This window comes from Chrysemys picta, chromosome 21 (genome assembly GCF_011386835.1).
Source record: "Chrysemys picta bellii isolate R12L10 chromosome 21, ASM1138683v2, whole genome shotgun sequence".
Classification (NCBI taxonomy): Eukaryota; Metazoa; Chordata; order Testudines; family Emydidae; genus Chrysemys; species Chrysemys picta.
The window spans coordinates 19,977,755-20,090,720 of record NC_088811.1 but is presented as its reverse complement, the minus strand read 5'-3'; the positions used below and the strand labels follow the sequence as shown (position 1 = coordinate 20,090,720).

General features: G+C 48.1%; 3 protein-coding genes across 10 annotated transcripts; 2 read left to right on the top strand and 1 right to left on the bottom strand.

Moving 5' to 3' along the window:
- Positions 1–17,379: 17,379 nt before the first annotated feature.
- P3H1 (prolyl 3-hydroxylase 1) lies at positions 17,380–43,792 on the bottom strand. 2 transcript variants are annotated; one of them, XM_005281823.4, is made up of 15 exons: positions 43,330–43,792; positions 37,767–37,919; positions 35,815–36,004; positions 35,366–35,497; positions 27,332–27,471; positions 26,202–26,291; positions 25,874–25,926; positions 25,266–25,387; positions 24,863–24,990; positions 23,992–24,087; positions 23,370–23,520; positions 21,807–21,924; positions 21,214–21,289; positions 18,903–19,043; positions 17,380–18,056 (listed from the first exon to the last, which is right to left on the bottom strand). In XM_005281823.4, the coding sequence occupies exons 1-15, from the start codon at positions 43,741–43,743 to the stop codon at positions 17,913–17,915; spliced, it is 2,148 nt and encodes a 715-aa protein (XP_005281880.2). In that variant the 5' UTR covers positions 43,744–43,792; the 3' UTR covers positions 17,380–17,912. The 2 variants fall into 2 exon arrangements, with proteins under 2 accessions (XP_005281880.2, XP_065431062.1); XM_065574990.1 differs by lacking the exon at positions 43,330–43,792 and adding an exon at positions 42,395–42,458.
- Positions 43,793–43,973: 181 nt separating this feature from the next.
- Positions 43,974–53,117, top strand: C21H1orf50 (chromosome 21 C1orf50 homolog). The gene is made up of 4 exons (XM_005281743.4): positions 43,974–44,208; positions 49,169–49,255; positions 50,868–50,999; positions 52,669–53,117. The coding sequence occupies exons 1-4, from the start codon at positions 44,062–44,064 to the stop codon at positions 52,852–52,854; spliced, it is 552 nt and encodes a 183-aa protein (XP_005281800.1). The 5' UTR covers positions 43,974–44,061; the 3' UTR covers positions 52,855–53,117.
- CDC42 (cell division cycle 42) lies at positions 52,877–100,463 on the top strand. 7 transcript variants are annotated; one of them, XM_065574996.1, is made up of 7 exons: positions 59,654–59,796; positions 73,731–73,872; positions 85,702–85,774; positions 89,746–89,855; positions 89,970–90,167; positions 98,448–98,521; positions 100,319–100,463. In XM_065574996.1, the coding sequence occupies exons 2-7, from the start codon at positions 73,768–73,770 to the stop codon at positions 100,377–100,379; spliced, it is 621 nt and encodes a 206-aa protein (XP_065431068.1). In that variant the 5' UTR covers positions 59,654–59,796; positions 73,731–73,767; the 3' UTR covers positions 100,380–100,463. The 7 variants fall into 7 exon arrangements, with proteins under 7 accessions (XP_065431064.1, XP_065431068.1, XP_005281801.1 ...); XM_065574992.1 differs by lacking the exons at positions 59,654–59,796; positions 100,319–100,463 and adding an exon at positions 52,877–53,240 and having other exon boundaries at positions 98,448–99,886; XM_005281744.3 differs by lacking the exon at positions 100,319–100,463 and having other exon boundaries at positions 98,448–99,886.
- The last annotated feature ends 12,503 nt before the right edge of the window (positions 100,464–112,966 follow it).

Sequence of the window (112,966 nt, the reverse complement as noted above, 5' to 3'; positions counted from 1 at the left end):
GGGTGCAGGTTATCCTGTGATAAAGCTGTGCAAGTCCCTGGTGTTCTGTTTCAAAGAAGAGACCAGAAGGGCGGGAGAAGGGGGATAAGTGCAGGAGAGGCTGGGTCCTAATTCTGAGCTCACACTCTTGTAAACCAGGAAGAACTCCACTGAATCAAGGGAGTCACATCAGTGTAAGAGAAATCAGAATCAAGGCCCACATTTCAGAAGCTCTGAGCACTCGCAACTCCCCTGGAAGCCCCAAGGGAAATGTGGCAGCTCAAGTGACCTCTTTGAAAATCAGGCCCTTGGCGCTTCTGTTTCAGAACTGACCTGGTGTCATTGAGGCCGCACGGGAATTTGAAAGGGTTGAACCCTCATTGCTCCAGCTCCAGGAATTCATCTTTCATGGCAGAGCAGAAGGAGCCAATGGCAAAAGAGCCTGAGATGAATGTTAATGAGTGTAACCTTTGCCTCTCATTTGCTTGCGTCCAAGGACGGCTTTGTGCTGAGACTGGCGCTGTGGGCGAAGTGTGGCATTTGGGATGGAATCTGGGTGCACCACATTTGTAAACAGGACTTTCATTGACACAAGAGGTTTTTGATCATTTAGTTCTCTGGACAAATAAACTTCAACATAGCCCAAGGAAGCACACTGGAAAGTGAGAGCTCACCCTCCCTTTAATGCTGACAGGTAACAGCATGGCTTCATTGGGGTAACCTGGCCCACCCTCAAGCAGACATGCTGGAAAAGTGCCAGGACCACAGCAGAGAGGAATTTAAAAGGGGGTTGGTCTTAGCAACTACCCATAAACTTGTAGGTGGAAGTAAATGTGAGTCGGGTCAGGCCTGTATTGTGGCTGATCACAACCAGTATGAGAAAATCTCTTGCAGAGTTTCTTCCCTTTTAATGGTTGCAGTTAAAATTCATTCCAGCACAGGGCAATGCTGGGACAAGCAGGTGGGGCATTTCCTCCCACCGTTCAATAACTACAACTCGGTGGGAAATTATTTTTTCTTCCTACAAAAATTTCTTTAAAAATGGAAACGTTTTCATTTTCATCTGAATTAACATCTTTCTTCAATAGTTTTTGGGTTTGCATCAACACCTTTTGGTTGCTGAGAACTGAAGAGTATTCATTTTCTGGGCTTTGGACAAAAGCCTACAAAATTTAGTCCGAAACGGACATGGCCTGGGTTTATTTCCCTTTGACCAAAACGCCATGTTAAAAAAAAGTTTAACCCCGTCCCCCAAATGCTGACCAGGTCTGTTAATAACAGGAATAAAAAGAAACTACACAAAGTTCCACATACATAACAAATACCCCCCTTGGTGGGATTCAGCGCAATTCTGGGGTTCAGGCTTATAGGGTTGTTTAGCTGATGGATTTTCTGCCCCTTTCTGTGCTGGTTGTGGCCTTTTGCAGCTGCTCCAGAAGGCCCTGCTTTGGTGTGAGGATTATTGTAGAAAGCCAAAGACAGCAAGAAATCTCAGAGCCAGGGAGTTCTCCACACTCAGCCTAAACCCGTCTTAATCCCATCCCCTCACTCCTAGTTATACCTTTGGGGTAGGGGCTGTCATGGATTTGCATGGTGCACAATGGAGCCCTGACATAGTCATGGTGCTACAATAATGCAAATCATTAATGAATAGCCCCTCTCCATCTCTGGTGTTAAAACCCTTCAAATATCTGCAGACTGTCCTGACACCCCTTCGTCGTGGCTTAGGCAATTCATACTTTTTAGGCCTTTCAATCTTCCTGACAGGTTTTTGTTGGTACTTTCTGCATCTTGCCGGCACTGTGCTTTGCAGAGCTGAACATGGCATTCCAGGTGCAGTCACGCCAGAGAGAGAGAGAGAGAGGCTGCTGCCTCCCTGTGTTGGATTTGAGGCCAAAAATTGCATTGGCCTTATCATCTGCTGCATCTCACTGCAAACTCAGGTCGAAGTCGCTGTGCATTCTCCTTGTCAGTCTCCCATGTCCATTCCTGCTTCCACGGGCTCTCCCTACCAGTGAGTAGTTGTGCTTCAGGCTTCAGGTTATTTTGGAGAAGGTGGATTTCAAACAACTATGTGAAAGGGTCACAGGCTCCAAACCCAGAGACTGAGGCTAAGACAGAGTGGGGCACTGAGCAAGCTCAGGGCAGAGCGACTTCTTCCCATGCAGGGAACCAGGGAAAGCAGAACACGGCCAGGCATTTGGAGGTTAATCACCGTAGGGGCTGAATGCTGGGCAGAGGACAGCAGATCCAGCTGGCCAATGCACCCTCCTTTAGGACCAACATTTGATAATTTACTCCACTCCATGGCCCTGTAAACGGTGCCAGGCACACACAAGGGATCTTACACTGCTATGATCTTACACCAACAACTGACATTTCCACAGTGCTTGAATTTTTTGGACCCTCCCCCACCGCGTTCCCCAGAAATGGTCATTTCTAGACACTCCCTAGCCTCGCTGGCTGGCGTGGTTGTGGTTTGGGGCAGACGGTTTCGGTTTAACCCTGTTTCACACAGGGGCTCTCTCCTCTCTGCATGACAGGTGTGAGCATTACCCGAAGTAATAAAGACCCCTGTGCCGTCAGAGACCAGAACCTGTGTCTGACGCGTTCCAGTGGCAATGCACCCTTTGCCTTTTCTAGGCCTCTGCCTGTAGGGCTGCTGCTGGCAGCCGTGTGGGAGCAGCACCTCCTGCCAGTCACAGGCTTTTCCCTCCTCCCAATCAAGTCTAGATTAATTCCACTCCAGAACGCTGCGGCTAATCCCCACCTTGGTCTGTGCTCTCCCGCGCTGCCAGCAGGCCACTTGTGCAGTGTGCCCCAGTTTACAGGGCTCCTGCTGGGCGCTGGCAGAGCTGAATTCCAGGCTATTAGGGGAGATTAGAGACTTCGGAGCATGCGGTAATAGCGAGGCAGGAGGTGACTGGGCAGGTTACTGTCACTCTGTTTGTCAAGCAGAACAAGCTGCTCACTACAGATTTCCCGCTGACTTCCTGCTTCTATACATCAGGGCTGCAGACTGCAGTGCGGGGAAAGGACTGGCCCACGAGAGGGGTTGTGAGTACCAACCTGGCCCCAGTGGGAGACGGAGGCTCCAGCCCCTGGACACAGCATGGATATGGAAGGAGGGATGCACTGTTGTATGTAATTCATGTAACAGCAAGGTGGGCTCTGGCTGGTGCCTTGTGTCTCTCCCAAGCTCTGCAAGCATTCGCTCCTCGTTGGCTGTGAGTGGGTCCTGTTCAGGGGATGTCTCCTGGACCCCCAGCCTGGCCACATTCGTATCCCAGACTTGGACAAACCCCACGCAGCTCCCCAGTGGTTTTGCTGCATGGCTTTCCTTTGCCGGCTGGCAGGGGCGCGGGAACAATTTTTATCATGGGGGGGCTGAGAGCCATTGAACCAAACTGTAAACCCTGGATATCATGGAAACCACCTCCAGCCAGGGGGTGCAGCAGCGTCCCCAGCACCCCTCGTTCCAGTACCTGTGCCAGCTGTTCCCGAGGGCAGGGAGTGAGCACAGCACCTCCTGCTGCTGGCAGGGCCGGCTCCAGGCACCAGCCGAGCAAGCTCGTGCTTGGGGTGGCAGATTCCAAGGGGTGGCGTTCCGGCCGCCCTTTTTTGTTCTTTCTCTTTTTGGTTTGCTGCTCTGGCCACCCTGTAGGGGGCGGCGGCACGGAGGAGGGGAGCGCCCTGCAGCAAGCCCGGCAGGGCAGCCTGCGTCCTTCCCTCCCAGCCGACCGGAGCGGCACAAAGCCCTCCTGGCAGGTGGCGCGGCGGGAGGGGCTGTGTGGCGAGTGCCCTGCTGAAGCCCTGTCCGCCCCCCTTCTCTCTTTCCCCCCGCTCCCTCTCCCTCCCCCGCTAGACCGGGCGCGCACTCTGCTGCACGTCTGCAGCACAGGGAGTCCGGCCGCCCTGCAGGTTTTTTTTTTTTTGCTTGGGGCGGCAAAAAAAAACCCAGAGCCGGCCCTGGGGGGGGGGGAGGAGGGGAGGGCGCAAGTGGGGCAATTTGCCCCAGGCCCTGCAGGGGCCCCCATGAGAATATAAGAACAGGAGTACTTGTGGCACCTTAGAGACTAACAAATTTATTAGAGCATAAGCTTTCGTGGACTACAGCCCACTTCTTCAGATAAATTTGTTAGTCTCTAAGGTGCCACAAGTACTCCTGTTCTTTTTGAGGATACAGACCAACACGGCTGCTACCCTGAAACATGAGAATATAGTATTCTATAGTATTGGAACTTTGTTATGGAAGGGGCCCCCAAAATTGCTTTGCCCCAGGCCCCCTGAATCCTCTGGGTGGCCCTGGCTAGAGTCCTCCAGGGAGCTCACTCGCGGGCAGAGAAATTGAACCCAGGTGAGCTCAGTGGCTGTGGTTGCTTTGTGGGGCCAGGAGACTGACAGGTGGGAGTGGGAAGGGGGAGGGACCTGAGCATGCTGGGCTTAGGGAAGGGTCAGGCCAGGGCTGCAACTTCCCACTGCTGGGAAACAGGGACGTCAGTGTCACATCTGCTACATCCCTTCCTGCCGATCTCTCCCTGCCCCCTGGAGAGCGCCAGGCCCTCAGCCCCACGGGAGGCAGACACCTGGGGGGGGGAGCATATGGAGAGGGCAGGCCCCACAGGCTGAGGGATCAGTGGAATAAAGACACACCAGACAGTGAGCCTGGGCCACACTGACCGCGGGAGGCAGCCACTCGGGGGCAGTACTGGAAGGCTTTGGGGGTCAAGCCCTGCAGAACCCAGCTCAGACCCAAAGGAGAAGCCCATGTCTCAGGGCTTGATTTGTCAGCCGGGCTGACAGAGGAGTCAGCGGGCAGGAATTAACATTCCCCCAGGCTCTGTATGGGCGTAGACAGCTGGAAGGTTGGGGGGAGGTAGCCCCCCCCCCACAGTGTAGGAATTGCATTGATATATAAAGGAAACAGCGTTTGGAGCAGAAGCTCGTTTTTCTCATTTTAATAAAAATGGACACATTTAATCGCGGTGCAAAACTCCTGATTGAAGTGACACCACCAGCTGTTCGTTTATTATTTAACTCTCGTCCCCCGAACACGCTGTCTACACCCCTGCTGTGGGGACTGCCCCGGTGCAGGGGGCCTCTGCACCGCCTCCACAACGGCACAGAGGACACCTCAGAACAAGGGTGTGTGTGTGTGGGAGGGGGACATGGCCCGGGTCCTTCCCCAGGACCTACACAACTGGGTTAAACTGGGAGGGAAGCAGCATGGAGACCCTGGGGATTAGAAGGTTCCTGCCAAAACAGACGCCCCTCCGTGGCCTTCCTCACAAAAACACCTAGGCACTTGGGAGCCATCTCCGCTGGGTGCTCCCTCAGCCGCTGGAACAGGTGTCCTCCCAGCAGGCCACGCCGGGAAGGGTCTTGGGCCAGGGCTGTATTTCAAGGCTATCTGGGAAACAGCCAGCGACTGCAGTGAGCTGGAGAAGTCAGCGGGGTGACGGGCCCTGATGGCCTTTCAGCCACACACAGGTCATTTGACTTGCAGTTCAGGCAGCGGTTTGTCCCTGGGAATGGCTGTGCTGTGCCGCAGGGAAGGAGCGGAAGCAATTGTGCCGCCGAGGGGCAGACCCAGCAAAGGAGGCGGCAGGGAAAGAGGAGCTTCCAGAAGAAAACCAAATAGCCTGGTGGGCTTTGGGCCGACTTGATCCCTGAGCAAGGAGCGGAGAGCCCGTCCAGGCAGCGCCTCCCCCATGGCCCGCAGGAGCCCCCGCCGCTCCTGGTGAGCTCTCCCTGCATGGCTCCTGGGGCTGGAAATGTTTAACTCTCCTGCAAACTCTCATTAGCAATCTGCTCACACCTGCATTCCTGAGCACAGCAGAGGGCATTGCGCTCACCTGCACTTCTCCCGGGAGGCCACCACCCACGGGGGTAAAACGTTCAATGGACTGAAAAGGGAATCGCGCCTCGGCTGAGCTCCAGCCCCTCACCTTGAAGTCTCCCTGCCCCAAGAGCCCAACAGCTCCCCACACAACAGCTCCCCAGCACCAGCAGTGACCCTCAGCTCCCCCGGCTCATTGTCTCAGCTTCACACCATCCCGAATGGCCAGAGTCCTCTGCAGCTCTCTCTGCTCCCCACCCACAGCCTCTCAGCTTGGAGCAGGGGGTTGGACTAGATACCCCCTGAGGTCCTTCCAACCCTGAGATTCCAACCCTGAGATTCTATGAGTCATCTGTAATTCCCCATCTTGAGGTCTGCTGTCCCCCCTCCCTTCCCCCAGGACCTCTGCAGGGATGGTTTTTGCTGGGGAAAGTGATTTGATTTCGTGCCCAGGAAGTGACCTCTGACCTGGGCCTTTGGAACAGAACAGTAAAAGAGCGAGCCAGAGGCTTGTCCCAGGACACCCAAGACCCCGGGGCCAGGGCACTTGGCTGGGATGCAGGAGGCCTGTTGTCAGATCCCCACTCTCTGATCTGGAGCAGGGACGTGAACCGCCTGGCAAGCGCTCTAAGCCCCAGGCTTAGCCGGGGGCAGGTCTCTCCCAATCTCGCCCGCCGAAGCTGCTCCACTTTGTATAAATAATTAAATATATTTGGGGAAAGGGAGGAATTGACTGTCTAGCGGGGTGGCTCGTGCACTCAGCGGAGGGGTCAGAGACTCCAGTTCCTGCTCCCATGACTGTTTCTAGCAGGAGAGATTGAGACACCCCAGAATGCCTCAGCGCCTGGTGGCCAGGGTGTGTGCCTGAGAGGGGGAGACCATGGTTCAAATCCCTTCTGTCCCTCAGGCAGGGGGGGAATTGCACGTGGGTCTCCCGCGTCCCAGGTGAGTGCAATGAGCTAAGGGAGATCGGCTCCGCCAGCCCCCAGCTATTTTGTGTGGAGTTAGGCATGTGCCGCTGCCCTGCAAGGAAGAGCTTAGATGCCTGAGTCCAGGCGAGAATTCCCGGCTGGCTGTGAATCCCAAACCGAGGTAGACAGTGACCCCCTGAGAGGGGCAGGGGCAGGGCTTAGGATCCTCCCCTCTCCTCAGCAGCCCCTGCTGGCTGGCTTAGGCGGCTCCCTGCCCAGGATGCTGGCACTTGTGCATCCCTTTCCCAGTGCCCACCTCTCCCCATGCATTGTATAGGGAGCCCAGGCTCCTGACTCAGGGTCTGTGAATTCCACCAGGTGGCCGCAGGACACCTACAAGTCAGGCGCTGCAATGCTGGATCTAGCCCCCGCCCTGGGGTCGGGAATCCTGCACCCTCTGGCCCCAGGGCCGTTTGGCCCAGTCTTGTGACCAAAGGGTGTTTCTGTGACACTCCAGCTTCTCCCCTAACAGCCCAATCCTACGGCCAGCAAAGGAAGAGAAAACCTCAGAGCCCCGCCCCTTCATCAACTCCTGACTGTTGGCCTGAAGCCCCCAGCCGCTGGAGCCAGGGAAGGGTGAAGCTTTGCCCCTGGCCCTACGCTGCCTCCTGATCCACCTTGCCCAAACTCCCATCACCCCCTGCCCACCATGGCCTTCTGCTCAAACCTGCCCTGGGCCTGGCATGGCTTAACACCCTGGGAGCGCAGCAGGGCTTTCAGCCCAAGCAAGGAGTGACCGTTCTCAGTTCAATGAGGAACGTACCGAATAGCCAGTAGGGGCCATTAGAACATCTGTCCGACCTCCTGCATGACACAGGTCAGAGACCCTCCCCCAGTGACTCCCGCAGGGAGCGAATCAGTCCCTATTACGTGAGGCCATTGAGCCCAGGAACTTGTAGTTGAATGAGAGTGGATCTCCCAGAGACAGCCAGTGTCAATGCAGATTGTGTGTGGCGAAGAATCCAGCCCTCCCCCTGCCCTGTCCCGTCAGAGCTCAGGAACACACCTCAGGCGCGGTGCTCATGGACGGGAGGCTGGAGGCTAAATCCTTCCCTTGCCTTTCTCCATCCAAGAGCTCTTGCTTTTATTTTATCCTCTGTTAAAGGGCTGGATCCACCCTCCATCTCCCAGCAGCATCTCTGGCCCTATCAGCCAGTCCAGTGCTCAGTGCCCCACCCAGAGGTGATCAGGCAGTCGCGTGGGTGTCAGAGACAGCACCAACACTCAGCCACAAAAACACTGGCACGCTGGGGCTTGCTGTCAGGAAACGGTCAAGAGAAGCTGAACTAATCACAACGTCCTGCTCTGGGGCTCTGGGTGTCTGGGTTCAAGTTCTCCCCCAGCTCTCCCAGATGGGGCTATTTGTGACAAGCAGGGTTTGTTTATTAAACTATTTCTTCCGTCTTTCTAAATATTATTTATCTGCCCAGTTGGGCATTTTTATGCAGATCTGTCTGTACTCACATTCTCCGGATGGTTATGCTAATGGCCGGAGCTGCCGGACTCCAGCAGGGAACAATCCTCGCCCCTGTTCAGGCGCATGGCTCAGAATGTTCCTCTTGTTCCTGCGGGGTGGCAGTGCCCGGCTCAGAGCTGTGGGCGCAGAGGTGGCAGAGCACAGGCCTGGGCTGCCCTCGCCCTGCTCACACACACGTGCTGAGCACTGGGGCAGGCCTCCGCCTCCTCACAACAAGCGTCTCCAGCGACTGTCCGTCCCACTCAGACTGCTGCACCAGGGCTGGCCTGAGGGATCTTTGGGTCCCTTACAGCCTCCTGCTAGAGCAGTGGGGCCCGGCTATGGGGCAAAAGGGGTCCATTTGGACTGGTTACGTTTTCAAGGCTCTGAGCGTGGAAAAGGGCTGAACGCTTCGGGTACATCTACACAAACACCCTGCCCCAGCCAGTGTCAGCACCGGGGCTCCAGACCTGGGCTCACGCGGTGGCACTAAATAGAGCCACTTAGAGGTTCCCGCTCGGGCTGTGATATCACCCTCCTCTCTGGCTTTCAGAGCCCGGGCTCCGGCCAGAGCGGAAATATCTACACAGGTATTTTTACTGCCAGAGCACGAGCCCGAGTCGGTAGCCCCGGGCTCTGAGACTCACTCCCGCGGGGTTGGGTTTGTTTTGCAATGTGAACGTATCCTTTAGCCTAGTTCCTCAAAGGTATTTAGGCACCTGACTCCCATGGAGTTCAATGGCCTTGCTCTTTTGCCAGGCATGCTTAGACTCTTGGTCCATTTCAAGCCGCCCCAAGTCAGGGGACTTCGCAGGGCCCACAGCGGCTCCGCTCGCTGGGGAGCTGCTTGCTAGGGAACCAACACTAAGCAGTGACTGACCAGAGCAGCCTGCCCTCCACGCAGCAGGCCTGGGAGGTTTTACTGATGAGCAGGACTAGTCCACGCTCCGAGCACTGCTTTCTGCTCAGCAAACCAGAAGTGTCTCTAAAGCAAATCCATACACCCCCTGGTCCAGCATTCACTGCTGCAAACACTGGCAGGAGAGATTCGGGCAGATGTTTGAGACCACCTAATCAAAAGCCAAGAGCTTAGTGCAGGTCACTGGCTTTGAAATGATACCAACCACCTCAAAGTGGGACAGAGAAACGTTAGAGTCTCTTGCTGGAGATTTATTCATTTGACAAACTTGGGAAATGCATAACAACATACGGGATACTCCCATTTATCCCAGACCCTATTATCTGAACCTCCACATTATCCAGATCCCTTCCTTGTCCCTGTCCCCAGCTCAACTGCCTGCCAGTTAGCCACCCCGCCCAGTGCTGGCATACACATCCCTGCCCCTTCCCCTGGCCTCTTCCCCATGCCGCTGGGTGGAGTTGCTGTTCATCTGGTCTGTGTCGTAGCTCTGGCCCCGGCTGATGCAGCACTGAGGCCCCCGTGCTGCTCCCTGGCTGGCCCACAGGACCTGTGCTGGGGATCATGTGCACCCCGAGCTGAGCAGCTGCGGAAGTCTGGCTGCTACGGAATCTGCTGCATGTGTGTAGTGACAGCAGCAACGTCTACACACTGGTCACCTGTTTCTGGCTGCAAGGGAGACCTCTGGGGTGAGAGGCTGTTCTCTCAATTATCCAAACAAAATCCACATCCCCCATGCTATTCGGGTAATCTGGAGTATAAACAATATACTCCACATTTATACGGGGCCTAATTCCGCTCCTCTGAGCATGTCCCTTGTTTTACTAGTAGTCCCACTGAAATCAGATTTGATGATGAGCTAAGGGTGGCAGAAGTGGACACTATTATACTGTGATCATAACCAGGGCTGGTGTTAGGGAAAATGGTGCCCTAGGAAAACTTGTACTTTGGTGTCCCTGGCCTCCGCTGCCTCCCTGGGTTCTTCCCCCTACCCCACATTGTTGCGGAAGTTTGGGGCTGTGGAAGGAACCTCCTCATCCTACCTCAGTATCCAGCCTTCCTCAGGTCCCGTCCCCCTCAGCCAGTGTCCCTTGTTCTCCTGCCACAGCCCACACCTTCCCCATTCAGGAACCCCAGGGAGGAAGGGGGCAGGAGTGGAGGGGGGAGGTGGTTGGATGATGGGAGGAGGCAGGAGAGACGAGGAAGAGAGCCCTCTGCCAGCAGCACCTGGTCTTTTATGGCTCCCCCTCATGGGAGCAGGACTCCGGCAAGAGTGTAAAGACATCATTCCCATGCACCGCTCATGCGTGCCGTGCAGATGGCTGGTGGAGGTCGTGCTGTGGAGGGGCCGGGCCTGGGGAAAGTCATGCCCCCCCGCCCCCATGGTGGTCCTGCTTGGCATCCCGGCCCAGCCTGCGTTGTGGGGCCTCTGGTGTCATCCAGCTGAAGCACAGTGAGGGGTGGGGCTGGGTCTGCATCCTGCTCCTTGCCCCCTGACCACGACGCTCTGGGCGGTCACCCAGATCGCCCTCCCTTAAGGCCAACCCTGCTGAGAACAATTTGCCCAAACCTGTCTGTAGAGCTCATCCCTCTGGAAGTCAAAGAGACCTAAGGTTTTCAGTGTGAGAAATGCCTTGGCTTTGCTCACAGGGGGTGAGGACCCTTGGACACTCATGGCCGTCTCGTGCAGGTGAGTGGCTCTTTCCCCAAGGTTATTTGCCAAGGACCCCCAACTGGCTGGCAGGGGAGTGGAGTGCACAGGGATACAACAAGCAGCTCTCCACACCTATCTTTCAGGGAAGGGCTTGAGTGAAGTACCAAGATTTTTCTGGGGGAGGGAGATGCTTCCGCATGTCACAGCAGCCTTCTCCCACAGAGACGAGCTGGATTCCTGGCCATTTTAGGGACGATTGTTATTTACACTGTAGTAGTACTTCTGGGCTCAGGGCTCCAGCATGCCAGGCTGTCTGCAAACCCCAGAAAGACTCTCTCTGCCCCAGATGGTCTAATCTGCCTTTTGCTCCAGCTGGCAGCTGGAGGGGGAAAAGGAAGCTCCTTGTTGGCCTAACCCATAGGTTAGATTAGTATATATACACCGCATTATATGAAGGCCTGGCAGTTATAAGAATTGACCTATGTTTTTCCCAGAGTTCTGTTCACTCACACTAAGCTGTATCCCACAATGCCATGCAATTAGTCCCACCTAGCATTTTGGAATAAACAAATAGGGACTTGTCAAAATCAAGACACACTCGTTATATGTTTTAGTACAAGCTAGGGAGGTACCTTCATAGACCAGTACCTGGACTGCTAGTATTCAAAACAAAGATAAAGGAAGGTACAGAACAAGTCAAGGAACTAGGGCAAACTGGTGGATTGGATTTTAGTGACGTGTAGAGGGTTTGGTAACTTGTAAGTTCAGCCTGTAAGTACTCCTCGCTGAAATGTGTCACTTGGGGAGCACACCTACTGTGGAAGGTAAATTTAACAACTTTGCCTGGAGACTGGTATCGTATTGAACCTTTCTCCCTGTATTACACTATTACTGACATTTTGCAACGTGCAGGTGAGTGTCTCTTTCCTGAAGGTTATTTGTCAAGGACCCAGAACCTGACCAACACTGCTTGTTTGGTCTCTTGAATAGATTTCACACGGAACCGAAGTGCGATCAAGCAATTGCCTGTGCAATTTATCAGCATCCTAAAACACCTCTGCCTGCCCTTCCGCCAGAGATGGCTGGATTCCTAGAAGAAGGGCACTGCTGGGCACCAGGTTACAGCAGTATGCTGGAGTTTGCTCTGCAGTGTCCACCCAAATTCTGCGTCCTTCCACCCAGGTCCTGGGCAATCCAGGGCACAGAACCATGTAGCAGAGCACAGGCCTAAACTGAGTCACATCCTGCCCACTGCTAACGCCCCCTCCCCGCCTTGCTGCTGGTTACTCCCATCCTCCCTCAGGTCCTCCTTAGTTTGGCTCTTCTTTGGGGCAGGGACTGTGTGGGGCACACGGCCCCCCGGTGTTGGCTATATACAAATAAATCAGAAGCTGGGCTGCTCACAGCCTGGGGAGCAGGGAACAGCGGACTGTATCAAGGCCCCTTCTCTTACCTCTACATCGCGGACCGCGGCATGACCTGGGATTTCAGAGCATGCACAAATAGCCTCAGGCAGTGGAGGCTTCACGGGGGCCGCCAGTGTGCTCTCTAGGAGCACCCCAGCTAGCTAACGGGTAAGTGCCAGCAGGCAGCTGGGTTCCCTTGCAGGGCGATGAAGCCAAGAGGACGGGGACGGGGCTGGTGCTGCTGGGAGCTGACACCAACTTTTAGTTTCAGCTGGAATCTGGATCCAAATCTCCTTCCACAGCAGCAGATTGTGACTGCGAGGGTCCGGCTGGACATTCCAGCAGCTCATCACGGGGGGCTGGGCCAGTCCCTCCAGCAGGTGAAACCAGAGGAACCCAGCCCCTCGCCCTGCCTGCAGAGACCTGGCTGACAGATGAACTGCCTGTAGAGACCCAACCACTGCAAGCTGCCAGTATTTTTGCATGCCCCCAGCTCCTACAAACAAACACGCCCCTTCCAGAGCCCAGCCCTTGGCCCAGTAAGAGATCTGGTGCTAATTGCAGCTGTGCATTTCATTCCCACCGAGGTCAGAGAGGTGCAGACACTCACCAGGGCTACTGCAGGCCACTTTACCTTTGAGAACAAATGGTGTCTGTGCCCCCAGCCGAACCCTCCCTGCTCCCCCCCCCGAGCAGGTGAGCTGCTGGCTCTCAGCAAAGGGTTGCATTAATGCTAATTGCGGGGGATTCCACTGATTGGTTCAAGTGAACAAAAGCCTCTTGCTGAGCTCTATGTACAGCACATTAGCATCAAAACAAGCACAGCCCCCTCCCGTCAACCCACTGCCTGTGGGGAAGGCAGGCCTCCATGGCCCAGCCTGCAGGCTGCTGAATCGGGAGGGGCCAGGTGGCAGAGTCAAGGACCCCTCCCAGTGAAGCTAAGAGCCTGCTCCGCTGTAGCATCTCCACTGATTCGTTCACCTGCTGCCCTGTCTCTTCTCAGGTAGCCAAGACTCAAAGCACTGCAGGCTGTCAGCTGTGCAGCTGCTCCCTGGGAATTCTGGGCCAGGACCCCATCAGATGCTGCCGCTCTCCTACAACCCCTGTGCTGCTGGCCCCTCACCCCCTGGCTGGCAGGATCACGTTCTGCCTGGTTAAATCCTTTACACATTCCCAGATAGCATCCAGCCAAGGGGACATCGGGACATGAATCAGTTCCACCCCCCAAAGTACAAATATAGTAGGAAACAAAGGCTTGATGAGAGCAGGTCCAAGGGGAATAAAATCAGCGATAACTCTACCCTGGCTGACCCACTGGCTGGCTTTGGACACAACAGCAGGGAACGCATGTCACCCATTGTGCGCTCTAGCCCGGGGGCAGTTTCTTTCCCTGCCCTCACCCTGCCCCTTAGTTCTTCTTTCACAGGCACCACAAGTCAATATCGCGACTGATGCAGCAGTTAGAGGCTGAACATCGAGGGCAGCGTTTTGCACTTCACCCTCCAACCACCTAAGCGCAGACGCCTCCCACCTCTTTGATCATCTGCCCCACAGTCACACTGTGATGACTGGGGTTAAGCCAAATTTCTGCACTGTGGCAGCCACTCTCGCTGTTCCAGTCAGCAGCCTGTTAAGCCCAGTCCAGGATCCGTGTCCCAGGGTGCAAAGTGGATGTGAATTCTAAAATTCCTCAGCAGGTCTGTCTCTCTATCCCACAGGAGCTGCCACTCTGCGAGAACACAGCTGTCGGCCCGGATAGCACTGTTTATCTGAGATCAGCACTAGACCGGCCGCACTGGACATGAATGCACAAATGGCCGCTGCAAAAGGATGTCCCGGCGTCAATCATCGCAAGTCAGCAGGAACTGCAGGTGGAGGGGTTTTCTTCTGGAGGTGGGCTGGTCTTCTGACAGGAGGCATGTTGCTTATTTGTATCTATTGAACCATTGTTAGCCTTGCATGCAGCAGGTTGTTTTCATCCATCATAGCCCTCCAGGCAGTTTTAAGGGTAATGGCACTGGGTCGAAGTTTAGAGGGAGCTGTATGAGCCAACACACAGATGTTAACCTGTGGCTAAGGCAACCGCTAACGATACGGGTGGCTGTAGTCAGCTCTGCATCAATGAGATGCGTACGTTGACTTCTGCCCCAAACCGCAGCACAATGTTCTACTAGGGTTACCATATTTCAACACTGAAAAAAAGAGGACACTCCACGGGGGCCCAGGTCCTGCCCCAACTCCGCCCCTTCCCCGCCCCCGCTCCAACCCCTTCCCCAAAGTCCCCACGCCAACTCCGCTCCCGCCCCTGAGCACCCCGTATTCCCCCTCCTCCCTCCCGCCCCCTGGGCTCTGGCTGCTGCTGTGCTGGGGAAGTTGCTTCGGCCCCCGCCGCGGTGGAGAGCGGCGGGAGCCGGGAAAGTTGGAGCCCGGGGAGGAGGCGGCTGCGTGCTCGTATGCCGCCCGCTGCCTCTGTGCCCCGGCAGATCGCGGGAGTTGTAAGTTTTGCTGCAGCCACTCGCACTCGGGGTCCCCGTACTATGCCTCCCTATTTTCCCGGACATGTTCGGTTTTTTGGAAATTCCTCCCGGACGGGGATTTGAGGACCAAAAAGCCGGTGTGATAAAGTTCCTCCTCTATCTTGGTGGGTCCTGCGCTTATTGGGGGATTTTCTTGCCTCAGAGATTCACCATGTGGGTTGGGGAACAGCCCAGAGACCTTCCCCTCTGGAAGAACCCACAGTCCAGGTCAATTGGGAGGTTCGGGGGGAACCCGGGCCTGCCCTCTACTCCGGGTTCCAGCCCAGGGCCCTGTGCACTGCAGCTGTCTATAGTGCCTCCTGTAACAGCTGCATGACAGCTACAACCCCCTGGGCTACTTCCCCATGGCCTCCTCCAAACACCTTCCTTATTCTCACCACAGGACCTTCCTCCTGGTGTCTGATAACGCTTGTGCTCCTCAGTCCTCCAGCAGCACACCCTCTCACTCTCAGCTCCTTGCACCTCTTGCTCCCAGCTCCTCACACTCACACCACAAACTGAAGTGAGCTCCTTTTAAAACCCAGGTGCCCTGATTAGCCTGCCTTAATTGATTCTAGCAGCAGCTTCTTAATTGGCTCCAGGTGTCCTAATTAGCCTGCCTGCCTGAACTGGTTCTAGCAGGTTCCTGATTACTCTAGTGCAGCCCCTGCTCTGGTCACTCAGGGAACAGAAAACTACTCATCCAGTGACCAGTATATTTGCCCTCTACCAGACTCCTGTACCCCACTGGTCTGGGTCTGTCACACCGGACATGTCCGGGAAAATCCGGATGTATGATAACCCTAGTTCTACTGAAGCAAATACCAGCGCCAGGACTGAAGTTCATAAAACATCTGCCCCTGCTCCTCAGAAGGATCCTGTTAGCTCTGGATCAAGGTAATACGAGAGGTGAACTATGGCAGACTATGGTCCAGTCTGACTCCTAAACAAGTGACAACTGGCTGTAAAGGGAGTGGACAACTCTCAACACCGACTGTAACGGGCTGATTGGCCAGGTGATTGTTCAGAAGGAAGGTTGCAGCCACCATCTTAAACTCACTTAATGTACGACTCCACTGATGAAGGTAACTGGCCAGAGCATTCATGTCCTGGCTGAGTGACCCTTCAATATTGCTTAGAGTGTTACCCACGTCAACGCGACAGAGGTGTCCCCGGCCCTCTCATGGCGTGAGTCGCATAAAGCAAAATGTACGTAGACAAAATGCAGGCTGCACCCATGCGTTCTAAGCAAATCCTAAGTTAGTCCCTTTCACAGAGGGAAACAGTCCCTGTGCCATGAGCCGCTCAGCTCGCTCTCCGTTGGCCTGGTTAGGAACTGCTGCCCTCAAGTGGGCAAACTACAGCCAGAAGGCTCTTCAGCCAACCAAACTGGAAGGGACCATCTATCCCACTGCAGTTTCTATCCTACTTGCTGGATGCAGAGGCATCAGTGCTTACGGAGAGGCCTTTAGCGTGGAAGGGCTTTGATTCCCAAAGGATGCTCCAGTAATCCCCACTAGCTCTGAGCATGGAAGAACGTGGCAGGGAAAAGCAGGGAGCCGGCCAGAACGGCAGCTTTTCGGCAGACACAGGCAGGTCACGTGACACTGGGATTCTGAACCCGTCTACATGGGCCATCGATCAGCTCCAAGAATTGCAGTGACAACAGCCCATGCTGAGAGCACAGGAGATCCCAAGGGAATGGATATGGAGTATGGCAGGACAGCACAGCCCAGGCAAACTACATGGGGAGCGAATATTTAATAACAGGCTGTTCAGACTAGCAGACAAAGGTCTGACATGATCCAATGGCTGGACGCTGAAGCTGGACAAGTTCAGACTGGAAATCAGGTGTACGTTTTTAGCACAGAGTAATTAACCACTGGAAGAAGTTGCCAAGGGTCACGGTGGATTCTCCATCACTGGCCATTTTCAAATCAAGATGGGAGGTTTTTCTCCCGGATCTGCTGTAGGATTGATTGTGGGGCAGGTCTCTGGCCTGTGCTACAAAGGGGGTCAGGCGAGGTGACCCCAGGAATCCAGGACTTGAATTGCAGCACTCACAGCAAGCGCTTCGGAGAATAAGCAGAGGAGCACGGATGAGGGTTACAGGCATGAAACCTGGAAGGTGCAGAGATAAGAGAAGGGCCAGAAAGGACGCAGCAAGACAAGTGGGAGAGCGGAGACAAGCAAGGGAAAGATAAAGCGAGGGACAGAGCAGGGGACAAGGGCATCGCCGCCATAAGATACCACCACAAGCATGGACAATACTCAAGGCAGCTAACAGAGTGGGATCCAGATGGTCCATTGCCAGAGGGAGACATTCATTAAAGGGCCGTTGCGGGGCAAAGGAGGACAAGGACTGCAGTGGATACCGGACACCTCCCAAATGGGGTCCTCAGTGGGAAGTACAGAGCAGAATCCACAGCTCTGTAGCAAACAGACTTGCAGCATGAACCCCGGGCATTGAGTCAACAGACACCCCCACCCCCACCCCGTCTTCACAGCATCCCATGGCGCAGGGAGCTAACGGGTGCCTGGACTGCTGCCTATCTATCCACTCAGTGGATCGACTCTACTTATCCACAGACACCAAGCTGTGACCCAGGGAGGGGCTGATCAAAGGAGACACCAACAGATTAGAAAAGAAACCTTTATTCCCTGGTTGTCATTGGAAGGCACTTAAACAGCCGTGATGCGTAGTGTGTTCGAACCGATGGGCCCTTTGGAGGGTCACTGGCTGCAGCTCCAACCCTGACCAGCATCCTCCTAACTCCAGGCACTGGAAGTCCTCCCAGAAGCCCAGAACTTTGATCCCCCCCCGAACATGTATGTCTCACAGTCTCACACTGGGTTAGCCATGTCCTCGCTGCGGGAGATGGGGAGGCAGGATGTGACTAGCGACACCAGGCACTTCTCAGGCATGTGGCCCAGAGCAAATCCAGCAAAGCTTCCTCTCCAGCCCCAGCGACGCCTTGGCCTCTGGGCAGGCCAAGGAAATCTCTGCTCCTGCCAAGGGCTTTAAGGGAATTAGTCGCCTTCAGTCCCAGGTCCAGTGTCCTGAATCCACGAGCTGCAGTCAAGGGGGTTTGAGTCCTGAAATGCGATAGCTAGTCCCGCTTCCCCCAGCGGGGCCGAGCTGGCGCCTAACGGGGCCCTGCCTGGAGGGCCATCACAACTCGTCCTTTCCCTCTACACTCTGCCCGGGAGCGTCCGTCGTGGCTGGCAGCTCTGCTTCCGGCCCCTTCACCTGAGACAAATCCACCTCCTCTGTGTTGAAGAGCATCTTCACCAGGTCGTCGGCCTGCACACGCTCCTGGTGGGGGAAGGGCAGGTTAGAGCACGCTGCAAGAGCCAGACCTCTGCTTTGCCCTCGTGGCACTGGGGTCCCCGGGGCATAATGGGATCACACCCCAAATGCAAGGGCATAGGTCTCAGAGGGACCTCCTGGGTCAGCGAGTCCAGTCCCTGCTATCGTAGCCACGCCTTCAGATAACCCCTTCAGAAGCTTGGGCGCCTGCTCCAGAATCTCATTGTTCGGATGGCTAGAAACCTTCTAATGTCCAGCCTGAGTCTGCTCCTGGCCAGCCCATTTATTCTCGTGCTGATGTTGTTCTTTAGCCTAAATGGCTCTTCACCCCACCTGGTGCAGTTATAGACACCAATCCGCTCCCTCTCAGCCTGCGTTTCAGGCTACCCAAGCCCTGCTCTTTCAGTCTGCTCCGTAAGATCGGCTCTCCATCCCCCTGAGCATCCCAGCAGCCCTTCTCTGCCTCACTCCAGCATGGATTCATCTTTCTAGCACACAGGGTGACCAGAGCACACACTGCTCCAGATGGGGTCTCACCAGTGCTTGGTGCAATGACATTAGAACTTCTCAACCTCTACTGAAAATACACACACGCCCTGACACAGTCCAGGCTTGCCTCTATGTTCACAGCCTGACACTTGCACAGCAGCTGCAGGGGGAAAGGCATGTCCCTGGGGATCTCGCCCAGCTGTTTCCCGTGCCCCAGAGCCCATTGCAGTGCTATGGAAGCCTCCTTGAGGAAGGCAGGGGAGAGGAGGAGTGGGCAGACTGAGCATGTGCACAGCTGGGGGACAGGCGTGCGTGTGAGTGGAGAGGTGCCGAGGCAGGATGCCAATGTGGGGCAGAACTTACTCGTTCGCTGTGTCGTGGGTCCAGAGTGAACCACAGGGCGATGGCGCACCGCTGGCCCTTGGTCACGGCCTTCACCCCGTGAGGGTTCTCCGAGCCAGAGGAGAAGCCGACCGCACGCCCGCACTGCGGCTGCACCTCTGCCTGCAGGGGACAGACGCACAGATTAGGAGCCCCTAACCATCCAGGCAGCAGTGAGACATGAGGGACGGGTGAGGTAAGAGCCAGCAGACAGGCCAGGCAATGGGGGAGAATGCTGTTCACGGAGATGGGTGTGCAACAGGGGAGACAGGGCCCTGGGGGCCAGCTGGAGAGGGGATATTGGGGAGATTAGAGTCTCCAGTGCAGGGCAGAAGCAGGGGCAGAGGGGTGGTGACAGGGGACTATGCTCTTAGACCCTGCTGTGCAGAGGGAACTCCAGGCCATGCCGGCGAGTGGGCGTCTGCCCAGGAAGTGGCTGGGACAGCCCAGGCCATATGCACTCGGCTCCCCAGCTCTCCTGGAGGTTCCATCTGCACCCAGCCTGAGCGATGCGGCACATGCTCTGCCACTGGTGGCTTCCCCAGGCTCCTGGAGGCCATGGAGGCTAGCCAGGCAGTCAGACGCCAGGGGTTTAGCCTCAGGCATCGTGACCAGATGCAGCTCCCCCTCCTCCATGGGGCTCACTCCTGCCTTGTACTGCAGCACAGCCCCCATTCTGCCCCTTGGGACGTGGTCTAATTAAAATATAACCATGCAAATCATTGTTGCTCCCACCGTTATATAATTGCAACGAATCTTATACAAAATATAACTCGTGGCCAGAAAGGGTTAAACAGCTTGCAGGCTAACTAGTCCAAAGGCGACCTTTAAAGACATGTTAGAAATGGTAAGTGGGGCCATTCTATGGCTAGATAGGCTAGAACTTTGTAATGCAAACCTATATTGTTAGACGTGATACTAATTGTGTGTAGCTTAGATGCTACCCATGTAACAGACAGTTCCTGTTTGTCACTATAGCTACTAATTCAGAGATCAAAACAGAATATTAACATTTAGATGAATCTTGGGTGAAATAATGTCATTGTCTATAGGTCTCTGAAGTTTGTGATAGACCACCTAATGGATAAATTGCCCTATGTTAATTTGTGTAACTAATTACTGGTGGTGTTTAGAAAACAGAAGGTTACATCCAAAGCCTATTGTTTACCCAGGACTGTACGGTCAAGTGGATGCTAGAACATTGTATACAAAGACCCTTGGGTTCTGATCCTGTTTGAGCTGTTTAAGATTTCATGTAGGGGAAGCCTAAGCCACAAGGACTGAGATCCCACTTCTGATTGAAATATAACCATTGGACTATAATCTATGAACCATTTCTGAAAGAACCCCTTGCAACTGCAAAGCTCACCATCTCAGCTATGAATCCGAACCTCAAGAAGTGAACTCATGTCTGTATGTATCTTTTAACCATACTCTCTCTCTCTCTTGTTTTTTTAATAAATTTTAGTTTAGTTAGTAAGAATTGGCTGTAGCGTGTATTTGGGTTAGATCTGGAATATTCTGTAACCTGGGAGGTGATGTGTCCAATCCTTTGGGATTGGTAGAACTTTTTCTTTTATGTGATGAAATACGATTTTCAGAAATCTTCATCATATTTGGCTTGGGTACCTGGATGGAGGCCTGAGGCTGGGTTACTTCAAGAGAACTGTGTTGTTTGGACTTCTGAGTAACCAGTAAGGTACAACAGAAGCTGTTTAGCGCTGGCTGGGTAAATCTAAGTGTTGAATTATCCACCAGCTTTGGGGTTTGTCTGTCCCATTCTTTGCAGTTCACCCTAATTGAGTGACCTTGGCTGGCTCCCCACTGGGACCCCAGTCACACCCCTCTGTAGAGACAGCCCCGTCCCACTTCAGAGCACAGCCATCTCCATTTCCCAGCCAGGGTACCAGTGGGAGCACTGCCCCAGCTCAGCAGGCCAGTCCCTGCCTCAGCCCTGGGAGCCAGGCCGCCCTCTCGGCACTGTAACAGTGGGGAGTTATTCCTGACCAGCTCCATGCACAGATGCTCTTAGTCCAGTGCATTAAGCTAATTCGGAGTAAAGCATTCTGGAATCAAAGCATCCACACAGGGAGTTAATTAGGAGTAGTTAATCCACATGAAAGTCACACCCTACCTCATTCTGGATTAATTTTCAAGTGCAGACAAGCTCTTAGGGTGAACCCCGAGTGTCAGCCACAGGCAGAGTGAGGCAGGAACTGGGGAGAGCAGAAACGAGTCGCCAGCCTCTCCAGAGCTGCCCAAACTGGGCCCTTGGGGCAGACAAGCTACTTACAGTCACAGTGGTGGCGTCCAGTTTGGTGAAGTAGAAGGCTCCTCCTTCGAAGTCCCCATTGAGATACAGGATGGCACTAGAGCCAGACACAGAGCAGAGAAGGCATTCACTACCCAACAGCCTAGGGCCTCAGCACGCCGCGCTCTGCCCCCAGGCTCCCAGCCTTGCGAGGACTAGCCAGAGAAGAGACACTTACTGATCCCTCTCCCCCTTTCCCAAGCAGGCAGCGAGCACAACAGGGCGCCTTTCTGCAGCCCTGCTGCTAGGGACTCTGAACGCCGGAGAGCTCTGGAACTTCCTTCACACACAACAATGTTCGGGAGCAGTTGTGGCCACACTTCTGAGACCCCCTATTCAGGAAGGTCCCTGTAACTAAGTGTGTTAGCCCCTTTAAGTGTAGGTGTTTGCAGCCTGTCACTGGGGCTCAGTGTGGAATTCTGGGAAATGTCGTTCCACAGTAGGGACTGAAAGGCCAAAGACCAGGTGACCAAGTAGAACCAGGCAGTTGCGGGGTGAGGATGGGGACTCAGTCTAGCTCCTGTGAGCCTAGGCAGTTTGTGCCTTGTGCCAAGCGCTGCTCGCATGGCTGTTACCTGTAGTCCCGGAAGGTGTACGCCGGCGGCTCCTTGACACACACCATGGCCTCTGCGTTGAGGATGCAGTTATCCACGTGCACGGCGTGGCTGGAGTCCGTCCGGTCTGCTTGCTTATCTGAGATGAAACGAAGCGTGGTTGGTTACAGAGCCCGTCCTGAGACGGCAGGACGTCCGTCTATGGTCACCAACCCCTGCGCCCCAGGGTGCTCACAGCAAGGACGCCCTCACCCCATGAGCCTCTCCCCTCACAATGCTCTGACCTGCAATTTCAGGGAGGCCAGAATTCAGTGGCGGCTGGCAAAGCTCTGGTCCCTTGTTCCCTAGGCCTATAGGGAGTGGCACTGCTCCATGTTTTAGGGCTGCAACACCCCCAGACCTACCCCAACATCTCAATGGGAGCTCATGAGGCCAGTTCAAACAATGACATGTTATAACTATCCCACTGCTCAGCCTCGCGGACGCATCCAGCCAATGCGCTTTCCAGTGAGGTAGGATGCGCTGGGGGATACTGGGAATGGCTGGCCAAGTTCCTGGGGTGGGGAACTAGGAGTTCAAGCAACCCCCAGATTTCCCAGTCACATCTGCCCCTGCCCATGAGACTCAGCACCTCCCGCCCAGATTTTTAAAGGTACGTACATGTCGTTGGGCTCAGCACTGCAACAGCAAATTGATTTCGGAGCCTAAGTCTCATGTTCCTTAGGAGCCTAAACCCACTGACAGGATTTTGGCTCAGTTCCTAAATCACTTTGGAAAATGAGAGTCTCCTAAGTCAGCTAGGCTCTGCAACACTGCGTGCAGCAACAGTGTAATACATTTCACAATCTGGGCCAGGAGCTTTAAGTGCCTCTGAATGCTGGAAACCTGAATCACTTCCCTTGCCTCCTCTGGTGTCAAGAGCTCCAGCGCCCCCATCCAGCTGCCAACCCCCCGGCTGCTGCTTTATGTGATGCTGTTATTTGCTGCCAGCAAAACATGGAGGCATTTGTGAATCGAAGCCGCTGTAAAATCAAGGGCTGAGCTCTGTTCAGCTTGCCACAGAACAGGCAGAGCCTTGGTGCCTGTCTAGGGGACACGGCTGAAGCTCTGAGCAGTGATTAGAACACGTCATCTCCCTCTCCCACTGCGTAGTTCACTCCCCACGTCCTCTGGCTTTAGCAACCAAGTCTGCACAACTTCTTCCTCCTGCTAGCCCTGCAAAGCCAGCCCAGCCAATAGGGAGGGAGCTGGGTTCGGTCCCCTCCTGCACATCAACAGGATGGTTCGCTAAGTGCCAGTCAGTCACTTACACCGGGGCCAACCCACCGACACCACCTGGGCTGCACAGGCAGCACCGAGGGCAGAATCCTTATTACGAGGCAGGTGTGAGACAGAGAGCCCACTGGAGAAGTGGTTTGATGGTTGGGAAGGGAGTCCCCCCGGCAGCAGCTGCCCACAGGGCCGTGGGAGGAGACGGAGGGGTCCTGCCACCAGCAGCAGCCTGAATCACGACCCCCAGGAAGGTGGAAGCGCAAGGCCAGCAGCCCACTGAACAGGGGCAGGGGGAGCGCGCCAGCTACTCACCTTCGATGGCTGTGCGGCACACCAGGTGAGAGTAGGAAAAATAGAGCGGGGTGTCCAGGCGGAAGTAGGACTCCATCATGTGCCGCACCTTCTCTGTCACATTGTAGTAGAGCCGGGCGCTGTGCATGGACACTTTGCCCTCCTGCCCCAGCTGCAGGGGGAGACAGAGAGCAGGAGCAGCGGTCAGGCAGCCTGGTTTCTTCCCCAGTGATCTCACCAGGCTTTGTCCCCAGAGCCAGCAGTTTGGGCTGGAGGGAAGGGCAGCAATGATAGAGACATCTCCTTTCTGCAACCCGTGAGGGCACAAAGCCCCGGCTGATACGGGCGCAGTTCTGTAAACTCACCAATCGTTACTCTGGGGCCTGAATGGGCAGGATACACCCTGGCGACGCCGCCATTCTCCGAACAGGGCTTCTAGGGGGCTCCCCAAATTTGTTTATGCCTCCAGGTGACAGAACAGGTTGGGTGCAAAGCATCCAGCTAACGCCTCCTTCCCCCGACCTGCCCCATCCCTTCCAGCCCATCTCCCCCATGCTCCTCCCAGCCTTTCCCCAGTGCTAGCCACACTCTTCTCCCAACCCACGTCCAGAGCCTCCCCCCTCAGTCAAACAAGCAATCCTACCTTGAGGGCCTTATAGACTGTCACGCCATAGAAGGTCTCGCTGGGAGTGTGAGGGGAGGTTTTCCCGCGATAGCCATCCCCAGCAGAGGCAGCTGCCTGCAAAACCCAGCGTCAGACGTGAGACCCCCCACGCTGCCGCCTGCTCCTGAGAGAAGGGCAGGGAGACAGGCCAAGCCCTCAGAGATCCTGAGCAGGCACGACAGGGCCAGAACCACCCCTCCCCCATCTTTTCCGGGAGGCTTTTCTCTGGAAAGGGGCAGATGTGAAGCCAAAGAGCACAGGAGCCTGCCAGGCGAAAACCCGTAACATGGTCCCAGTGAAATAGTTCAGGGTCCCAGGCAAGCAGTTCAGATCCTGCCCCCTTGACACGTTGCAGATCCTCAGTACCCCAAATCCAGCCTCCCAGCCCGAGCTCTCCCACACCCGGCCGACACAGACCCTCCCAAGACCGGCCTGAGACCCGTGGTAGCCAATGCCATGGGGGTGTGATTATGCTCTGAGCTGGGTAACAGAGATCCTGGCGTGCAGGAGCCAGTGGGGCGGAGGGATGGGACATTCCCCGAGTCAAGCGGATAGGAGGGCTGCGCTGGGGATCTAAAGTCCTGGCTTCAGAATTGCAGAACGAGACTGGATTTAATTCCTCTCCATGGTTCACTCTGGATTGTACTTTTAAATAGATGACAGCCCCACACCCCAATGCTCTCCACACTTCAGCCCCATCCTCCCCTCCCAGAGTCACTCAAAGCAACCCCTTCCCTGCCCCTGCTCAGCCCCCCATCGCTTAGAGCTGTCCTTCTCCAGCCGCCATGCCAGCCGCTCCCCTCTCGCCTCCCCAGCCTCCGGGTGCTGGAGCCTGCGACGAGCTACTCACGTTGGTGAGTTTCTGCAGCTCCACACACTCCTCCTCGGAGATGACTCCGTCCACCACCACTCGCTGAGAGCCGTTCAGCAGCCTGGAGTTCATGGTGACACTCAGCCCGTCGTACAGCAGGGGCCCACCTAGAGGGCCAAGGAGCAACAGTGGAATCGGCGAGCCCTCAGTGGGGCTGGGGGGGGGTGTCGGGTGTCAGAGGGCACTGGCTGCGTGACATGTACAGAGGGTGGCATGCACAAGAAGGGGAGAGATGCCATTTCACCTCAGCCACAGGCCACCCCTTTGGTGGCATTGAACATCCTGCTCCTTGCCCACAGCCCCCGGCTACAGAGCACACAGGAGTGATGGCCTGACTGTCCGCTGGGGTCACCGGGGCACATTTCACATCTCCCCCTCTTACCTTCCCGCACGAACTTGCTCATGTCCACAGACTCTTTGGTTTTCTCCTCCACCAGCGTCTCTATCTCTTTCATCAGGTTGCCGATCTCCTCGGAGATTCGAGCCGCCGTCTCGCGCTCTACCCTGGGCACAAAGAAGCTGCTGTGAGCTGCTCTCCGGCCTCTGGGGCGGACGGCTAAGTGATCAGCCAATTGGGAGACGGGCAGGGGGCTGGGGGCAGCAATCCTGAGGCCTCCACAGAGGGGGCAGAGACCGAGAGGCGCAGGGGAAGGAGATGAAGCTGTGGGATGGGTTCAACAGTCAGGTGGATGGGGCGGGCAGTGCCCCGGCTGGGGGCTCAGCAGCCCGACGACATGCCCGTAACACCTTCCTGATGCAATTCATTCCAGGCCTAGCTCCCATGTTACACAGCATCCCATCCCACTGGCCTACTCAGAAACCCTCGCAGCCGCTCCTGGAACCACCAGGCCCCCCCGCTGCAGCAGATGGGTTTGGAGGATTCCAGCTGCAACGCTGCACTAACAGAAACCCCCACGACAGCGATTCCACATGCCAGCAGTGGGAGCAAAGAGACGATGCTCCAGCCAGTGTTACTGAACGAGTTCTCACTTCTGCTTCTCACGCAGCCTCTTTGGGATCACCTCCTCTGGGGTCCACGTGTCCTAAAGGCCGGAAAAAAACAGAGATAAGGAACCTCATCCTTGCCCGAGACACCCCAGCCTGGCTCACACACAAGGGTGCAGCCCTGTGCAGGGACAGACAACAGTGCCATTAAAGAGCATCACAGCTTTCTCTCCTCCTACACAAATCCGCCCCCCCAGCACAGCTCCTCCCCTCGGTGCCCCAGAGACCCCACCCCTGAGCATTCAGTCTAAACCTGCCCACTTTGAGTTCCCGCAGGTGTGTCCAGTACCAGGCCAAGGGAGTTTCCACTCACCGGGTCCACAAATGGAATCCCAAAGGCATCGTAGCTGAAAAAGAGCAGCTCCTTCTCCAGCAGACTGCGCTGGCGATACACCTGGATATTCTGAAAGCGGGGGAGAGACGGATGGGTCAGAGCAGCCTACATGGGCTTTCCAATAGACAAGCTGGTCTGGCCACTGGGGGAACCAGCAGCCATGAGACGAGCATTACAGAGACCAACAGATTTCCAAAACTGGAGGTGTGGTGGGGATGAAAGTGCATGATTCTGCTATTCTATGCCACGTTTCAATCCCTCTCAATACACCTCAATCCAGCCCTGCAGCCCCCTGCTCTTCCAGTCCCGAGGCCCTACATAGCTCTGTCCATGGAGACCATTTCCAGTCTGAAAAACGTAGGGATGAGTGTTAACGCCAGGTTCCAAACGGAAAGCTGCTCTCACCCCTACCCATAAAACATCCCCCCTTTCCATTAACTCCCACTTTGTAATGGTAGCAAATAAAGTCAACATGTTGATTTGGCAAGATGGGTGGGGCTGGTTGCACCGACACTCCCCATTATAAAATCCTGTTTTCATTTGCTTATCCCTTTGCCAAACTTTAACCATCCGGGCTGAAACGTCCCACACTGAATGTCTGCTTCGGGCTGGGTATTTTTCATTTCGGCCATTTTAGCAGTTTCTGCAAACGAAACGCCTGCAACACCGGCCAGGCCCTGATGTTTCAGAGGAAGGCGCAGAACCCCACACTGGATCAGCATGCACTAACATGCCGACGGGATAGGCTTCTCCCTAGCCCTGCCAGTCAGTGATTGGCTGGTGCCCTGAGGCAGGAGGCTAGCTTACGCTTATTCCTGGCTCACATAACCAGAAATCTGCAAAATCCTCCAGCCATTTTTATTGTGTTGCTTGGGCTGCGCTTTGACCAGGGGTTCTGCATCCAGTCCCTTCAGCGCCAACTGGAACGTACACGCGATGAATGAAGACGGCCAATCCTAATGCTGACCAGACTGCAGCCCGCCTGCCCTACAAATACCAATCCCAGGTCTGCAGATGCTGCTTCAACAGGCCTGGGAATCACGAGATGAGACCAGCAAACTGGCAGAACTGAGGAGTGGTTTGCTGGGGACAGACTGAAGATCACTCACTTCTCGAGGCCTGATAGGTGCAGCCAGCCTTTCCCCAAGGACAGCCGTGTAGTAGGCCAAGTTCTGATTCATCACTTCATCGTTAGGGAAGAAAAGCAAGTAGGTCTTGGCGCATTCAATGGCTTTCTCGTAATTCCCACCTGCAAAGAGAAATCGGCTCATGAAGAGAAGCCTCCCCTCTGTGCTCTGCAGGACGCTGGCAAGGAGGGCGCAGAACAGGGACGACGCTAGGGCACATTTCCAGCATAAGGACAGTCAGACTCAGATTTAGCACAGAGTCAGATTCAGACATAAAAACAGCCGTACTGGGTCAGCCCAAAGGTCCATCTCGCCCAGTCTCCTGTCTTCCGACAGTGCCAATGCCAGATACACCTCTACCCCGATATAACGCGACCCGATACAACTTGAATTCAGATATAACGTGGTAAAGCAGCGATCCGTGGAGGGGGGGGGGGGAGCGCGAGGCTGCGCGCTCTGGCGGATCAAAACAAGTTCGATATAACGTGGTTTCACTTATAACACGGTAAGATTTTTTGGCTCCCAAGGACAGCGTTATATCGGGGTAGAGGTGTCTGTCATCCACTCCCAGCTTCTGGCAGTCAGAGGCTAGGGAAACCCCGAGCCTTGGGTTGCATCCCTGACCATTTTGGCTAATAGCCACTGATGGACCCATCCTCCATGAACTTACCTAGTTCCAATTCCCAGCAATGGGAAACTTGGTGTTCAAACCCTTTTCTCTCTGAAGCCTAGGACTGGTTCCTCACTCACGTTCAGTCTTATCATCATGATCAGTTTGATTTCTAACATTTATCTTTTGTTTCCCGGTTTCACAATCATGGGGAGCATTTTTCCTTGCACTGCAGAAGAACAGCCATGAGCAATGGCTCTGAAGCCCAGCGGTAATAGTAACTGCAACACCTGCGATAACCCAGCCAGTAGGTGAAACAAGGGGGGTTTCCCTTACACTTTTGAATGGGAATCGCTTATTCTCAGAAATACAAGGGTCACGGTGTCAGACCTGGCCAGTGCGGTAAGTGATGAGAAACTGGCTCTGCAGTAGGAACTGTCCTGGCTGCTCTGGAAACAGGGAGATCTCTCCTCTCAGCTCTTCATTCTACTCTGGCTACATCATAGAATCATAGAATATCAGGGTTGGAAGGGACCTCAGGAGGTCATCTAGTCCAACCCCCTGCTCAAAGCAGGACCAATCCCCAACTAAATCATCCCAGCCAGGGCTTTGTCAAGCCGGGCCTTAAAAACCTCCAAGGAAGGAGACTCCACCACCTCCCTAGGTAACGCATTCCAGTGCTTCACCACCCTCCTAGTGAAATAGTGTTTCCTAATATCCAACCTGGACCTCCCCCACTGCAACTTGAGACCATTGCTCCTTGTTCTGTCATCTGCCACCACTGAGAACAGTCTAGTTCCATCCTCTTTGGAACCCCCCCTTCAGGTAGTTGAAGGCTGCTATCAAATCCCCCCTCATTCTTCTCTTCTGGAGACTAAACAATCCCAGTTCCCTCAGCCTCTCCTCATAAGTCATGTGCTCCAGACCCCTAATCATTTTTGTTGCCCTCCGCTGGACTCTTTCCAATTTTTCCACATCCTTCTTGTGGGGCCCAAAACTGGACACAGTATTCTAGATGAGGCCTCACCAATGTCGAATAAAGGGGAACGATCACGTTCCTCAATCTGCTAGCAATGCCCCTACTTATACAGCCCAAAATGCCGTTAGACTTCTTGGCAACAAGAGCACACTGTTGACTCATATCCAGCTTCTCGTCCACTGTGACCCCTAGGTCCTTTTCTGCAGAACTGCTACCTAGCCATTCAGTCCCTAGTCTGTAGCAGTGCATGGGATTCTTCCGTCCTAAGTGCAGGACTCTGCACTTGTCCTTGTTGAACCTCATTAGGTTTTTTTTGGCCCAATCCTCTAATTTGTCTAGGTCCCTCTGTATCCGATCCCTACCCTCTAGTGTATCTACCATGCCTCCTAGTTTAGTGTCATCTGCAAACTTGCTGAGAGTGCAGTCCACACCATCCTCCAGATCATTAATAAAGATATTAAACAAAACCAGCCCCAGGACCGACCCTTGGGGCACTCCGCTTGAAACCGACTGCCAACTAGACATGGAGCCATTGATCACTACCTGTTGAGCCCGACAATCTAGCCAGCTTTCTATCCACCTTACAGTCCATTCATCCAGCCCATACTTCTTTAACCTGGCGGCAAGAATACTGTGGGAGACCGTATCAAAAGCTTTGCTAAAGTCAAGGAATAACACATCCACTGCTTTCCCCTCATCCACAGAGCCAGTTATCTCATCATAGAAGGCAATTAGGTTGTCAGGCACGACTTCCCCTTGGTGAATCCATGCTGACTGTTCCTGATCACTTTCCTCTCCTCTAGGTGTTTCATAATTGATTCCTTGAGGACCTGCTCCATGATTTTTCCAGGGACTGAGGTGAGGCTGACTGGCCTGTAGTTCCCCGGATCCTCCTTCTTCCCTTTTTTAAAGATGGGCACTACATTAGCCTTTTTCCAGTCATCCGGGACCTCCCCCGATCGCCATGAGTTTTCAAAAATAATGGCTAATGGCTCTGCAATCTCATCCGCCAACTCCTTTAGCACCCTCGGATGCAGTGCATCCGGCCCCATGGACTTGTGCACGTCCAGTTTTTCTAAATAGTCCCGAACCACTTCTTTCTCCACAGAGGGCTGGTCACCTTCTCCCCATATTGTGCTGCCCAGTGCAGCAGTCTGGGAGCTGACCTTGTTCCTCAAGACAGAGGCAAAAAAAGCATTGAGTACATTAGCTTTTTCCACATCCTCTGTCACTAGGTTGCCTCCCTCATTCAGTAAGGGGCCCACACTTCCCTTGACTTTCTTCTGGTTGCTAACATACCTGAAGAAACCCTTCTTGTTACTCTTAACATCTCTTGCTAGCTGCAACTCCAAGTGTGATTTGGCCTTCCTGATTTCACTCCTGCACGCCTGAGCAATATTTTTATACTCCTCCCTGGTCATTTGTCCAATCTTCCACTTCTTGTAAGCTTCTTTTTTGCGTTTAAGGTCAGCAAGGATTTCACTGTTTAGCCAAGCCTGCCATATTTACTATTCTTTCTACACATCGGGATGGTTTGTTCCTGCAACCAGCTCTCCTGGACCCCTTTGCCCTTCATGTTATTCTCCCAGGGGATCCTGCCCATCTGTTCCCTGAGGGAGTCAAAGTCTACACCAGGCAAAGTCCCTCTTCCAAGTAGACAGAGGCAGGATTTCCCTGCACAGGGCTGGTTGGCTCACAATCCTTCGCTGATGTACTTTGTAACTCCAGTAAAGCACAAACTGGGAAGATGGACCAAGAGCACAAACCAGTTTGGAAATCACAAAAGGGAGCAGAAGGGAGCTCGGAATAATAGAAGAACTCCGAGAAATGAGATCCAGTCTGTGCTGCAACCAGCTAGCATGAAATCATGCACCTCTTGTGTAGGTGAAGAGAGAAGAGTGAGTCTGGCATCTTTCCTCCTCCTCCCGGGCCTGGCCAATCTGCTTCGGACACAGCAGAGTTCACCTGATTTCAGAGGACTGAGCCCTGGAAACAGCACCTCCCTCGGTCCTGGAAGGAGCTTTCAGAGAATGGTAGAGCGAGTCCACAGCAGGATAGGAAAGGTTCAAAAGCACGTTGGCATTTGGTAAGAGCCTTTGCAACAGTGCGTAGCAGAGCCCCGCTTGGTCCTGCCTCTGCTCTGCTCCAAAAACCACTCAGAGGCCTTCCGACTCACCAATCACCGGCACAGTTTATTTACAGGGTGCAAATCACCACCTTCTTACCAGTTACAGCTTGTGGGGTTCAGCCTTAGGGACTTCTCAGTCTCTGCAGCCAGGAAGGAAGGAAGGAAGGACTACAATCTCCTTTCACTCTCTGGCTTCCCATCCTGCTTCCTTCCTCTGGGCCTGTACATAGCCCCAGGCTAATCCGGCTGGCTGCCGTTTCCCCTTCACCAATCAGGCACAGGTTTTTCTAGCCAGCTCCAATTTATCTCCCGTAATTAGAGCCGGCGTGACAGAGGGCCGGCTCAGCAGTTCCTGCTCAGGACACTGTCTGCAAGGGGAGACCATACCCTGTGCAACTCAGGTTTGTGATGGTCCCACAGCCCGTGTGTGAGGAGGGGGCGTGGGGGTGATGGGAGGGAGACCCTAGAAGCAGCCCCAGTTAAGCAGGGGAATGTAGCACTGCTCCCATAGCCAGTGTGGCCAAGAAACGGAGCCAGACACACAGACTTACTGCAGCTTCTCCACTGAGTGTGGAAGGCTTTGAGAGGAGCAGGGTGGAAGGCGTCTGGATTCAGGTGCTGCGCGTGCAGTCCTTTGGTGAGCGTCCTTACCAGATGTTCTTTCGCTCTCATCTGACAGTTTTGCTCAAAGTTCAACATGAGCAAAATACCAACAAGTGTCTGTTTTGTGATGGGAACATCCCTGGGCCTTTGCTACTCCTGTGTCTATCGTGCAGCAACAGCCACCGAGTCGCTGGAGCCTGCACCAGGGGAGGGGAGCCCCCTGCTCAGAGCTGCCAGAACCTCACCCCTCTGAAAACAGCTGCAGCTTCCCTCTTGGGATGGCAGCCAGATACCTTCCAGCCTAGCGGAAAGGAAACCACACCACCTGCTGGAGACAAAGAACTATGTGCCAGGAAGCAATGAAATCACTCCGTTCTCATCTGCTGACAGGGAGGAACTAAACGAAAGCACCTGGACCAGTGCAGAAGAATACACAGACGATAATTTCCTAGACAGCAGAGAGGCTTCAAAACAGTTTGGTTGGCGGCTGCAAGCAGGAAATAAATCAAATACTGGGAAGAGAGAAATGGGAAGACATGAAGGTGCCAATACCCTGGGATGGGAGCATACCAGGAGCATGGACAGTTATCACGGAGCCAGGTAATGGATGTTACCAAAGCAAGGAGGAGGATACTGGACTCAGAGGCTCACCCCACTTCCATAATCATCAGACAACACTGCTGCAGGCCTATCAGTTTTCACACTTGGAATCCGTGTCTAAGTACTATTTCTAAGCAGTGCACAGAGACCCCTAACACGTTCCATTACGACCCTCCATTTTCAGTCGCTTATAACTCCGACAACTAATCATTTGAGCAAAAGTTTTCCAGGTTTCATTTCTTCCTCGGGTTGACTTTGTTCTGGAAAGTTTATGCAGAAGCTGAGAGGCAGTTCAGCCGTTTTCTAGGAGGAGGATAGTGAAAAATAGGCAGTTTTGCCAAAGTTAAAAAAAAATTCTGACTGTTTTCTGAATAGTTCAAATGCCTCTGTGGTTTGGAGCTTGAATGCTGGCAGGGGGCAGCCCTGGGACCAGGTAGGTGCCTTTCACTATCCCCACAAAACCTATCCAGATTTGGCCAATGTATAAGCCTCAGAAAATCATTTGCACGTACATAGCAGAACTTGTTCGACATTTGGCCCTTAATTTTCTGAATGGCCCAGTTGTGCTGGGCCTGACACCAGGCCGCCTGAGCCTCCTGCAACCAGCAAACACAGCGAGCTAGTGCACCAGGTGCGATACGGACGAGAGAGAGGATGATTCTCCTCCAGCTGCTACTGCTACTTTCCTTCCCCAAAATACCCGTTGGCCAAGTGAGGTTCACTGGGTTAGGAGACCATGAGTCCTAGTCTGACCTTTCCTACTGACTGACGTTAATAGCTTGGCACTTCACAGCTTTTCAAACGTTGTAATTAATAGAGGCCTCCTGCCTGGCTTCCAGTGTAGGGGTAAGTATAATTCCTCCCAACTTACAGATGAGATAACTCAGTATCAGACACTGCACCAGGAACAGAACCCAAGTTTTAAATATGGCAGAGCTGGGTCTGCCAAACTTAGAAATGCTGCCTCAGGCCAAATTTCCCAAACCTGGGACTCTAGGTCAGTAACGTGGAGTGGGTTGGCTGGGACACCACCACAGAGGCGAGGCTGCTAGGGCAGTGTTTGGGAAGGGTTAGGAAACAAAACCAAACAAATACTAACCTAACTCTCAAGTGCTGTGTATGTCGCTGTATGTTGTGCTAGTCTCAGCCTGTCCATCTGTTGGGACTGGAAGGGCCCATCTCATGCCCTTGCTTTGTCCAGCACCCTGCATGAGGGATCATCGCAATCCCGATCGGGGCCTCTAGGGGCTACCGTAATCCAGATCAGGAACATTGATCTCAAGGTTAGGGCGCTGCACTGGGAGCCAGGAGAACGACGTTGTATTCCTGGTTCTGCCTGACTTGCTGTATGAAGTTGGGCAAGTCACTTAGACCAACGTTTTCTGGGTGCCCAGCTGGAGACGCTAGGGTGTCATTTTTCAGAGGGGCTGAGCGTCCACAACTTTCATTGACTTCAACTAAAGCTGAGAGATTCCGGATTTCTGAAATCAGGCTCTAGGTCTCCAGTCGCGCACCCAGAATCAGCGGATACTTGGCCTTAGTCTCTCTGAGCCTCGGTTCGCCAACTGTAACCCTCCTCTGCTATCTCCCCTGGGTATTGAAGATACACGCGTGAATGTCTGTGAGCTGTTCAGATACCACAGCTACAAGTGCAATAGACAAACCCAGGCAGGAATACAAGATTCCATAGTCAGTGCAGCATCTGGATAACGAGCAGAAAACAAGTCCTGGGGCTGCATAGCGAAGGCCGAGCAACAGAAGAAATACTGAACAGCTGCCTCGTTCCCTTGCACCGTCCCTCTGGGCACTGAATGGTGCGAGGGCACTGTGGGAAAATATGAGATAGTGTAATTTGCGGTTCTATCATAACGCATGTACATAGAATCATAGAATCATAGAATATCAGAGTTGGAAGGGACCTCAGGAGGTCATCTAGTCCAACCCCCTGCTCAAATCAGGACCAATCCCCAACTAAATCATCCCAGCCAGGGCTTTGTCAAGCCGGGCCTTAAAAACCTCCAAGGAAGGAGATTCCACCACCTCCCTAGGTAACGCATTCCAGTGTTTCACCACCCTCCTAGTGAAATAGTTTTTCCTGATATCCAACCTGGACCTCCCCCACTGCAACTTGAGACCATTGCTCCTTGTTCTGTCATCTGCCACCACTGAGAACAGCCGAGCTCCATCCTCTTTGGAACCCCCCTTCAGGTAGTTGAAGGCTGCTATCAAATCCCCCCTCATTCTTCTCTTCTGGAGACTAAACAATCCCAGTTCCCTCAGCCTCTCCTCATAAGTCATGTGCTCCAGACCCCTAATCATTTTTGTTGCCCTCCGCTGGACTCTTTCCAATTTTTCCACATCCTTCTTGTAGTGTGGGGCCCAAAACTGGACACAGTATTCCAGATGAGGCCTCACCAATGCCGAATAAAGGGGAACGATCACGTCCCTCGATCTGCTGGCAATGCCCCTACTTATACAGCCCAAAATGCCGTTAGCCTTCTTGGCAACAAGAGCACACTGTTGACTCATATCCAGCTTCTCGTCCACTGTGACCCCTAGGTCCTTTTCAGCAGAACTGCTACCTAGCCATTCGGTCCCTAGTCTGTAGTAGTGCATGGGATTCTTCCGTCCTAAGTGCAGGACTCTGCACTTGTCCTTGTTGAACCTCATCAGGTTTTTTTCGGCCCAATCCTCTAATTTGTCTAGGTCCCTCTGTATCCGATCCCTACCCTCTAGTGTATCTACCACGCCTCCTAGTTTAGTGTCATCTGCAAACTTGCTGAGAGTGCAGTCCACACCATCCTCCAGATCATTAATAAAGATATTAAACAAAACCGAGGGGCAGAAAAACATAAAGGGGCAGAGCGCGTTGTCTGGACAACAGTAACACTGGTGTTTCCTAACTTCTGAGTGCCTGTCTCTGCAACACTGATAATCTTCCTCTAAGGTAGCTCTTTTCGGGGGGGACTCTTGTACCCTCCGCTATCCGTGCAAAAGAAAGAGGGACCAGGACAGCGAAGTTGTGCGCCAGTGACCCCAACAACCCTGATGTCAGGGCTTCCCAAGCATCACAGAAATAAGAGAAATGCTTCTTACTGTTGTAATAGGCAAACTGCAGGTAGTTGAAGTGGGATGGAAGGAAATCCTCAATGGGCTTGTCCCGGCCCGGCTGGGAGGCTAGTTCTGTAACACAGCTCTGCTTACAGCTTAGCACCTGCCCGTAATGATCTGGGAGAGAAAGACAGCACATTGTATTGGGCAGGAGAGATCTGTACCAGAGCAGCATTCGTCAGCCAGGAGGCGGCTTCACTCAGGCATTACCTTCATGAGAACAAAGAAAATAGGCTTGGGAATTTAAATCCCCATTAGCTCAACCTTAGCACAAGCCAACAACCCCCCATCTCTCTGGTGGAAAGTACCCCGGCAATCTGACCTGATAGCCAAAAACATTCAAAGAGAAGCTACAGCAGTAAGTACAATATGCAGGGGCTCGAGGCAGGCAGTCCCTGTGCTACACGCCAGCTGGTTTACCCCGGTACACACACCCGTAATGGCCTGGACCAGGTCAGCATTGTATTCCAGGTAGTTGTAGCCTTCGTAATCGTAGGGCCCCTCGCAGAGAGCTCGACATTCAGTGTCAGCTACAAAATATTCCTCCAGGGCCTTCTCCAGATGCAGAATGGCTGGTTGCGGCTGCTCCTCTGTGTAGAACTTCACACCCAGGCGGAACTCGTGCTGCAAAGAGCCAGGAGGAAAAGTGAACCCAGGCCCCAGCCAGACACATTCCACCGTGGGTGCAGTTCAGCACTGTCCCGCCAATATCTCGCCCACCCTCTGATCGCTGAGGCCCAGGGGCAATAGATTGTGGCTGTCCAACTTCATAGGGTCCCTCAATAAAAGAGATCTCCAAGCAGATGGCCAGCTGAATACATACCACACAGACCATGGGGCAAGAGGACAGATGTTCTCTAAACAACAGATCAATACAGCCTTCAAAGCAAAACTGCTCTGTCAGAGAGGGGGTTAGTCTAGTGTGGCCAATGCTACCCAGGGCTCAGGGCTCTCATCTTTCATGCATCTGTTTGGGCCAAGGTCAATACATGGCCCGTTAGGCATGTAACATTTTGGCTCTTTCCCATGATGGGTCTGAGTGTTTGGGGAGGGAATAGCGGGGAGAAATCCCCCCATCCCAATATTTGCTGCTGGAAATTTCACAGTTAAAATAAATAAATAAATACAGTTCCACATTTCAGGTATTCCCAAAGATGAAGCGCTCTCTGGCTCTGTGCCGTGTGAACTGGGACAGGCTCTCAATTCAGCACAGTGTCACAGTGGCGCACTTCCACGCTGCTCCACATGGGAGAATCCTGCTCTCCCCAAAGGCCCCTTTACTGGTGCCCCCGGTACGTGGCCACTTCACTTCACACACAGCACAGCTCTTTTAGCCAGCCAGCTCTTGTCCCATATGAGCTTCCCCTGTCCAGTCGCACCCCTGAATCTCATGCGTCGGTGACAATGCAGACTGGATGGTTTAGGATCCCTGGTTCCAGGCCTTCTCCATTATTTTAAATTAATTACCATCCATTTTTAAATTCTACCAGTTAGTAAAACACCTAGAGTTTTATTATCTGTGATGATGCCCCAAAAGTGCCCAGCCCCATCCATATTCATTGGCTTAGATGCAGAATCTGACTCAGCAGGGTAGTCAGGAGGGAACTGGGGTAGGGCAGGAGAGATCTGTTGCCTCCTGCTGTTGCCTCCTGCTGTCAAGTGAGCCCCTTTGCTACAAACTCACAGCCAAGGCCAGAGTGAGACAATCACAGCCCCTCCTCTCGAACCTTAGGAGTGGCCTGCTAAGGAAGTGATTTTGACACATGGGCTTGGGTTCCTTACGATGTGGGCCCTTCCCTGAAAGGTTGCTTCCCCCATCTCCTCCCGAAACACTCACAAGTACTGATAAGGTCAGGTTTGATCTTCCTTGGCTGTCCTGGAGGGCGTCACCTGAGCTGAAGGGCAGGGGAGTCAAATCTTTAACCATGACATCCTTTCTCAACAGTGTTCACTGGGTGTTGGTAGTTAAATAGGTGTTTAAAAATAGCAAAAGACCTGAAAAGTTTTACAACACTGACAAAATCCTTTACTTCTCCATCACTCGGCTTTCACCTCCCTGTCCTGTGCGATGTCATTGGTTCACTCGGTCTCCATCACCAGACAGGACCTGAACTTCTACCACAGAAGCAGAACCCTCCCCCCAGCCTCTTTACCTGTCAAAAACCAGCAAATAGGACACCCTTTTTATTCCATCATTTGTAGCCATTGCAGGTCAGCTCCAGAGGCCACCTGCCCTGCAGGTGCTGAGGGAGACTTTGCTCATTCAAACTCTCCACACAGACTTTGAGTGCCCAAGGAAATGATGGTGCTGGGCTGGTGAATGAGGGTGGAAGCCGTGACCCTGAGGGGAGAACCCAAACACTTGGGGGAGGAGGGTTCTTCTTACCATGTGGGGCTTGGCCTCCAGGTCTGTGAAGTCCGACTCTTTGACTCCTGCCATCATCTGGTAATACTCCAGGTTCTGCCTCATCTCCACGTGGTCGGGGTTCCCCACAAAGAAGGTATGAGCAGCAGCCACAGCCTTATCAATCTTGTGGATCTAAGCAAAAAAACACAGGGCAAAGGGAGACTGAAGCCCGGACTCCCCGCTGCACAGGGATGGTGTACTCAGCACCCTGGGAACATGTTACTATATCAGCACGGCGCAGGTCTCAACCACTTCTCTCTTGTTGACAGGACAAGGAGCAATGGTCTCAAGTTGCAGTGGGGAAGGTCTAGGTTGGATATTAGGAAACACTATTTCACTAGGAGGGTGGTGAAGCACTGGAATGGGTTCCCTAGGGAGGTGGTGGAATCTCCCTCCTTAGAGGTTTTTAAGGTCAGGCTTGACAAAGCCCTGGCTGGGATGATTTAGTTGGGGTTGGTCCTGCTTTGAGCAGGGGGTTGGACTAGATGACCTCCTGAGGTCCCTTCCAACCCTGATATTCTATGATTCTATGGATTTGCCTAACTCCACCCAGCCATAGTCCCTGTCCCCCCAGCACACCCCAATTCAACCACTCTCCACAGGCCTTGTGCATGCCCACATCAGGTTAACAACCGAACTAGTAACCTCGCAGCACCTGACCCCTCCCTAATAAAAAACTGCCATTTCTCTGTGCCCACCAGAACTCCAATTCAGGTCTCTTATTCCCACCATCCTAGGGGCCCTTGGCGTGGTCTGTGTGGCAGCACTGAATTGGGGCAGGAATAATCACTGCCGGTTGATAGAGATCACGCTGGACAAACTGAGAGCTGCCTCGCCTCCCTGCTTCATGCTGCTGTCACAATTCAAGAGGCAGTGGGGATCTCTTACCATTAGTTTCCCTGAGGTTAGATAAACATTCCCCACTCGCAAACAACAACATAGTCGGGGCAGCGGGACAGCCCCACGGTCTGGGAAGCAGCACTTCAATGGAGCAGTTGCTGGTTTGTTTTGCTTTGTCACACTGAGTCTTTGGGGCAAGGGAACACGACCCTACAGAGGATTTCCTGGTTTTCAAATGTTCGAGTTGGGGCAACAGCCCGAACTGCACCATAACTAAGTTGCTTAGAAATGAATCCATCACAAAGCAGCAAAAAAGGGCAAAAGCACGTTTTTGTAAAGGTCACAGGTCGACTTGACAAGGAGACCCACAGCTTGAGAGCACAAATAAATCAGCCAGTGAATGCGGGATGATGCACAATGCTGGAGAGTGAAAATCCCACACTGCTCTGGGGGAATGCTAGGACCCGACAAGCTTAATCTACTGGGGAAAGCAACTGGCTTCTTCAACTGCTTGTGTACTAGAACCACAGGAGAACATCCCCTCAAGACAATTTGTGTGGAAAACCGTACCAGCCCAGCCAGTCCCTGCCGACTCACCAGGAACATGTCTCCCAGACTGAATGAAACATCATAAACTGCCTCTGTCACAAGTGGCTGTCATTACTCACTAACCAAAACACTAATCCCCTCCCCTCCCCAGCTCTCCATACACACCCTATACCTTGCATCAGTCTAAACATTTATTTTCTTTTGTGTTCCACGGAGCCCTACGCTGGGGCTGCTACTGCATTTGCTAATCCCAGCTGTTTGAAAGTCTGGCTGTCCTGCAAGGGCAGCACAAAATTCCAACTAAGATCTAAAGGTCCCTGGTTCATTCCCAGGTTTTGGGAGGCTTTGCCCATGCTTCCTTATTTTGGAGTGGAAGGATGGTTTTGAGGTTAAAGCACTGAACTGGGACTCAGGAGAGCTGAGTTCAGTTCCTAGCTCTGCCACAGACTCTCTGTATAACCTTGGGCAGATCTCTGGGCCTCATCTCCCCCATCTGTACAAGGGGAATAATAATCTTTCCTGTCTCTCACCCATTATGTCTCTTTAGATTGCAAGACCTTTAGGGCAGGGACTGTCTCTTATTATGTATAGTATGTACAGCACCTAGCACAATGGGGTTCTGATCTCGGATGGGGCCTCTAGGAGTGATGGTTAAGGCTGCGTGTCTGCAGTGGCTGGTGTGGCTGGCTCCGGGCTGCCCGAGCAGATCAAGCAGCCCCTGGGCCAGCTGCACTGGCCGCTGCTGGGGCAGTGTGTGTGGGGGAGGGGTGGTGCTTACCTGGGGCTCCCCAGAAGCGGCAGGCATGTCCCTGCAGCCCCTCGGCGGAGGATCCAGGAGGGGGCTCTGCACACTGTTCCTCCCCCACAAGTGCCGCCCCCACAGCTCCCATTGGCTGCGATTCCCAGTCAATGGGAGCTGCGGAGCTGGAACTCATGGCGGGGGCAGTGCACCAGAGCCCCCCGGCCTTCCCTCCCCCTAGGAGCTGCAGGGACACGCGGAGCCAGGTAAGGAGCCTGCCAGCTCCACTGCCCCTCCCCCCCCAGCGGGGGTCCTGGGCCACCGCCCCCTCAACACCAGTGGGGGTCCCAGGCCGTGCGCTGCCACCCACCTCCCCCCCAGCACCTGGAGAGGGTCCTGGGCCATCTCCCCAGCACCTCTGGCCCACCCCCGCAGAGCACCCTTGGCCCCGCAGCCCAAGTTTTAGGTAGGGGTATATAGTACGAGTCATGGACAGGTCACGGGCCGTGAATTTTTTTTACTGCCTGTGACCTGTCCATCACTTTTACTAAAAATACCCGTGACTAAAATGTAGCCTTAGTGATGGTCATTCAAATGATAATTAACAAGAGTCTCCCAAGGGAAAACATCCCCCTTTTCCCTTCCCCTGGGGGGAGAGAAAGAAATGGAGAAGACATGGTGTGTGACAGATGTCAGGCATGTTGTTTAATGCAGCTCGGGAAGGCACTCAGACACTGCACTGATGGGTTCGCTATAAAAACCTGAGCAGGAAATACAGGGCAGTAGTGGAAGCCCAGACTCTCAAGTTATTGAAAATTGGACTACAAAGCCCAGAATGCACCAGACAGACTGATCCTGCACTTGCAGGGGCTGAATGGGTCTTTTTCATTTCTGCCTTCGGAGATTCTATGAACTGCACCTTATCCCAATAGTTTAATTTTCATGAGAACTTAGAGGGCCCATCCAGGTGAAATCTAATCAATAAAAAACAGAACAAAACACAGCTGAATAGTTTCAGGTTCTGCATCTACCCAAAGCTGCTCTGCCAAACTTTTAGTTTTTTAATCTACATTTTTCCATTTAAAAAATATTTTCTCTTCCATCTTGCTCTGTGAAAGACAAGTAACGAGACACCAAGGAAGTATAGAGTGGAGAGTGAAACTGTCAAATGCACAAAGTAAACAAACTGAAAAACAAATATGTTTTCCTCTCATTGCCTTCAGTATTTGATTTTAGCTGTTACTTGTAATGCCAATAGGTAAAAACTATTCAAACAGAAGTGTGATTAAATTGACATTTAATCAACCTGACCCAGTATTTTCTTTAAAGTTTTTTCGGGGGGGGGGGGGGGGGGGGGAAGAGGCAAAGCAGAGATAAAAGTGTCTGTGGCCCAGTATTCTTGGGCTACAGGAGAGTCTCTGTGTCATAGAGAGTCAATGTGATCATCGATGCAATACAAAATTTCCCGAGGGGATTGAGACCCCAACACCACGTAAGAATATTCTTTGCAGGTATTTCCTTTAAGTGCCCAGTGGGGCAGATTGTTAGTGCTAGCGTCATCATTACCACTAAAAATACAGATCTAATGGGTGTAAACACTTCTACGTCTCAGTACGGTCACTGAATGGGACAAAGACATTTCAGCGTCAAGGAAAGGAGTGTACAAAGGGGCCACTTTTTCACTTTTCTGACTACAACTGCACTGGACATCAGCTCTGAAACACGAGACCCCCGTGGATCGCTTTACACTGGGCATGAAGGATGATACAGCCCCCAGCTCACTACGTGGCATTTCAGCTTCTGAAGAAGGGAGGAGAATAGAGGGGGCTGGACTTTCTGCTGCAGGAAAAGGAGGGGAGACATCTGGAAGCAGCTGGGACTGCACATGTGGCATAAACTCCATTGCCCTGCCCTGGGATGGGAGGAGCAGCTAGAGGGGAGGATGGAGAGCTCCTAGACTGGATTCTGTTACATGTGCTGAACTGGGGAAAAGGAAATGTGCTAAATACAAAGCAAGGCACAAAAGGAGTTAGGGGGAATGGCCATTTCTCTAGCAAGCGGCGCCCCTGTGACGCTGGGGCCAGAGACCTGGCACTGCCCCATCATCTACCCTACCCGTCACAGCACAATACTGGCCTGTAGCTAACTCCCAGAGAGCACCTTCTGCCCATCTCTAGTGTTATCTCACACTCCCACTGATCCCTCATGCACTTCCTTGGGTCACAGCCTGCACTTTCCCCAGCACCCTTCCCACAGCCTCTCTTCTTGCACCATCCTGTTCCCCCTCCAGATGCAGCTGGCTCCCTTCCTAGCACCATCCAGCCCCCCCCCACCTAATACAACTGCTCGCAAGCCGTCCCCAAGGAGAAATGTGCCTGCATTAAGAGCAGCGCATGGCTCCTCTGGATGGTACCCAGGGAAAGGACGAATGGATCCATTTTGACCCTTGTGAAGAGGGCCAAGGTGGGTGAGGTAGTACCTTTTATTGGACCAACTTCTGTTGGTGAGAGAGACAAGCTTACACAGAGCTCTTCCTCAGGTCTGGGAAATGCACACAGTCACAGCTAGATACAAGGGCAACAGATTGTTTAGCATAATTAGTGCACACATATTTCAAGGGATCGTTCTTCCCAGATTCAACCCAGCCAGTAGGGACAGTTCTGAGTGTGTGCACACCATCGGCGTGGAATGGGCATTGGCTTTCAGCTGGGCCATAGCTTAGTAAAACACTCAGCTCCACTGCCACATAGGAGTGGCTGCACTGGATGGTGTCCGATGTGGACAGAACTCCCTTCCTTATTAGGGGGCAGCAGACAGACCAGATATGGTCCTGTAGCCTTGCAGTCTCACATTGAAACGAGCTCCTGCATTTGGTAACGGGTCTGATCTGCCGACAGGGTCATTTCTCAACCCCAAAAGTCCTAGCGGCTGCAAACTGCCCCCACATTGCCTGTTGTAGCTGGTGAGTGAAATGTGAGTGTCCAGGTTTTGGAGCCCATGTGCATCACAATGCAGACAGCATGGAGACCCTGCCTCCCAGGGGATGCTGCACTTTGATTTCCCCTGGGATTTATCTAAGTAGAGCAGAGCGCTGGACACCTGAGACAGAGCTACACCCATGGTCTTCCATTCCACCTGCTGGCAACCTCACCTGGGGTCCCAGCCCCACCACTGGGCCCCCGGCCAGTCCGTCCCTTCACTCTCTGAATCTGCCTGGCAAGTGCCCTGGGGATCCACCTGGAAACAGCCCCCCTGCAGAGACACGGGGGCCCGGGGCTCCCCCTTGTTCCCAGGGGGCTCCGCCATCCCCAGCCAGGCCTGCTCTGTCTCCCCCCTCAGCCCACCTGCTCTCTCCCCTCCCTGGGTCCAGGCTCGCCCCCGGTTCATTCAGGTCCCCCCTCCCGGGCCCCTCACCTTGAAGTAGGCCACCTGCAGGTAGTTGTAGGGGCTGCGCTTGCGGAACTCGAGCTCCAGCTCCTCGCTGAGCAGGTAGCGGGACGGGGGAGCGGGGGCGCAGGCCCGCAGGCAGGCTGCGCGGCGCAGCAGCTGCTGGAAGAAGAGGAGGTCGCGCAGGGCGGGCGGCGGGCCCGGCTCCCCCGCGGGCCAGGCGGTGCTGTTGGCGCAGCGCAGGCGGCAGCGCACGAGCTGGGAGCGCAGCGCCCCCCGGGCCCGCAGCGCCCGCTCCATGTGCAGGATCACGGCGGGCCAGTCCCCGCGCGCGTACGCCTCGGAGCCGGCGGCGAACAGCACGTCGGGCGGCTCGGCCGGCTCCGGGGGCTCCGCCGCGCACGGCGCCAGCAGCAGCAGGAGCAGCGCAGCCAGCGCCATGGCCGAGCGGGGAGAGACGGACAGGACCGGCGGCAGAGCCCCGCCCCCTCCATCATAGCCACGCCCACCCGGGAGAGCCACGCCCCCTACCATCAGAGCCACGCCCATCCGGCAGAGCCATGCTCCTCGGCTCAGAGCCACGCCCACTCAACAGAGCCACGCCCCTCTGAGCCCTGCCCCTATCGTCACAGCCCCGTCCGCACTAGAGCGCAGCCTTGGCGCGCCCCGCCCACTCGGCAGGCCCCGCCCCCAGAGCGCTCGGCCCCGCCCGCGCTGCTGGGCGTGCGGACCGGACGGGCCCTTGGGAGGGAGGCGGCGATGGCGGAAGGCCCGGCGGAACCGGCCCGCTGTCTAACGGGCGCTCTCTCCGCAGGAGCCGCCGTGGCGCTGGTGGAGCGCGGCGCCGGCCGGGGCCGGGGCGCGGACCCGGGCGAGCTCGTGGCTCTGGCGCAGCAGGTGCAGAAGGTGAGGAGCCCGGCGAGCCTGGGGGCTGGAGGCCGGGGCCCCGCGGGGCTTCCTCTGCGGCGCGGCCGGGCACTGCTGTTGGGCGGCGGGGCGGGGCGAGCCGGGCTGCCCCGTTACCGGAGGCTCGGGCCGGGGAGCTGGCGCGGCGCTGCGAACCAGCCCGGACGGGCCCTGCTGGGGCAGGGGCGGGTAGCGCTCTCCCGGACGGGTAGGGCCGGGCGGGAAGGGCTCTCGCCGGCTCGCCTAGCCCAGCCCCTGCGCCAAGGCCGGGCTAGAGTTCGCTCGGCCAGGGCTTCCCAAACCCGCCTTGGTGGGACCCCTCTGAAAGAGTTCCGGCCGTGATGACCCCCCGAGAAGTGACGACCACCCGCACCAGGCCCCCTTATTGCGGTGCTGCCTGCCATAGGCGTGCGCAGCTCATTTAATGAGGGTGTGCACCCAGGGAGCCTTGCCCTAGCCCCATCCACTCCCTCCTACTTCCCGCCCCCTGACTGCCCCCCTCAGAACCCCCCCGCTCCTTGTCCCCTGACTACCTCCTCCTGGGACCCCTGCCCCTAACTGCCCCCCCGGGACCCCACCCCCTATCTAAGCCTCCCTGCTCCTTGTCCCGACTGCCCCCCTAGGACTCTGACTGCCCTGACCCTTAGCCACACCCGCGCCCCCAGCCAGACTCCAGGGATTCCCATGCCTATCCAACCACTCCCTGCCCCCTGACAGGACCCCCAGAACTCCCAACCCATACAACCCCCCCTGCTCCCTGCCTGCCCCAACCCCTCTCCACACCCCTGCCTCCTGACATGTGCCCCCCAGAACTCCTGACTCATCCAACCCCCCTAGCTCCTGTCCCCTGACCAATCCCCTCTAGAGACCCCTCACCCTAACTGCCCCCCAGGACCCTCCTTACTCCCTGACCCCTAGACACCCCTGCCCCCTGACAACCTCCGGGACTCCCATGCCTCATCCAACTCCCCCTGCTCCCTGACTGCTCCCTCCAGAGACCCCCACCCCAACCACCCCCCGGAATCCCACTCCCTATCCATCCCACCCTGCTCCCTGTCTCCTGACTGCCCCCACCCCTTATCCAATGCCCCCGGCTCCGGAAACCTTACCATGAGGCTCCTAGCAGCATGTTCTGCTCCGCGAAGAGCCAGACACGCTGCCGTGTCGGAGCGGGCAGCCCCGGCCCCCAGACCACTGTGTGCGCGGCGGCATGGCTCCAGGGGAGGGAGGAAGGCGGGGGAGGAGCCGGCGGCTTGCTGCACTCGGCCGGGTGCTCCGGCCCGGGAGCGCAGAGCCCGCATCTTGCCGCACCAGGAGAGTGGGGCCATTTTCCCACCCCTGCATTAGTGTGTGCCTGGGCACACCCCGTGCGCATGCCTATGCTGCCTGCAGAGCTGGGCACCTGGCCAGCAGCTGCTGCTCTCCTGTAGTCTTACAACCCCCATTTTTGGGTCTGCCCCCCATTTTGAGAAACACTGAGCTGACCATCCTGCCAGGTGTTTGCCTACCTGTTCTGAAAACCTCCAGTAATGGAGATCCCACAATCTCCATAGGTAATCTGCTCCAGTGCTTAACTACCTGCTAAGAAGTTTTTCCTAGTGTCTAACCTAAATCTCCTTTGTTTCAAGTTAAACCCATTACTTCCTGGCTTGTCCTCTGTTGGTAGGAAGAACAATATCACCTTCCTCTTTATAACAGCCTTTTATGTATTTGAAGATTGACACCATGTTCCCTCTGTCTTCTCTTATCCAAACCAAATAAACATAGTGGGTTTTTTTCAGTCTTTCCTCATAGGTTATGTTTTTTAGACCTTTAATCATTTTGTTGCTCTTCTCTGAACTTTCTCCAATTTGTCCACATCTTTCCTGAAGTTTTATGCCCAGAACTGGAGACAGTACTCCAGTTGAGGCCTTAACAGTCCTGAGTAGAGTGGAAGAAATACTACTTTTGTCTTCCTTACAAGGCTCCTGCTAATACTGTACAACCCAGAATCATGTTTTCTTTTGTTGCAACATTGCTGGTTCATACTTAGTTTTCAGAGTAGCAGCCGTGTTAGTCTGTATCTGCAAAAAGAACAGGAGTACTTGTGGCACCTTAGAGACTAACAGATTTATTAGAGCATAAGCTTTCGTGGACTACAGCCCACTTCTTCGGATGCATAGAATGGAACATATATTGAGGAGCTATACACACATACAGAGAGCATGAAGTTGTAAGACAACTCCCACCTGTTTATGCTCTCTGTATGTGTGTGTATATATATCTCCTCAATATGTTCCATTCTATGCATCCGAAGAAGTGGGCTGTAGTCCACGAAAGCTTATGCTCTAATAAATTTGTTAGTCTCTAAGGTGCCACAAGTACTCCCATACTTAGTTTGTGATCCATTATAACCCTCAAATCCTGTTCTGCAGTACTTCTTTCTCAGCAATCGTTGCCCATTTTGCATTTTTGCAATTCATTATTCCTTCCGAAGTGTAATACTTTGCATTTGTCTTCATTGAATTTCATCCTGTTTATTTCAGATAATTTCTCTAGTTTGCCAATATCATTTTGAATTCTAATCCTGTTATCCAAAGTGCTTGCAACCTCTTCCAGCTTGGTATTGTCTACAAACTTTATAAGTGTACATTATCAAAATCATTTATGAAGATATTGAATAGAACTAGACCCAGGACAAATTCCTGCAGGTCCTCACTTGATATGTCCTTCCAGCTTGACTGTCAACCATTGATAACTACTGAGTACACTTTTCCAACCAGTTGTGCCCCTACATTATAGCAGATTCGTCTAGGCTATATTTCGGTAGTTTGTTTGAGACAGTCATATGAAACCATATCAAAAGCTCAACTTTAGTACGGCTATCTCACATCTGCTGCTTCAGCCTTATCCCCAAGGGGTGTTACCCTGTCAAAGAAGGATATTAGGTTGGTTTGACGTGATTTGTTCTTGACAAATCCATGTTGACTGTTACTTATCGCCTTATTATCTTCTATGTGGTTCAAAATTGATTGATTTGCTCCATTATCTTTCCAGGTATTGACGTTAAGCTAATAGGTCTATAATTCCCTGGGTTGTCCTTATTCCCTCTGTTTGCTCTTCCTCTTGCTTCTAATGTGGGCATCTTTAGACGCATCTATTGTGGGACTTGGCAACCTTGGGGTGGGCTATCACCAGTTGGTCAGCAATGATCTCTACACAGTGATGTCTGATAGTCTGAAGAACTCACACTGGACCTAGACAGGTAAGCAATGGAGGGCAGCAGAACCCCTTGGTACCCTGCTCAGGCTTGGTCTACATGTAAAACTTAGGTTGACCTAGGTGCATCACTCAGGGGTGTGAATTTTTCACACATGCCGAGAGTCATACTTAGCCCAACCTAAGCCTTGGTATAGGCATCATTAGGTTAATGGATTAATTAGTTACTGCCTTGCAAGGGGGTGGCTTTACTCCAATGACAAGTGGTGCCACTTCCCGCAGCTCCCATTGTCTGGGAACGGTGAACTATGACCACAGGGAGCTGAGGGGCTCCATGCCTGTGAAAGCTCCAGGTAAACAAAACGTCCCAATCCGCCAGCGGCTTATCCTGGTGGGCCGGGAGCCAACGTTTTCCAACCCCTGAAATGTAGGGTCGGCTTATGAAAGGGTCATACAGTTTTTGCTGTTTTTACCTATCCATTTTGGAGGGGGTCGGCTTATAAACGAACGGGCTAATGAACAAGTATATATGGTATATATATTGCCTCTCATTGGGGCCCGGATCTTGCTTGGGGCCTCTGTGCACTACTGTAATACAAATAATTCACTTTTGGTCCCTTCTTTCAAGGTTGTACTTGAAATAGAAAAAAATCAAGGGAAAAGGCATCACTTGTTTAGTCAATCAGAATGAGGAAGAAGAGGCAGTTGTTTCCATAGCAGAAGACTAAGGGCTGTTCTACACTAGAAATCTAGATTGACCCAGCTACGTTGCTCAGGGGTGTGAAAAAGCCACACCCCCTGAGCCATGTAGTTAAGCTGACCTAAATCCCCATGTAGCCAGCACTAGGTGGATGGAAGAGTTCTGCCTTGCAGGTGGTGGATTTTACTACAGTGATGGAAGAACATTGCTGTAGTAAATGTTTACACTGAAGGGCTACAGTGGCGCAGCTGCAGTAGTGTTTTATGTTTAGACATAGGCTTATACTTCATATTGCAGAGATCAAGGTGGTTCAGAGAAGAGTGAGAAGAATGATTGAGGAAAGGATTGGACTTGTTTGCCTTTGAAAGGAGAACAAGAAGACAGGACATGATAAAAAATACATAAAACAATGAATGGCTTAGAGAAGATAGATCAGGAACTTCTGTTCTCCTGTCTCAAAACGTAAGAAGAAGGGAATGTTTAATGGAATTAAAAGGTGGGAAATTAAAAATAGATAAAAAGAAATACTTTTTCACACAATTGAAGAGTGGGACTTATTGCTATAGGAAGTGTGACTAAACTTTTCTACTGTACCATCAAAGCACTCCTAGTGGACACAACTTATACTGGCAAAACTGAGCTTCTACTGGTATAGCCTATTGCAGGTTCTCGAATTAAACAAGTTTTACCAGCAAAAGTAAGGTTATGTTGTCTAGCTGTATTTACACTAGGAGCTTTTGCCTGGCTAAATGACAAATCTCGTGTTTCAGAGCATAAACCTTATCAGACAGGTTCAGGAAGCACTTACTTTATGACCATACCAAAACTCAGGCTGCTTATGGCAAGTTTTCATGCCAGTCTTTGTGTAACAATGCACACTGTGCAATTTCCATAACATTACCTGAAATAACCAGCCTGAGTTTTGGTGAGGTCAGAAAGGCCGACATGCTGGGAGTGGAGCTGGCAGGCATTGAACCCATACAGACTAATCTTTGCAAGGAGTGAGAAGGCCAGTAAGTTTTCTCTGATGCCTGCTTATTAAAATTTCCCTCTTTCCTACAGGCAGATGAATTCATCCGAGCTAATGCCTGCAATAGATTGACTGTCATAGCTGAGCAAATCCGGTATCTGCAGGAGCAGGCCCGGAAGGTAAGGAAGAATTTAGCATTATCAGTGCTTATCCGTCAATCCTGCAGGTTGAACTGATTTCTGGTACCTGTCAGAATGGTACATGGTTTGGAGTTGTGTATCCATTTCATGGTACAGAGAACAGGAAAAACCAGGCAGCAGTCCAACTCTTCTTTCAGAAACCGTTCTGTAGCTGGCAGAGAAATCCCTTTCCAGGAATGAGTAGTGTGTGGAAGGCGGAGGGCAAAAGTCTTGATACAGAATATGTGACCAGAAACTCAGACCTTTGGGCTGGCTCCCAACTTTTTGGAGTAAAGGAGATTGTACACTTCATACTCTTTGGGAAAGGAGCACTCTCTAAAGCAAAAGCAGCTGTCTCCCTGGAATGATAGGATTTGTGACATAAACCTCCCACACCACAGAATTGTGCTCCAGTATCTAAGCTAACATCTTAGGTGTTATAGAGGAAGAAACAACAAGGTTTGGATGCATCCTGAATGTGTGGGGTAGGAGAAAGAGAGTACTCAAAGATGGCTTACTCCCAGGTTTGGGAGGGAAGGTGGTTTGGGAAGCTTGGTTTTAGCAATGTTAAATTAATCTTGATTACAAAACATCCAGGAGGAGATCTGGGATTCTATAGAGTGGAGAGCTAGATCTGTCCTCATTCTTAAAAAGCTAAATGAAGCCATGTGAGTAGTTAGATTTTCAGAGAGGATGGATGTAAAGGGAGAAGAGGATTGGGTTTAGGATATAAACCTGGGGGGAGGGGGGGCGGTCTATGGAGAATAGGAGGAGGGTCCACCAAAAGAGATACTGACTGAATGACCAGGGAGATGGAAGGCGAGCTCAGAGCTGACACAATTACAGAAGCCAAGGGAGGACAAGATTTCGAGGTCTGTATGTAGCAGTGGTGTCAAGGATTTGGCAGTGGTGTCAAGGATGGGTGTGTAACATGATTTTCACAGGGAATTTCTGTCCTCACTTGTTAAGGACATAGTTCCCTATAGACTTGATCTCAGCTACTTGACTGATTTGTGATCCTGAGACAGATTTGAACCCATCTGTGAAAGGCAAGTGCTTTATCTAGTAAAGGCAGGATCTGTGTTGCTTCCCTGAACTCAACAGCCTAGAGTCTTTGGTGGTGATCCATCATTAGCAGGTCTTAGCCCTGACACTCCATCGGGTTGTAGTTGGCCATTGTAGACACCTAGGGAAGCCTCAGAGAGTTAACAGATAACTATAAAAGTTTTCCTTTCCCCCCAACTTCTAAGAAGCAAGTCCTGGAACTTGAAATTTGGAGCCATGAAGCCCCATGCTCACTAATAAACCTGTGGCCTTTGTCTAGCACGTCTGTTAGATGGAACAGCCAAGCTAGAGTCCAAGGGAGGAGTCTACGTAGTGCTGATAGTTATGAAACATTGGCACAAATTAGCCCACATTGTTTAGTTGACTTTACTGAGGGAGGTTCTTCCATTCCTTTCCAGAACTACAGCATAGCGTTCCTGGTGGAAAATTGCTGCTGTGTTTCAGTGCTGGAGGGCGTGCTCTATAGTCTGAGGTGTTAGCTGAAAAATAAAATGCAACGCTGTGGATTTCAGAGGGGGCAGGAGTCTTACAGTTCTGTTGTGTGTAGGTCTTGGACGAAGCTAACAGAGATGCTGATCTTCATCATGTAGCCTGCAATATTGTGAAGAAACCAGGAAACGTCTACTACCTGTACAGGCGGGAAAGTGGCCAGAGATACTTTTCCATCCTTTCTCCTAAGGTAGGTGGTAACCTACTCTCCTGTAAGAGTGGGAATCGAGAGTGAGCATGAAGGGTATGTCGCCAGCACACATTGGGGGCTGTCTCATTCTGTCGGCTCTCTCAGCAAAGGGTCCATTGAGCCAATGGGGGTGCACTTACCAAAGCTGCTCTTAAGAGGGTGTTTTTTGTTGGTGGTGACTTGGTTTGTGCTCACGGGTTGGCTTGGGAGCTGTATGGTGCAATAGTCTTTGAGGAAAGCTGAAAAGACTTTAGCTGTTGAGAGAGCAGGCCCAAAAAAAAAAAATCTAGGTTGACCTGAGAACTGAATGGGAGATTTCAAGGAGTCCCCTCCTGGTGGAATTAACATGCATGCTTGCTGATCCATCTCCTCTGAACCCCATGTCAGTGAATCTTCTCAGGACAATCTTTTCCAATGTTTAAGCCCAACAGTTGATTCACTGACTCCTCACAGTTGAGCATTTCATGTGTTTAGACATGGAAACTGGGGGCTACTTAACTGTTAGTGGGGAGGTCTCAGAGAAGCTCCCCTGCTCCAGGCAGCCACAGCTGTCCTTTCCTTGGGTGTGAGCTAAAGAACCTTTAGAGTTTTCATTAAATATAAAATTGAGGATTCTTGTTACATATCAAGAGGGTTACATATGACATGCCCCAAAGGGCTGGAATGCTATGTTATGTGATACCATCTCCTCCCGCCCCCGTGTACCCCAGCAGCAGCCTTCTAAGTAGGCCCCCTTCTGGTGACGATGTTTACTCTATACCAGTACTGTGATTGTTCAGGAATAGAGATCACAGCCTCCTAGGGCTTTGCTCATGATGTTACCCCACTCCGAGGAACCTCCTCTGAGGTAAAAGTTGTATTTTCTCTCTGAAGTGTCCAATATCCAATTCACATTCTTTAATAAAAACAGATTTTGTAATGGCATAGTACAGAAAAGAGCAAACCACAAATCGAGGCCCATGGCAATGAATGCCTCTAGTTGGCTAAGCCACTGCTTTGTCCCGGTCAGCTCTGTCACTGCACAGAGCTTGTATTAGAAAGTATGGTAATAGGCCTTAAAATATGCCTGAGTCATCAGCAGCGTTGCTTAATCTCGCATCTCTAGGGAGGTCACAGGCTCTGAATGGCCTGGTACTTGTGTTACATTTTTTGAAACCAGCATTTGAGTATTTCATCAAATCAAACTAACATGAGTGAGTTTGCTTGAATCCTCCAATTCATATGACTCCTGGTACCTGTCCTCTTTCCCCCCTGCTTCCCCCTTCCCCCCCAAACAGGTATGTCTAGGCAAGATCCTCTGAATCCCATCTCCCCCCACCTCCTATATCACACGCATAGCTATTATATGCTTTACTATTCTTAACATACACCTTCCATTCTTATTTTTGTGTTAGTGAACACACTCAAATACACCACGTTTGTGTCTAGGTACAACTTTTTCCTTCAGAGGGCTAACAAATCATTAATACCACAAGAAGGGAAGCAAGCTTTTAAAATTGGGGAAAGTCCTTGGTTAGGAAGTGTGACAGCACTCTGAATATTAAAATCTATCAATGTTGGTAGAGCAGTTCAGTCCTAGCAGACAGACCTGTGTGTAATCTGTGTTACAGCTGAACTTCCCGTGAGTGAGACCAAATCCTGACATGAACTTGTCACCTGTTTTCTACAGGAATGGGGGACCAGTTGCCCACATGAGTTCCTTGGTGCCTATAAGCTTCAGCACGACATGTCCTGGACTTCATCCGAGAACATTGAGAAACGAGATGCTGAAATTAGCATCCTTGACAAGCTGCTGAGTCAGCAGGCAGTGTTGCCTCAGTGTACGGAGCCCAACTTCCAAGGCCTCACCAAATGAAGCAGCCGGCAAGAACAGCTCCGGCACTCTGAACAGCTCTAGAAGAGGATGGATTTTCCTTACCTGACTACTGCAAAACGAGTTCTAAGAATAGAGACCAAGAAATGAAGACCGACTTCAGCAGCTCAGTTCAGCTACCCCTAGTTCCAGATTTTCATTTAAAACTCTAACACAAACCATTTCTGCCTTGCCCCACAGCATCTGACAACTTGTAGTTTGGTTAATTACTCTACCAGCTCTAAGAACAGACATGTCTCAAGTTCCTCTAGTATCTTCTCCCATGATTTACTAGGGCCTGGTCTACACTACAGAGTTAGGTGGACATAAGGCAGCCTACATGGACCCAATTATGTCAGTGCACACACTACAGCCTTGCTCCTGCTGATGTAAGTGACCTATTACTCAGATATAATAACTCCACCTCCATGAGAGGCATGGGGCTTATGTTGGTGTAGTTAGGGTGACAGTGTGTGTGTGTGTGTGTGTACACTGTGGGATATTTACATTGGCTGTTGGCTGTCATTCTTGTCAATTTCACAGTTCAGTGCTGGAGCCATGAAATTGACAAAGTCCCTCACAGCTCAGGCTAATACCCCAGGACGAATGGGGGGCTCCCTGCTCCCAGCGAGGCTGCAGTCCCCAGGGTCTCTCAGCTCCCCACCAGGAGCCTCATGTTTTTGAGTTCTACAACCAAAAGTTCTTTTTCTGTGCCCCCCCCCCCTCCCCGTGCTCCCTCCCCATCCCCCACTCTCAGTGGTTGTCCTTGGTCAATGAGGACCCAGGGTTCAGAAGTGCATTTGTGTGAAGTCTTACTCAGGGAAGAAGACACCAGGCTTGCTCCACCATCTGAGCACTTGCTCTGCCTGGCCACCCTGCCAGCTTCTGTGCCTGGCTGCCCTGCCAGCTGCTGCTCCTCATTGCCTGTCAGTCACCACCTGCTGCCACCTGCCTGTCTCCTGTGACCTGTGTAGGTCAATCTCTTTGGGCTTGTCTACACTTAGAGCACTCTAAAATGTAACTTGCTGGCTCAGGGGGGTGAAAAATGAGCACAGTAAGTTTGAGCACTTTAAAGTGCTAGTGTGGACAGCCCCACGTGACCACACACACTTCAAAGCGCTGCCATTGGAGTGCTTTGAAGTTTCTAGTGTAGACATAGCCTTAGTGCTTCTAGTGTAGACATAGCAGAAACACTGCCCCACTGCAAGTGATTTCAGCTCTCATGGAGTACTTAACAAAGGCTCCTAATGAAGCCTATTTAGCTCTATCTTTGAACATTGGGAAGGAACCGGTTCAACCAGACTGGGGACCCTTAGTGAGAGTCTACACCTCCTGGCTGGGACCCTTGTCCCCACCCCTCTCACTTTCACATACATCTACCTGGGGCATGCAAAGTGTCTAGTGGGACTGAACACAGGGCTCCTAGGTGCTCGTCTTAAATATTGTAGCATTGTGTTATTGGGTTTTCCTCGAATACTCCACCATAAAAGAATTTCAGAAGCAGCTGTGCTGCCAGAATAGGAAGAAGATCTGTTCTCCCGTCTTTATTATGAGGACTCCAGTGGCACCTTAAAGACTAACATTTATTTGGGCATAAACTTTTGGGGGTACAAAAACCCCCACTTCAGATGAAGAAGTGGGTTTTTTTACCCTCTAAAAGTTTATGCCCAAATAAATCTGTTAGTCTTTAAGATGCCACCAGAGTCCTCATTTTTGTGAATCCAGACTAACAAGGCTACCCCCATGATACCTTTTTATTATGCAATTCCCATTGCTTGTTGGGTTTACTTTCACATGAATCATAACTTCTAAGCACAGCGAGTCAAAGCACTGGTTTTAAATCACAAAGTCTCTGGGATTTCCAGGGGGGGCAGGAGGCGACTTAGTGAAGGTATTTTCTCTTGTTCTCAGCTGCTCACTTATATTTCAGTACCAAAGAATAGAAATTGAGAATTGAATTAAAATATCTTAATTTGTTAATGCCACCTTCAGAGCCCTAGGACTAAAATGCAAACTATTCCTTGTCTCCAACTTTATTATGGGTGATGCTATATTATTTCCATAGAGATGAAGTGCACATGACATTCAGTACACACAGGGAAACTAGGTCTCTGCCCTGGTGACTTAATCATCTTAAAAAACAACAACAACAAAAACTTCCAGCCAAAGGTTTAATCATTGTAAAAAGAGCCTCAGTTATTTCAAGTAGGCAGTTATATAACAGAGTATTGATCTGTCTGCCTATTGCACAGGAATCCCTTTTAGCATCCTTTCTGTTGGCTGGAATGTCACATGGACCGGGACAGCCAGCCCAGTGGGAGAGGCAGCTGGCCAGCTCTGGTTATAAATTGCAGTGACCTAGAGCAGTTAATATTAATATTAAAATATTTCCAGTGTTGTTTTCAGCCCTGGGGAAACATTGAAATAGGTGGGAGGCCGCTATGACTGAAAGAGCATTTGAAGTCTCAGGCACTGACTCTGCAGGAAGCAAAGAAAAGGTTCTGGGTTCCTCTCACAGCTTATGCACAATTTCCTGCCATAGTGGCCAGTTTGGTGAATCCGCACTGCTTCCATTTGGTGGCAGCATAGAGCATTTCTTGCTGTGAGGAGTTTGAGTTAATTCACAGGGAGCTTTGAAGTGGCTCTTAAAAGGAATACGTTACCTTTGTGCTCTTATAGATACTGGCTGCCCCTTTCAAGTGTAGGTTTTAACCTAGAAAGCCTTAAATGGATTCTGTCCTGAACACCTGCAAGATGTGCTTGTCCCCCCTTATAGCCCCAGTGGCCCAGATCATCCAGGACATCGAAGCTTAATCCTCCCCACCCAGGAGTGCTGGAACAATTTTTATAGGGGGGTGTTGCGAGCCATTGACCCAAACTGTAAACTATATATATATAAACCAAGTCAAACCAGAGGGTATGTCAGCACCCCTAGTTCCTGCACCTGTGTCCCCAACCCATTTAATTGGAAGGGAGATGGAGGGATGTTCAGAGAGGGGGCTGCAATGGTGGAATCTGCTCCCTGCTTCAGTTTACTAAAGTTTTGAATCTGTTGCCCTTCAGATCATATTGCAAGGTCCATTTGTTCTCCTGGTGGCTAAGGGCTGAGCTTCTAAGAGAACTCTCATCACCTTTCCTAGAGAGCTGGGGTTTGGGTGAGAAGTATGTTGGGGACCCTAGACCTCCACTGTATGTGGATTGAATGGATGTGTCCCCAGAGCACCTAACTGGGCACTGCAGAAAGTGAAATAAATCAGTTGTGGTCTTAAATAACTAAATATGTAAGTACCTTATTCTTGGCATGGCCCCTCTTCCTGTCAGCTGAGCAGGTTCCACCTCTCCTGATGATCAAGGATCCTAGAAATCTGTTTGCCATGGAACAATGTGGAATTGGCATTTTTACAGAGAATCTTTCATTTTTACATTTAAAAACATACACAGTGGAACCCTGATTATCTGATCTAATTGGGACAGAGATCAGATCATCAAAAATTTGGATAAATGGGAGAATTGTTGGGGCTTGGGCTGTCAGCTTATATTTACAATTTTTAACTATAAAACATTGCGTTTGACAGATACCTATATAGTGGCTAGGGAAACTAAAGTTCTGCATTTTATTTTAATTGTTTAAAAACATTTTTATTTTTTATTGGAGAATTTGGGGATTTTTATCATGGAAAACTAGAATCCCTGATGATGATGCATGGGTGGGGGGCAGCATGTCATAGGTTCAAGAAACTAGGACTTGCAGGGCAGCTTTCATCTGCTGCCTCCTTCAGGGGAGTGAGCCTGGGGGAGTCCAGCAGATGCTATTCTTGGGTTACTAATCTAGAACTCTGCCAAAACACTTAGAATGCCATTTTCTATCCACATGCCTGGGACTTGCAAAGTGTCTAGTGACTGAGTGCAGGGCTCCTCTTGGACCCATGTGTCATTCAGTCCATATCTGACAAGTGCTGAGTTGTGAATGTGCTTCGAAGCAGGATGTGCATGTGTAGCCTGTCTTTGCTTCAGGAGGTGCTCTAAAGTGGTAAAAGTTACTGACTGTTTAGTGTCTGACCCACTAGTAAAACTAAAGTCTAGGTTTGGTAGAGCACAATGCTTCCTTCCTAACTCATTCAGTCTCTCTCCCTAGTTGAGAAAGGAGGCCAAGACCAGTGTTGTGCACTTACGTAACTAAGAGCATTGTGCACACAAGTGTATTGGCATTATTAACCCCAATAGGATGGGTGCTGTCACCTACTGGCTAAGCCATTCTACTACCAGATAAGAACCTGCTGGAGATCAGCTTTGTTTCTATTGATATGCCACAAACTTTCTGTGTTATCATTGGTAAATCACTTAAACTCAGGCTCAGCTCCTCAAAGGTAATTAGACTCCTAACTTCCAAGGGAGTTCAGTGTCAAACTGCAGGCTCTGAGCATCTCACAATATTTACTATATTTATTCTTCACCACCTTTGTGAGGTAGGGCAGGGCTAATATTTCCTGTGGCACAGAGAGACTAAGTGACATGCCCAAGGCCACAAAAGAAAGCTGTAGCAAAGCAGAAATTTTAACTGCTCTCTCAAGTCCCAGTTTAGTGCCCTTACCACTAGACCACCCACTGCACTATCACTAGTAAAGGTAGGGTGGGAGCATATCCCAGCCACCAGTGATTTAACCTGTGTGTCATCTAACCGTATTCAAGCTAGGCCAAGGCACCATGGTGATTAAACATCTGGCAGATGACAGTGGCCTGTCCCCTCCCACTGTTTGTCCCCTCACTCTTCATGTCACTTTTACAGCTTGGATGAGAAGCACCGTTGAGCCGGGGCCAGGCACATGGGTGGTGCTGTAAAATAATTAACAGTAAATAATGCCCCCTCTTTTGCCCTCCAGTGTCCAAACTGGCTTCGCTGCTGCAGGAGAGAGAAGAGAAACAGCAAGGAATAGGCAACAGCACAGGGTGATGGAGAGGCCACATGCTAGCAACAGGCACAAAGCGATGCTCAGAGAAATGTGGCAGGGTGCTCTGGCAATGGGGAGCCCAGAGGCAGGGGCGGCTCCAGACACCAGCACAGCAAGCGTGTGCCGGGGGCGACCTGCCGGTCACTGTGAGGGTGGCAGTCAGGCAGCCTTCGGCAGCATGTCTGCGGGAGGTCCGCCGGTCCCGCAGCAACTGGCAGATCACCCGCAGAAACGCCGCCGAATCCGCGTGACCAGTGGACCACCCACAGGCGTGCTGCCGAAGGCCACCTGACTGCTGTGCTTGGGGCGGCGAAAAACATAGAGCCGCCCCTTTCCAGAGGGATGGGGCAGGGCGCTGTGGTGATGGGTGCGCCCAAAGGGATGGAGCAGGGCTCTATTGCGATGGGCGCAATGGGGCGCCCAGGGGGATGGGGCAGGGTGAGGCGGCAATGGGGTGCCTGGGAGGATGGGGCAGGGCGCTGTGGTGATGGGGGCACCCAAAGGGATGGAGTAGGGCTCTATAGCAGTGGTTCTCAAACTTTAACAATCTGTGAACCCCTTTCACTAAAATGTCAAGTCTCACGAACCCCCTCCTAAAAATGAATATTTCCTGAGTATAAATTATAAAAGCAATGATCTTGGAAATACACAATTTGTTTTTATAACATGCTTATTACACACTATTTATTATTAATTATTATTTATCATTACAGTATTTTGATTACATTATGAAAACGGCAACACTCTTCCAAGATCTCACTTTCGTAGCTTGTATCACGTTGAATAAGCTTGTTATAAGACAAGGCTCCTATGTTTCTTATAAGGAGTCTTGAAGTTTAAATCTCCTCAGTGTGATAGACAGGCTTGCTTTGATCTGCTTAGCTCTTGGAAGTCCAGTCCCTCCGGGCTGCCGGCCCCATGCTGCCCGGGGTCCCTAAGGACAGCTCTGTCTGCCGTTAGGGAATTTTTTCCTGAGAACCCCCTTGTAACATTTTGTGAACCCCAGTTTGGGAACCACTGCTCTATAGCGATGGGTGCAGTGGGGCACCCGGGGGATGGGGCAGGGTGAGGCGGCAATAGGTGCAGTGGGGCGCCTGGGGGGGATGGGGCAGGGTGAGGCGGCAATGGGTGCAGTGGGGCGCCTGGGGGGGATGGGGCAGGGTGAGGCGGCAATGGGTGCAGTGGGGCGCCTGGGGGGGATGGGGCAGGGTGAGGCGGCAATGGGTGCAGTGGGGCGCCTGGGGGGGATGGGGCAGGGTGAGGCGGCAATGGGTGCAGTGGGGCGCCTGGGGGGATGGGGCAGGGTGAGGCGGCAATGGGTGCAGTGGGGCGCCTGGGGGGATGGGGCAGGGTGAGGCGGCAATGGGTGCAGTGGGGCGCCTGGGGGGGATGGGGCAGGGTGAGGCGGCAATGGGTGCAGTGGGGCGCCTGGGGGGGATGGGGCAGGGTGAGGCGGCAATGGGTGCAGTGGGGCGCCTGGGGGGGATGGGGCAGGGTGAGGCGGCAATGGGTGCAGTGGGGCGCCTGGGGGGGATGGGGCAGGGTGAGGCGGCAATGGGTGCAGTGGGGCGCCTGGGGGGGATGGGGCAGGGTGAGGCGGCAATGGGTGCAGTGGGGCGCCTGGGGGGGATGGGGCAGGGTGAGGCGGCAATGGGTGCAGTGGGGCGCCTGGGGGGGATGGGGCAGGGTGAGGCGGCAATGGGTGCAATGGGGCACGCGGGGGGATGGGGAGGTGCCGCGTGCAATGGGCGTTCCCGGACAGACGGGGGGGCGGGGCCCGGGGGGGCGGGGCCGTTGGTCGGGGTTGGGGGCGGAGCTACCTCCGCAAGGCGCGCAGGGAGGCGGGGCCAGGAAGTTCCGCTACTCAGCGGACCCAAGCTACAGCCTCTCTTGTGCCGGCCCCTCCGTACGTGCGCGGTGACGTAGTGTGCGTGCCCCTGCTCCCGAGCGCAGGCGAACCCGCACAGAGCTGCCAACGCCCGGCGGAGACTCTGAGGTGAGGGAGTGCGGCGGGGAGCGGGACCCAGCGAATCCCGGGGGGGCCCAGCCCCGCGCCCGCCATGGAGGGGGGTCGCGGGCATTCCCGCGCGCGAGGCTGGGGGGCCCTTCCCACGGGGAGCGGGCGGGCCGGGCCCGGGTGTTCGCTCAGCCGCGCTCGGTGCGCGCCCCCGGAGCAGCGGGGATCTGGGCCCCCCGGGCGCAGCGGGGCCGGTGGGCCGTGGCCGTTTGTCTGCGGGCGGGGCTGCAATCTCCGGGCCCCGGGAGCTGGCGGGTGTTTCCGAGGGCAGGGGGCGGATACGGGGGGGCGCTCGCTCGCTTCCCCCTCCCCCGCGGCGCCGACTTCCTGCTTGTGCCGAGCCGCCGACATTTTACAGCACTAGGGAGGGATGTGGGACCCGGCCTCTCCGCTCGCCCCTCCCCTCCCCGGGCCGGGGCGCTCGCGCCTTCCGTGCGTCCGTGTCCGCTCCCAGCGTGGGGAGGGGCTCCGGCGGCCCCCTGCTATCCCGGCACCCGGGCCTCGCTCTGGGGGGGGGGGAGGAACACGCCTTGCTGCCTCAGCCCGCCTTGGGTCTGCACTGCCATCCTGCTGACAACAATCCGCAAGGAGCCAAACGCGCAGGCCTCTGTATTAAACCAGTTATAGTGGGCTCACGGGGCTGCACCCCCAGCACGGGTGGCTTATACTGCCACTCTCCTGGGGGCAGAGGGCTCAGCACCTGGCTGTTTCCTGGCATATGCTGCACATACAAGCTTTTGAACTTTAAATTCAGATTTCCAGTACTTCACTGCTATGACAAGCTAGATGTGTAAAAGGGACAGAAACCATCCTGTCTTTCTCTAAGGTAGATGCCACAGATCATGCATCAGCCACCTAATGACACTTGTGCAGAGAAGAGGTGGCTTAATAGTACTTTACCAGCTTTATCTTTTCATTTCCTGCTTCTTGTTCATTGAATATTTTAACTGTAATATGACTAACTTTTTGGTATACTTGTATGTTATGGGTTTAGCCTTCTGGTCCATTGTAATGCCCTAGAATATATGAATACTCTTTTGTCTAAAAGGATTGCAGGATTGTTTTTTACTTAGGTAATGAACAAAAGAGAATGAATGAAAGTAGCTTCCTTCCTAGACATTTTAAAGTTGATCCACTTGAGCTGCAACATTAATAGAGTTCCTGTAAAAAGAACCAGTAGTTTCATTTAACCTCGTTTCTTAATTCAAAAATAGTCATTGACATCATCTGAGGTATGATTTGTCCGTGGAAGCCGTTTTCTTTGCCTTGTTCTCCCTTGCAGCCCAGTCATGGGCTATCTCATGTAGTGTAAAAGCAGGTGCACATAGGATAGCATACTTTTCCCTCCAATACAGTGTACATTTTTGGTCCTTTTTTTAACTCTTTCCGTAGTCATGTCATTTTGTTTCTGGCTAGAGCTACAAGAGAATAAGATTCAGTGCTGCTTGGAGGATAGGCTCCTAGATCACTTATAAATCCCCTTTACTCCTCCCAAATCTCAAATGTATTGTGAAAGTGATACATATGAACTACTGTTGTGTGCAACCCCCCACCCCCTGTTTGTATTATAAGTGTTCTTTTGGCAACTCAGACTGTGCTTGCATTAGCCCTTTTTCGTGTGTGAAAAACTTCATGCTGGTGTATATTTACTAGTAGTACAACAGTGGAAATGCTAGCAAGGGCAAGAGTCCAAGCAGTAGCCACTATTCAAAGTGCTCTATGGTGAAAATTCTTGGAGCAGATCTTCAAAAAAGGATGGTATGAAGTCTGTTGCCTTGTCTACAATAACACTCGTGAAACTCCACTGGATGTAGTGTTAACAATGTTGGGAATTTTTTAAGCCAGAAGCATAATGTAAACAAGACCACATTGAGGAAACCATGTTGGTTGACAGTAATACAGTCAGAAATAGTTTAGTTTGGCCATTTGAGTCCTTTGTCTCAGGTTTACCTGTGGGTATGGCTTGCTTCTGGGAAAATGAGGTGCATTTAAACTGTATGGCATTATAGATTGAAGTGCCCAGGAGGTCGTGGGTGGGTGGTTTTTTGGAAAGTGGGTTTGAGAAATGGTCAAGAAATATCATGGTACTGCTTAGAATAATGCAGTAGATTTATAAATGTTCAGAGCTATCGTTTTCAGTCAGTAAAGGATTAACTTTTTCATAATAAAATAGAAATTATTTTGTTAGTGTCCTAAAATTTCTATCTGAAGCTTTTGGTCACTGGAAATACGTGAATATGGCAAACTTCAAAGTACAATCTTGTAAAATGGCAGCTTATGCTAATCTTTGTTTTCCTTTGAGTGTGGTGAAGGAAGAATTAGCATAGAAAAGTCCATATTGACATGTACAAGGTTTATACATGTACGAGCACAGAATTGACTCAGCGTGTTGGAACCAGTAGATCAATATTTCCATTATTACCATTCTTTGTAAAGAGAGCACCTTGTTTTAAAAGTCTCTGCATTGAGTAATTGAACAGAGAATGGTGACAAACATTGCTTCTGATGCAAGATGGAACATGTCCAAGATTTGTTAACTTGCTTATATGGTGAAACTTTGACAGAGCTGTATGTGCATATATGTAATGTCTTATGGTTGTGTTTTTCATGACCTGTAACTGATGCATTTAGTCTGATTACCTTGTAGCTGGGTGTATGGTTGGCATGTTGTTAGAATAAATTTGTTTGCCTTAAAGTGACAGTTTGTTCCAGACAGGTTCCCCAGAATCTTTTTTCCCCCAGAAAATCTGAAACTAGACTTTGATCATGAAATATCCCTGATTTGCTGAGGCTTGAAATTATTTGTAGTAATAAATAATGTAGCTGGCAATATGACAACCAGATCATTTAAAAATGATCTCTTTTGCAAGATTAGAAGCACAGAGAAAATTAGAAATGAGGAAGGTAAAATGATTAGGAGATCAGAGAAGATATAATCATTGTACAAAATAATGAATAGTATAGAGCAGGTAATCTGGGTGCTTTTTATTTGTCCAGTCTCTTAGTACAAAAACAATGATAAATTGAAAAGGAACTGATATAGAATCACATGCTCATAGAATTTGTTCTTTAAGTATCCATTATGGAATATTTTGCTCCTTCCTGTAAAATATCTAATATGGGTCACTTTCGGAGACAAATACAAGACCAGATGGATCGCTGGTCTGATTCAGTATAGCAGTCTTTCTTCCTGCTAGACATTTGATCTAGTACCAAAACTAAAATGTCCTAGATCTTGTTAGCCATACCCATAAATATTCTAAATTTAACTTTTTAGCATTTGAATGTGTGCAGACTTACAAATCAGAAAGATGTGCCTTGATCCCTGCTTGGAACCTCATAACATACATACTAACAGTACTATAAGCCCATAGCTCTCAACTTTTTCCAGACTACTGTACTCCTTTCAGGAGTCTGTTGTCTTGCGTACCCCCAAGTTTTACCTCACTTAAAAACTATTTGTTTACGAAATCAGCCATAAAAATACAAAAGTGTCACAGCACAATATTACTGAAAATTGCTTACTTTCTCATTTTTACCATATAATTATAAAATCAATTTGAATATTAATATTGTACTTACTTTTTCAGTATATAGAACAGTATAAACAAGTCATTGTATGAAATTTTAGTTTATACTGCCTTCATTAGTGCTTTTTATGTAGCTAGGCAAATATCTAGATGAGTTGATGTACCCCTTGGAAGACCTCTGCGTACCCCCAGGGATACGTGTACCCCTGATTGAGAACCACTGCTATAATTAACATTACAATAACAGTAGCCTAGATAGATTTTGTTTAATTAACTTGTAATATCAACAACTTGTCAATGACTTTCTGTTCTTTAGGCACCCACATCCCATTGAAGTTCAAGGAGAGTTGGGAATCTAATTTATTTAAGCTCCTTTGAAAATCCCAGCCATAACATGGCATATAACCCATACAGGGTTATATGCCGTGTTAGCCAAAGGAATCAGTGAGAGGGAATTGCCACCAATTCTGATACTTTAGCAGACTCTAAAACTGAGTGTCATGTGTATTGTCGGGTTTAAATTTGGTGCAGAACTGTGGATGTCTTGAGTTTGCACAGCCATATGGGAATACAGTCCATCTCCTGCTGCTGCTTTATAAGGCCTTCTGTGGCCTATGTTACAGCTTCTTGCTCGTCCCTCCCTACAGTAGTGTGGGTATAAATGTCTAAAATCAGTGGGAAGAGCATAGAGGTGTGAAGAACTTAGTTTAAGGCAGGAGATGGTCTGCGGTTTTCTGCTACATATCCTGTAGTTCATTGAATTGCTGGGTGGAAAAAAACAAGTCCACACACCTCTAGTCCCTAGACATACAGTAAAGTTAAACTGATGCAAGCAAGGTGCAGAATTTTAGAGATACCAATATTTAATTGTTTGAACTGCTGCTTCTCTGTCTCTTGCTAATGATTCCCACTTTAAAGAGAAGCAGTTTAAATCTCCAAATTGGACACAGCATCCTCAATTGATGATCAGGTCACCATGCAGATCCTTCTTCTGAATGAAAAGGAATGAGATGGAAGAGAGAGAGAGAGAGATCTTGATACCATTATTACATTTTTTAGAAAGGTAGAAGAAAGACACACAAAGGTTTTTAAATCAACACTTCTGAATTTCTGATGTTCTGCTGGTACTTTACCTTCTGTTCTATTTAGGCTCTCTTACCACACCATCACTGTGTGAGCATCCAACTTTTTGTACATGGTCCTTTCAACTGTTTAAGGAATAGACAATAAAATTGAAAACTGATCACATACCATTCGTGAAACATCATTTTTCATAGTATATCCAGAGGCATTATTCGGGATCTGGGCCCCATTATGCTAAGTGGCATGGGCCTTTTCTGTGTTTTGAAAACTTACACCACTGTAACTAAATCTAGAAATGCCAGTGTCCTTTTGCTTAATATTGGCAAAGTTATGTTATGACTGCTCCAAAAAGCTTGCAAAAGAAATAAGACCAAATATAACAAGTCAATGTAACAAGAAGTGGGAGGGAATAGACAAGGCAAGAGAAGATTAGGAGTGTAGCTGTCCGTGGTTTCAACTTTTTTGTTTCAGTTCAGAACCATATCTACCTTCTATTGCTATATAATATAGCTGTAGCAACAGCTGAAGTTGTCTTAGTTACTTCCTTTTTAACCACCTTTCAAACTGAAATTTACTATGCCTGGTCTCTGTCCAATAGCGAAATTCTGTTTGGAAAAGATGAGCAAAAATACTTCTGTTTTTGTGAAATTAATGGGAAAATTCTTCCCCTGGCCAATCTACTTAAATCTGCAATTTTTTATTTTTAAAACCGTTTCAGGCTGATAGAATTGGGTGAAGGAGATTGAAATTTTGCATGGGAATAGCCCTTAAGAAGTGTCTTCTAGCTGCTTGGTAAAAATCAGTCTTGATTTGGTTGCTTTTTTAAGCCTTTGCTCATGTGCAGTAGAGTTGGTTTGAGTTCAGCAAGTTTGACATTCCAAGTGCAGCGTGTCCATGCTGTGGAAGTGCCTGATCCTCCTGCACTATAAGCTTAACTCCGTTTTCTCCTGACCTTCCGCAGAGGTGGGTTTTAGAGATTTTTAAGCAATTATCAGAAACACGGTCTTAAGAATTGCTGTTGCTCTTGGTTGAGAAAAGGCCTCTTTAGCTTATGCAGCAATTCTCAAACTTCATTGCACCTCGACCCTGTTCTGACAACAAAAATTACTGCATGACCCCCGGTGGGGGTATGAGGGTGGAGCCTGAGCTCCGCTGCCCTGGGCAGATTGGGGGGGAGGCAGAGCCTGAGCCCCACCGCCCCAGACCGAAGCCCTTGGGCTTGGGCTTTAGCCCGGGGTGGCGGTGCTCGGGCTTCAGCCCCGTGCCCCAGCGAGTCTAATACTTGCCCTGGCAACCCCATTAAAATGGGGTCGTGACCAACTTTGGCATTCTGACCCACAGTTTGAGAATCGCTGGGTAGTGAGCACAAAACTGGGAGGCAGGAGGTCTCGAGTTCTAAGATTTCCTCTTCCACTTTCTGGCCTCAGTAATTGCTGTTTCTTCCTTAGGGGGGCCTCTGCATATACCTACTCTTGGGATAAGTCACCAACAGCATTGTAAGCTTCTGAATGTTATCAGGTCCATGCTCACCACAGCACTTGAATGGTCAGCACCTGGTGTTGCGCAAGGGAGGTATGACTCTCAACTGCTTCACTTCCTTCCTGCGGTTAGGCTGCATGGAGAGGAACCTCTCTCTTTAGTCTGGCTTTTGGCCAGGTTTCTAGCCCTCTTCAAATTGAGTTGGTTGTTTTTGACAATGTTACAAATTTTTAAGTAGTCTGATGCTTTCAGGATACTTTTTGTGCTATCCTCCTTTCATACACTTGAGTGAAATCTGACACCACAGCTACTCAAAGAAGGAGGCAAATATAATTTGTCATTTTACTGATGGGCCTTTAGTTATCTCACAGATTACAATACTGCATTGTGGTGGGATAGAATGCCTAGAAGACACACACACAGAGCACAATATTCTGGGACATCCACTGGACAGAGAGCTGAGAGGAAGGATGATCAGTCAAAACCAATTACATGGGCATGGTCTTATCCATGCTTCAAAAAATGTGTGCTCAGCCAGCAACAGGAAGCCAGTGTGTCAGAGTAGGGCACTGGCAAAAGTTAAACACTGTTAGCTTTCACGGTTACTAATAGTGTTAACCGTGGGGTAGGCAGACCCAAACAATGTCAAGAGCCAGCCAAGCAACTAACCAGTTACAGACTAGCTGAAAAAGTTGTGAATAGGTATTGGAATTGGGGAACAAATAATTACATCCACAAACTGTAAAAGGGCACAAAATTAATAAATCTGACATTTTTACCTACTGTTATTGCAAGTAACACTGAATCTCACTAAACTTAAGAGGCAAAACATTTTATTTTTCACTTTGTGTTTAACAGCACTTCATTTATGGTCAGTTTCCTCAACCTTTCACACAGCAGTAAGGCAGAAAGAAATCTCTTTAACAAAAGAAAAGGTGGGGGAGGGGGAGACGAAAATTGAGACTGGAGGGAATGTGTACAACCTGAAATTACTTGCTTATTTTTTTGAAAAATAAGCAAGTTAATGGGGGTGGTGTGTGTCTGGTGGGATGGAAATTAGGAAGATAATATCAGTTTCTTAAGGCACTGTGAACAAGCATTTACATGGGATTGTGTGCCATTTTACAACACATGCTGTTTTGGTGATGAAGATAAACCTTCATTTTTATTTTTTGTAGGTGCTTGTAAGCTGCTGAAATTTTCCATGCTTGGTCTCAGTTTAGAAGTCACTTTTGAAAGGGAATTTTGCTCAAATTAGCTCTAAACCAGTTTGAATTAACAGGGGTTAAAAAATGTACTTGTGTTTTTAGGTAGCTTTTTTCCATGCAAAACTGGAAGCAAAACTTCAATATCAGAAGTCTTCAGGTAAGATGCTCTTTGGTTACTTTGTGAACTTTCAAAATAAGTACAGAAAGTAACTAACTGAGAGTATAGCTTCACTTCAAAAAGAGGTTGTGTGCTTGTCTCAGGTTAGCTAACTTGACTTTAAATAGCAGTGAAGACATGGCACCTTGGCTTTTAGCTTTCCTTAGCAGCTAAAGTTAAAGCTTATAGGGAATGGGGGGAGAGTTGAACTTGAGCTGCTAACCAGAGTTAAAAGCAGTTGCCTTCACTACTGTTTCACCTCAAGTTAGGAATACAATTTTTTTTTTGGGGGGGGGCGCATTAGAGATGTACTCTGAGTTAAGTGTCTTGCCGTCATTGCAATCCAAGTTACTAATTGTGCTACTTAAATATCTAGCTAATAGACATAGGAAAGTCTCATGCTCAGCAGAAATAAGGCAGCTGGAACTTGTAGATTCTACATGTAAATAGCTTAGAATTTGTATTTTTTATTGAAAATGGAAACTAAAATATGAACTTTAGTAATGTTAACAGTGCATTAATTTCTTGGAACCTGTCAATTATATAGTTAACACTGTTGGTTAATACTTCCCTTCTGGGAAGAGTCAAAGTGTTCAAGGGAGGTCAGTATGAGTGGAATTGGGATCCGTGTGATTCCACTGTGTCCCTGATTCCATGCATTATGAAGCACATTTAGCCTTGGTTTCTAGAGAAGTAATACAAATGCTGTAAATAAGGCCATGAAGTCATTTAAAACATAGTTTTGCATCTGAAACCACTTTCAAAAATAGTTTCACTTTGCTCTAATGAGGACTTATTAAATATGAGCATTCAACAAGCAAAATGCCTCACTAAGCAAATTCCTTACTTGAGTAATTTGTGACTTAATCTCAGATCTTGTAATAGAGTTGTGTTGCAAATGAATTTTGATATCCCAAAGAGCTTGATTAAATAAGTTCTCAGTTCCCAACAGGCAGTTATTTACCTGTAGTGAACTTTTCAGTTCAGCCAATCCATGCAATGAAACGGCCGCGGTTACATGGTCCATAAAAGAGGAAGCTGTGATGCAGCTGGTGCTCAACAGGAAACTAATACCGGATGTGTACACAAATTTGACGGCTCAGTTTCCTCAGGCTAGATAGATGTATGTACATTTTAACCTAAAAAAGAGGCATTGATGCAAGTGTAAGTTACCAAACTTAGACTCAAGGCTGGAAATGGAAAAGCTATGTCTTCCATATCAATTTTAATTGCTCATACTACATATGTGAAGGTAAAAACTTAATAGCTTATAGCTTCTGATTTTAGGGCTAGAAGGGATGTGATCGTCTGTCTGATCTTTTGCTAACAGCCCATAGAATTGCCTTCTAATTCTTGCAATGATCCCAATAACTTGTGGTTGAACTAGAGAATATCTTAACAAGTCTGCAATGTGTGGATGACTACGTTGTCTTAGGAACCTTTTAGCTTTTTTGTTTTAAATTTGGAAGTAAATCAGGAAACTTGCATTTTAATTTAATTACTGATAAGAGACTGTGCTTAAATAAGAAATCAAGGCATCTACTTCTGTAACTCTTTGAGCTGTGCATCAACCTGTTTTGTGTGCTGGTAGAAACTAAGTGACACTTAATATTCCTGACCACTGAAGCTCCTTCTGTAGGAATCTAGTAGTTTTGCTGAGCTAAGGGGACAGACTTTATAATGTGCTATGTACTTCATAGAGCAGATAGAAATGGTCCTTAAGTAAAAAGGAAAGGAATAGAGAGATGGACTGGGTAGAAAACATGGAGAGGAGGCAAACACAGGAAGGAAATGTGTTATAAATTTCATCTTAATTATAGTTAATAACACCCAAGGACCCCATCCTACTAGATATACACACACACGAACACTGTTCCTGCCTTGAAGTACTTACTATCTATAAAAGTATGAACAAGTATTTTCCTGCTTTTCTCAGCAGATGATGCACTTTTTATTCGGTGTGAGGAATTTGCTCGTATCCTGTGTAGGACTAGATTATTTTTTTCTCTTAATCTCTGTGTGTGTGTGTGTGTGTGTGTGTGTGTGTGTGTGTGTGTGTGTGTGCACTTTTAAAAAAAAAAATCTGTAGATAATGTTTAATTTTCCTTTGTTAGACTTACACTATGTGTCAGGTAAGACTTTCAGAAATGGAGGTCTAAACTTAAGATCCTAAATCTATATTTGGAAATCAGGCCATTTATTTATTTAGGTGCCTAAATATGGCCTTAAAAGCTGAAATGTATATATGATTTTCAAAAAAAATTGTGGCCCAAGATTTTTTGGACAATAACCAGCATGGATAAATCCTTAAACCTGACTCTTACCCTCTTCTCTTCCCCCCCCCAAAAAAAAAGGACTTTTGAATGTGTCTTTAAAAGGACACCACTGTATTTGGGAGTATTTTATACATGTTATTGAAAAGGGGTTATTTGGCATGTATTTACTTGGAAAGATTCAGTTACAGGTTTAAATTCCACAAAGGAATTTCCTTTTTTGTGTATCTTTGTTGATGTTCCCTGTTGTATTTAATTATTGCACTTGGTATCTTTTAGAGCAAGTGATTCTGAAACTCTTTGCTATCACACCTCACTTTCCTGTCAAAGGAGATTAGTTCAGGCCCCATGTTCATATTGGCTGAAGCTATAAAGTTTATAATTAAACAATCAGAAGCTCATCCATTTTGTTACAAAGTGTCATTGTGTGTGTTTAGCATTCCTAGTTGTGGAAAAACCTATCCAAACTAAAATTGGGAGTGGCCTTCAGTGAAATTTTGGGGTAATGTTCCAAGGGGAGAACAGCAGAATGGGAGATAAAGGAGATTAAGGCCTGGGAGCTGCTATCTGCTACAGCAGGGGTAGGCAACCGATGGCATGCCTGCTGTTGGCATGCAAGCTGATTTTCAGTGGCACTCGCACTGCCCGGGTCCTGGCCACTGGTCCGGGGGGCTCTGCATTTTAATTTAATTTTAAACGAAGCTTCTTAAACATTTTAAAAACTTTATTTACTTTACATATAACAATAGTTTAGTTATATATTATAGACTTATAGAAAGAGACCTTCTAAAAACATTAAAATGCATTACTGGCACACAAAACCTTTAGAGTGAATAAATGAAGACTCGGCACATCGCTTCTGAAAGGTTGCCGACCCCTGTGCTACAGTTTCCTTCTGATGATTGCAGGCTGGCTGTAGTCACCAATAAGTGGAGCACATAGAGTGGAGAAGAGAGTTATCTTGTTCTCAGTGCTGGTATTGTAGTGACTCCCAAAGATGGCCAAGAAGAGTCATTGCAGAGGAAGTGCTGCTGGGTGGGTGACTGGGTGGGTAACTAAAGCTGGTACAAACGTACAAAAATCTGAGAAGCCCATGCATCAACTTACATTTTTAACTTACCCTCTTGAAAACAGGAAGTGAGTTCCAGGCCTCGCCCGGATACTCTCCACTCCCTACCAGTGCAGCCTGGCCACACAGCTTGAGAGAGCCTACCCTATAGCAAATCCAACCAAAAAATACAGATCAGCCTATCTTCCTGAATGGATCCCATTGGAGAGTTAGTGTGGCATATTCATAATTTAGATCTGTTTTAAATTGGTTTACCCTTAGTATTTGAGCTTGTTAGTTGTGACCTGGTGTCACTTTTGAATATACTGGGTAACTTAGTTGGAGTTCTATACTCCTTCCATTTTCATGTAGAAATTGAATAAAATGAACCAGTAATTCTCACTAAAGCTTAGTCTATGCTCAATTCACTTCTTAACCAACTTTCTTTTGCCCCTTATCTTCTCTGACCTTCAACTTCTTTCTTTTGCCTTATTTCTCCCACAACTAAGCACATGAATATTTAGCTATTTCTTGCATTGGGTATATTATAGTATTGCCAGCAGCTGCAATGGTCTTGCTCTTGCCACCGATGGGGATTGCATCTGAATCCTTATGTCTTTAGTGCAATTCTGCATCCTAGCATGAATGATTCACCATAAATCATTTTAAAAGTAGCGTAGTCTAGCCCCTATCTTCTTATGGATCAGTTTCTCTAAAACAGTGATACTCAGACTGAGGCTCTTTAATGTGTGCTGCAAAGAGCTGCAGGAGACATATTAAAACACTGTGCTTTTACTATGTTATTAACCAATTACGTTATCTACTTGCACTAAATTATTTATTTGCTGTGAGAATTTTATATATTAAAAATATATAGTATTATAGTAAATGAAACAATGAATTCACACTACCGTGGCTCTTTCGGGTAATGCTGATTGCTAATTTGGCTTCTGAACCGCTGAGGTCTGAGTATCACTGCTCTAAAACACTCCCCCTCTCCCTTTTTTTAAAATAAGAATCCTGTTTCTTAAATCAGGAGTTGGTCTCCATCTTGTCTGCTTTTCACTGACATGTTTTTTTTTTCTCTGAAACATTATTCTTGTCCCTCAGTCATACTATAAGTGATTACAGTCGTTATAGTTGGTATGGCAACACCCATTTTTTATGTTCTGTGTGTGTATATATGTGATATATCTTCCTACTGTATTTTCCACTGCATGCATCTGATTAAGTGAGTTGTGGGTTTTAGCCCACAAAAGCTTATGCTTAAATAAATTTGTTAGTCTCTAAGGTGCCACAAGTACTCCTGTTCTTATAACTAAATGCTAAACTCTGCCTTTGTATGCAAGTGCCATAGAATGTAGTGAAAATATTAAGTGAGATTGTGTAGGTCATTAAATATTTCTCTGATCACTGGTCTTACCTCAAATATGTAGTCAAATTGACCTGAATGAAAGGACTACATTTACCAGTAATCCTTTTGAACAAGAACTTGTCCTTTGAAAATACACTAACCCTGCACTCTCCTGGGGGGCCAGATTATTGAAACTAAGTATTGGGCACATGAATGGAGTGTGTTCCCTAAGATGTGGCATCAGATTAGACGTTGGAATTTTTGCAGCTTACGTATGCTTCTTACTCTACCACATCTACTTAGGTTAGCAAATTGCTGTTTTTTCTGGTGCTAGCCAAAGTATGACATGGAGTAGAGGATTAATGACGTTATCTACCATGCCTACATAAGTCTTCACCATAGTGAAGGGCTTAAGGTGTATGAAAAGAGCAGTATAAATGGCAGTGCTGAAGGAGTGAAATGCCAGATGGTGCTTTATATCTTGTTCTGAGAAATTCTTTGCTACCATTTCCTAAAATTGGCTTAATTCTTATGCACCCCTGGCTCAAAAGATAAGGTTGCAGTGAGGATTCTATTGCAAACCTTATTTTTAGCAACCGCTGAAAATGTCTAACAATTTCCAGATTTGTTCTGAAGACAAATAAGCATTTGAAGAAAAACTGGGAATTCTTCACTTCTGTCACATGGATGGAGAATAACTTGTTACAAAAATGCAGCTTGCATTAAAATACTTGGGTTGAATTGAAATAATTGACAGAAACTGCCTAAGCAGAAGGTAACATTGACAACCAAATTAGGGCTATGTCTACACTACAGACTTTACAGCAGCACAACTGTACTGCTGAAAGCTCTCCCTGTCAGGAGAGCCTCTGCTGCCGACACAAAACTGTCCACATCAGCACTTTTGCCTGTGACACTTATGTCGGTCAGGGTGTGTGTTTCACACCCCGATTGACAAAAGTTTTACCAACAAAAGTGGTCGTGTAGACCAGCCGTTCTCAGCCTTTTTCTTTCTGAGGCCCTGCCCAATATGCTATAAAAATTCCATGGCCCACCTGTGCCACAACAACTGTTTTTCTGCATATCCAGTAGATTAAAAGCCAGGGCCGCAGTAGGTGGTGGCAAGCAGGGCAACTGCTTGGGGACCCATGACACGGGGCACTATGAAGGTAAGTTGCTCAGACTTCGGCCCCAAGCAGTGGGGCTCGGGCTTTAGCTTTCTGCCCTGGGCCCCAGTGAGTCTAACACCGGCCTTGCTCTCTGGATTATTTTGACAGACTCCCTGAAATATGCTTGTAGCCCCCTGGGGACCCCGGACCCCTGGTTGAGAACCACTGGTGTAGACAAAGCCTAAGTTAGTTTTGTTGTGGCCCAACCCTGTACTCGTCAGTTAATTTGCATTGCCGCATCTGTAAGTGATATGGACTTCTGGACACCCTTCCCAGAAAGTTGCTTTCTGGACTTTTTTTCTTCATGCTGTTTGTCACCAGTTGGAGGCAAGATGCCAGCTGATACCATAACTTGACCAATAGGTGTGCTGAATAGAAAATATCCACTGGACTAAGGCTAAAAATTACCTAGTATTAACCAGTTTCTTATGACCTATTTGAGACTTGTGTGAAATTGAGAGTGTGGGGCTACCTTGGCCAGAGGGCTCCAGTGATCGAAGATGCTCATTCTGTAGTTGAGACTGCTCGATGAAACTGGGTTGATAATGACACTTAGTGCTTTTCTGTGAGAAAGTAAGCAAAAAATCTAAATATTTTCATTTGTTCCCTTAGATTCAAATTGGATTTGATATACTAACGGACTTCAGCTATGCAGACAATTAAATGTGTGGTCGTGGGTGATGGCGCTGTTGGTAAAACATGTCTCTTAATTTCTTACACAACAAACAAATTCCCATCGGAATATGTACCAACGGTGAGTATAAAGGGTGAAAATGTCATTGTTTTTGGGGGCGGGCAAAAGGAAAATCATAATTCTGTAGTTTTTTATGATCTATATACTGTTACTTTCTTGTGCTCCTCCCAGATCTTTACTTTTATCACATCTCTCCCTCTCTACTTGGTACCCAGACCTGACGTCTCATGACAAGCTAGGAAGCAACATGTTCAAGGCACATTCTGCTTATAATAAGCAAAAGTTATAATAACTCCTGTATTGCTTCTCTTTGTGTGTTTTGAGACATTGGCATAAGTGAATTCTTGTTCGTGATTTATCTGTTCCTGCTGCATAGCCTTCATCTGAAGACCTCTAACCCTCTCATCTGTTGACAGTACAGTTGGGTGCTGTAAGTGGGATTATTTCAAGTTCTTTTAACTTTAAGTGGGGTATGAGCAGCATACATGCTTAAAAGATGTAATTTTAAATAGGGATGATTCCTGACCATTCATTTTTTTCCAGCCTCAAATGCATGTGCTCGCGCTGCTTCTCCTGTCTTTGGGGAGTGTTACTGTCCCTCCTCATATTCCATCTGCAAGATCTTGAGCCTGAGGACAAGAAAAAAGGCAGAACTGCCTACAGGCTCTCCTACTGCAAGAGATTTTGGCAATCAAGTCTTATGGTTCTGAGGCTTCCAATACCTCAGTTTCTATGATGGACCCATGTTTGTCTCATGACCCATCTAGGGACTAAGAGGTAGTGGAGGTAGCCATATACTTAAGATTGCAGGAATCAAGGCAAAGGAATTTGACCAGCAAGGATCAGAAGGTCTGTTGGTACAAGGTATCAATATACTTCCCTCTCCAGTTTAAGCTTAGAAGAAGCATGGCAAAGTTGTGGCTGCAGAGGATCTATCTGATAGCTCTAGGAAGCATTATCCCACAGGTCCTTATCCTCTCTGTGGTCTTGAAACAAGGGAGGGAGGTATCTAGAACCCCTTCTTCCTTTCCTTTGGAGGAGGAAAAAAATCACTAAGTGAGAGTGCTCAGATGGCAGTACAAGCTTTGGTTCTATTGGAACTGATTCCCTAGTTCTCCTTCAAGTGATTGTGCGCACATACATTTCATTGTAGGGGTGTGTGTGTGTGTGTGTGTGTGTGTGTACGCACGCATGCAATGCACTTGAGTTGGAGACTTTTGCCAGCAGTACCACTAGTCAGCGCATGTGCCCCTGCTCTCCTCGTGGTCTCAGGCAAGGGCATAAAAGGGGCATGTTCACCGCCTTCCTCTGACTTTCTTCTCACTGCTTGTGGCAAGAGCTGGAGCTCCATGTAGCCTTAGCTTTGGTCAACCAGCTTTAGAAAACTCTCTATAAAGTTGTTATAGTGATTCAATAAGTGTAGTTTAGCCTATATAGTGTAGAATAGTATAGTTATATATACTTTTTATTACTACCTGGAAGATTTACTATGAAGAAATCCCTGGTTCTAAACAATGTGCCACATGCAAGGCTGTTATCCTGGTCAGGTGGGCACAAGAGAGAGAAACAGGAGAAGGCCACAGATGGGGGGCCCAGAGCCAAAACCTGAGCTCCGTGTGTGTGTGTGTAGGCGGGGTGGGTGGGGGGGGAGGAAAAACGAAACCCAAGGACTTCAGCCCTGACAGCCCCAGGGTGGGGTCTGTAACCTGAGCCCTGCCACTCAGGGCTGAAGTTCTTGGGCTTTGGCCCTGGCCTTGGGCAGTGGGGCTTGGGATTCAGCCCCAGGCCTCAGCAAGTCTAATGCCACCCTTGGTGACCCCATTAAAATGGGATTGCGACCCACTTTGGGGTCCTGACCCACTGTTTGAGAACTGCTGCACTAGACCCTCTCTCCAATACAGACCTCAATATCCCCCTAAGAAGAGACCAAGATCTCCTAGACGTCAACAGCTGTCTTTAATGTAGTGGGCCCTTCTCATCAGACATCTTCAAAACAGTCATTTTGACATTTTGTTTGAAGACAGTATATCAACAATATCTCCTTTTGAGTCACGTCTATCCTTTTTTTACCGTGCTTGGGAAAACATTACATCAGACAAGTGGGTCATGGTTAAGGAGGGATATGTTATCCAGTTCCTTTTAGCAACCCACGTTCCTCGTCCCTCTTCAGGGCCCCTCTCATGAGACTGTTACTTCAAGTGCTGTGGTCTTTTCTGGAATTGGGAGCAATAGAAGAAGTTCCTTACCAACATGAAGGGAAAGGCTTCTATTCCCGATACTTTCTGGTTTCGAAGAAATCTGGGGGCTTCCATCCTATTCTAGACTTAAGAAAGCTGAACGGATTCATCAGAAAGATCAAGTTCAGGATGGTCACCCTCGCTTCTTCCCTGGAGATTGGTAGCTGTCCTCGATTTTACAAGATGTATACTTCCACATTGTGATACGTCCCTCCCACATTAATTACCTTCAATTTGTGGTAGGCACCGACCACCACTAGTACATAGTGCTCCCTTTCAGTTTGTCATAAGCTTTAAGGGTCTTCACCATGTGTATGTCAGTGTTAGCAGCACATCTGTCATTTAGGCATTCAAACTTTCATTTACCTGGACAATTGGCTGATGTGGGCAGCATCAAGAGACCAGATTCAACATCAGAGTTATCAGATGCCTGTCATTAAGTCATCATTTGTCTACATCTGAAACTAAATTTGGAGAGGTCTCAAGTGCAACCCACTCAATGTATATCTTTAAGAGGGGCATACCTCAATAGTCATGGCTTCTCTCCCAGTGGAAAGGTATAGAACTATAGCAGCCTTTCCAATGGCCCTATAACAGTGTATACCTGCCTGCAGCTCCTAGGCCTTTGTTCCATCATAGATGCATTTCTTCTTCCCTGGTCCAGTCTGCTCCTATATGCATTCCCTCCAGTTCCTCTCATTCCCAGAATTCTCAGGAAGCTGAAACAGGACAAAGTATTGTTGATCATCATTTCACGAGCATGGCCAAGACATTGTTGGTTCACGGATCTACGTTGCCTCTCCATCTGTTCACTGAGAACTTCACCACTAGTGGCAGATCTTCTGCCTAGAACTAGGGTGAATCTCTGCACTTACCTTACTGCATGGATAATCTCTGGTTGAATATGCAAGAGAAACTGTGATCCCAATAGGTCCAGACCATCTTGGTGAGTAGTAGAAAGGTCCGCTAGAACCACACACAAATCAAAGTGGAAGAGATTTTCCCCTTTGGGCACAGTCCCACAAAATATTGCCACGTCACAGTCCAGTTCGTGCATAACTGCAGTATCTCCTACATTTGAAATCCTCAGGCCTCTCAGATAGTTCTTTGAGAGTTCACCTGGGTTCTATTTCAGCATATCTGCCAATAGATGGATTTTCCATCTTCTCTGATCCTCTTGTGTTGAGATTTTCAAAAGGCCTAGTTAAATACTTACCCTCCTGTGTCTGAGATTTAAATGTAGTTCTCTAGATTCGTGGGTCCCCCTTTGAGCCTATGATGACAACTTCACTGTCTGTGTTGTCTATGAAGATCACATTTTTAGTGGCAATCACTTCCATGAGGAGAGTTTCAGAACTTAAAGCTCTTCTTGCTGACCTTCCTTTTACAGTCTTTATTAAGGACAAGGTGTTCCTTAATACACATCCTAAGTTTATGCCTGAGGGAGGTCAGCCTTCCATCTAAATCAAACCATTAACCTTTCAGTTTTTTTCACGAAATCCTATTCCTCTCAGGCCGAGGAAACTCTCCATTGGATGTTCATAGAGCTCTGGCATTTTATTTGGAGTGTACTAGATTCTTTAGATAAGAATCTCAAACTGGGGGTCGTGATCCCTTAAGGGGTCTCGAGGTTATTACATGGGGCGTCACAAGCTGTCTGCCTCCACCCCAAACCCTGCTTTGCCCCCAGCATTTATAATGGTGTTTAATTATATTAAAAAGTGTTTTTTTATAAGGGGCGTCGCATTCAGAGGCTTGCTGTGTGAAAAGGGTCACCAGTACAAAAGTTTGAGAACCACTGCTTCAGATCTTCTCCAAGACACTCTGTAACCTTTGTTGAAAGATGGAAGGCACCAACATGGTCATAGCTTTTCTACACATTATGCCATCATGCAAGCCTCTCATGATGGCGCCGGCTTTGGCAAATTGGTGCTACAGTCTGTTTAGGTCTCAAGTCATTCCACCTGAAAGGGAACTATTGTTGAGTCACCTACAGTGGAATGTATATGTGCACAATCACTCAGAAAAAAGTTACTTATCTTACAGTAACTTGTGCACAACACATCTCGAAGAACATATACACTCCATGACCCTCCCACCTTCCCCGCTAGTCATAACTGAGGAAGGAATGGAGAAGGAGACGGCGACGGCGCCTCTTTTATGCCATTGCCTAAGAGAAGGAGCACATCCTCCGCCAGGTGGTACTGCTGGCAAAAATCTCCAGCTTGAGTGCACTGAGTGTGCACACACCTACAGTGGAATGTATATGTGCACAACACGTCTTGAACAACAGTTACTGTAAGATAAATAACCATTTTTTCTGGAGCTCCTTAACAATTCACGGTTTGCCGGGCAGCCCCCAGACCCTGCGCCCCAGGCCGGCGCTTCCCCAGCGCAGCTGGAGCCCGGGAGGGGAAGCGCCCAGCCGGGGGCGCAGGGTCTGGAGGCTGCCCGGCAAACCGTGAAGTCGGTAGCGCTTGGGCTTCGGGCAGCCCCCTGGCCTCCGGACCCTGCGCCCCCAGCCAGGCACTTCCCCTCCCGGGCTCCAGCGGCGCAGGGTCCGGAGGCATGGGGGCTGCCCAAAGTCCGTAGCGCTCGGCTCTTAAACAGAGCCGAAGAGTCAGGGGAGGAGCAGAGCTGCCGCGGGAGGGGAAGTGCCCGGCCGGCATTTTCCCGGACATGTTCGGCTTTTTGGCAATTCCCCCCGGACGGGGGTTTGATCGCCGAAAAGCCGGACATGTCCGGGAAAAACCGGACGTATGGTAACCCTACTTAGGTAGACGTTGCAGGGAGTAGTCAGAAGGCTCCTGCAGGGCCCTCAGTCAGCAGAGGGAAGGCAGCAGCTGAGAAGGTTGAGCTCTGGGTTGGAGGTGCTAGAAGCTGATTGACAAACCCTCTGAGAGGAGAGGCTGTGCCCAGCTAAAGCTGGGTTGAAGACAGAGATTGTGTTCTATTTTTAAAGACTGTTATTTGAGACTACCAAGAAAGAGACTGAACTAGGGTTGAGACCTGGGGAGCCATTGTGTACCCAGGGGGCTAAATAAATCAGACCCCTTTTGGGGATTGTTTAAAAAAAAAAAAAAAAAAAAAGTGTGTGGGGGGGGGAAGGGATAGCTCAGTGGTTTGAGCATTGGCCTGCTAAATCCAGGGTTGTGAGTTCAATCCTTGAGGGGGGCACTTAAGGATCTGGGGCAAAATCAGTACTTGGTCCTGCTAGTGAAGGCAGAGGGCTGGACTCGATTATCTTCAAGGTCCCTTCCAGTTCTAGGAGATGGAGATATCTCCATTAATTTAATTTATTTTATACTACTTGCTTACAAAATCAGGCGTAAAAATGCAAAAGTGTCTCAGCAAACTATTACTGAAAAATTGCTTTCTCATTTTTACCATACAATTATAAAATAAATAAATTGAATATAACTATTGTACTTATATTTCAGAGTATGGTGTGTGTATATAAAGCTGTATAAACAAGTCATTGTCTGTATGAAATTTTAGTTTGTACTGACTTTGCTAGTGCTTTTTATGTAGCCTGTTGTAAAACTAGGCAAATATCTAGATGAGTTGATGTACCCCTTGGAAGACCTCTGCATACCCTTAGGGGTACATGTACTTGCATGCACCACTACTTGCAGCAGATGTCAAGAGGGCTATCTACCATAAAAATTCACCGTCTCTTCATTGCATATGGTGATAAGGGAAATTTATTACTGCTCAGTGCGTGTCCAAGTGGATCAGAGTTTGTATTAAAGAGGTCATAAGATAGCCAGCATTCCTGTGCCCGAAGGGCTCATGGCTCATTCCACTAGGGCTAAGACAACTTCAGGGGCTTGACTACAATGTATTCCCATAGTAGGAAATCCATAGGGTTCTACATGGAGCTCAATACATACTTTTAATAAGCCTTATGCCTTCCACTAAGCCTCAAGATATTATGCACATTTGAGAGCAGTGTTCAGTCTTTGTTTATCTAGGACTCCTAAGCTCACCTTTCTGGGGAAGGGTAGCACTGCTTGCTAAATTCCTAGCAGTTATTGTAAGGTAAGTGACCTTACAGAAATAAGAGTTACTTAGCAGTAGCTGGTGGTGGTCAAGATAGGCTTCTGCATGTTCATACTGCCCATCTTCCCTTCTTCCTTGGAGTTCTGTTATTCTCGAGCTTTGAGGTTCAGGGGGAAGGATCCTTGGTTGTTATGTTACATCCCCTTTTCTAGCCTTGCATGCAGCATGTTCAGAGTCTGAAAGTGGGTAGGGTCTGCTTGCAGGAGCCCCAACAAGCACTGCTGCTGGAATATTCCATTGGCCTGCAACTCTACAGGCCCATCTCCCTATAGTGTGAATGCACAGAGGCTTATTTCAAACTCCTGTTAATGGACAGTGACTTTCATTTTTCTTGCCAATGCTCATAGTAATAAAAGAACACCGGCAAAAAATATAGAAATACAACAGCCAGTATTGTTTCTAAAATGAAAACGAGTCATCCATTTGTTGTCAGCCAGCCTTAATGTCTCAAAGGCATTTATAGCTGAAAAAGAAACTTGACTGAGTGCCTGCAAGGCTATTTTCTGCTGTGGTGCCTGCAACAGTGTTAAATGATCAGTTGTGATTCCTGGCAAGGAAACTTTAAAAGCAGCTAAGGGTTCTGTGTGGGATTGCTGAAATATGCTTTCTTACCCCCACTGGTATTTTTTACCTCAGAGGTAGAATCTGGGATGATTGTAGTTATGATGGACAGTAAGTCTCTTCCCCCTCCCCCCCTCCCCCCCAGAAAAAGCATACCAATAAGAGTAGAGAGTAACTGGCTAGACATGACTCATTTAGTCGGTCATATTATTCTAGCAAGAAAAAAGTGGAGATCCTCTTTTGCTGGTTGTGGTCAAGGAAAAGGGAGTGTAAAGCAAGCTGACAAGAGCAGGGATAGTCAATTTTATGTCAAGGTCCAAATTTCTTGAAGGTCTAGTGAAGGTTCAGACTCCAGAGGAAAAACAACAATTATAATAAGTAAAAAAAGATTTTGGCGTCCATTCAAAGGCATCTGGCGGTCCAGATTTGGCCAGTGGTCTGTCTATTGACTGACTACTCTTGGAGTAGAGTGACGGAGAAGGGGGATTGCCACTTTTTGCATACACTTGGTTTTTTAGGCACTGGTGTATGCTGTGAACTCAGACTTTCAGCTTACCCCTGTTAGCTACACTGGTGCAAGTAATGGTTTGCACTGCTGCACTGCACGAGCCATTCATGTAGCTGCAATAGTGAAAACCCCAGTATAGACAAGGCTTTCATCTGAAACTGATGCATTGTCACTATACCAGTGTGGTGGATCCTTTCTCTTTCACTCTATTCCACCTCCTCAGCTTCCATCACTCCCCTCTTCCTAGAGCACGCTCAGCAATAGAAGAAAGGGGAATAGTGCAAAGAAGTCCAAGATATTCACCACCTCTGAGAATACCTTTGCAACAAAGGAGCTATAGAGAGAGTTCCTCAAGAAGTATCTGTGGGAGAGGGAGTAGTGGGGTATGATTCTACCTCAGGTGCTTGCTGATACCAAAGAAGATAGAAGGCCTCTCTGAATCCAAGATGAAGCAGATTCATCAGGTCCCTCAAGTTCAGGATGCTGAGCTTGAAGAGTCATCCCTACCCTGTCCTAAGCTGGCTGTGCAGGTCTTCATCTAAACAAAATGCTAGCCCCCACATCAGGGGTGGGCAAACTTTTTAGCCTGAAGGCCACATCTGGGTATGGAGGTTGTATGGCGAGCCATGAATGTTCACAAAATTAACAATTCATGTTAAGAGAGGGACAACACAGGTTTGTTTCAAAATCAACACTATTAAAATAATTTTGTTGAACAATACGCTGTTAGAAAATTACCTTACTGGGCTGCTTGTTGATTTTTACCACACAATTGTGCTTCTGTCTGAACACAAATTGTATGTTACCCTGGATTCGTTGGGCGTCAGCTTCCAGTCATTGGAACTCATTGAGATTCACCAGCCCCCTGCTCTCAGAATCTCCTCCCACATAGGTCTCAACAGCCCACAATCAAATCGCCTTTGGGTGCTAGGAAAGTCAGTTAAGTCAACAAGTAGCAGACACCTGGGCTTGCATGTTCCAGGCTCTCTGATGGTGCATGAGGCATGTTTGGGTTGTGTAGCCAGAGTAACATGCGTATTCTCACACACAGGCGCGCCGGGCAGCTAGAGCGGGGCAAGCTCCCGACCCCACTCCCCAGCTGGAGTGCTGGGCGGGTGGAGTGGGAGCGCTGGAGGGGGCAGTGGAGCTCGAGGGCCAGATCAAAAGGTCTGACAGCCTGGACGTGGCTCGTAGTTTGCCCACCCCCACTCTACATAGCCATCTGACAGTTGCATTGGAAATATCTGTAATTGTTGGGGGAAAAGGTACTATTGGTACAGAGGGCAGGCCTTTGAGCTATCCATGGCACCAAAGGTGTTCAAAGTGCTTAGCTATGGTAATTACATATCTTACCCTACCTGACCCTTTGGCTCATTCAAGCATGATTCAGCCAGGCACTTGCATACTTATTTCTAGGTTGACATCCTCTGTTGCAGACTCTTGGTCTGCAAATAAAAAGTATGCTTGTTTTATATTGGAGGATATCTTACAAGGAGGAGCAGTTCTGGCCCCAACTCTGTCAGAAGCCTTTCTGCCAGAAGAAAGATCTGAAAAGCCATGTCTGTCTTAAAGAAACCATGTCAGGGAACAGTGTTTTTCCTCACATTGGTGTCTCTGTTTACATATGACTATAAATACCTACACATGAGGCCTCTACCACACTGGGTGTCCCTAAATCACACCCTAAAAATGGACACCTGAGGCTAGGTCTATACTACCCGCCTGAATCGGCGGGTAGAAATCGACCTCTCGGGGATCGATTTATCGCGTCCCGTCGGGACGCGACAATCGATCCCCGAATCGGCGCTCTAACTCCACCAGCGGAGGTGGTAGTAAGCCCTGCCGATAAAAAGCCGCAGAAGTCGATTTTGCCGCCGTCCTCACAACGGGGTAAGTCGGCTGCGATATGTCGAATTCAGCTACGCTATTCACGTAGCTGAATTTGCGTATCTTAAATCGACTCCCCCCTGTAGTGTAGATGTACCCTTAGAGACTGTTCACCAATTCTTCACATCCTACAACAGCTCAGATGGCAGGAGCCCCAGGGACAATGTAATGAAAGCTTTCTTCAGCCCACTAGCTTCCTTAGCAATTATCTCCACAGATGCTTCCAAACTGGGCTAGGAGCCATTTACATGAACAAGAATCATAGAATACCAGGGTTGGAAGGGACCTCAGAAGATCATCTAGTCCAACTCCCTGCTCAAAGCAGGACCAATCCCCAGACAGAATGTTGCCCCAGATCCCTAACTGGCCCCTTCAAGGATTGAACTCACAACCCTGGGTTTAGCATGCCAATGCTCAAACCACTGAGCCTCCCCTCCCCCCAAGAAATCCATGGCCACGTAAATGCACTGGAATGCCTCAAGACAGACAAAAAAGATTCCCCATTTCTGGCCTAGAGGCAAGGACTCTATTGCTAAGCACTGTACAAATAAAGACAATCCGGGCCCCAAAGAGCTTACTTCTTATCAACTTCCTCTCTTTTAGGATATCCTATACTCCAGAGGTATGATCAAATTCTCCATCCCATTTTGGAGTTTCCAGACTTGATAGCATGTATCCTAGGAAGCAGGCTTCCACAGAGCTAGCTTACTCTCTTCAATTTCAAGCAGTCTTGCTACAATCTAGGAATTCCACCCAAAATAAAATTACAGTAAGACATGAAAGAAATTTTCAACACGGATAGGTCACTAATTCAGCTGCAGTACTCCTGTCATCCTTCAATCAATCTGGCTGCCATATCAGGTTATCGTGCTCTAGCATGGAGTTAGCGTTCTTTCATCTCATCACTTTGATGCCTGAAAAGCCTCACACACTTTACTGCTGCAAAAGAACCAGTCCCTCTTTTTGGAACTTTTAAACAGTGCTAACAAAACTGATGGAACCACTAGGAAAATGCTCTTTCCTGCCTGTCATCCAAGGCAGCATTCTTAATAGCCATCACTTCTGTGAGAAGGTTTGATGACCTTCAAGCCCTGATAACTGACCTACCCTATAATTCTTGTGTGAAAGGACAAAGTGTTAAACCATACCCAAAGTTTATTCTTGAAGTGGTCACAGATTTATCTTCTACTGAGACATCCAGTAGCAAGTGTTACCCACTGGGCTTTATGACAGCATGCATAATAGTCACAGTGGTGATCAGCAACCTCTGAGTACAGGGAATACTTATCTGTCCACTTCTGGTTCATCTACTTATAAGGTATTTCAACTACTAGAGGATACAGACCATTATGGAGTTCACTCTGAGTGGCACACTGCTTAATTGTTGACCACCCAATGCCTACACATACCATAATTCACTTGGGAGTAGTACTTGACCCCAAAGAAGGAATTATTTGCCTGCCAACACTTCAGATTTCATCAGATTATAGAAGAAAGCCAAAACTGGGGCCACTTCCCCTTTGTCGTAATGAGGGTGCTGCTTACAATTTCCTGGACCTTTATAGAAAATGTGGTGGTTATAGCAGCGTCTTCTGTTCACACAGTAGCCCAAGAAACATTCCTTCCTTTCTTTCAATGGTAGATTTCCCAAAGTTTTGAAAGGATGTAGTAACAGATATCATAGCAGGAGTGCAATTGGGCAGATAGTTGCTGACAAAGGAAGTGGGGGATTCATATGCAGTTCAGACCTTTAGCAGGATGTCTCCTATGATAGGCACCATCTTGAGGGGATGGGAAAATCGCTAGGAATCTCTTGACATAAGGCTGGTGGTCAAGAAAAGAAAGTTCAAACTATACATTTTCTGCAGCTGAGGAGACTGGCTATGGTTGCAGCAATGCTAGTCAGTATTGGAGGATCAACAAGGATGAAATTAGATAAACATGAGAACAAAGGTTCACAGGGCAATAATAGTTTTCCAGAGGCCAGAAATGATCAAGTCCCTTGTCATGTGGCTTGAACCCTTAATAGACATAGCTTAATTGATGCTTTCCCCAAATTTTAAAATTTCACGGTCATAGAAGCTCATAGTTGAAAATGTGCAATTACATTGTAGACTTGGAAGAGATGGTGGATATTTTTGGCAGCTGAATAAGGTAATTAATTATTTTGGTGCCCAGAAAGGTAGGGAAGGATGGGTGTGTGTAGGGGCAGGGTGGGTGGATACTGGAGCGTCTCGTATTAAGAAAGGTGTATATTTCCTTCCCATTTTGGGCAGCAGTGACTCTGTTTGGAAGTGGAGTGCTTTGAATGTCCCACTTCCTTTGTCAGCAACTAGCTGCCCAGTTGTACTCCTGCCCTAATATCTATTACTACATCCAGCAGTAATGGGGGAACACATGAACTTAATTCTGCTAAAATGATCACACTTGAAATGGTTAATATTGATAATTTACATCGTGTTCCAGAGTTCTTACTCCATTGAGATACTGTTTCAGGTCTGCATGCTCCAGTAGACTTCTCTTTATTAATTTATACTCAGTTCATGTTTGGAAGGATTTCTTTGATGTATACGGGCTTAACTTTTTTTAAATGAAAGGTTAGATTATTGACATACTGTTTTTTTCCCAATCCAGGTGTTTGATAACTATGCTGTAACAGTGATGATTGGTGGGGAGCCATATACCCTAGGCTTGTTTGATACTGCAGGTGAGAATGTTAACTTTTCTGTATTTACACTAACTCTGTAACATTTAGGTACATTTTAGGTACTAGTTACGCACAATGAGTTCCTTGTAGAGAAAACTACTAGTATGCAACAATCTATCTTGCCAGCCATCGTGGCAGACTTATCGCGGTTAATAACAACTTTCCAATTTTTTAAAGGTGACTTGGTAGTATTTTTTTTAATTTGAGCTTGTGCCTTCTTTATCTTATGATGAATAAAGAGTCTGATAGGCTTTTATACTCTTTTCTACCTTTTTAAATCTTAAAACACCCCCGAGATGTCAATTCATTCTTCTCTGGTTTTTCTGGAGGAGCTCTGGGAGGCTTGCATAAACTAGGATAAAAGGTGTTTTTAATTAATATATTTTCAAAGTCCTATCTGCATTAGAGTTCTAAAATGTTAGCTGTCACATTTAAAAAACAAAACTCATCTTGGTCTAGGTAAACCCTGAGATGACTGAAAGATATTTGAACAAAAACCTTTATTAGACAGCTGGGAGTGTTGAATCTTGAATTGAGGGTTCTTTTCAAAATGTTAGCCATTGAAGTTAAATAAGGCCTTGGCTACACTTACCGGCAAGTTCGACGGCTGGAAATCGAACTTCTGGGTTCGACTTATCGCGTCTAGTCTGGACGCGATAAGTCGAACCCGGAAGTGCTCGCCGTCGACTGCGGTACTCCAGCTCGCCGAGAGGAGTACCGCGGAGTCGACGGGGGAGCCTGCCTGCCGAGTGTGGACCAAGGTAAGTTTGAACTAATTCGAAATAAGGTACTTCGAACTTCAGCTACGTTATTCACGTAGCTGAAGTTGCGTACCTTAGTTCGAATTAGGGGGGGTAGTGTAGACCAAGCCTAAGAGTCGTTAAAACTTCTTAAAAATCCTGCCTAAAATTCCTTCCTATTTGTTGCATAATTTTCATTCTTGAGTCCATGTGGTACAGTAATTTTACTAGTTTTTCCAGTAGCCTGTCTTCTGGCCTAGATAGAACCTGAATTTGTAAGGTCAAAAATTTGCTTGTGTTTAGGCATCAACCTGTCGTGCTGCCTTTATCTGTCATAAAGAAGTAAAATCGGCAGGATACATGCCCAATGTTTGAATTATTCATTAAACGTGACCTTCAAAGAAAGAAATGGGTGTCTGCCTGGTTTTTGCTGGAGCATAAAGGCTAGAAAGCTTTATATTTTAAAATGTGTGTTTTGTTTTTACCTCAGTTTCTATGTATGGTCTCCACCGAAATGCTCTAGGGTGACTGGACAATCGGTGATATTGTATACGGGAGTGACTAAAAATTCCATCCTTCTTGCTCAACTTTCAAACTGTTTAAAACTCTGGGTTTTGTTAGCCCCTATAATTCCAATGCCTAAAGAATTCTTGATCTGGAAAAAAGGGTCAATACTGAGGTGTCAAAATTTGCAGATGTTACAAAATTACTCAAGACAGTGAAGTCCAAATCAGACAGTGAAGAGTTACAAAGAGATCTCACTAAACTGGGTGATTAAATTTCATCTTCCATTTTGTTACCCAATGTTGTGGAGGCCAAAAGTATAACTGGGTTCAAAAAAGAATAGGTCCATCAATGGCTATTAGCCAAGATCGTCAGGGATGCAACCCCACCCTCTGGGTGTCCCAAGCCTCTGATTGTCAGAAGCTGGGAGTGGACAACAGGGGATGGATCACTAAATGGCTTGTTTTGTTCATTCCCTCTGAAGTGCCTGGCATTGGACACTGTTGAAAGACAGGATACTGAGCGAGATGAGTCATTGGTCTGACCCAGTAGGGGCATTTTTATGTCATTATGAGGTGAATGAGCGTGAAGATACTTGATGCTATCCAAGACCGTGCTTGTCCCAAAGAGATTAGTCTATCTAAAAGACAATGAGCAAATAGGAACAAAACACACACATAGCAAAGCCAAACTGACTCTTCCCAGTTCTGTTGTTTGTGAACCTACAATTTCAGCACAGTATGTAGTAGATTTGTTGATTAATCCTTAACTATGTAGCACAAACAGTGTAGATGGGAGCAATGAGAAGTAGTTCCAAAAATACACAATGATTCAGATTAAAATAGTGGGGACATTAATGACCTTTTCAGTTAAGTTACTGTATTGCTAGAAACACTGAAGGAAAATGAGGACTGCTCTTATTTAGATCAGTTTATGGGAAAGGTTTGTTGATGCCATTAATGCTCTACAAATTGTAAAATATTTATAGCAAGTCTTTGACTGCATGTTGTGAGGAGTTGTTAATGAGAGAGACTGGAGCTGTTTACCAGCTCAACTCTAAGCTAGGTCAGTTGTACAGAAAATAGTTAACATCAAACAGCAGTTATTTGTCCATGTTGCAAAACCCAGTATAACTGATGTCCTTGTTAAATCTCAGTAATTCAATATTGAATGGGCCTTGGAGACCACCTTTTTTGCCACGAGAGGCAGTTCCATATTAGAACTGATTTGTTGAGGATGCATTAATAGTTAAAGCACAGACGAGCAGCAATCTAGAGATAAACAGGTGACTTTGCTTTCTAAATCTGTGAATCCAGTACCTTTCAACACTTAACTGTTTCTTAAAACACTTCTTTAAATCTGCACAACACTTTCAAAAGACGAGCCTAGGAGCTTAAATTTGTAACTTTGCTAGACACTAAAAGTAATGATTTTAATAAAGACACTGGATTTATAGCTTATTACAGCAATCTGTAACCCATTAAACCCCCCTTTTTATCCTGTGACTAAAGGGGTGTTAACAGGCTACCTCCCCTTAAATGTTCCCTTAGTTTAGCGTAGGTAGTTAGAACATATTCTGTCTGTTCAACCTTGTATTTAGCTGTGAAACTCTGAGCACCTTTCCCAGTCCTGAGGAAGAGCTCTGTGTAGCTTGGAAACTTCTCTCTCTCTCACCAGCAGAAGTTGGTCCAATAAAAGATCTTCCCTCACCCACCTTGTCTTTCTAAAAAGAAAAAGCAGAGATGTTGATCACTTAGGATTAAGTACCAAACTATTGAGTTGGGCAAAATCTAACTGTGCCCTGCAGAGAGGGAGGAACCATCTCATAGCCTTGAAGAAGAGAGCCTTGTGGCATCCCTTTAGATCACATCATCATCCAGGGCCCTCCTTGAGTCCTCTTAAGGCATTTAAGGTGGTGCTGTCATAGGATTTGGATCCTTCATAATCCTAACTACTCCCCCTTAAATCTGTAGTTTCTGTAACAACACTACTATCAAATAGTCTCCATCTCTGCTTCGCTTTTATCTTTAATTGATAAGGCCTTTATTCTGTAATCTGCATCTGATATTAAAACATTTTCTCACCACTCTGACTTCATTTTTTGTATCATTTCTGTAACTTCATTTTTTACTTAAGCTTTTTACACGGGAGCAATGTGCGTTGGTGACACAAGGCTTTTTAATGAACAAAGATGGCTTCCAGCATGCTGTTATCAAATTTTAAGCACCTCTTGTGTGTGGATTCTGCTGTAGCTAGAATTTGCAGAACTGTACAATCAAGAGTAAAGTATTCTAGAGTTTGAAATACTTACGATTTGAAACTTAGTTGTATATGGGGATTCTCCGATTCTTTTTTGTAAATGTTGTGCTTGCATCACTCCAAGGGCAGAGTTAAGGTAGTTTTAATGAGTTATTTCCTTTTGAGTGTGGTGGTGATGCGCTGTGTTGAACTGGGTGTGAAGACTATGCTTTCTATAAATTGTTGATTTTGGTGCCATGTAACATATTTGACATAACTAGATTTCTGCTCTGTTATGTGGGAGTGGGCGGTGGTATTCTCTAATGGGTAAGGTTAAGCAAAATGTCTTTTTATTGGAATACATATTGGATATGCAACTCTTCACCAATACATCCTATAAACATTTGTAATCTGACTAAAAAAGAATCTTTCTCTAGGACAGACTTCTGAAGGTTCCCCTTCTAATGCTGCTGTTTTTCTTTTTTCTAGGACAGGAAGATTATGACAGATTACGACCCCTCAGCTATCCACAGACAGATGTGTTTCTGGTTTGTTTTTCAGTGGTCTCTCCCTCTTCATTTGAAAATGTGAAAGAAAAGGTTTGTCAGACATCTTTCTTCCCAAAGCTGGAGCTGTAGCAATGCTTTAGGTACTGTCATTTGAAATTGCCTCAGGAGCTTGAATAGTAACAATACGTTCTTTGTCCCCTTTAGTGGGTACCTGAAATTACTCACCATTGTCCAAAAACCCCTTTCCTGCTTGTTGGGACCCAAATTGATCTCAGAGATGACCCCTCAACAATTGAGAAGCTTGCCAAGAACAAGCAGAAGCCCATAACTCCAGAGACTGCTGAAAAACTGGCCCGGGACCTGAAGGCTGTCAAATATGTAGAGTGTTCTGCACTTACACAGGTGAGAATCGTCCACTAAACATCTTTCATGGTTATGTTCACTACTCATTTTTTTTTCTCCTTCACAGCTGTGGAGTACAGCTAAATAGGGCAGTTAAAAGGTGAGAGTGCTCTTTCTGCTGGTATGGATGCAAAATGGCTGAGCAGAAAGGAAGTTTCTGAGGAATGAGGGATTAGAAGTGTCACGAAGAAAATCCGAGAATGGCGAGTAAGCACAGTCTAACTAGGGGGGGATCTCATGCCTGGGTTTGTTCTGTGTTGGAGGAACTGCAGTCTAGTGTTAATTATTTAAAGAGTACATTTAAATAGGAAGCTGTGATCTGGACGGTCTGTGTGTTAAGACACAGGATGAAGTTTATCATTGGGGAAAGCAGAGACTTTGCCAAGGTCAGTTTTATTCCCTTTTAAAGAAGGTTAAATTAACACACACCTCCTTTCTCCCCCCCACCCCCACCCCAAGTCTAATGACCTAACAGTAGTCTTGAAAGTCTCTTTCCCTTTCTGTGCAGCCTATGGTGAGCTGCGTTTCTTATGTCTGCCTCCCACCAGAAGCCTAATGTGACACCAACTAACCATGAAATGGCAACTCTAAGACATTACTCCATCCACAGAAATGGAGATAAACAGTGACAGCTATTTATAAAAAAAATAAACTCCAACATGTTTAACTTTAAAGCCAGTGGTGATTTAAGGCCAACAAAATTGAAAATCCTGTGGAGGTCCTAGAGAGTAATCGGCTTCTTTAGATAATTACATAGACCCTAGTAATTTAAACTCCTGGCATGCTTACTCTTAATCGCATAATTATGTTAAAATATTATTAACCTGACTTGAATCCACAGATAGCTGAAAACTGAGAGTTGGCTTCGTATGTCCCTGCCTTACATGCGTGGGGAACTGTAGAAAGATATGAGATACAAAATGTCATGCATTGTCTTGGCCCAGTATCTGGAGTATGAAGCCTTACCTCAGTTTCCTGTATTCTGTAAATCTTGCCTTAACTCCAATTTGTTATTCATAGATTCCAAGGCCAGAAGGGAACATTATGATCATCTAATCCGACCTCCTGTATAACGCAAGTCATAAACACCCCCAAAATAATTCCTAGAGCAGATCTTTGAGGGAAAACAACAAATCCCTTTATTTAAAAATTCAGTGATGGAGAATCCACCTTGACTCTTTGTAAATTGTTCCAATGTTTTTAATTACCGTCATTGGAAAAAATTAAGCCTTAATTGTCTAGCTTCAACTTCCAGCCTTTGGATCATGTTATACCTTTTTCTGCTAGATTGAAGAGCCCGTTATTAAACATTTGTGTCTTGTAAGCAAGGCACCGCTTCACCTTCTCTTTGTTTAGCTAAGTAGATAGACTCAGAGCTCAATCACTGTCAGGCATGTTTTCTAATCCTTTAATCATTTTCGTGGCACTTGTCTGAACTCTCTCTAATTTACCAACATCCTCCTTGAATTGTAGGCACCAAAACTGGACACTGTATTCCAGCAGTGGTTGCTTCAGTGCCAAATACAGAGGTAAAATAATCTCTGTGCTCCTACTCAAGGTTCCTCAATTTATGCATCCGAGGATCACGTTGGCTCTTGGCCACAATGTCATATTGGCAGTTCCATGTTCAGCTGATTATTCACCACAACCCCCAGAGTCACTGTTTCCCAGGAAGATTTAAAGCAAGGTTTTCTGCTCGCTGATTTTAAATTGATTTAAATCTGTGATTTGAATCATTCCATCCTGTTTACAACTGTCCACATGCTGTTAACCAGGTTCTTGTGCATTCTTGATGAACAGCGTGTCTGGGGACTTTTTGTTACCCATGGCAGTGAAATTAGAGGCAACTCCCCTGGTAATCCATGGCATGGACTTCAATTCTTTTACTTACATTTTGCAGGCTTCGAGCAAATGCAAGATAAAATCATTTTGTTTTAAATTACATGCAGCACTGACAGTTGTTGGAGTAAGAACTCAGTCAGTCAGTATCAGAAATTCAACATCCATCAATTTTGTTACTTCCAGATATTGAAATAGAAACTACATACTCAAAACTTCGCAGGAGGAGAAATTTCCATATTTCCTGGGGCTCTTTCCTGCTTTCCTTATATTCTAGAAATGGTAGTTCAATTTGTAAGAAGCTAATTCTGTCTCAGACAATCTGGAAGCTTTTTTCCTCGGGGGCTCCATCCTCTTCCAAAATTCTACTAATGCACATCTTGAAGCTCTCTGAAGATGAGAGCAAACAAGTCTTTACTTGGGAGACCCAAATGCATGCACAGTGGATCCATTGGTAATCTTACTGCTATCCAATATGAGGTTTAAAATTCGTGACCAGTATGAACCAGTGTTGACTAATCATAGAATATCAGAGTTGGAAGGGACCTCAGGAGGTCATCTAGTCCAACCCCCTGCTCAAAGCAGGACCAATCCCCAACTAAATCATCCCAGCCAGGGCTTTGTCAAGCCTGACCTTAAAAACCTCTAAGGAAGGAGATTCCACCACCTCCCTAGGTAACCCATTCCAGCGCTTCACCACCATCCTAGTGAAAAAGCTTTTCCTAATAGCCAACCTAAACCTCCCCCACTGCAACTTGAGACCATTACTCCTTGTTCTGTCATCTGGTACCATTGAGAACAGTCTAGATCCATAGAGCACTGGCCTGGAAGATCTGAGTTTTTATTCCTGGCTCCGTCAGTGGCCTGCTGGGTGACCGTGAGCAAGTCTCTCTCTCTCTCTTCCCCCCCCCCCCCCCCATTGTTAAAATAAGGATACTACAATTGACCTCTTGTAAAGCGCTTTGAGATCCACGGGTGAGAAGCGCTATATAAGAACGAGATGGTGGTATTGTGTTGTGACATTCCTATCAATGGATAAAGATGCCTTTCATGCCTCACCTCTTGTGTCCATGGATTGCTGCTCTTCTACTATCTACTCCTGTAATATTAAATAAAGTAGTTAGTATTTTTTCTCAGGGCTTTGAGAAAAGGGGATGGGATAAATATCTCTTAAATGTAACTACTACTCCCCTGTGTACTAATACCTTGTTCACCAAAATTACTGTTGGTGGTTAGCTGGAGTAAACAAACTGTTTGCTTATGGTCTTTTGTATGACCCAAATACACTTTCGTTGTGCATCTCTAAATTGCCCGAGAATTCTTAATGGAATAAATTGTAGATTGACCAATTTTTTCTTCTCTTCTCCATCTTTTTAATTCCCCATTCCTTTGAATTTGCCCAGCCCCATCTCTCTTCCCTGTTCTTTTTAATTTGCTACTTACTGTATCTTTATTTTTTTGTTCTGTTTTTTCTTTAAATCAGCCACAGCCAAAAATTTACACACCGGAAGCCTGCAGAGGGAAATTAAAGTTCCTAGTTAGCTTCCACATGCTGATCTATTGTATGTAAGTTAAATGTAGAAGGAACCTGACTTTCCCTGAGTAGGATTAGTCTCTCATTCCTTCCTTCAAAGGAAACTCATCAAATCTGGCATCAGGGAAATGGACTAGAATTGTATCGTCCTTGTTGGTTTCCCTTTGCAATGGATTCTATATGTAAAGTGCTTCTCCACTGCTGGCAGTGTGTCATGGCTAGTGACAGACAAATGATTGGGAAACCTGGTGGAGTTGCTTCCATGTGGCAGACAGAGACAATGCTTGATGGATGGGATTTACTCTTTTGAGGGGAAAAACAAGTTTCAAGCTCCAGTGTTTCCATCAAAATAATAGTGAATCATAGGCAGATAAGTTCTGGGACCTTATGAAGATAAACATGCACCTATCTGGTATACACCTTGTGTTGGCTGGATGAGTCTGTTGTACAGCATTGGAAATTCAGTAGCAGAGTTTGTCATATAGGAGGTACAGGGTCAATTCATGGATGTTTCTCCCGATTTGAGAGGAAGAGTAATCTTGTGGTTAACACTGTTCCTAGCTCTGCTAATAGACTCCCTTTGGTAAATCAGTGCCTCAATCTATCTGTAAAAAGTGTGTAATACTTCCCTACGTCATGAGAGGGTTGTGAGCTGCTCGGATACTACAGTTCTATATTGCTGAAAAACCTATTATTTTTTTTAAAGCATGTCTTTAAAAAGTAGGTGTTAGTGACTATGAAGAGGCTACTTAACCTGCTTTTGGTCTGTTGTCTCCTCAGTATATCACTTTTGCAGCCTAATCTTTAAACTGTCCTAGATTTATTGAGTGCTGAAAGGCTCAATTTACCCTAGACCGTGGAGAGGTTTGGGGGGATGGGGATTTTTTTTTAAAACTGGTCTCCTTCCTCTCTCGCTGCTAAGTCAGACTTCAGCATTAACTGACCATTTTGACACATCCATATTCAGCCTGAGTCATGTTTTGAATAAGGATTTCAGGCACGACTCTTAATGGACTACCTTTTTTCTCCATGTCAAAGACCCCTTGATTTGAAATCTATTTTCAAAATAGTTCTGTATCTGCCCTGGTGATGTTAGTCATTTTCCTTTCAATTTTTTTTCTCTCTCCTCTGGTGCTTTTGAAAGATCCACAGAAACAAAAGGAGAAACACACTTCCTTTTTAGAAGAAATGAAAATGATTTTGCACACAATGTTTGACATGTTTATGAAATATAGAGGAGAAACATTCTTTTTCCAGTTATATTTCAGTTGTAACAATCTTAGGTGTTACCTGTAACAATAATAGGCTTAAAAATTTTCAGCTAGAGGTGATTTTTTTCCCCAAAAGGCGACTGTCTCCTTTAATGGATTCTAAGGTCTTTCTCTGCTAGATTGAAGAGCCCATTATTACATATTTGTTCCCCAGGTAGGTACTTACAGACAATCAAGTCACCCCTTAACCTTCTCTTTGCTAAGCTAACTAGATTGAGCTCCTTGAGTCTATCATAGTAAGGCATATTTTCTAATCCTTTAATCATTTTTGTGGCTCTTCTCTGCACCCTCTTTATCAACGTCTTTCTTGGACTGTGGGCACCAGAACTGGACAAAACATTCTACCAGAAATGACAAATAAAATAACCTCTCTACTCCTACTCAAGATACCCCTGTTCATGCATCCCAGGGTTGCATTAGCTCTTTTGGACACAGTCAGACTGGGAGTTTGTTGGGCTGATTATCCACCACAACCCCCACTTTTTTTTTTCAGAGTTACTGCTGCCCAAGATATTCACAGGATAGGAGACTATGGCCTATATTCTTTTTTTCTAGATGCATACACCTGCATTTTGCTTGTGCCCCTTGTTTGAAGTGATTCATATCACTCTGAATCAGTGACCAGTCCCCTTCATTATTTACTGCTTCCCCAGTTTTTGTGTCCTCAGCAAGCTCTAAAGCACAACTAGATATATTCCCATATACACACGTCTAAAAACATACACTAAAGTGTTTCCTAAAACCAGTATTCAAACCTGAATGCTTTTCCCAATCAAATCGGGGGGGGAGAAACGCTTTTCATCTTGGGTGATTGAATTTCCTCCCTATGCACAGATGGTAGTCTCTGAGGAATGAGTTTTACCTTTTGTTTTCCTTTGTTTCTTACCTTGTGAACCTCTTTCTCTGAATTTCTGCAGGTCACACTCATGACAGTAAAGTTAGGCAAGTCCAATTAGTATAAACTAAGCAAGGCTTCTCTTCTGGTGCCCACATGTAACTTCTTAGAATTGTATGGCAGTGAGAATATATTGTAGAATTCCTGTTTCCATAGAGCTAATGCAGTGGTTCTCAAACTGTGGGTCAGGAGCCCATTTTAATGGGATCGCCAGGGCCAGCATTAGACTTACTGGGACCCAGGGCTGAAGCTGAAGCCCAAGGAGCCCCCCCCCTCCTCCCATGGCGGTGGGGATTGGGCTTGTGGTGCAATGAAGTTTGAGAACCGCTGAGCTCTAATGCATGCTTTGTGCTCGGGTGTAACCCTTGCAGACTTCTTAAAGCTTTTGACTGCTTGCTTGATGTTGGATTCCATAGTGTCAAAGAAGCATTCCAATTCTAACACCATTTTTCTGTCTCCCTGTAACTTGAGTGGTTATAATACTTGCTTTAGTAACAGTATAGCTGACTAACTGGAATAAACCATTTCTATAGTTGGCTCTCTAAATGTCAAAATAATAGCACTGATGAGGCATTGCCTTATGTTAAATGACTGAGCCCTTACATTGGAAGAGTGGTTTACCAGGCACAAGTCCTGCTTCCATCCCAGCGTGAACATGCCCAGCAGTCTGTGCTGTAAATCTTCAGTTATTCAGGGGCTGAATTCACATAGCAATCCAGTAATTTGAAGGTACCACTTAAAACTAACTGCTTCTGCAGTAAGTGGGGAACATCAGCACAAGTTTGAAACGCCACATACCTAAAATGCTAACGTATCTAATGTGGATAGGAAAGATATGTATGTACCTGACCTTCCATCACAGCCACATGGGACAAGCTACTTTTGTATCACATTTGTTTGTATGTAAAACTCATTGGAAATGTTCAGTCTAATAGTGGCAGTGAAGATTCTGTTAAGATTCCAGTGTTCTCGCTAACCTCTGCTATGTTTGTCCTTATGGGTGTACACGTCTGTCTTGTTAGTTTGATCTCCTGATCATCTAAATGGTGAATTATTTTCTCCAGGATCTACTTTGTTACAACAAAGTAAATCTGCTTGCTGCTTCTGTGAATTCAGCCCAACTTATCCTTGAATGCTCTTTATCTGCTTGTTTTTCTCTAATCCTCTAACCTGGCTGCTGTTTTTTCTCCTCCCCTCTGTCTTGTAGAGAGGTCTGAAGAATGTGTTTGATGAGGCTATCCTAGCTGCCCTCGAGCCTCCGGAAACTCAGCCCAAAAGGAAGTGCTGTATATTCTAAACTGTTTTCTCCTTCCCCTCTTGCTGCTGCTTCTTCTGTCCCACTACTGTAGAAACTTGATTAAAAATGAATAAAACCATCCTGATTGAAAGCTTCCGTGTCTCTGCTTAACATCTTAGAGCAACCTCTGTATTAGCTTTTGGACTGAAAACAACATATACAGTTCCTTAGTAAAACATTTGTGACCGTGGAACATGAACTGGACTCCTTTAACTCTCCGCTGCTTGGGTTGCCAGATGTGGATAGCTTTACAATTTAGGTTATTGGGGAAAGGGCCTGGGTGTGTCATTTTAAAAACCGAACAAAAAAAAAAATCCTAATCAAGAAGGAATAAAGACATGTTTTATCTTCCTGAGCTCCAACTGGAAAAAATGCACACTTCATTTTCTACTTGAGTCTCTTGTTAACTGTATTTGCATGATAAACATACATGAAAGTGACCTGCAAGTAATGGTGTAATGTGAAGGATTTTCTGGTTCTCCTTTGTGCAGTGAGACTTTCTGTTGCTATTGCTTTGGCTGTCTGTGCTGTAGTGGAGTATTTGTCAGTCCTCGGGGGAAGGAAATATCAATGTATCTGCTACTGCTTTACAAAGATGTTAAATTCTTGCTTTCACTAACACCAGTAGACCGCTACATTTTAAAAACTGATTCTTAAAGCTTGTTAATGTAACATGTAAAGTTTGCCTTTTAATTTCTTGCTTCTGATTTTTGTCTTAGGGGAAAAACTTCAATTGTAGTTACCTTAAATTTTGGAATTAAAAATTGCAGTTGTTTGTATAAATGACTGATGAAGCTTTATTTCTGTTTGCATTCACTGGCTTCAATTTAACATTTATACAATGTTATAGTACCCATTTTGTAATTCTCCCATTTGAATTCTGGTATGGATACCATGCACAGCTTCTGAATTCTATCTGGCTGCTGCTAAACATTTGGTGTGGGGAACAGAAGCTTGATTGAAATATACCAGACTGCGATCCATCTTTGCATGCTTGCCTCCTGTATAACACAGGTGTCATTGCAACATGTTCTGGAATCATTACTATTCTGTATTCCAGAGCCAGCTGTTTCATCTGAATGCAGTACTTTCTGCTTTGTCATTAGCATGTGAAATTCGTTACCCGCAAACTAATCATAAAACCACCATTGATTGAGGCAATTACTTCTGTATTTGTTTTGCTTCTTATGAAATACACTGGTTTGCAGAAAATGGTTTCAAAGGACTACTGTACTATTCTGAATATCAGATACTCTTCTAAAGAACTGCTCAGTACAGCAACACAATTTGGACAAAGCCAAGTTAAGCAAAATGACTTTCTGGAAATTGTAGATCTCAATACTTTATTCACCATTATTGGGGTTTAATTCTGCCTTGGTTTTATTTGTTTTTTATAACAACCCAGAAAATGAGACCGCCCCTTTCTCTCTTTGCCCCTTTTCAGAAAGGCCTAAAGAATGTATTTGACGAGGCGATATTGGCTGCCCTGGAGCCTCCGGAGCCGAAGAAGAGTCGCAGGTGTGTGCTGCTATGAGCGTCCCTCCACAGCCCCTCTGCAAAGCTGATGTTTGATGTCATACTAAAAGCAATGTTTAAATCAAACTAAAGATACAAATTTTAAATTTGTTTTTGCAATAATGACAAATGCCCTGCACTCCCATCTCCCCCACACTCTCCCTGTGTGAGTTGAGAATGTTAGTGTTCATTCCCAGTGCCCTTCCCAATTCAGTTAAAGACTAGTTAATTTTGAGTAATTATGTATTATCAGAAAATACTGATCAGTACTAGTTTTTTATTTTGTTTACTGTTTCTAATTTTTGTTTAAGATCCAGGCATGCTTGTGATGACTTTCTCTGTAACAGACTAATTCTGGGCTGTGTTACTGAAATCTTGTCCCAAGCTGGCAAGACTCTGTTTCATTGACCTTCTGGGGCTATATTCTGTAATCAGCAGGCAGCCTGGGTATGAGCATGTTTCTGACTCAGTTTTGAGGACTGAAATTAAGATGTCCCCAGCTGGTGCTCCTTTTCTAAAAGTTGCCTTGTTATCTCTCCCCCTCACTTTCCTCTGAGCAGGTCAGAAATTCCTACCCTGTCCTTTTAAGTTATGAAACCATTAAAACGGGAGGTGAATTCTTCCTTTCTCTGTGGATGCACCATCAACTTGTATTTAAGAAAATTAGTTTATTGGCAGTGGAGGTGAGGAATGGGTCATTTTTTTTTCTCAAACGACATTACAGGCTTTCATCAAATGTGAAGAAATAACTGCACATTTTTAAGCACACTCAACTTATAGTTGGTTTTTAACAAGAAATAATAAAAAAAAACCCAAAACCACATACTCCTCTCAATCACTGAACTGCTTGGTACGGGCAGGCTTACAAATTACCAGCCTGGTGTTGCTAGGACACTTCTAAAGAGCCTGGGATGTAATAAGGTGAGTTGGGGAAGTGGTGATGGTGGGTGCGTATCCTACAGAACAGTTCAGCATCCTTTTAGGAGGGGTGGAAAAAATAGACCTGCTTCAGTAGGAAAGAACTGCAGGGGAGGGATGTCTAGTGTTTGGTGTGGCACCATAGGGACCAGTTAAGGGGATCCCCTTTATCTACATTGTGCGTGTAAGTAACCCTAAAGCCTGTAAGATGGGTTCCAGTCTAATAAGGATCATGTATGAGATCTTTAGACTCCAGTGTTAATAGGGATTTTCCCAAAACTATATTTTGGCTTGCAGATTCAAATTTTTTTAATACATGGGGAATTCTTTCAGTCTTCCCAAATTCCTAATTCTTGTAGACTCATTAATGTTGAACCAATGCTTTTTCATGTCTAAGTTCTTTGTATATGCATTCTTTTCAGATGTATTAAACATAAAATATCTTCACAAGCCCGCCTAAGGGTAATTTTTCCCCCTGACTCTCATTATGACTCTTTAAGGACTTGCAAACACAGCCAATTTCCCCCCTTTGAGCCCTGCTCTCCAGTTGTGAGTAGCTTTCATTCCATTCTTTACACCTAGTTCCAAATATTTATTCCTCCCATGCTGTCCTCTCTTGTTAATGGTCTCATTTCTATCAGGCTTACTGTATTGCTCACAAAGTAATCCTTCCACATCAGAAAATTACTGCCATAACATCAGGGTCTGTAAAGAGATGCATGCTGTTCTCTTAAACTTAGGGCTGTTGAGATTTTACCATTTAATATTTCACATATTCCAAAATCTTTCGTAAATGAAAAGATGACATCTTTAGATTACTTTTTCTGGCGTGAGATACGATGCTATTACAGAAACTCCATGTTGCTTTCTGTTTGTGCATAGATCTCAGGAAACCAAATATTGTGATGTTCCCCTCGCCAAACATATGATTTGGTTTTGTTAGCAGTTTCTCTCAACTGTGGAGATCAATGAAGTCTTGCAGTGGAAGCATTATTTTGTATTAATGATTAAAACACGTTCCAAAGAGCTTTGTTGAAGATTACTTTTGTTTAAAGAAGTTGAATAGAATTGTACAACAACCTACGTAACAACACTTAAAACCCGGGTGGCTTCCAACTTTTAAGCTTTGCTGTTGGTGTTGCCACTCAGCACCGCTTTTGCAGAATTCAACTTCTCTGATTGCGTAGGAAGGCTGTGCTTCAAGGTAAGTTTGTCAATACTGTTGAAATACTGGCCTTGACATCCAACAAAGGTTGGGGGCTGCAGGTTTCTGACAACCTATGGCAGGGACAAACAGGGACTTGTATTTCCCATGCTGTTCCTCGGACTCCGGAGCTGACCGTGCTCCTGCAGAACATGCCAGTTTCACTGTTGGATTTAGATCACAGAGCTTGCTTGGTTAAAGGCAGGCACTAAAGCAGCAGTGCCCAAACTTTTCCTGTTGTGCTCCCCTTCCCCCCTTCCCAGTGATGGAAGCTGTCTGCACAGCCAAGGCGTCCTCATCAGAGAAGCTTGGGCTGGAGGCAGAACTGGGGGGGGGGGGGGGGAAGGAGGAGGTGGGGCTGGGCTGGGGATAGAGTGCAGCTGTGGCTGGGGTCGGAGCAGGGCTGGGTGATTTAAAGGACCCTGAGCTCCGCTGTGGTAGCGGTGGGAGCCCCGGGGCTCCCAGCCGCCTCTGCAGCTGGGAGCTCCTGGGGTGATTTAAAGGCCCTGGGGCTTCCAGCCGGAGCCCCGGGGCCTTTAAATCTTGATTTAAAGGGCCTGTGGAATTTAAAGGCCACGACTCTTTTGGTTGAGGCCACACCCCCTGCTCAGGACTCCGGAGTACCGGTAAGTCCTTTAAGTTACTTTCACCCCTGATGAGGATGGAACAGGGCCCTGTGTATATGCAACAGTGGGCTAGAGCAGGGCATGTAAGACAGTTTTGGCATCATAGTATGGCACATTTGAGTGCTTTCTGAATCTGTTGTGAATTAGCTAGAGAGAGCCACCTGGTGTAATCTCCAGGCTCAGTTACAGCTTCTGTCAAGGAATGAAGTCCTAAGCAGTGGGAAAAGCTCCATTTTGTACAAAAGGCAGCAGCCTCTCTTGGCAAATGAAGATTTGTTGTGAACCACATCACCCTGATGCTTTGCAGGGTTTCCCTATTGAATAGAGTCCAGATCACTATCTGCTCTGATCGTCAAAGCCTTCAGTGCAGTTGGCCCTAGCACTCTGACGGCTGTATTCCACTGTAACAACGAAACCTGTGACCAGTGCAGGAGGAGGCTTATGAGTGCTGGAGCCAGAATTTTCACTGGAGCTGGACCTAGACTATGACTCTCTGGACCTAGACTGTGACCTGGACCGAGACACACTCTGCAAGAGAGAGACCACAGGCCTTACCCTACTCAGAAGTCAGCTCTTCCACTTACAACTCCCATCATCTTTTTCTTTTAAAAAAAAAAAAAGGGGGGGGGAGTGTGTGGGGGCAAGTGTGTGGGGGCAACAGGCAGGAAACTACTTATTTCTTCTACAGTCTGGAAATAAGGGGAGAGATGCACTTTCTGTTTTTTAAATGCACGAGGAGCTCACAGATATTATGGTGATTAGGAGAATAGATCTATCTAGGTAGGTAGGTGTTGCACCAGTCATCTTCATTGTTCCATGCTATGGCCCCTAGCATATCCAGTAGTGGAATCCAACTAAAGCAAGTTGGCAATTTTACCTATCTCGGCAGCAACATCTCCAATGATGAATCTCTTGAAAAAAAGATCATGAACAGGATACAGAAAGCTTCTCGGTCATTAGGAAAGCTACGTAGCAAAGTCCTGAAATCCCACAACATAAAGTTTTGTTTTTTGAGAGGGTTATCATGTTTTTATGCTCACATCTCTCCTCTATGGCTGTGTGACCTGGACACCATACAAATGGCATATCAAACAGCTAGAGGCCTTCCATAACCGCACTGCGCGTGCCATTATGGGGATCTGCTGGCAGGACAAAATTACCAACCTGGAGGTTCTCCAAAGGTCAAATGCCATAAGCATCAAGTCCATGCTGATAAAAGCCCAATTTTGCTGGGTTGGACACATCATTAGGATGCCTGAACATTGACTCCCCAGAAAAATGTTGTATGGAGAATTGGCACAAGGACATTGGAATCAAGGCTTCCCCAGAAAATGCTAGAAGGACAGCATCAAGAACAGCACACACTTTCGTGCAATAAAGCCAGATCTCGAGAAGGCTGCGTTAAATAGATCAGCCTGACAACACCCAGCACTCAGAGCTTTCCAAACCTTTGAAGAGGACAGAAATAATCGATTGTTAGCTGCAAGGGAAAGAAAAGCATCATACTACTGCTATAGTTATCAAGACTCTTACCAATGACTTTGTCTGCCTGATCTGCTCAGGAGCATGTGCGTCACACTTTGGACTTCAGAGTCACTCCAGAATCCACAAAAAGAGAGAGCATGAAAACATCATAGTCAAACTGATGGCCTACACATCATAATCAGGTAGATAGTTGTTGACTCACTTGTGATGTTTCTAACCTTTTTAAAGCAAATATGGCACAGGGGAAACTGCAGTCCAAACTTCAAATGAAGCTTGTGTCATTAGGAGAGATGATCTTGAAGAGCAGAAAAGAAAGAAATGCCATGGAAGTTGCTTCTCCCCCATAATATTTACGCTAACGTGGCAAGTGTAGTGGGTGAAATTCTCTGGCCTTCATTAGGCAGGAGCCCCAAATTGATCATTCTGTGACTCTATTGATGTACTACACATGCTGCTTATTTGCTACTTTTAATTTTGTATGTTGAAACAAACAATTGTTGAATACTTCTCCAAGGGCACCTGGTTCCCTTATACCAGTGTAGTACACCCTTTCCTGCACAAGGGCCAAACATACAATGGAAAAATTTCAAGGGGCTACAATATCCTGGGGCAGGTTCTCAGTCTAGTTCGGCTCAGTCAGCACAAGGGAAGCAGAAATCACATGGAATTTCCCTGTTGGGGATTCCCTAGTATCTCCACAGCTGACCCAATTAGCCTATTTGCTTCTCTTTCTTCAGCTCCTGCTTCAGGGGGCATTGGGAGTGGTGGTGACTACAGCACCTACAAGCTGCTCTATCCTGAGCTGGGGCAGAGAATTAGGGGCCATAGCTATGGTTCCTCAAATAGTGTCCCTGTGGCTGCTCGACTTCAGGTGCACATGCGCTCTAAATGTCTTTTGATTAGTGTTTTTTGTTAGCAGTGCTGTTTTGCCTGTGCATGCACTCTACACACTCTTGTACACAGCACCAAGGCTATAGAGGGCTGCGCAGGCAAACCAGAGTCAGTTCCTTCTCAACCCCCTTGGCCTAAGACAACTGTAGCATGTCTGCTACCAGCATGCCTCCTCTTATTAGAATAATTTCCTTTTTATCTTAGTAGTAGTTTAGATTTTAGTTTTAGAGGAGTGCCTCTTTTCCTCTCTTCTCCCATCCAGGAGAGTTGTCTCTTTGGGAGGATATGCTCAGCTCCCTGGGCTTCAAACATTGCCTCACTTGCCAGGAGGCTATGCTGGTTAGCAATGGCCACTCCAAGTGCGTCCGCTGCCTTGGAAAATCACACACATCTATGGCTAGGAAGAACCAAGAGATCAAACTGAGGTATCTGATGGTGGAGTGCTCTCTTTGCCCTGTGGCAGAGCGAGGTCAGGATTCCCCTCTACATCGGTCTCTGGGCAGATCTAGCGCCCCTTTGACCTCAGCCCATCACTCTCCCAAGAAGGGGAAAGTCTCAGAGATCTCTGACGGCCCCAGGAAAAGGGGGTCTGACTCACTTTGTAAGGAGTCTGCTCCAAAGAGGCCTTGTCTCCTACTAAGTCAGCAGTCTTGGAATAATTGACTTCTAGATCCAGTACTGTGGAGGCTGCAGGTTCCTCCATTGCGGTCAGGGCCAGAAAACCAAGAAGGTTAAAGAGTAAACACTGCTCTGAGCGAGCCTTGATACCGACCAGGCACAACAGGAATGACGAGGAGAAACACTCATACAGACAAGATGTATCTTTCATCAGTATCTCTGACAGGCCTACTGGTGCCGAAATAATGTAAACAGCATTACTCCAGCACCTTCATCAGAGCATTCTGAACCCTCAGTATTGTCAGCTTCCAGAGACAATTGCATCAGTGCTGTCACCCCATTCGGTATTGCAGGGATTTTGATTCATTAAGGACCTAGCCATAGTAGAGGAACTGCAGTCTCTGCTGATCCTGGGCACCAAGGTTTCCACGGTACCAAGACTAGTTCAGTTGCTGGACTCCCATTTATCACTGACACTTGATTCACCACTTTTTTTAGTTGGAACTCCTCCATTGCTCTGAGGAAGAGGAGAATGAAGGGGACTTTCATTCAGTCCATTCAGCCTTGTCAATCTTAGTATAGCGTTTCCCTCACCTACTCATATAGGAACCCTTTCTATGTGGACCATGGAGACAAGGAAGAGTCCAGAGCAAGACATCACAACCCTGGGTGCCACCATTGCTCCTCTATGGATCCCTCCAGTGGTCAAACTGGGGCCACGGGGCTGCTTACCATCAGCAGTTTTCTCGGGCTCCAAACCCAGCCCACCGGGATGACTCAAACTCTGCTACCTCAGACCATTCCCAAGCAGGGGGAGACATTTGAGGAACAGGTTAGGGTAGATGAGGAGGCTATCTACTGCTATCTCATCACCTGATGAAGCAGTGATGCTCCCTCTACCATCTATGGCTGATGACTTTAAGTGTTTCCAAGACCTCATCGAGCACGTGGCAGACTCCCTTCAGATACCACTCAAGGAGCCACAACATAATTTATTGGATATTCTCCAATCAGTTACATCATCTAGAGTTACCCTTCTGATTAACAAGGTGATCATGGATCCTGACTGGATTGTTTTGCAGACATCAGCACCCAACACCACCAACTTGCAAGAGGTCTGATAAGCTATACTATGTTTCCACCAGGGACTCTGAATTCCCATCCCTCTCCTAATTCCCTGCTGGTGGAGGTTAGTAAATAAATGGAAGAAGCCGCATCATGCCAAGGTAACCCCATATGACAAGGACCAGAAGCATCTTGATCATTTTGGACAGAAGTCCTATTCATCGGAAGCCCTACAATTTTGGATCACTAATTACCAGGCACTTATGTCCAAATATAAATAAATGCACTGAACTTTGCATAGTTGATATAATTATCATCTTCCTCTGGAACAAAGAGAGCGTTCCAAACTCTCATTGTGGAAGGACAGTTATTAGCGCGGACATCCCTCCAAGCGTTCCTAGATGCTGCAGAGGCTGCGGCCTGTTCCATCTCTGTGGCACCAATCATGGCTTCAGCAGTCCAGCTTCCCAAGAGAGGGCCAGAGTATGGTGGAGGATCTTCAATTTGACGGGCTCAAGTTATTGGTAGAGAACACGGATGAGTCCCTCCATACTCTAAAAGACTTGAGCCACGCTGCGGTCACTAGGATTCTATACTCCTCTGAGCAAGAGGAGGTTTAGTAGATCGCACACTGCCCAAAGATCCCACCCAATACATTTCTCTGGGTGGATCCTTTCTTTAGTGGTATTTTTTTCAGGGATAAAGTTTTCCTACAACCACATCCCAAATTCCTTACTAATGTATTGTCTGAGTTTCATTTGTACCAGACCATACACTTACCATTTCCCCCCAACTCCCAACCACATAATTTGGGTCAGGAATCTTTCTTCCTTGCATTAGATGTTAGAAGAGCTTTGGCTTTCTATCTCAGTAGGACCAACCCATTCTGGAAATCTGGACTATTTATCTCCTTTGCGGACGGGCTGTCTTATCACTTGCTATAAGATTGACAATATTCAACCTTCTGCTAGGGTTCTGGCCCACTCTGTACTAGATCAGTTTACATATATGCCTTTAAGGACGTTCCAGTGCCTGAAATCTGCAGGGTTTCCTCCAAATATGATGCTTCCCCCCCCCCCCCATGCCTCTAGATCTGACGCGGCACTGGGAAGTGCAGTTCTGTCGGCTGTACCAGACTCTGTTCTGACGCTCTCTCCTCCTGGGGATACTGTTCAGCAGTAATGGTAGAGAAGGAACTGAGGGTAGTTTGCCTGTGCAACCTCGGTGCAAGGCAAAAGGGTATGTAGATTGCATGCAGAGGCTGAATGGACACTGCTAAAAAAAATATTTACCCATCAAGGGCACATGCGCACCTGAAGTGGAGCACCCCTGGGGACACACCTCACAAAGAATTCCAGTTACTGCACAGGGTGAGTAACCCTTCCTTCTCAGCTACCCTGGTGGCTGGGAGGGAGGGGGCCATCCTGTGTTAGGGGGTTCCCTAGATTTAGATGGAGCCAACTGAGCTCCAATTCTTCTCTTGGGCTACTGCAGCTGGGCAGGGAAGCAGGCACTGGAACAGCCAGAGGGCTGCTCTCCTCCAATCCAGGTGCCCAGTGGGGGTGCTGCTGAGCACTGGGCAGAGGCAGCAGCCGTGTGGGAGGCTCCCAGCTCATATTAGCGGTGGCCCTGGGGCTGCAGGAAAGGGGGGGCCCCCACCTCCCCGGGGCTGATTCGGACACTTCCACTTAGAAGTTACAGGGGACAGCTCAGGGACGTGCTTTCACACATTTGATCCTTACTACTGTTGTGCTGAGGGTCACAACTGCTGCTTCCCCTGGCATGTTTTGGGCCCTCCTGCTTTAGTGTTAGGAGCTGTTCTCCTGGAATGAGGGTAGATAAAAGCCACCATGACCTGGGGTCAGTTAGCCTACAGAACTTGAGCTAGGAAAATATAAGCGAACTTCCTAGTGTCCCTTTGGGAAAGCGCCCACCCTTAGTCACCGCTTCCTCTGTGGTGCACACTGTACTCTGCGGGGTGTGGCTTTTGTCAAAACATGGGCAGAGTATTGTGTAGGAAAAACAAGGACATTGACTGCTGACCATCCAGAAGAGAGCTATGTGGTGCTATGCATCATAGAATATCAGGGTTGGAAGTGACCTCAGGAGGTCATCTAGTCCAACCCCCTGCTCAAAGCAGGACCAACCCCGAGAAAGATTTTTACCCCAGATCCCTAAATGGCCCCCGCAAGGATTGAACTCACAACCCTGGGTTTAGCAGGCCAATGCTCAAGCCACTGAGCTATCCCTCCCTCCAGCGTCACTCCAGCACAGCTGAGAAGAGAGTGCATAAACTGTTGGGAATCTTTTAAGTCTTCTGGGTGTGGTAAAAAAATTGCACCACAATTGAGAACAGTGATGGAGGAATAGCTCGTGTGCCTGCTGTTGCTATACAAAGTGTGCTACCCAGCCCCATCATCTCTTCAGCTGGGAGGATTGGACGCAGTGGTCCAAAAGCTGTGGTCCTGCCTGCCTCTCAACCATCTTAATTATTGGTTTAAAGTGCCAAAGGAACCTCCAACTGCTCTTTGCTTTGTCGTATGGCTCTGCTCTCCAGCTGCCTCTATTTTTGTAAAGGCCAAAATTTTAGGAAAGAGAATCTTTATTATGATTTTCAGTTTTTTAAAGGACTTCTCTGGCTGTAGGAGTAGGTCCTGCACCTTCTGCACTCTAGCTTTTTGGCTTTAGGAAGGGGCTTTGTTCTGGTCACTCACTGGTGCAAAGGCAGAACTCTTGCCTTGGTGAATGGGAAGTGACATAGATGTAGTACCCTGCCTTGTGCAAGTAGAAGAGATCCTGTCAAAAAGCCTCGTAACCCCATCTACAAACCAATGACCATGCTGATCAATTTTAAAAAATCCACTCTAAACAGCAAATACTAACAGCCAAATGGTTTCAAGAGACCCAACCATCTCATAGGTACTGTATGAGGGTTGCTAGGCAGTCCATGCACTCCCACATCTTAATCCCCAACAGCTTCCTTTAAATCATCTTTCACTGTGGTTCTGTAGCACCCATTCCTTGTCTCCATTTCTACTGCCATTGGCAATAGGATGCACAGAAAGTTGCATGAGTAACCTGCCTTCTAGCATTTCTTAATGTTGCATCCTTGACCTTTCAACTTTAACATTCTTCTGATACTTTTAATAATACTCTTCTCATAATTCTTTTGTACATAATATACCATATGCATCTGCTTCAGGCCCTGTAGCATTTGCATCCAAGCCACGTTAGGCAGTATGAACGTACTGTATGCGTGCAGTTCGTGCTGGTTCAGTCACACTGCTGCAAGTTGAAATGATGCAGGCACAAAAGTATCAAAGAAAGAGGCAGAATGGCAAGGGGAGAGGATGAGGGTCCCGATTTCCTAGATTTGTTAGCTGCCCTCCCTGATCGTTCTGCTCTTCCTCCCGTTCTCTCTTGATGGTTGTTCTGTTAAGAAAGTGAGAGAGTTATAGGTTTTCTTTTTCTGAGGCCTGTTCTCTCTCCACCCACCCTTTGAATTTTGCCAGGACTTTTTGTTATGGTCTTACTAGAATATAACATTAGGGATCTATTATCGACCACCTGACCAAGACCGTGATAGTGATGATGAAATGCTAAGGGAGATTAGAGAGGCTATCAAGATAAAGAACTCGGAATAGTGGGGGATTTCAATTATCCCCATATTGACTGGGTACATGTCACCTCAGGACGAAATGCAGAGACAAAATTTCTCAATACTTTACATGACTGCTTCTTGGAGCAGCTGGTACAGGAATCCACAAGGGGGGAGAGGCAATTCTCGATTTAGTCCTGAGTGGAGCGCAGGATCTTGTCCAAGAGGTAACTATACGAGGACCTCTTGGAAATAGTGACCATAATATAACATTTAACATTCCTGTGCTGGGAAGAACACCTCAACAGCCCAACACTGTGGTATTTAATTTCAGAAAGGGGAACTATGTAAAAAAGAGTTTAACAGAAATTAAAAGGGACAGTGACTAGAGTGAAATCCTTGCAGGCTGCATGGACACTTTTCAAAGACCCCATAACAGAGACCCAACTGAAATGTATCCCCAAATTAAGAAACACAGTAAAAGAACTAAAAAAGAGCCACCGTGGCTTAACAACCACGTAAAAGAAGCAGTGAGATAAAAAGGCATCTTTTAAAAAGTGGAAGTCAAATCCAAGTAAAGTAAATAGAAAGGAGCATAAACACTGCCAAATTAAGTGTAAAATGTAGTAAGAAATGCCAAAAAGGACATTGAAGAACAGCTGGGGATAATAACAAAAATGTTTTTTTGTTTTTGTTTTTTAAGTACATCAGAAGCAGGAAGACTGCTAAATAACCAGGGGGGGCCCTGGACAATTGAGATACAAAAGGAGCACTTAAAGACGATAAAGTCACTGCGGAGAAACTAAATGAATTCTTTGCTTCAGTCTTCACGCCTGAGGATGTTAGGGAGATTCCCAAACCTGAGCCATCCTTTGTAGGTGACAAATCTGAGGAACTGTCACAGATTGAAGTGTCACTAGAGGAGGTTTTGGAATTAATTGATAAATTTAACAGTAACAAGTCACCGAGACCAGATGGCTTTCACCCAAGAGTTCTGAAAGAACTCAAATATGAAATTGCAGAACTATTAACTATGGTTTGTAATTTGTCCTTTAAATCAGCTTCTGTACCCAGTGACTGGAAGATAGCTAATGTAACACCAACATTTAAAAAGGGCTCTAGAGGTGATCCCAGCAATTGCAGACCGATAAGTCTAACGTCACTACTGGGCAAATTAGTTGAAACAATAGTAAAAGAATAAAATTGTCAGATACATAGAAGAACATAACTTGTTGGGCAAAAGTCAACATGGTTTTTGTAAAGGAAAATCATGTCTTACTAATCTATTAGAGTTCTTTGAAGGGGTCAACAAACGTGGACAATGGGGATTCAGTAGACGTAGTGTACTTAGATTTCCAGAAAGCCTTTGGCAAGGTCTCTCACCAAAGGCTCTTACGTAAATTAAGTTGTCATGGGATAAGAGGGAAGATCCTTTCATGGACTGAGAACTGGTTAAAAGACAGGGAACAAAGGGTAGGAATAAATGGTAAATTCTCAGAATGGAGAGGGGTAACTAGTGGTGTTCCCCAAGGCTCAGTCCTAGGACCAATCCTATTCAACTTATTCATAAATGATCTGGAGAAAGGGGTAAACAGTGAGGTGGCAAAGTTTGCAGCTGATACTAAACTGCTCAAGATAGTTAAGACCAAAGCAGACTGTGAAGAACTTAAAAAAGATCTCACAAAACTAAGTGATTGGGCAACAAAATGGCAAATGAAATTTAGTGTGGATAAATGTAAAGTAATGCACATTGGGAAAAATAACCCCAACTATACGTACAATATGATGGGGGGCTAATTTAGCTACAACTAATCAGGAAAGAGATCTTGGAGTTATCGTGGATAGTTCTCTGAAGACATCCACGCAGTGTGCAGCGGCAGTCAAAAAAGCAAACGGGATGTTAGGAATCATTAAAAAAGGGATAGAGAACATGACGGAGAATATCTTATTGCCCTTATATAAATCGATGGTACGCCTACATCTTGAATACTGTGTACAGATGTGGTCTCCTAATCTCAAAAAAGATATACTGGCATTAGAAGAAGTTCAGAAAAGGGCAACTGTGCAGGGTGGCGTGATCATGGTCTGCTATATGTAGTAGAAGGGAATGTACTGTTTTATAGACTCTCCGAATACTGCCAAGGTTGGTCCTGGGCCTCCTCACTGTTTCCGCCCCCCTACGTCCCCTTCAGAATTTTGGAAGTTGAAAAATTGTGGCCAGCTCTAGCACTCACAACTAGTAAGAGCCCCATGCCCAGGGACTGGCCCTTTCAATTCAATTAGACTTTTGGGCATGACAAGTGTTACTAGTGTTGCTTAACTGTAAGAAAGAGACAAACCCCATAGCTGTCAGATGCCCACCTAGGCTAGGCACATCTGTGTTTGGGTTTGGGCCCCATGTCCATTTAGCATTTTGGAGCCAGCAATACATTGTTTTAAAAGCAGACTGAGCGGGGAAGCTGGCTACTGGATCAGTACTGCCAGAAGCCCAGGAAGCCCTTGGCTATCTAGGACTCCTGTTTGGGTCAGCCTTTCCTAGATAGCCCACCTGTAGCTGCTTATGTTATAGCCAGCTTGCCTCCTGAGGTCTCTCCTGTCTTCTGGGTGACCCTGCAGCAGTGTCTAGCAGCACGTGGGAATGGTATCCTCAGGACTCTAGCCTCATTCAGCAGGTCTCCCATACTTCCCATTGACATGTACAGGGTCAAGTCCTACTTGTCTGTCTCACACCCTTCCTCTTCCCACAGTGCGGGTCCGGCTGGGAATGCTGATTTCTGATTGACTGGTTGGGCCTTTGATGTTACAGATGTGTGGTAACTCTGCCGGGTGAGACCTCAGTGCTCCGACACAAAGGTGGATCCCACTGCCTCTTCTGTTAACGGAAAGGGCAAAAAATTAACAGGAGAAAATCCCGTTTAAAACAGAGCAGGGGGAGAAATGTTTTAAAGCGATTGAACAAAAAAACATGGGTTTTAGCGCAGTCACCTCCTTCATCTCTCGCTGTTAAGGAACAGCCGTGTCATGAAGCCCTGATGAGTCAGTGGAAATGTAAAGTCTTTGTGCGTTGGGGTAATTAGTCACCTCAAGGGCTTGAGTTGCACTTTGATTCCTGGGCAGGAAGGGCCGTTCCAAGGCAGAGGTGGAAAGGGGCCCTTAACAAGCCCCTCTCACTTCATTCTCAGAAAGCTACAGAGCAACAGAAAAAAATCTGAATTTCAACAAGCCCCACTCACCAGCATCTCCTACCCCTGGAGCCCCCTGGGCCTGGCTCCCTGGCCTAAGGGAGCCTCCCCTCTGTCCCAGCACTATCTGTTACCCGAGGCAGTTAGCTGGTCCCACTGCCACAGTAGCTGAGCACCTCACAGTCTGGGAGACATTTACCCCCAGGACCTCTGTGGGTAGAGCAGTGCTGTGTCCCCATTTTACAGATGGGAAGCTGAGGCATAGAGAGGTTACTTGGCTCGGCTGAGGTCACACAACAAGTCACTGACCAAGCAGGACTTGAGTCCAGCTCTCAAGTCCCAGAGGAGCCTGGACCATCCTTCCCCTCATAAATGTGCTGAGCAGGCCAGGAAGTCTCTCTCTCCTCCCCCCCACCCCCACCCTCATCCTCATACAACCTCTCTAACCTGACACTGAAACACCGTCCTTTCAGGTCCCCACACGCCTAGGCCCATGTGAGGAGAGAAACCAGCTGAGCATCCCTGCCTCCCTTTGTGGGACATGTGCCCTGCGGCTGGGACCTGGACAACACCCGCCTCCCAAGGGGAGGAATTCTGCAGCACATGCCGGCCCCGCACTCAGCAACCTCATGGTTGCTGGTGCAGCAGTTCCCATCCATGTACACTCAATGGGGCTGGGCACAGAGCTGATCCCAGCCTCTCCACCCTTCATCCTGGCTGGAGCTCAGCAGCTTGGGGCACACACCTGGCTCTGTGGGCTGCCCAGGTAACAGAACCAATCTGCCGAACGAACCCTTAGGACTGCAGTTGTTACTGGGAGGGTTAGTTATGTTGAGCCACTCCCCACCCCCCGTGTCTTCT

Bases quoted from the DNA above. Each gene is read 5' to 3' on its own strand.
- P3H1 (XM_005281823.4), bottom strand. From the start codon at position 43,743: ATGGCGCTGGCTGCGCTGCTCCTGCTGCTGCTGGCGCCGTGCGCGGCG. The intron at 27,472-35,365 runs GTAAGAAGCATT...TTCTCTTTGCAG, and splicing joins GCAGTTTGCCTATTACAACA to GTGGGAATTACGAGAAAGCC. The intron at 25,388-25,873 runs GTGAGAACTCGT...CTTTGTGCCCAG, and splicing joins AGGCTGCGTGAGAAGCAGAA to GGTAGAGCGCGAGACGGCGG.
- C21H1orf50 (XM_005281743.4), top strand. From the start codon at position 44,062: ATGGCGGAAGGCCCGGCGGAACCGGCCCGCTGTCTAACGGGCGCTCTC. The intron at 44,209-49,168 runs GTGAGGAGCCCG...TCTTTCCTACAG, and splicing joins TGGCGCAGCAGGTGCAGAAG to GCAGATGAATTCATCCGAGC. The intron at 51,000-52,668 runs GTAGGTGGTAAC...TGTTTTCTACAG, and splicing joins TTTCCATCCTTTCTCCTAAG to GAATGGGGGACCAGTTGCCC.
- CDC42 (XM_065574996.1), top strand. From the start codon at position 73,768: ATGCAGACAATTAAATGTGTGGTCGTGGGTGATGGCGCTGTTGGTAAA. The intron at 85,775-89,745 runs GTGAGAATGTTA...TCTTTTTTCTAG, and splicing joins AGGCTTGTTTGATACTGCAG to GACAGGAAGATTATGACAGA. The intron at 89,856-89,969 runs GTTTGTCAGACA...TGTCCCCTTTAG, and splicing joins TTGAAAATGTGAAAGAAAAG to TGGGTACCTGAAATTACTCA.